The sequence below is a fragment of the Marmota flaviventris genome, chromosome 11 (genome assembly GCF_047511675.1).
Source record: "Marmota flaviventris isolate mMarFla1 chromosome 11, mMarFla1.hap1, whole genome shotgun sequence".
Classification (NCBI taxonomy): domain Eukaryota; kingdom Metazoa; phylum Chordata; class Mammalia; order Rodentia; family Sciuridae; genus Marmota; species Marmota flaviventris.
Genome location: NC_092508.1, coordinates 114,367,298 through 114,511,476, shown reverse-complemented (window position 1 = coordinate 114,511,476; position 144,179 = coordinate 114,367,298).

The following is a 144,179-nucleotide window of genomic DNA, read 5'->3' as shown; positions in this document are numbered from 1 at the left end:
CTAAACCTATCCATTGCCCTAAAACTAACTTGAACCCTAATCCTAAGCCTATTCATTATCCTAACCCTAACTCTAACCCTAATGCTAACTCGAGCCATAAAACTAAACATTAACCTAAACCAAACCTTAAGCCAAATACTGACCCTAATAATACACATAGCTTTAAACTTGACCCTTACCCTAAATCTAACCCTTACACTAGACCTAACCATAAACATAAACCGAAACCTATCTCTAATGTAACCCTAAACCTAACAATAGCCCTAGCCCTAATATTAGCCCTAACCCAAACACAAACACTATCTCTTATCCTAGAATAAAACTTAGCCTTAATCATAACCCTAACCCTAATTCTAACACGTTCCCTAGCCCTAAACCTAGTTATAACCCCATTGCTTACCCTAAACCTAACCTAGACCTTAACATTAACATTAAACCTAGCCCTAACCTTAACCCTAGGACTAATCCTAACACTAAACCTAGCCCTAACCCTAAACCTAACCAGAATCCTAGCTTTAAGAATAACTACCACTCTCACCCTAGCCCTAGCCCTAATTCTAACTCAATCACTTACCATAATCTTATTCCTAGCCATAGCCTACATTAACCCTAGACCTAAGCTTACATTTTGCCCTAACCGTAGATCTAAACCTAACTCTAAATCTAACCCTAATTCTAAAACTAAACCTAACCCTAACACTAGCCCTAACCCTAAAGCTAATCCTAAAACTAGCTCTAACCATAGGCTTAGATCTAAAACCAAATTGAGCCATAACAATAACCCTAAACTTTTACCTAAACCAAACCTTAACCTTATATCTAGCCCTAAGCCTAGCCCTAATTTGAGTTCTAAATTTAACCCTAAATCTATCCCAAAACCTGTCTCTGACATTAACACTAACCCTACCTCTAAACATCACCCTAAACCTAAACCTTAACCTAACACTAGATTTGGTCCTAACCCTAATTCTAAAACTAGTTCTAATCATAAACTTAGATCATACATTAGCCATAACCTTAAACCTAATGCTAACGCATCCCTAGCCCAAATCTGATACCTAACCCTAGCTTTCACCCTAACCCTAACCCTAACACTATCCCTAACCCTAAACCGAACCACAGATCTAACGCTAGCACTAACCTTATACTTTACCCTAGCCAAACCCCAACCCCAATGCTAACCCTAGTCCTAAAATTAGTCCTTAGTCTAACCCAAAACTTAACCCTATTACTAGTCCTAACCCTAGCCCTCATTCTTGTTATAACCCTAACACAAATTCTAACCGTAACCCTGACCCTTATTCTGACCCTGAACCTAAACCAAACCCTAACACTAGCCCTACCCATAACCTTATATCTAAATGTAACCCTAATACTAGACCTAGATTAAACTTAATCATAAATCTAGCCATATCTTTAACGAAGATATAAACAAAAAATAGCTCTAGCTCAAATGATAACCGTTAACCTAAACCAAACACTAATCTTACCTCTAGACCTAACCAATCCTAATTCTGGCTCTAGCCCTAACCCTAACCTTAATCCAAACACAGACCCTGACATAACACTAAACCTTGCTATAAAACTGACGCTAACCGAAAAATAAACCTTACACTAGAACTAGCCATAACTGTAAACATAACCCTTACATTACCATAGCACTAAAACTAGCTCTAAACCTAACACAAAACCTAGCCCTAATCCTAGGCCTAACTCTAGCCCAAAGCGTAACCCTAACCCTAACCTAACCTTATCCCTTACCATAAGCCCAACACTCATGCTAACCCTAAACCTCGTCTTAGACCTAACCCTAGATAAAACCCAAAACTGAACCCTAAACATAACCCTAGCCCTATCCCTAAACCAAATCCTAATCCTAGCCCTAATCATAATGTTAACACTAGCCCTAATACTATCTCTAAATTTATCCATACCCTAAACAGAACATTAACCCTAATGATAACACTATCTCTAATCCTAATTTTAAACCTAATCCTTGACCTAACCCTAAACCCAACACTCATTGTAGCCTTAACTCTAGATAAAACCCTAACGCTTATCAAACTCTAACCCTAGCCCAAATCTAACACTAACCCTAAACCTAAAACTACCCCTTACCCTTACCTGACATCTAACCCTATCCATTACCCTAACTCAAATGATAATCTTAGTCCTAATATTAACACAAACCCTAAACCTAAAACTACCTTTAAACCTAACACAACATCTAACCCTAACCATTAACCTAAATCTAAAGATAACCTTTGCCCTAACCCTAAAACTAACCCTAACCTTAACCATAAATCTAACCCTAGACATAATTCTAAACCTATTCCTCACCCTAGCACTATCCCTAGCTCAAAACCTAACCTGTACCCTAAACCAAAACCAAACTCTAATCCTATTCCTATCCCTAACCCTAACTCTAGCCCTAATCCTATCCAAAACCCTAGCCCTAACTCTATATCTAATGCTGTTCATTACCCTAACAATAACCCTAACCCAAATGCTAACTCTAGGCCTAACCCTAACCATATCACTAACCCTAACCCTACCAGTTACCCTAATCTTATCCTGAATCTTAAATCTAAACCTATCCAATAAACCTAACCCTAATTCTAACCCTAACACTAATTTGAGCCCTAACCCTAATAATTAAACTAACACAAACCCAAAACCTGACCCTTACCCTAAAAATGCACCTTACTCTTTACCTGGGCCTTACCCTAAACCTAACATTAGACATAGCCATGAACCAAACCCTATAACTATCCCTAGCCATAACCCTAAACCTGACATTATCCCAATCCCTAAAACTTTCCCTAACCCTAACACAAACCCTAGCCCTCATCCTAACCCAAAATCTAGCCTTAATTCTAACACAAACCTAACCCTAGACCTTAACTTAATTCTAATCATTGCCCTAGCCCTACACCTAGCTATAACCCCATCCCTTTCCCTAAACCTAACCCTAAACATAAACCTAATCTTAAACATAGCCCTAACACTAGGCCTAAACGTAACACCAATCCTAGACATATTCCTAGCCCTCATTTAGCCCTAAACTTAACACTAACCCTAGCCTTAAGAATAACTCTAACTATCGCCTTAGCTCTACTCCTATTTCTAACCCTATCACTTACTGTAACTCAAACACTAGACCTAACCTTAGCCCTAACCCTAGTCATAGCCCTAACCTTAGAATTAACCATAACTCTATATGTACCAATAAGCCTAAACTCACCCTATCACTACCAATATCACTAAGATTAATTGTAATGCTACCCTTAACTTTATCCTTAGCCCTAAAACATTAGGAGCCATAACACTAACCCTAACCCTTAACCTTAACCAAAACCTAACCATACATCTAGCCCTAAGCCTACCCTAATTCGAATCCTATCCCCAACCCTAAAACTAACCCTGACCCTGACTCGGAACCTAACACTAACCCTAGCTCAAAACATCACTGTGAACTTAAACCTAACCATTAAACTAGGCTTAGCTCTAAACATAAGCCTAAAATTACCCCTAATCATAACTCTAGTTCTAACATTAGCTGTATCCCTAATACTAGCACTAATGTTACCCAAAATTTAGCCCAAATGTGAGCCCCAACCCTAGCTTTAACCCTAACTATAAACCGAAACCAAGTCCTAACCCTTACCCTAAACCTAACCCTAACTTTAATCCTTGCACTATCCCTAAACCTAACAATAACCCCAACACTAACACTAACCATAACCCTAGCCCTAACTCTAGCTCTAACCTTATCCATTACCCTAACCCTAACCCTAATCTTAACCCTAATGCTAACCCTTGGCCTAACCCTAACACATTCGCTAACCCTAACCTATCCATTACCCTAAACATAACCATAATCCTAAACCTAACCAAAACTAAACCTAGACATAACACTAACCCTAAAAGTAGCCCTAATTCTAACCCTAGTCCTCACATTAGTCATAGCCCTAAAGCTAACACAAAACCTAGCCTAGACCTAACCCAAGCTCTAACCCTAGCTTTAACCCTAATCCTAAATCTAACCCTAGCCATAACCTTAACCCTAACCCTAGTGTTAACACTAGTGCTAACCGTATCCCTTACCCTAAGCCAAACTACCACCCTATAGCTACCTTGTCCTAAATTTAATTGTTAGACGAACCAAAAACCTAACTCTATTACTAGTCCTAACCCTAATCCTCAGTCTAGCTCTATCACTATCCCAAACCCTAACACTAACCCTGACCCTTAATCTGACCCTAAGACTAACCATAGGTCTAAACCTGGCCCTAACCCTAAACCGACCCCTAACATTGGCACTAAATCTAACCCTTACACTAACTCTAACTCTGGTCCAGCCCTAACCCTATTTCCAACCCTATCCCTTATTTATTTATTTATTTTTTTAGTTTAAGATTTTTTTTTATTGGCTGTTCAAAACATTCATAGCTCATGAGATACCATCTTTCATACATTTGATTCAAGTGGGTTATGAACTCCCATTTTTACCCCAAATACAATTTGCAGAATCACATCGGTTACACATCCACATTTTTACATAATGCCATATTGGTGACTGATGTATTCTGCTACCTTTCCTATCCCCTACTATCCCCCCTCCCCTTCCCTCCCATCTTCCCTCTCTACCCCATCTGCTGTTATTCAATTCTGTCCCTTGTTTTTCCCCCTTTCCCCTCACCATCTCTTATATGTAATTTTGTGCAACAATGAGGGTCTCCTTCCATTTCCATACAGTTTCCCTTCTCTCTCCCTTTCCCTCCCACTCATCTCTGTTTAATGTTAGTCTTTTCCTCATGCTCATGAGGGCTGGGATTGTGGATCAGTGGCAGAGTGCTTGCCTCATACATGTGAGGCACTGGGTTCGATCCTCAGCACCACATAAAAATAAACAAAGATATTGTGTCCATGTATAACTAAAATAATATATATTTAAAAAAAAGAAGTGAGTTATGAAAAAAACATTGTGTGTGTGTGTGTGTTGTGTGCATATGGTACACCCTATCCCTCATAATAACTCAAATCCTAGCCCTAATCCTAGCCCTACCCTTCACTGTAGCCCTAAACTTAGAAATAACCCTAACTCTAAATATAACCCTAAACCTAAGCCTAAACCACACACTAACACTAGCTGTAACCCTAATGCTAATTTGAAAACTAGCCCCAACTGAAGCCCTAGCTATCAAGCAAAACCCGTGCCATTTCACTGAACCTAACCCTTAACCTAAAGCAAATCCTAACACTGCAGCTAGCCCTAAACGTAGCCCTAATTCGAATCCTAAACCTAACTCTACAACTAATACAAACACTGACTCTGACCTTAACACTAACCCTAGCTCTACATATCACCCTATCCTTAAACTTATTCCTCACACTAGACCTCGCCCTAAACCTAACACTAAAACTAGCCCTAAACGTAATGCCAGTAATGAAATTAGCCATAGTCCTAAACCTAACACAAACCTACCCCTAAAAAATTCAAAGTCTAACCCTAGTTTTAACCCTAATCCTAACCCTGGCGCTAACCCTAACCCTATCCCTAGTCCTAATCCTAGTTTTAACTCTATTTCTTACACTTAGTAAAACCTCACCCTATTGCTACCCTAGTCCTGACCCTAATTCTATGCCTACCCCAAACCCTAACTCTATTACTAGCCTAATCCTAAACCTCATTCTAGCTCTAAACTTAACCCAAACCCTAACTCTAACCCTGACCCTTATTCTGACCCTAACACTAAACCTAGGTTCAAACCTGAACCTAACCCTTATCCGAAAACTAACACTAGCCCTACCATTAACCCTAAACCTAAACCTAACAATAACACTAGCACTAGACCTAAACCTAATCCTAAATATAGCCATAACCCTAGCATTAGCCCTAACAGTAACCCTTAAGTTAAACCAAACACTAACTCTACCCCTAGACTTAACCCTAGTCCTCATTCTGGACCATGTCCTAAACCTAATCCTAACCTGAAACCTGACATTTACCCTAACAAAAACCCTAGCTCTAAACCTTATTCTATGCTAAAAACTATCCCTAACACTAGATGAACTCTAAACATAGCCATAACCATAACTCTAGCTCTTACATTACCCATATACCTAACTGTAGCCCTTAACCTCACACAAAACCCAGCCCGAATTACAGCCCTAAACCTAACCCAAAGCATAACTCTAAACTTAAACTTAGCCCTAAACCACGTTCTAGCCCTAACCCTAGCTCAAACACAAAACCTTACCATAAAATAACCCTAGCCCCAATCCTAAACCTCACCCTAATTCTAGCTCTAATCCTAACTCTAACCATAGCCCAAACCCTAGCTCTAATTCTATCCATTATACTAACAATAACCCTAAAAGTAATGCTATCCTAGCCCTTAACCTAACTCTAAACCTACCCTAGCCCAGACTGTAAACCTATCACTTAACCTAGCCCTAAACCTAGCTCATTCCTTACCCTTACACTTAATCTAACCCTAACACTAGCCCAAGGTCAAACTCTTAACCTAATCCCAGCCCTAATCCTAACCTTAACCCAAGCCCTAACCCTAGCTTGAACCCTATCCATTACTCTAACCCTAAACTTAACCCTAATAATAACACTAGACCAAAAGCTAAACCTACCCTAACCCTAAACATAAACATAAACCTAACCGTAGAATAGTGAATGTAACCTAACCCTAACCCTAAACCTAAGATAGCTCAAATTGCTAACCCTAATCCTAAACCTAAATATAACGCTAACCTAAACCTAAAACTATCTTTAACCTGACATCTAACCCTATTACCTAACCCTAATGATAACCCTAGCCCTAACCGTTACACTAACCATGACCATAATCCAAGGCCAAACCATAAATTAATCTTAGCCATAGCAAAATTCCGAGCTCAAACCCTAAACTGTACCCTAAACTTAATCCTAAGTGTAACCCTCGCCCTAACCCTGACCCTAGCGCTAACTCAAGCCCTAATCCTAACCATTATCCTAGCACTAACCCTAGGTCTAAACCTATAAATTACCCTAACGATAACTATAAACTTAATGCTAACCCTAGGCCTAACCCTAAACCTATCACAAACCCTAACCATATCCATTACCTTAAACCGAACCTAACCCTAAACCTAACATTATACATTACCCTAACCCTAATTCTAAACTTAATGCTAATTTGAGCCTTAACACTAAAACTTAACCCACAACCAAAGCCTGACCCTGACCCTAATAATACCCCACATCTTAATTTGACCCTTTCCCTAAAAGTAACACTTTAATTTGACCTTGCCATAAACGTAATCCTAAAAATACCAGTAACTATAAACCTAGACCTGACATTAGTCCTAGCCCTAATTGTTACCCTAAACCTAACACAAAACCTAGCCCTAATCCTAAACCTAACCATAACCCTAGCCCTAACCCTAAAGCTAATCATAAAACTAGTGCTAACCTGAATCATAGCACTAAAACAAGACCGAGCAACAGGGCTAACACAAGCCTTATCTTAAACCAAAACTTAGCACTACACCTAGATCTAACCCTAGCCCTAATTCAAGTCCTAATCATAATCTTAAAATTAACCCTTTACCTGACTTATATCCTAACACTCATCTAGTTCAAAACACCACCCTAACCCTAAACCTACCGTAATCCTATCCCTAGACTTAACCCTAAACCTAGCCCTAACCCTAGCTCAAAACCTAACTTTTATGGTAAACATAAACCTAACCCTAACATGATATTAGCCCTAGCACTAATCCTAGCCCTGAATCTAAAAAGAACACTATCCCTCATCCTAGTCCTAAACCTAGCCTTAATCATAACCTTAACTCCAACTCTAGCTCTAACCTTAACTCTAACCCTCACCCTACGTCTAAACCTAGCTATAACACCATTCATTACCCTAAACTTAAACCTAACCCTATCCCTATTGCTAGGCTTTAACTAAACACTAACCCTAGCCCTAATCCTAGCCCTAATTTAACCCTATCAGAAACCCTAATTCTAATTTTAGCCCTATCAATAATTTTAACTCTCATACTAGCCCTAACCCTAATGCTAAAACTAGCCCTAACTCTAGCCTTAGCCCTAGAACTAAACAGAACGATATCCCTAACCCTAAACCTTAACCAAAACCAAATCATTACCCTAACCCTAGCCCTAATTTGAGTTTTAATCCAAACAATAAAATTAACCCTGACCCTGACTCTGACTATAACACTAACTCTAGCTGTAAACATAACCCTAATCCTAATCCTAAACCTAAGACTAGATATAGCCCTAACTCTAACCCCAAATTTAGCTCAAAACATAAACCTGGTCCTTACATTAGCCATAACCCTAACTCTAGCACTAAGTTAACACAAAACCTAGACATAATCTGAGCCATAACCCAAGTTTTAAACCTAATCCTAACCCTAACCCTAGCCCTAATCATAAACATAACCCTAGCCATAAACCTAGCTCTAACCCTATCCATTGCCATAAACAGGACCCTAGCTCTAATGCTAAACCTAGTCTTAAACCTAACCCTATCCCTAATCCTAACCCATTCCATTACCCTAACTGAAACCTAGACTCTAAACCTCACCCTATCATTAACATAACACTAAACCTAATGCTAATTTGAGCCCTAACATTAAAACTTAACCCATTCCAAACCCTAACCCAGAGCCTGACTGTAAAAATAGTTTTAGCTCTAAACCTGACCCTAACCCTAAAACTAACCCCCACACTACATGTAGCCATAAACCTAACACTAAAATTATCTTTAACCAAAACCCAAGACCTGATATTAGCCCTAGCCCTAATCCTAGCCCTAAATATAAAACAAACCCTAGCCCTCATCCTAACCCTAAACCTAGGACTAATCATAACACTATCCTTAACCATAGCCTAACCTAATTTTAACACTCACCCTCCCACTAAACCTAGTTAAAACACCATCCCTTACCCTAATCTTAATCCTAACCCTAACTCTAACACTAGACCTACGCTGAACAGTAACCCTAGCCCTAATCATAGCCCTAATTTAACCCTATCCATAATTCTAACACTAACCAAAGACCTAAGACAAACTCTAACTCCCACACTAGCCCTATCCCTAGTTCTAAACATATCCCTTAACTTAACCCTAACCCTAGCCCTAAACATAGCCATAAATCTAGGCATAACACTTGCCTAATCCTTATTTCTAGTCCTAACCCTAGGTCCAAATCTAACTCTAACTCGAACACTAATCCTAAGCCTAAGCCTAACATTAATACTAGCACTAACCCTAACACTACTCATAAAACTAAGCCTAACCCTAACCATAGCAGTAAAACAAAACTGAGTAATAGCCCTAACACTAAATCTTAACTTAAACCAAATCCTAATACTACACCTAGACCTAACCCTAGCCCTAGTTTGAGTCCTAACCTGAACCTGAATACTAACCCTGACTCTGACTCATATCCTAACCCCCACTCTTGCTCTAAACACCACCGTAACCTTAAACCAAACCCTTAGAGTAACCCTAACCTTATTTGGAATCCTAACCCTAACTCTAAAACTAACTCTGACCCTGATTATTAACCTAACACTAACACTCGCTCTAAATATCACCCTAACCTTAAACCTAATCCTAACACAAGAGGGTTAACCCCTAACCGTAACCCCCAAATTCACCCTATTTGTAACACTAGTTCTTACATTAGCCGTTGCCTAACCCTAAACCTAACACAAAACTAGCACTAATCTGAGCCCTAAACCTAGCTTTAACCTAACCCTTGCCCTATTCCAAGCCCTAACCCTATATCTAACCCTAATCCTTAACCTAACACAAACCCTAATCCCATTACTAGTCCTAACACTAGCACTCATTCTAGCTCTAACCATAAACCAAATCCTAACCCTAACCCTGACCCTTATTCTGACCCTAAAACTAATTGTAGATCTAAACCTGAACTAAAGCCTAAACTGAACCCTAATAGTAACCCGCCCGGTTAACTTATACCTAAACCTAACCCTAACACTAGCACTAGACCTAAACCTAATCATAAATCTAGCCACAACTCGAACACTAGACCTAATGAAAAACCTAGACATAGCCCTAACAATAACCTTAGCCTAAGCCAAACAGTAATCTTCCCCTAGACCTAATTCTGGATTTAATTCTAACCATAACACTAACCTGAACACTGACCCTGACACTAACAGTAACCCTAGCTCTAAACACCACCCCAACGCTAAACCTAACCCTAAAACTATACCTAGCCTTAATATTAACTCTAAAACTAGCCTTAATCATAACAAGTTCTTACATTAGCTGTAGCCCTAACCTATTGCAAAACCTAGCCCTAATCCAAGGTCTACCCTAGTTTTAACCCTAAAGCTAATCCAAATCCTAAACATAGCCCTAACCCTAAGCCTAAGCCTAAGACTAGACCTAATCTGTAGCATAATCCTAGCCCTAACCCTAGCTCTAACCTAACCATTACTCTAATGATAACCCTAACCCTTATGCTAACCCTAAGCCAAAACCTAAAACTATACCTAAACTTAACCCTATAAATTACCCTACACTTAACCTGAACCCGAAACCTATCATTACACTATCCTTAACAATAATGCTAATTCGAGCGCAAAACCTAAACCTTAACCTAACAAAAACGCTAAACCTGACCCTAACTCTAATAATACCCTAGCTCTAAACTTTACACTAACCATAAACCTAACCCTTAAAACAGACCTAGTTATAAACCTAACCCTAAACTATCCCTAACTGTAACCCTAGATCTTACTTTTGCCCTAGCTCTAATCCTACTCCTATACCTAACACAAAACTTAGCCCATATCCTAGACATAAACTTTACCTTAATCATAAACCTAACACTTATCCTAATTATAACCCTCATGCTAGCCATAAAACTAGTTGTAATCCCAACACTTACCCTAAACCTAACTGTAACCCTAAACCTAATATTAACCCTAGCCCTAACCCTAACACTAACCCTTGCCCTAAGACTAACTCTAACTCTCGCCCTAGCCCTATAGCGAGCTCTATACCAATCCCTTACCATCACCCTAAACTTAGCCCTAACCCTAGTCCTATCTTTCACCCTAGCTCAAACCCTAGATCTAAACCTAACTCTAAATCTAACACTAAACCTAAGCCTAAACCTCACACTATCACTAGCCCTAACCCTAAAACTAATTGTAAAACTAGCCCTAACCCTACCACTAGCCCTAAAACAAAACTGAGTCACAGCCCTAATCCTAACCCTTAACCTAAACCAAACCCTAACCTTACAAGTAGTCCTACATTTATCTCTGATTCCAGTCTTAAATCTAACCTGAAAAGTAATAAGGACACTGACTCTGAACCTAACACTAAATCTAGCTCTAAATATTGTCATAACCATAAACCTAACCCTAACACTAGACCTATCCCTAACGCTAACCCTATAACTAGTGCTAACCATAACCCTACTTCATACATTACACGTATCCTTAACCCTAGCCATAACCCCACCCAAAACCTAGCCTTAATGCGAGTCCTAAATCTAGCTTTAACCCTAAACTTAAACCTAACCCTAACCTAAAAAAAAGCCCTAATCCTATACATATCCCTAGCCCTAATCTTAGGTCTAACCCTATCCATTACCCTAATGATAACCCTAACCCTTATGCTAAACATTAGGCCTAACCTTAATCCTATCCATTACACTAAACCACATCTAAACCCTAAACCTAACTCTGTCATTAACCCTCACCCTAAACCTAATGCTAATTCAAGCCCTAAACCTTACCTCTAACATAAACCAAACCCTAAATTTGAACCTGGTACTAATAATAACCCTAGCTCTAATCCTAAGCCTTACCCTAAACCTAACCCTTACACTGGACCAAGCCATAAACCTAACACTAAATCTATCCCTAAGTATAACCCTAGTCGTGGCATTAGCCTTAGCCCTAATACTAGCCCTAACCCTAACACAAACACTAGCCTTCATTCTAGCCCTAAGACTTCCTTAATCATAACCCTAAACCTAACCCTAACCCTAACCCTAATACTAACCCTCGCCCTACCCCAAAACTTAGCTATAACCCACTCCCTTACCCTACATATAACCCTAACTATAACCCTAACCTGAGGTCTCAAACTAATACTAAACCTAACCCTAATTTAACACTATCCCTAAACATAACCCTACCCTAGCCCTACGACTAACTCTAACTCTCAAACTAGCCTATCACTAGTTCTAACCCTATACCTTACCATAACCCTAACCCTAACCCTGAACCTAGTCCTAACCCTTGCCTTATCCTTAGTCCTAGCCCTAACCATATATCAAATCCTAACTCTAAATCTAACCATAAACTGAAGCTTAAGCCGAACCATTATAAATACATTTATATTTAGATTCCATATCTACAGATGTTGGCTTCAATTATTATTTAGAATATAGTCATTAGTTTCATAAACTGATGAGAACTGATGATCAGGGGTAATATGCTATATTAAGGTGGAAAGGAGTGAGGGTATGAGAATAATCTATCTTAGTAAATTGGAGGAGAACTGTAATGAATAGAAAAGGATAATTTATAGAAGAATGTATAAATTCAAATTTATTATCAGTATTCATAAAATTACCCTATGTATAAATACTAAAAGTTGGGAGGTTGAAAGTGGGATAGAGGGAGGAAGAAAAAAGAAGAAAAAAAAACAAGAAAGAAAGAAAGGGAGAATGAAAATAATATAAAAGGGGGTGAGGTGGGCCTATGCAATTCCTCTATATTAAACAATTCTGGTGATTAAGTTCTTAAAGTCCAATTTCATCCAAAGTTCTTGGTTTCACATATGTTGAGATTGTGAGGGCCAGAGGGGGAAGGGTAGAGGAGAATAGATGAAAAGAGCGAGAATAGAAAAGTCTCTCAGAACTCTGTTTTCTTCCAGTAGGTTGAGTTGTCTATTCCTAGCTTGAGTCTCTGTGCTAAGTGTGGTGGAGATAGCCAATTTGAGAGTGCTTGAGCTTTTGCCTGGAGCCTCCCTACTCTTAATCTCTGAGTTGGAAACCAGGTACCTGTACATTTGCTGTTCTGCATTGATTGCTCCCCCCCCCCAAAAAAAAAAAAAAAAGCTTGTGAGAAAAATCTTGAGTTATCACAGCTGGAGGTAGGAGAGTTGGAAACCGGGTACCTGAGCAGCCGCAGACTGAGCTGGTAGCCACCGTCACTGACAGATGGTGAGTAAGGTTTTCCAAGATGCATTCCATCTGTTACCTGTGTAGGGTGTTTGGTGAGGTAGATGGTGCTTGGGTGACCTTTGGCCATGTCCAGAGCTTTGCCTGGTGACTCACAAGCAAAGCCTCTGTGTTCTGTGCTACCTGTCCTCTGCACCGAGATCGCCTGCACAGTGGAGACTTCTGTTGGAGTCAAGAGCGAAACCACAGCCAAGACTTCCCTCTGCACCAAGAGCTCACACATGGCTGAGACTTCCGTCTGAGCTAAGAGCACATGTGCAGCTGAGACTTCCTTCTGTGCAGAGAGCTCATGTGTGGCCGAGACATCCGACTTCCCACTGAACCGAGAGCAATCACATAGCCGAGCCTTCCATCTGCTCAGAGAGCTCCAGCATGGCCCTAGTTTTCTTCAAATTTCTATGATATTAGGCAAGGCAAGTGTGAGGGTTAGGGCTAGGACTAAGGTTAGGATTAGGCTTAGAGGTAATTTTAGAGCTACATTTAGGGCTAGGTTTTGGGAGGAGGTTTATGGCTAGTGTTAGGAGTATGGGTAATGTAAGAACTAGGAATATGTTTATGGCTAGTTTTAAGGTTAGGGTTATGGATAGGTCTAGTGTTAGGGAAGGATTGTGTTAGTATAAGGTTTAGAGCTAGTGTTTGTGTTAGGGTAAGGGTCAGTATTCAGGTTAGCATTGTATTTACAGTTAGGAGCACAATTTTACTAGGGTTAGTTCTAGGGGTATTGTTAGTCATTGCGATAGATTAATGGTTATTGTTAGTGCTGGAGCTAGGTTTTTGTTTAGGGCTATGGCTAGAGTTATGGCTATATTTAGGATTAAGTTTAGTTCTAGTGTTAATGTTATGGTTAGGTTTAGTTATATGTTTACCCATAGGGCTAGTGTTAGTGTTTGGTTTAGGGTTAGGGTCAGGCTTAGACCTAGGGTTAGTTTTAGGGTCAGAATAAGGTTCAGGGCTAGGCTTAGGGTTTGGGTTAGGGTTAGAGATAGAATGAGGCCTAGGGATAGGACTAGTAATAGAGTTAGGGTTTGGGGTAGGCTAAGGATTAGGGTTAGGTCTAGGGTAGGATTAGGGTGAGGGTTGGCATAGGGTACGGGATAAGGTTAGAGCTAGGGTTAGGGTTAGGGTTAGGGTTAGTGTTAGCGTTAGGGTTAAAGCTAGGGTTAGAGTTCAGATTAAGACTAAGTTTGGTGTTAGGGTTAGGACTACTGCTAATGTAAGACCTGGCATTATGATTAGGGCTAGTTTTAGGATTAGGGTTAGGGCTAGGTTTACTGTTCAGGTTAGGTTTAGCATTAAGTTGATGTTTAGATCTAAGGTTAGTTTTAGGATCAGAGTTAGGGTCATTATTAGTTGTACGGTTAGGTTTAGGACTTAAATTAGGGCTAGGGTAAGGGCATAGTGTTAGGGTTTGGTTTAGGTTAAGGTTTAGGATTAGAGCTGTAGCTCAGTTTTGCTTGAATGCTATGGCTATGGTGAGGGATAGTTTTCAAATTAGCATTAGGATTAGGGCTAGTGTTAGGGTGAGGTTTAGGTTTTAGGTTAGGGTTAGACTTAGAGTGAGGGTTAGATCTCGGTTTAGGGCTAGGGCTAAGTTTGGGACTAGGGTTAGGGCTAGGCTTTGGATCATGGTAAGGGTAAATTTTAGAACTAGGCCTAGGTCTAGGGCAAGATTTAGAATTAGTCTTAGGGTTAGGCATATGATTAGATTTAGGTTTAGGGCTAAATTAGGTCTAGGATTAGAGCTAGGTTTAGTATTAGGGCTAGGCCTTGGTTTAGGGCTAGGTTTAGAATTAGGTTTAAGGTTCGTTATAATATTATACCTAGGTTAAGGTCTAGGGTGAAGGTTCACTTAAGGGTTAGACCTAGTGACAGGGTTAGGGTTCAGATTAAGGCTAGGTTTAGGGCCAGAATAAGGGCTTTAATTTTTTTAGCATAAGGGCTAATGTAAGACCTAGGGCTAATGCTAGGTCTAGGGTTATGGTTAGGGATAGTTTCAGGGTTAGTTTTATGGCTATGTATAGTGTAAGGGTTAGGTTGAGTGTTAGGTTCACTTTTGGAGATAGGCGTATTATTAGGGTCAGGTTAATGGTTAGGGTTTGTTTAGATTAAGGTTTAGGGTTAGGGCTCAAATTAGGTTAGGATTATGTTTATGGTTATGATAATGGATATGGTTAGGTTTAGGGTTCAGTTTAGGTTTATGGTAATTAATAGGGTTAGGGTTATGGATAGAGTTATGGTTATCCTAGGATTAGTATTAGGGTTAGGGTTAAGGTAATTGATAGGATTAGAGCTAGAGTTAGGGCTAGGGTTATGGTTAGGATTAAGGCTAGGGTTAGGATTAGGTTTAGAGCTAGGTTAGGGTTAAAGCTAGTGTTAGGGTTAGGGTTACGGCTAGGTTTTAGATTAGGTTAGGGTTAGGGTAGGGCTATGGCTATTATAAGAACTAGGGTTACGATTAGGGCTAGTTTTATGGTTAGGGTTAGGGTTAGGTCTAGTGTTAGGGTTAGGTTATGATTAGAGTGATGATTTGAAATAGGGTTAGTGGTAGGGTCAGAGTCAAGGTCAGTGTAAGTTTTAGGGTTAGGGATAAATATGGCTAGAGTTATGGGTAGGTGTAGGGTTAGGTTTTGTTTAAGGGTTGCAGCAGTCCGGCTGCAGCAAAGCTGGTGACGACCAACTTGTGTAGATTGATACAGCAGGAGTGGGAGCCGTTTATTGTAGGACAGGGGGGGTATATATACATTCCACACAGCTTATCTTAATTAACATAAACTAGATACAGCATTCAACCAATAAGGAATATCCACACTTAATGGCTCACTGGCGTTACTTCACAAACCACTCCCTCTGGCAAAATGCCAGGCGCCATCTTGACTTTTTTACAGACCCTAACATTTCCCCCCTTTTGTTTAATTTAAATAACGACCATAGTGGTTTTTACACAAACACCATAAATAATCTGCTACAAGCAGAAGGGGAGCGTTTAATTTAAATTGGGTATAAAGCTGTTGAGGATTGTTTTAATATGTGAACAAATAAGGAGGTTAACAGATCTGTTTGTTTACTTTCACCTTTCCTTTTCATTATATTTAATAATTCTGTTCAGGATAATATAAATTGTTCAGAAAATTGTTTTCTTAGTACCTGTTGGAATGTTACATAATTTTTTTTTGCATAATTGCCAGAATTCCTATCTTCATCCAAGTGCCGGTGAAGACAAAGATGAAACCAAACTACAGCTTCTTCCATAGCTATCACAGTACACTGTATTAAACTGATGCATAAATGAATAATAACTCAACAAGTAATGCTCAATCAAGGAGTCAATTTACTTTGGGAGGAAATGGACATATTGATAGATTCCTCCACTTTGAACTGCTTGCAGAACTTGCCTGGACTATGTATCCCTTGTATACATTGTGAACTTATCACTTGTATACATTGTGAACTATCTGTTGGTACAGCGAATTGTGGTAGTGCTGGCATATCTTTGTTGATGGTGTCACAGGTGGTACAATTTTTTCCAAAGGAGCCATCAATTGGTTTGGTGCCGTGGCATTTCTGTATCCTCCTCCCTTCTGCTTGTGATGGTCTAAAATTTGGGGGCCAACAGAGGTGAGGCAAAGTACCTCACCCCCCCACTGACACCAAGGCCAAATTTTGGGGCCAACAGAGGTGAGGCAAAGAACCTCACCCCCCCCACTGGTGCAAAGGCCAAATTTGGGGGCCAACAGAGGTGAGGGAAAGAACCTCACCCCCCACTGGAGCATAGACCTATCCACAAGTATGGTTGTATGCTGGACCGGTAGTCAGTGACGGGTATGATCCAATTGCAGTGGCACCAACCTAAGACAGGAGGCTGATGCCTAGAGGTCAGCTCATCCGGTGACGGGTAAGAACCATATGTTGTATTGGACAACCTAACAGGCATGGTCCCTAAGACACATTGCTTGTTGCTTAATTAAACAAAAGGGGGGAGATGCTGAGAGCCATAGCCAAGTAGGAATGACGCATGGCAGTTTTGGTTGAAAGGTGATGCCAGGAAGCCATTGAGATGATATGATTATGTTAAAATCTGCATTCAATTGGATATTAGACCCCTGATGTATGCCTCGGCCTGCTACTTTGGAGCTCTAGCGGGACTCCCGGAGAGTTCCCATTGTTTGGGGAAGTGCAGTAGGAGGGATTTCCGGAGGAGGGATTTGCCTGTTGGAGTAGTGGTCCCTTGGAGGAGCCACGTGGCGTGGTTCAGCATTTTACCCCGAGAGCGTATGTGGAGTGTGCTGGTGGAGTTCAGATACAAAGTTTGTTCCTACTTGTGGCTCGTGATTTTGTTCCCAGCCAGACTGCGGCAAGGGTTAGGGCAAGAATTAGGGCTAGGTCTAATGTCAGGTCTGAGATTACAGTTAGGTTAGTGTTAGGGTTAGGGCTAGGGCTCAGTTTTGTTTTAGAGCTACAGCTAGGTTTAGAACCAGCCCTAATCTTAGCTCCAACACTAGCCATAGTCCTAACCCTAGAATTAACCATAAATCTAAATCTACTCCTATGCCTAAACTCACCCTATCAGTAGCAATAACACTAATGCTAATCATAAAACTACACTTAACTTCAGCTTTAGCCCGAACACAAAACCGAGCCATGGGACTAACCCTAAATCTTAACGTAAACCAAATCCTAACCCTACATCTAGCCCTAAGCCTACCCCTAATTTGAGTCCTATCCCTAACCATAAAATGAACCGCTACCCTGATTCTGACCCTAACACTAACCCTAGTTCAAAACATGAATCTAAACCCAAACCTAATCCTGTAACCAAACTTATTCTTTTTTTTTTAAATTTTTTATTGTTGGCTGTTCAAAACATTACATAGTTCTTGATATATCATATTTCACATTTGACTCAAGTGGGTTATGAGCTCCCATTTTTACGCCATATACAGATTGCAGAATCACATCAGTTACACATCCATTGATTTACATATTGCCATACTAGTGTCTGTTGTGTTCTGCTGCCTTTCCTATCCTCTACTATCCCCCCTCCTCTCCCCTCCCCTCCCCTCTACTCTCTCTGCCCCCTCTACTGACATTCATTTGTCCCCTTTGTATTATTTTTCCCTTTCCCCTCACTTCCTCTTGTATGTACTTTTGTATAACTCTGAGGGTCTCCTTCCATTTGCATGCAATTTCCCTTCTCTCTCCCTTTCCCTCCCACCTCTCATCGCTGTTTAATGTTAATCTTCTTCTCATGCTCTTCGACCCTACTCTGTTCTTAGTTACTCTCCTTATATCAAAGAAGACATTTGGCATTTGTTTTTCAGGCATTGGCTAGCTTCACTTAGCATAATCTGCTCTAATGCCATCCATTTCCCTGTAAATTCTATGATTTTGTCATTTTTTAATGCAGAGTAATACTCCATTGTGTATAAATGCCACATTTTTTTATCCATTCATCTACTGAAGGGCATCTAGGTTGGTTCCACAGTCTTGCTATTGTGAATTGTGCTGCTATGAACATCGATGTATCAGTGTCCCTGTAGCATGCTCTTTTTAGGTCTTTAGGGAATAGACCGAGAAGGGGAATAGCTGGGTCAAATGGTGGCTCCATTCCCAGCTTTCCAAGAAATCTCCATACTGCTTTCCAGATTGGCTGCACCAATTTGCAGTCCCACCAGCAATGTACAAGTGTACCCTTTTCCCCACATCCTCGCCAGCACTTGTTGTTGTTTGACTTCATAATGGCTGCCAATCTAACTGGAGTGAGATGGTATCTTAGGGTGGTTTTGATTTGCATTTCTCTGACAGCTAGAGATGGTGAGCATTTTTTCATGTACTTGTTGATTGATTGTATGTCCTCCTCTGAGAAGTGTCTGTTCAGGTCCTTGGCCCATTTGTTGATTGGGTTGTTTGTTCTCTTATTGTCTAATTTTTTGAGTTCTTTGTATACTCTGGATATTAGGGCTCTATCTGAAGTGTGAGGAGTAAAGATTTGTTCCCAAGGTGTAGGCTCTCTATTTACCTCTCTTATTGTTTCTTTTGCTGAGAAAGAACTTTTTAGTTTGAGTAAGTCCCATTTGTTGATTCTAGTTATTAACTTTTGTGCTATGGGTGTCCTATTGAGGAATTTGGAGCCTGACCCCCACAGTATGTAGATCGTAGCCAACTTTTTCTTCTATCAGACGGTGCGTCTCTGATTTGATATCAAGCTCCTTGATCCATTTTGAATTAACTTTTGTGCATGGCGAGAGAAAGGGATTCAGTTTCATTTTTTTGCATATGGATTTCCAGTTTACCCAGCACCATTTGTTGAAGATGCTATCCTTCCTCCATTGCATGCTTTTAGCCCCATTATCAAATATAAGGTAGTTGTAGTTTTGTGGATTGGTTTCTGTGTCCTCTATTCTGTACCATTGGTCCACCCGCCTGTTTTGGTACCAGTACCATGCTGTTTTTGTTACTATTGCTCTGTAGTATAGTTTGAAGTCTGGTATCGCTATACCGCCTGATTCACAATTCCTGCTCAGCATTGTTTTTGCTATTCTGGGTCGTTTATTTTTCAGCTACCCTGATTCTGACCCTAACACTAACCCTAGTTCAAAACATCAATCTAAACCTAAACCTAATCCTATAACTAAACTTATTCTTAAATGTAACCCTAAACTAGCCCTAATCATAACCTTAGTTCTTGTATTAGATGTATCCTTCTAGGAGAGCCCTAACATAACCCACAACCTAGCCCTAATCCAAGACCCAACCCTAGCTTTAACCCTTACTCGAATCCTAAACCTAGTCCTAACCCTTACCCTAAACCTAACCCTAACTTTAATCCTTGCACTAAACCTAAACCTAACCCTACCCCTAGCCCTGACTCTAACCATAAACCTAGCCCTAACCCTAGCTCTACCCTATCCATTACTCAAAACCTAACACTAACCCTAATGCTAATCCTCAGGCTGACCCTAGCCATATGCCTAAAACTTTCCTCTCAATTACCCTAAAACTAACCTTAACCCTACCCACAAATATCATTATCGTATATGGAACCTTAACCCTAATGCTAACTTGAGCCCTAATCCTAACACTAAACCTAACCCTAAACCTAATCCTAACCATAACATAATCCCTAACCCTAACCCTAAAACTAACCATAACACAAACCCTAACCCTAACCGTAACACTAACCCTAACCCTCACCCTTACACAAACCCTAATACTAACCCTAAGACTATCCATAACACTAACCCTAACCCTAACACTAACCCTAACCCTAAAACTAACTCTCTCTGTAACCATAACCCTAAACCTAACACTTACCCTAATCCTAACCCTAACCTTAAACTTAACCCTAACAGGAAACCTACCCCTAACCCTAACTCTAAAACTAACCCTAACACTAACCTAAACCCTATCCCTGAACCTAACCTAATATAAACCATAACCCTAACCGTAACCCTAACCCTAACACTAACACTAACCCTAACCCTAATCCTAACTCTTAAACTAATGCTAACCCTAACCTGATCCCTAACCTTGATCCTCACCTTAATTATAAAACTAACCACAAACTTAATCCTAATCAGTACACTAATAATAATACTATCTCTGACCTAATACTAAACCTAAACCTAACCTTAAGCCTATCATTAACCCTAACCGTAACCCTAACCCTAAACCTAACACTAACCCTAACTTTAACACTAACCCTAACCCTAATTCTAACCCTAATCCAAACCTAACCCTAACCCTACCTCTAATCCAAACTCTAACACTAACCCTCAACCTAACATGATCCATAACTCTAACCCTAACATTAACCCTAACACTAAACCTAAAATTAATCCTAATCCTAACTCTTAAACTAACTCTTACCGTAACCTGATCACTAAACCTGATCCTCATCCTAATTTTAAAACTAAACCTAAACATAACCCTAACCCGATCCCTAATCCTGATCCTCTCCCTAATTCTAAAACTAAACCTAAACCTAACCCTAACCTGTACACTAACAATAACCCTAACTCTTACCTAATACTAAACCTAAACCTAACCCTTACCTTATCACTAACCCTAACTGTAACCCTAACCCTAAACCTAACACTAACCCTAACTTTAACACTATACATACCCCTAACCCTAACAGTAACACTAACCGTAATCCTAACCCTAACACTAACACTTACCCTAACCCTACCCTTAGCCCTAACATTAACCCTAATCCTTGTAACTCTAACGCTAACTTTAAACATAATCCAGTCATAACCCTAACACAAATCTTATCCCTAAAACTTACCCTAACACAAACCCTAACCCGAACCTTAACCCTATCCCAATCCCTAACCCAAACCCTAACCCTAACTTTTACACTATCACTAAACCTAAATCTAAACCTTACCCTAACACTATCCCTAATCCTAACCGCAAACCAAACCTAACACTAACTGTAACCCTAAACCTAATGCTAACCCTAACCCTAACACTAAACCAATCCCAAATCCTAAACCTAACACTAACCCTAGTCCTAAACCTAACCCTAACACTAATCCTAATCCTAACAATAACCCGAACCCTAATCCTAACACTAACCCTATCCCTAAACCTAACGATAATCGTAACACTAAACCTAACACTAAACAAAACCCTAACACTAACACTACCCCTAATTTTTACCCTAAAATGACTCTGAACCCTAACACGAAACCTATCCGTAAAACTAACCATAATTGTAACACTAACCCTAACACCGAAAATAAAATTAACCCTTACTCTAACACTAACCCTAAGTATAAACCTAATTCTAACCCTAACACTAACCCTAACCCTAACCCTATCACCCTAATACTAAACTTAAACCTAAAACTAACCCTAACAATAAGCCTAAACCTATCCCTATTCCTAACCGTAACACTAACTCTAACCCTAACACAAACCCTACCCTTAACCTTAACCATAAACCTAACTGCAACCCTATCCCTAACCCTAACTCTGACACTAACCCTAATCCTAACCCTTACTTTAACTTTAACACCTACCCAAACCCTAAGCCTAACCCTAAACCTAACCCTAACACTAACCCTACCCCTAACACTAATACAAACCATATACCAAACTCTAATCCTAAGCAAAACACTAATCCTTAACCGAACCCTAACTCTTACCATAAAACTAACCAAATAGTAACCGAAAATTTACACGTAACCCTGACAATAAATCTAGCACTAACCCTAACAAGAACCCTGACCTGAACCCTAACTCTAACCCTAACTAAAACCCACACCCAAACCCTAATCCAAACACAAACCCTAACCCCAAACTTAACACAAATCCTAACGCAAACCACAACCCTAACCCTAACTCTTACCTAACCCTAAAACTAATCCATACCCTAACACTAACCCTAAACATAACCCTAAACCTAACACTAACCCTAACCCTAACATGAACCCTAACACTAACTATAACACTATCCCTAACCCTAACTCTAATCATAAACGTAGCATTAACCCTATATCTAAGATAACCAAAACACTAAAACTAACCCTAACCCTAAACCTAAACCTAACACTAACCCTAACCCTAAACATAACCCTAACACTGACGCTAACCCTAATCATAACCCTACAAGGAACCTTAACCCTAATATGAACCTAACCCTAACACTAACCCTAACTCTAATACTAACTCTATCACTAACACTATTCCTAACATTAACACTAAAACTAAACCTAACCGTAACCCTAACACTAACCCTAACCAACCCTAAACCTAATGTTAAACCTAACACTAACCCTAATCTAACCCTAACCATATCACTTACCCTAATCCTAACCCTAAAACTACAAATAATCCTAACCACAACCCCAAACCTTACCTTAATCATAACCATAATCATAAACCTAACTCTAACACAAACCCTAAAACTAACCCTAGCACTAATCGTACCCCTAACCCTAATATTAACACGAAAGCAATATCCAACCCTAACCCTAACCTTAACTGTAAGCCTGGCCCTAACACTAACCCTAAACCTAAATCTAACTTTAAGTCTAACAGTAACCCTAACACAAACAGTAACCCTAAACCTAACCCTAAAAGTAACACTAACTCTAACACTAACCCCAACCCTAACCCTAACACTAACTATAACCATAACCCTTAAACAAACCCTAAACCTAACTGTAACCCTAAGTGAAATACTAATCCTAACCCTAAACCTAACCCTAGCTGTAACACTAACTGTAACCCTAAGCAAAAATTTACACCTAACCCTAACATTATACCTAGCCTAACCCTAACATGAACCCTAACCATAAACCTAACAGTAACATTAACAAAAAACGAACACCCTAACCCTAAACCTAACACAAACACTAATCCTAATTCTAACCCTAACACAAACCCTAAACCAAATCACAACCCTAACCCGAACCTTACCCTAAACCTAACCCTTACCTAACTCTAACCCTAACTCTAAAACTAACTCTAACACTAAACCTAACCCTAACCTTAACACTAATCCTAAACCTAACCCTAACCCTAACCGTAACACTAACATTAACCCTAACCCTAAACAACTTTAAAACATGATTAGCACATTCACTGGCGGGAACAAGTTGGGTAGGGGTGATTGGTCAGTACAAAAGGGGTATTCATTTGAACTGATTGGTTTAAGCCAAGAGGGGTGTATGTGCTGAACTACATGGTTTCCCAACTTGTTATTAACCACCATAAACTCCTGGAAGGGTTATCTGACATCCCAGGTATTTCCCTGTCTCATGCTGATTGGTGGCTGCTAGGGGGCTGCTATGGATCCCCACCTGGCCTGAATGAGTCAGGGACACCTGGTGCAGCAGATCTCTCCTGTTATTTGTAGATAAACAACTTAGCAGGGTGGGAATGTGTCTAGGAGTGCTTTGTGGGTTTTTCCAAAGACAAAGGCCATGTCCCTTGCTTGGACAGGCTTTGCTCTGAGATAGAGGCTGGTTTTTCAAACCATGGCCCTAACCCTAACCCTAGCCTAACCTAAACCTAGACCTGACATTAGCCCTATCCCTATCTTTAATCCTAGTTCTAAGCCTAGACTTAATCCTAACCCTAATTTTAACCCTAGCCCTTACCCTAAATTTATCCGTTATCCTAGCACCAAACATAGCTGTAACATCATACCTTACACTAACCCTAATGCTAACCCTAACCCTAGACCTAAACCTAGGCCTAAATCTCACTAACCCTATCCCAAACCATATCTCTATTACTAGTCCTAATCCTAGCCCTCATTCTAGCTCTAACCCTAACTCTAACCATGTCCCTTATTCTGAACATAACACTAAGCTTAGGTCTAAACCTGACACTAACCCCAAAGCAAACACGACCCCTACCTCTACTGGTAGACCTATACCTAAATCTAACAGTAACACTAGCACTAGACCAAACCTAACCCTAAATAGAGTCATAAATCTAGACTTAGCCCTAAATAAAAACCTAGCACTAGCCCTAACAATAACCATTAACGTAACGTAAAGACTAACTCTATCCCTAGACAAAACGCTAGCCATAAATCTGGCCCTCACCCTAAGCCTAACCCTAACCCGACAATGACAGTTACCCCAAATCAAACCCTAGCTCTAAATCATATCCTAACCCAAAACCTAACTAGGACACTGGACTTATCCATAACCCTAACCCTAAAACTAGCCATAACCATATCCTTAGCTTTTACATTTCCCATAGCCCTAATGAGGCCATAAACCTCACACAAAACATTGCCCTTATCCTAGCCGTAAACCTAACGTAAAGACTAACTCTATTGTAACCCTAACCATGAGCCTAGACCTAACCCTAAACCTAACCCTCACCCTAACCCTAATTCTAACTCAAACTCTAACTTTAATCTAAACATTACCCTAACACTAAACCTAACATTAGACCTCACTCTAAACCTAACCCTCACACTAGCCCTGATCCTAGCTCAAATGCTAACACTTACCCCAAGACTAACCCTGACTCTAACCCTAGGCCTAAACCTAACCCTATCACTAATTCTAATCTTAACCCTAGCTGTAACCTTACTTCTAACCCTATCCATTACCTAAATGCTAGTTCTAGGCCTAACACTAACACTATTGCTAACACTAACCCTATTCCTTACTCTAAACCTAACCAGAACACTTAACCTAACCCTATCAATTACCCTAACCCACACCCTAACCCTATCCCTAAAGCTAATTCAAGACTTAACCCTAAATCTTAACCTAAACCAAACCCTACTCGAACCCTGATCCTAATATTACACCTAGCTTTAAAACTGACCCTTAACCTAAACTTAACCCTTACACTAGACGTAGCCATAACCTAACCCTAAAATTAACCATAACCATAAACTCAGACTTGACATTAGCACCAGTCCTAATCATAGTGCTAACCCTAACACAAACACTAGTCCTCAACTTAGGCCTATACCTAGCCTTAATCCTTACCCAAACCCTAACTCTTGTCCTATTTCTAATTTTAACCATCACCCTAGACCTGAACTTAGGTATAACCCAATCATTGCCCCTAACCCTATCACTAAACCTAACCCCAACACTATCCATATCTCTAGCCCTAACCATAGGCATAACCCTAACACTAACCCTAGCCCTAATCCTAGCCCTAATTTAGCCCTAACCATACCTCTACCACTAACTTTGGCCTAAGACTAACTCTAACTCTCCCCCAGCACTATTTCTAGTTCTAACCCTATCCATTACAATAAACATAACACAAGCCCTAACATTAGCCCTAACCCTAGGCCTAGACCCTACTCTAGATCTAACCATAACTCTACATTTGACACTAACCCTAAGCCTAATCCTAAACCTACAACTAGACCTAACACAATTGCTAATCCTAAAACCAGCCATAAACTTAGCCTTATCCCTTAAATAAAACAGAGACACTGTCCTAACCCTAAATGTTTACCTAAACCAAACCCTAACCCTAAACCTAGTCATAACATTCAAGCTCTAATTCAGGTCCTTGTCCTAAAATTAACCCTGACCCTGACTTATATTCTAACACTAATGTTAGTTCTAAATATCACACTAATCCTAAAGAGAGTGCTAACACTAGATCTAGACCAAATACTAACTCTAATCATAACCTTAGTTCTTATATTAGTCTTAGCCCTAACCCTAGCCTTAAAGCTAACAGAAAAACTAGCCCTATTCTTAGCACTAACAAGAGAAGTAAACCTAAACCTAAACCTAAACCTAGCATTAGCCCTAACCCTAACCCTAAACCTATCCCTATCCCTAGCTCTAACACTATAACTTACCCTAAGCCAAACCCTATCCATAATGCTAACCTTAGTCCTAATCCTAATCCATAGCATAATCCAAACCCTAATCCTATTACTAGTCCTATATCTTGCCCTCATTCTAGCTCTAACACTAACTCAAATCCTTACCCTAACACAAACCCTTGGTCTAAATCTTCCTCACCCTAAACCAAACTCTAAAACTAGCCCTACCAGTAAACTAACCCTAACTCTAGCCCTAGACCTAAGCCTAATCCTTAATATAGCCATAACTCTAGACCTAGACCTAAAAAAAAACAAAACAAAACAAAACAAAAAAAAAAAAAAAAAAAAAAAAAAAACAACAACAACAAAAAAACCCTGAGCCCTAGCCCTAACATAATCCTTAACCTAAAGCAAACACTAACCCTATCCCTAGACCTAACTCTAGTCCTAATTCTGGCTTTCACCTTAAAACTAACTTGAGCCTGAACACTGACCCTAACACTAACACTAAACCTAGCTCTAAACCTGAATCTAACTGGAAACCTTAACATAACACTAGACATAGCCATAATTCTAACCCTAAAACTAGTTCTAATCAGAACCCTAGATCTGTCATTACACATAGCCTTAACCCTGGGGCTAAACCTAACACAAAACCTAGCCCTAATCTGAGGCCTAACCTACCCTAAGCATAACCATGATCCTAAATGTAGCCCTAACCCTAACCCTCACCTTACACATAACTCTAGCTCAAAGCCTAACCCTTATCCTAAACATAACCCAAGCCCTATTCCTAAACAAAAACCTAATCTTAGCTGTAATCCTAACCTTAAAACTAATACTAACACTAGTTCTAACACTAACATTACCCTAACCCTAATGATAACCCTAGCCCTAAACCTAACCCTATCCCTAACCCTAATCATAAACCTAACCCTCAACCTAACCCTAAACCTAAACCTTGCCATAAACTTAACCCTAAACCTTACCATAATTCAAAACTAAACCTATCCCTAAACCTATATTTAACCATAACTTAAACTTAACCCTAAACCTAATCTAACATCTAATCCAATACATTACTCTAAAACTAACCCTAACTTTAATGAAGACCCTAGCCCTAAACCCAACCCTAACCATAACTATAATCATAACCCTAACCCAGACCTAACACTAAACCTAACACTTCCACTAGCCCTAACCATAGCTTAATCCCTAATCCTTACCCTAACCCTAACACTAGCCCAATCCGTAACCATAACCCTAACTCTAGCCCTAGCCCTAACACTAAACCTAGGCCTTATTCTAGTCCTAATTTATCCCTATTCCTAACGCTAACCCAAACCCTAGAATTAAGTCTAACTATAATTCTCAGACAATACCTATCCCTACTTCTAACCCTATAATTACTGTAAACCTAACCCAAGCTCTAATCCTAGTCGTAACCCTTGCACTATTCTTAGCTCTAGGCCTAACTCTAGATCGAAACCTATCTCTAAAACCAACCCTAAACCGAAGCCTCAGCCTAACCCTGAAACTAGTTCTAACCCTAATGCTAATTCTAAAATAGCCCTAAACCTAGCCCAAGCACTAAAACAAAATGGAGCCATACCCCTAACACTAACCCTTATCCTAGAACAAACCCTAACACTACACCAGCCCTAACCCTAGCCCTATTTTGACACCTAATCTTAACCCTATACATAACCATGAGCCTGACTCATATCCAAACACTAAACCTAGTTCTAACCATCACCCTAACCTTAAACCTAAACCTAACACTAGACCTAGCCCTAAACCTAACCCTAAAACTAACCCTAATAGTAACCCTAATTCTTGCAATAGCTGTAACCATAACACTAGCCCTAACCCTAATACAAAACTAGCCCTAATCCAAGGCTTAACACAAGCTTTAACCCTAAACCTAACCCTAACGCTAATCCTAACCCTAACTTTAACTCTATTTCTTACCCAAGCCAAACCTCACCCTAATGCTCACTGTATTCTTAGCACTAATCCATAGCCTTACCAAAGCCTAACTATATAACTAGTCTTAAACCTAGCCTTCATCCTAGATGTAACCAAATCCCAAACCCTAACCCTATCCCTGACCATTGTTCTGACCCTAACACTAATATTAGGTCTAAATCTAAACCTAAACCTAAACCAAAACCTAACTCTATCCCTAATGGTAACCTTATATCTAAACTAACCCTAACACTAGCCCTAGACCTAAACCTACTCCTAAATATAGACATAACTATAGCTTTAGTCCTAAAGACAAAATAGACCTAGCCTTAACAATGACCCTTAATTTAAACCAAATTTTAACCCTACCTCTAGACCTAACCCTGGTCCTAATTCTGCCTTTATCCCTAACCATTACCCTACTCAAGCACTGTCAGTGACACTAACACTAACCCTAGTTATAAACTTAACATTAACACTAAAAATAACCCTAAAACTACACCATAAAACTAGTCTTAATCATTACACTAGTTCTTACATTAGCCATTGCCCTAACCTATCACAAACCTAGCCTTAACCCAAGCCCTACCTTAGCTTTAACCTTAAAGATAACCCTAACAATAACCCTAGCCCTAACCATAACCCTAAGCCTAACCCTAGATCAAATCCTAACCATAAATCTAGCCCTAGGCATAAACCTAACCCTATTTCGAATTCAAACCGTTTCATTATCCTTAACCTAACATGAATCCTAAATATAACCCTACCATTACCCTAATCCTAATCCTAAAATTCATTCAAGCCCAAACTTGAAACCTTAACCTATCCCAAACCCTAACCCCGACTTTGACCCTAATAATACCCCTAGATCGGAACTTGGCTGTAAACCAACACCTAACCCTTAGCCTAGATGTAGCCATAAACCTCATCCTAAAACTATCTTTAACCATAATTCCAGAACTAAAATTAGCCCTAGCCCTAATCCTAGCCCTAATTCTAAAAACACACCTAGCCCTCACCCTAGTCCTAAAACTATACTTAATCATAACCCTAACTCTAGCCCTACACCTAACCCTAATTCTAAGCTTCAACCTACCTCTAAATCTACCAATGACATCATCCCTTACCCTAAATTTAAACCTAACCCTAACCCTAACCCTAGGCTTAAACACAGAACCTAGCCATAATCCTAGCCCTAATTTAGCTCTACCTATAACCCTATACTATCGCTAGCCCTAAGAGTAACTCTAACTCTTGCCGTAGCCCTATCCCTATCCCTTGTTCTATCCCTATCTGCTACCATAAACCTAACACTAGCCCCAATACTTGCCCTCAAGTTAGTCCCAGCCTAAACCTAACTCTAAATCTAACATTAAACCTAATCCTAAGCCTAACACTAACAGTAGCCCTAACCATAAGGATAATCATAAAACTAGCCCTAACCCTAATCCTAGCAGTAAACCACAACTGAGCAATAGCCCTTACCCTAAACCTTAACTTAAACCAAACACTAACACTTCACCTAGATCTAAACCTAGCCCTAATTCGAGAATTAAGCCTCACTTTAAAAATAATCTTGATCCACTCACCCTAGTTATATACACTGCCCTAAACTCAAACCGAACACTGACATTAACAATAGCCCTAATTCGACTCTTAACGCTAACCCTAAAACTAACCCTGACCCTCACTCCTATCCTAACAAGAACTGTAGCTATAAATATCACCTTAACCTTAAACCTAACACTAACACTCAAACTACACCTAACCCTAACCCTAAAACTAACCCTAATGGAAAGCCTAGTTCTTACATTAGCCATTGCCCTAATCCTAGCCCTAACCCTAATGCATATCTAGCCCTGAACCGAGCCCTAAACCTAGCTTTAACTCTAACTCTAACCCTAACCTTAGCCCTAATCCTAGAATAAATCAATCCCTTACCCTAAGTGAAATCCTAAACCTAAGAGTAAACCTAGACTTAACCATAGGCATCAGACTAACCAAAATCCTAACCCTATTAATAGTCCTAACCCAAGCCTTCATTTTAGCTCTAACACTATCTCAAATACTAACCCTAACCCTGACACTTATTCTGACCCTAAAACTAAAACTAGGTCTAAACCTAACACCAACCCCAACCCAAAACTTACCATACTCCTATCCCTAGACCTAACTCTAAACTTAACTCTCAGCCTAGCTGTAATCATACCTCAGAACCAAACCCTTACACTAAACATAATCCTAAACCTAATCCTAGTTCTGACAGTCACCTTAACCCTAACACAAACCTAATCCTAACCATAACACTAGCCCTAACCTTAATTCTAACTGTATCCATTACCATAAAAATAACCTTTACCATAATGCTACCCCTAGGCTTAACCCTAAACCTATTGCTTTCCCCAAAACTAGCAATTACACTAAAGCTACTCTGAACCCTAAAACTAACCCAATCATTATGGTAATCATAACCCTAATGCTAATTTGAGCCCTAACCTAACCTAACCTCAAACCTAAACCAAACCGTAAAACTGAGAGTGACCCTAATAATTCCCCTAACTATAACCCTCTTACCCTACCTAACCCCTATACTATACCTAGCCATAAACTTAACTCTAATACTATTCCTAACCTTAACCCTAGACCTGATATTAAGCCTAGCCTTAATCCTATCCCTAACCCTAACACAAACCCTAACCCTTATCTAGCCCTTAACATAGCCTTAATTTTATCCCTAACCCATACCTAGGCCTAAACCTAACACTAACTCTAGCCCTAATCTTAGCCCTTATTTAGAACTATCTCTAATCCTAACCCTAACTCTAGCCCAAAGACTAACTCTAATTCTCACCCTAAACCTAACCCTAGTTCTAAATCTATATCTATCCCATAATCCTAGCCCTAATCCTTGGTGTAACCCTAGCCCTATTTATACCCCTGATCATAATCCTAGATTTAACCCTAACTCTAAATCTAACCTGAACCATATGCCTAAACCTAAACCTAACACTAGCACTAACGCTAAATCTAATCCTAAAACTAGCTCTAATCCTAGCTCTAGCCCTAAAACAAACCGAGTCATAGACATAACCCTAACCCTTAACCTAAACCAAACTCTAACCCTACACCTAGCCCTAACCATATTCTAATTCTAGTCCTAACCCTAACACAAAAAATAACCCTGACCCTAACACTAACCCTGGCTCTAAACATCATCATCACCGTAAACTTCAACCTAACACTACACCTAGCCATATCCCTAACCATATAACTAGTGCTAATCATAACCCTACTTCATAGATTAGCCATAGTCTTAACACTAGCCCTAACCTAACCCAAAACCTATCCTTAATCCGAGTCCTAAACCTAGCTTTAACAATAAACTTAAACCTAAGCCTAACCCCAAACTAGCCTTAATCCTATACATAACCCTAGAGCTAAACTTAGGTATAAATCTATCCATTACCCTATCAGTAACCCTAATCTTAAGCTAACCCTAGGCCTAAACTTAACCCTATCCATTACACTAAACCAAACCTAAAACCTAAAACTAACCCTGTCATTACCTTAAACTGAAACGCTAACATAACCCAAACCCTAAACCTGAACCTGACCCTAAATATAACCCTTGATATAAACCTGAATCTTACCCTAAACCTAAACCTTATACTGGACCAAGCCATAAACCTAACATTAAATCTAGCCCTAACTATAACCCTAGAACTGACATTAGCCCTAGCCCTCATAATATCCCTAATGATAACACAAAGCCTAAACCTTATCCTAGCCATAAACTTAGCCTTAATCATAACCCTAACACTAACTCTGCCCTAACCCTAATACTAACCCTTGCCCTAGCCCTAAACCTCGCCAAAATCACATCCCTTACCCTAAACGTAACCCTAACCATAACCCTTGTTTTCACAATTGCCCTATACTTACCTTTAGCTTTAACACTAGATTGAAAACTAACTTGAAATCTAACCCTAACTCGATGCCTAAGTCTAAAACTAACCCAAACACTGATACTAATTCTAAAACTAGCTCTAATCCTAGCTGTAACTATAACCTTAGCTGTAATTTAGCCCTATCCCTAACCCTAACCCTAATCCTAGCCCTAAGAATAACTCTAAATCTCACAATGGCCCTATCACTCATTCTAATCCTTTCCCTTCCCATAAAACTAACCCTATGCCAAATCCTAGTCCTAACCTTTGCCCTAGCCTTAGCCCAAGCACTAACCTTAGATAAAAACCTAATTCTTAATTTAACCCTAAACCGAAGCCTAATCCTAATTCTAAGAATAGCCTTAACCCTAACACTAATCCTAAAATTTGCCCTAACCATAACCCTAGCCCTAAAACTGAACTGAGCTAAAGCTCTAAACCTAACCCTTAACCTAGACCAAACCCTAACCCTACACCTAGACCGAACCCCTTCCTTAATTCGAGTTTTAAGCCAAACTGTAAAGCTAACCCTGATCCTTACTCTGACTATAACACTAACCCGTTGTCTAAACATCACCCTAATCCTAACCATAAACCTAACACTAAACCTAGCCCTAAAACACTAAAGTTAGCCATAATCATGACCCTAGTACTTACATTAGCCATAACCCTAACCCTAGCACTTACTTAACCCAAACCTAGCCCTAATCATAACCATGACCCTAGCCCTGAACTGATTTCTAACTCTATCCATTACCATAACCATAACCATAATCAAAACCCTAATGCTAATTCGAGCCCTAAATTTAAACCTTAACCTATCCTAAACCCTAACTCAGAACTTGACCCTAATAATACCCCTAGTTCTAAACCTGACACTAACCCTAAACCTAACCCTTCAAATAGTCATACTCATAATCCTAACCCTAAAACTATCTTTAACTATAATTCTGGACCTGAAATTAGCACTAGCACTAATCGTAGCCCTAACCCTAAAAAAAGTATCCTAGCCCTCATCCTAGCCATAAACCTAGCCTTTATCATAATGCTAACAATAATCATAGTCCTAATCCTAATAATAACCTTCACCCTACCTCTAAACATAGCTAGAAAGCCATCCCTTACCCCAAATTTGGCCTAATTCTAAACCTAAACTCTAAAACCTAACCCTAACCCTAACCCTAGGCTTAAACTAAACACTAAATCTAGCCCTAATCCTAGCCCTAATTGAGCCCTATCTCTAACCCTAAACCTAACCCTAGACCTAAGACTAACTCTCACCCTAGCCCTATCCCTAGTTTTAACCCTATCCTTTACCATAACCCTAAACCTAGCCATAACACTTGCACTATCCTTAGTTCTGTCCCTAGCTCGAGATCTAACTCTATATCCAAATTTAACCCTAACCCAATCACTAAGCCTAAGCATAACACTAACACTAGCCCTAATCTAACCCTAGGACTAAAACAAAACCAAGTTTTAGCCTTAACCCTAAACCATAACTTAAACCAAACACTAACACTACAACTAGACCTAACCCTAGCCCTAATTTGAGTCCTAACCCCAACGTTAACACAAACCCTGACCTTGACTCATATCCTAACACTCACCCTAGCTCTAAACACCACCCTCACCTTAAACTGAACCCTAAAAGTAATCCTAGCCCTAATTCGAGTCCTAACACTAACCCTAACACTCCACCTGACCCTGACTCCTATCCTAATATAAATATCACCCTAACCTTAAACCTAACCCTAACACTAAATCTAACACATATCCTAACACTAAAACTAACCATAATGGTAACCCTAGTTCTTACATTAACCATTGCCCTAAACCTAGCCCTAACCCTAACACAGAACCTAAGTCTAATCCTTGCCCTAAACCTAGGCCTAACCCAAAGCCTAATGCTAATCCTAGCCTTTATTTAATCCTATCCTAACTCTAAACCTAGCCATAAGACTAACTCTAACTCTTGCCCTAGCCCTAGTCCTAGTTCTACCCTTAGCATTATTCCTAACCCTAGATCTAAGTCTAAGTCTAAATCTAAACCTAACTCTAAATTTAACTTTAACAATAAGCCTAAAACAAACCCTAACACTACCCATATCCATATGCTAATTGTAAAACTGGCCCTATCCATAGCACTACCCATAAACCAAAACCAAGCCACAGCCCTAATCCTAACCCTTAACCTAAATCAAACGCTAACCCTACAAATAGTCCTAAAACTAAGTCTAGAACTAACCCTGACTCTGACACTGACCGAAACACTAATACTAGCTCTAAAAATCACCCTTACATTAATAACATTAATAACACTACATCTAGACTTAACCTAATCCTAAAACTAGCCTTAATCAAAACCCTAGTTCATACATTAGTCATTGTCCTATCCATAGAATTAACCCTAACACAAATTCTACCCCTAATCCGAGCCCTAACCCTAGGTTTAACCCTAATACTAGCCCTAACTCTAACCCTAACACTAGCTCTATCCCTAACTCTAACCCTATTACTTACACTAAGCCAAACCCTAACCCAAAGGCTAATGTGAGTTCTAATCCTAATCCTTACCTAACTTAAACACTAACTATATTACTAGTCTTAACCGTAGCCCTCATTCTACCTCTAAACCTAACCCTGACCCTCATCTGACCCTAAGAGTAACCCTAGGTCTAAACCTGATCGTAACCCTAAACCAAATCATAACACTAGCCCTACTGGTAACCCTATACATATACCTAAGCCTAACACTAGACCTAGACCCAAATCTAATCCTAAATATAGCTATAACTCTAGCCTTAGGCCTAAACAAAAACCTAGCACTAGTCCTACAATAACTCTTAACATAAACCGAATACTTACCCTACACCTAGTGCTAATTCTGGCTTTGACCTTAACCCTAACTCTATCCTCAAAACTGACCCTGATTCTAACACTGAACCTAGCTTTAAACCTGACACTAACCCAAAACATATACCTAACACTACACCTAGCCATAACCCTAACCCTAAAAATAGCCCTAATCATAACCCTATGTCTTACAGTACCCATGGCCCTAACCCTAGGCCTAAACTAGCAGAAAATCTAGCCCTAATTCTAGGCCTGAACATAGCCCTAAGCATAACCCTAAATCTAACTCTACCCTAACCCTAACCCTAAGCCTTGCTTTAGACCTAACCCTAGATCAAAGCCTAAACTTTACCCTTAACATAAACCAAGTCCTAACCCAAACCCTAACCTAACACTAGCCCTAATCCTAACCTTAACCATAGACCTAACCATAGCTCTAATTATATCCACTACCCTAACCCTAGCCCTAATCCTAACCATAAGCCTAGCCCTAATCCTAGTTCTAAATCTATCCATTACCCTAACTATAATCCTAACCATAATATTAAGCCTAGGCTTAACCCTAAGCCTATCACAATCCCTAAGCCTATCCATTGCCCTAAAACTAACCTGAACCCTAATCCTAAGCTTATTCATTATCCTAACCCTAACTCTAACACTAATGTTAATTCGAGCCGTAAACCTAAACCTTAACCTAAACCAAACAATAAGCTGTACACTGACCTTAATAATACACATTGCACTAAACTTGACCCTTACTCTAAATCTAACCCTTACACTAGACCTAACCATAAACATAACTCAAAATATATTCCTATCTGTAACCCTAGACCTGACATTAGCCCTAGCCCTAATTGTAGCTCTAACCCTAACACGAACACTAGCTCTCATCCTAGATCAAAACCTAGCATTAATCATAACCCTAACCCTAATTCTAACATATTCCCTATCCCTAAACCTATTTATAACCCCATTGCTTACCGTAAACCTAACCCAAACCCTAACCCTAACACTAACTCTAGCCCTAACCTTAACTCTAGGACTAACCCCAACAATAACACTCCCACAAATTCTAAACCTAATCCTAATCCTAGTTTCAAGACTACTCCGCCCTAGCCCTAGCCCTAATTCTAACCCTATCACTTACTATAACCTTATTCCTAGCCATAGTCTAGAATAACACTAGCCCTGACCTTAAACCTGCCCTAACCCTAGATCTAAACCTCACACTAAATCTAACCCTACTTGTACACCTAAACCTCACCCTAACACCAGTCCTGACCCTAACGCTAATCCTAAAAAAGCCCTAATCAAAGGCTTAGCCCTAAAACAAAACTGAACAATAAAACTAACCCTAAACTTTTACCTAAACCAAAGCCTAACTTTACCTCTAGCCCTAAGACTAGCCCTAATTCTACTCATAATCTTAACCCTAAAACTACTTTTGAACCTGTCTCTGACATTAACACTAACCCTACCTCTAAACATCACCCTAAAACTAAAACCTACTATAACACACGACCTAGTCCTAACCCTAATTCTAAAATTAGTTCTAATCAAAACCCTAGATCATACACTAATGATAATCTTAAAACTAATGCTAACCAAAACCTAGCCTAAATCTGAGACCTAACCCTAGCTTTCAACATAACCCTAACCCTAACACTAGCCCTAAACCTAACCCAAACCCTAGCTCTAATTTAGCTCTAACCTTATCTTTACCCTAGCCAAACCCCAACCCTAATGGTAACCCTAGTCCTAAAACTATTCCTTAGTCTAACCCAAAATTTAACCCTATTACTAGTCCTAACCCTAGCACTCATTCTTGTTATAACCATAACCCAAATTCTAACCCTATCCCTGACCATTATTCTGACCTTCAATCTAAACCAAACCCTAACACTAGCCCTATCCATAACCCTATATCTAAACGTAACCCTAATACTAGACCTAGATTAAATCTAATCCTAAATCCAGACATATCTTTAGAAAAACAAAAACATAGCCCTAGCTCTAATGATAAAACTTAACCTAAGCCAAACACCAACCTTACCTCTAGACCTAACCAATCCTAATTCTGGCTCTTGCCCTTAACCCTAACCCTTACCAAAGACAGACCCAGACACTAACACTAATCCTAGCTATAAAACTGACACTAACCGAAAACTAAACCTACCATTAGGCCTAGCCATAATGGTAAACATAACCCTTACTTTACCATAGCACTAAAACTAGCTCTAAACCTAACAAAATACCTAGCCCTAATCCTAGGCCTAAATCTAGCCCAAAGTGTAACCCTAATCCTAACCTAAACCTATTCCTAATCCTAAGCCTAACCCTCATGCTAACCTTAAAACTCGCTTTAATCTTAACACTAGGTAAAACCAAAATCAAACACTAAACATAACCCTAGCCCTTTCCATAAACTTAAACCTAATCCTAGCCCTAATCATAATGTTAACACTAGCCCTAATACTATTCTACAATTATCCATTACCCTAAACCGAACCTTAACCCTAATGATAAACCTAGCTCTAATCCTAATTGTAAAAATAATACTACACATAACCCTAAACATAACCCTCATTGTAGGCTTAACCCTAGATAAAAAGCTAACACTTACTCTGACACTAACCCTAGCCCAAACCCTAACACTAACCCTAAACCTAAAATTACCCCAACCCTAACCTGAAATCTAACCTATCCATTACCCTAATTCTAATGATAATCTTAGCCCTAACCCTAACACTAACCCTAAACCTAAAACTATGCCTAATCCTAACCTGATATCTAACCCTATCCATTAACCTAACTCTAAAGATAACCTTAGCCCTAACCCTAACACTAACCCTAAACTTAACCATAAATCTAACCCTAGACATAATCCTAAACCTAACACTCACCCTAGCTCTAACCCTACCTCAAAACATATCCTGTACCCTAAACCTAAACATAGCCTTAGCCCTAACCCTAAACCTAACTCTAGCCCTATTTCTATCCAAAACCCTAGGCTTAACCCTAGCTCTAATGCTATTCATTATGCTAAATATAACCCTAACCCAAATGCAAACCCTAGGCCTAACCCTAACCCTATCACTAACCCTAACCCTACCAATTACCCTATCTTAACCTAAATCCTAAACCTAAACCTATCCATTAACCTAAGGCTAATTTTAACCCTAATGCTAATTTGATGTGTAATCCTAATTATTAACCTAACACAAAACTGAATCCTGTCCCTGACCCTAAAAATACACCTTACCCTTAACCTGGCCCTTACCCTAAACCTAATATTAGACCTAGCCATGAATCTAACCATATAACTATCCATAGCTGTAACCCTAAACCTGACATTATCACTATCTCTAAAACTTGCCTTAACCCTAACACAAAACCTAGCCCTCATCCAAACCACAAATCTTGCTTCAATCCTAACACAAACATAACCATAGGCTTATCCCTAACCCTTTGCTAACTCTAACCCTATCAATTACCCTACACCTAACATGAACCCTAAACCTAAACCTATAATTACCCTAACCAAAACCTAATGCTAATTCAAGTCTAAACCTAAACCCTAACATAAATCAAACCTGAAACCTAATTCTAACTGTAATTCTAATTAACCTGACCCTTACCCTAAACCTAACCCTTACACTAGACCTAGCCATAAATCTAACCCTCAATCTATGCCTAATGTAAGCCTAGACCTGATACTAGCCCAAGCCCTAATTCTTGCCATAACCCTAAAACAAACCAGAGCCCACATCCTAGCCCTAAACCTAGCCTTATTATTAAACCAAACCATAACCCTAGCACTAACCAAAATTCTAACCTTCAACCTAACTCTAAAACTAGCTCTAATCCCATCTCTTCCTCTAACCTAAACATATCCCCAAACCTAAACCTATATCTAACACTAATACAAGTGCTAGACATAATCCTAGCCCTAATTTACTCCTAAACCCAACCTAACACTAGCCCTAAGACTAACTCTAACTCTCACCCTAGTCATATTTCTAGTGCTAACATTATCCCTTACCATATTCCTATCACTTGCCTTTACATTAGCCCTAACCCTAGCTCTAGCCCTAATCTTATATCTAAGCCTAACTATAAATCAAACCCTAAGCTAAACCTCTCACTAAAACTAGCTGAAATAATAATGCTAATCCTAAAACTATACTTAACCTAGCAATAGCCCTAATCAACAACCAAGCCATAGCCCTAACCCTAACCTTTAACATAAACCAAAACCTAAACCTACACCTACCCCTAAACCTAACTCTAATTTGAGTCCTATACCTAACCCTAAAACAAACCCTGACCCTGAATCTGACCCTAACACTAACCCTGGCTCTGCACATTACTCAAAACCTATATCGAAACCTAACCCTATACCTAGCCCTAACCCTAACCCTAAAACAACTTCTACTCATAACCTTAGTTCTTACATTAGCTGAAGCCCAAAATCTAGCCCTAATCTAAGCCAAAACCTATCCCTAATCGGAGCTCTAACACTAACTTTAACCCTAACCAAAAACCTAATTCTAGCTCTAACACTTACCCTAATCCTAATCATAAACGTAACCCTTGCCATTACCCAAAACCTAACCCTAACCCTAGCCTTAATCCTAACAATAAACCTAGCCCTAACCCCAGCTGTAACCCTATCCATTAGCCTAATCCTAATCCTAACCCTAGGATAACACTGAACTTATTCCTAACCATAAACCTGTACATTACCATAAAACTAACCTGAACCCTAAACCTAAATATATCCATAAATTTAATCCTAACACTAATAAGCTTAACCCTAAAACTATCTCTAACCATAACCTAGACCTGACAGTAGTCCTAGCACTAATGAAGCCCTAATACTAGAACAAACTCTAGCCCGAATCCTAGCGCTAAACTTAGCCTTATACCTAAACCTAACCCTAACTAACCATAGAACTAAACTTAATTTTAACCCTTGCCCTAGTTCTAAAGCTAGCCATAACATCATATCTGTCCATAAGCATAAACATAAGCCTAGCCATACACCTAGGGTCAGCCTTAATACTAACCCTAGCTTTAATCCTAGCCCTAATTAACCCATAATTCTAACCCTATATCTAAACCTAACACTAAGACTAACTCTAACTCTCACCCTAGCACTAGCCCTAGTTCTTACACTATCCCTTATGATAATTCAAACCCTAGACCTAATCATAGCGCTAACCTTCATGTAGTCCTAAACCTAGATCTAACCCTATCTCTAAATATAACCCTAAACCTATGCCTAAACCACACCCTAACACTAGCTTTAACCCTAATGCTAATTTGAAAATCAGCCCTACACCTAGCCCTAGCCCTCAAGCAAAACAGAGCCATAACAGTGACTCTAAACTTTAACCTTAACCAAAACCTAACCCTACACCTAGCCCTAACCCTAACTCTAGAACTAATACTAACACTGACTACGACCTTAAAACTAAACCTAGTTCTACACATCACCCTATCCCTAAACCTAATCCTAACACTAGACCTCACCCTAGACCTAACCCTAAAACTAGCCCTAATTGTAATGCCAGTTCTAAAATTAGCCATAGCCCTAAACCTAACACAAAACCTAAACCTAATTCAAGCTTAAACCTAACTTTAAATAAACCCTAACCCTGGCCCTAACCCTAGGCTTATCCATATTCCTAATCCTAGTTCTAACCCTATGTCTTACACTTATTCAAACCCTTACCCTACAGCTAACCTAGTCCTAACCCTAATTCTATGCCTACCCCAAATCTTAACTCCATTCCTAGTACTAACCTTAGCCCTCATTCTAGCTCTAAACTTAACCCAAACACTAACCCTGACCCTTACTCTGACCCTAACACTAAACCTAGGTTTAAACCTGACCCTAAATTTATCCAAAACATAACACTAGACTTACCAGTAACCCTAACCCTAAACCTAACACTAACACAAGCAATAGAAGTAAACATAATCCTAAATGTAGCCATAAACCTAGCCTTAGCCCTAACAATATCCCTTAACCAAACCAAACACTCACTCTATCCATAGACCTACCCTAGTCCTCATTCTGGACTAACACTAAATCTAAACCTAATGTGAACCCTGACACTTACCCTAACAAAAACCCTAATTCTAAACATTATCCTAACCCAAAAACTAACCCTAACACTAGACAAACTCTAAATCTAGTCATAAACATAACTGTAGCGCTTACATTACCCATATACCTAAAACAAGCCCTAAACCTCACACAAAACCTACCCATAATTACAGCCTAAACCTAACCCTAAGCATAACCCTAAACCTAAAACTAGCCCTAACCCTAAACCTAACCCTAACCCTTGTTCTAGCCCTAACTCTAGCTCAAACCCTAAACCGTACCCTAAATATAACCCTAGCCAAAACTCTAAACCTCATTAACTCTGGCCCTAATCCTAACTGTAAACATAGCCCAAAGTCTAGCTCTAACTCTATCCATTACACTAACCATAACCGTAAAACTAATGCTAACTCTAGCCCTAAACCTAACCCTAACCCTACCCTAGCCCTGACCTTAACCCTAACCCTCACCTTAGCCCTAAACCTAGCTCAATCCCTAACCATTATACTTAACCTAACCCTAACACTAACCCAAGGTCTAACCATAGCCCTAACCGCAGCCCTAAACCTAACCTTAACCCTAGCCCAAACCCTAGGTCGAACCCTACCCATTAACATAACCCTAAACTTAACCCTAATGATAACACTAGACGTAAAGGTAAATGTACCCTAAACCCAAACTGAAACCTAATCCTAGAGCTAATAGTGAACCTAAACCCTAACACTAAATATAAGTTAACTCAAATCCTAAACCTAATTCTAAACCTGAACCTAAATCTAACATAAACATAAACCTATCTTTAACCTGACATCTAAACAAATTACCCTTATCCTAATGATAACCCTCGCCCTAATTGTAACACTAACCCTGACCATAAAACTAGACCAAACTCTAAATAAACCTTAGCCATAGCAAAAATCCTAGCTCAAACCCTAAACCTAATCCTAACTGTAACCCTCTCCCTAACCCTGACACTAACCCTAATTCTAGCCCTATTTTAACCATAACTGTAGTCCTAACCTAGGTCTAAGCTTAAAAATTACCCTAATGATAACCATAACCCTAATGCTAATCCTAAGACTAATCCTCAAACTATCACTACTTAAACCTAATCTGGACCCTAAACCTAACACTATCCATTACCTTAACCCTAATTCTAACTTTAATGCTAATTTGAGGCTTAAACCTAAACTTTAACCTAACCCAAACCCGAAGCCTGACTCTGACCCTAATAATACCCCAGCTCTTATTCTGACCCTTTCCTTAAACTTAACACTTTAATTTGACCTAGCCATAAACGTAACCCTAAAAATATCACTTAATATAAATCTTGACCTGACATTAGTTCTACCCCTAAATCTTGACCTATACCTAACACAAAATCTAGCCCAATCCTTGAATCTAGCCTTATCCTAAACCTAACCATAACCTTAGCCCCAACCCTAAAGCTAATCATAAAACTAGCTCTAACCCTAACCATAACACTAAAACAAAATCGAGAAACAGGCCTAACACTAACATTAAATTAAAACAAATGCAAGCACTACACCTAGATCTAACCCTAGCCCTAATTTGAGTCCTAAGCATAACCTTAAAAATAACTCTGAACCTGAATTATATTCTAACACTCATCCTAGCTCTAAACACCACCCTAAATATAAACTGAACCCTAACAGTAACACTATCCCTAATTTGGGTTCTAACCCTAACCCTAAAACTAACCCTGACTTGACTGATATCCTAAAACTAAGCCTAGCTATAAATATCACCCGAATCTTAAACCTAAACCTAACATTAGACCTATCCCTACATCTAAACCTAATTGTAACCTTAGTTCTTATATTAGCCATTGCCCTAACCCTTGCCTTAAACCTCACACAAAAACAGGTCCTAATCTGAGCCCTAAACCTAGCTTTAACCCTAACCATAAACCTAACCCTAGCCCTAACACTATACCTTACCCTGAGCAAAACCTTAAACCTATTGGTAAACCTAGACCTATCCTTAATCCTTAGGCTAACCAAATCCTAACCATATTAATAGCCCTAAACCTAGATCTCATTCTAGCTCTAATACTATCACAAAACCTAACCCCAACACAGACCCTTATTCTGAACATAACATATACCCTAGGGCTATCCTGACCCTAACCCTAAAACAAACCCTAACACTAGCCCAACTTGTAACCTTATGCCTAAACCTAACCCTACCACTAGCTATAGACCTAAACCTAATCCTAAATCTAGCCTGAACTCTAGCTCTAGACCTAAACAAAATCCTAGCCCTAGCCCTAATAAAAACCTTTACCTCACCCAAACACTAACTCAAACCCTAGACTTAAACCTAGTCCTAATTCTGGCTGTAACCCTAACTTTACCTCTAACCCAAACACTGACCCTGCCTTAAACACTAAACCTACCTCCAAACCTGAAACTAACAAACACCTAAACCTAATTCTAGACCCAGCCATAACCCTAACCCTAAAACTAGCCCTAATCATAAGCAGTAAACCTAGCTCTAAACCTAACCATTACCCTAACCTTAAACCTAAACTTATTGACAATCCTGGTGAGAACCCTTATGTTAAACCTAACACTAACTGGAAAACTAAAAAGAGACATACCCTAAAATTAACATTCAGCATAGCCCTAACTCTAGAACAAACCATAAACCTAACCATAATCCTAAACATAACCATAGCTCTAATACTAAAACTATCAATAATTCTAAATCTAAACCTAATCTAAACCTAAACAACCCTATCCATTACCTTAACCCTAACCCTAATATTAATGATAACCCTAGCCCTAACTCTAACCATAATCTTAAACCTACCATTATCTTATCCCTAAACCTAACCCTAAACCTAGCCCTAATCCTAGCTCAAAACATAACCTTTATGCTAAACATAACACTAACCATAACCCTAACTCTAAATTTAACACTAACTCTAACACTAACTCAAGGCATATTCCTAACCATAACTCTAGTTCTAATCTAACCTCTACCGTATAAATTACAATAAACATAACCCCTACCTAATGCTAACCCTAATTCTAAACTAACCCTATCACTAATGCTAACCGTATCAATTACCATAAACCAAACATGAACCTTAAAACAAACCCTAACTATACCCTAACCCTAATCTTAATGCTAATTTGAGCCATAAACATAAATCCTTACCTAAGCCAAATACTTTTCCTAATAATTCCCCGAGCTCTAAACCTGACCCTTACCCGAAACCTAACCCTTAACTAGTCGTAGCCATTAGCCTAACCCTAATACTATCTTTAAACATAACCTGAGACCTGATATTAGCCCTAGCACTAATCGTAGCCCTGAATATAAAATAAACACTAGCCCTCATCCTAGCCCTAAACCTTGCCTTAATCATAACCCTAAACTCAACCTGAACCCTAACTGTAACTCTAACCCTCACCATACATCTAAACTTAGCTATAACACCATTCTTTAGCCTAAACTTAAACCTAACCCTATTCTTATCGCTAGGCCTAAGCTGAACACTAACCCTAGCCCTAATCCTAGCCCTAATTACCCCTATGCAATTCCCTAAATCTAATTTTAGCCCTATAACTAACTCTAAATCTCACACTAGCTCTATCCCTAGATCTAACCCTATGCCTTAACATAACTCTAACTCTGGCCCTAACCCTAGCCCTATCATTAATTCTAGCCAATCATAGATCTAAACCGAACTACAAATATAACCTTAACACTAAATCTAAGCATAAAACTAACACTAGCCCTAACCCTGATACTAATTGTAAAATTAGCCCTAACTCTAATCCTAGACTAAAACAAAACCGAGCAATAGACCAAACCCTAAACCTTAACTTAAACCAAACCTAAAACTATTATAAGAACTTACCCTAGCCCTAATTGAATCCTAACCATAACCTTAAAACTAACACTGACCCTGATTCATATCCTAATACTCACCCTAGCTCTAAAAATGATGTTAACCTTAAATCAAACCCTAACAGTAAACCTAGCCCTAATTCGAGACTTAATTCAAACCCTAAAGCTAACCTTGACCTTGATTCTTATCCTAAACGTAACTCTAGCAATAAATATCACCTTAACCATAAATCTAACACTAACACTAGAACTACCCCTAACCCTGACTCTAAAGCTAACCCTAATTGTAACCCTGGTTCTTACTTTACCTGTTGCCCTAACCCTAGCCCTAACACTAACACAAAAACTAGCCCTAATTGGAGCCCTAAACCTAGCTTTAACCCTAAACCTGACCCTACCCCTACCCCTAACACTAGGTTTAACCCTATCCCTAAACCTAAGAAAAACCCTAACATTAATGGTAACCCTAGACCTATCCCTAATCCTCAGGATAATGAAAACTCTCACCATATTAATAGTCCTAACCCTAGCCCTCATTCTAGTTCAAACATTATCCCAAAACTTAACCATAACCCTGACCCTTATTCTGACCATAACACTAACCTAGGTCTAAACATAACTCTAACGCTAGACCAAACCATAACACTAGCCCTACCAGTAAACTTATACCTAAACCAGACCCTATCACTAGCTCTAGGCCTAAACCTAATCCTAAATCTAGCCTTAATTCTAGCTCTAGACCTACACAAAAACCTAGCCTTAGCCCTAACAATAACCCTTAACTTAACGCAATGACTAACCCTGCCCTAGACATAAACCTACTCCCAATTCTGGCTTTAACCTGAACTCTAACTCTAAACTGAACACTGACCCTGCCTTTAACACTAAATCTATCTCTAAACCTTACCCTAACCAAAAACCTAAACCTAATATTACACATAGCCATAACCCTAATGCTACAACTAGCCCTAATCATAATCTTAGCTCTCACATTAACCATAGCTCTAATTCTATGCTTTAAACTAACACAAAACCTAGAGTGAATTCTAGGCCTAAACCTAGCCCTAAGCGAAACCCCAACCCTAACCCTAGCCCTAACCCTAAACTTAACCCTAGCCCTAAACCTAGCTCAAAACATACACCTTACCTAATCCTATACCTAACAGTATTGATAACCCTAGCCTTAACCCAAAACAAAACCCTAACCAGAAAACTAATAATGGACCTAACCCTAAAAGTAACACTCGCCATGGCCCTAACCCTAGTTCAAAACCTAACCCGAACCGCAAACCTAAACATAACTGTAGCCTTAACATTAATCTTAAAACTAAATCTAACCCTAAACCTAAATGTAAAACTTACCTCTAACCATATCAATTACCCTAACCCTTATCCTAAACCTAATGTTAACCCTAGCCCTGAACTTTACTCTAACCCTAAACCTATCATAATCCTGTCCCTAGACCTAAGGCTGAACCTAATCCTTGATCTAGCCCTAGCACTAACACTAGCTCAAACCCTAGCCGTTACCCTAAACATAAACCTATACCAAACCCTAATCCCAATCCTAGCCCTAATCCTAACTATAAACATAGACCAAACTCACCTCTAACTCTAGCCATTACCCTAATCATAACAATAAACCTAATGCTAAACCTAACCCTAACCATAACCCTAACCCTTACTCTATCCCTAGTCCTGATTCTAACCTGAAGCCTCAACCTAGCCCTAACACTTACTCAATCCCTGACCCTTACCCTTAACCTAACCATAAGAAAATGATAAGCCTAACCCTAAACCTAATCCTATCCCTAGCCCTACTCCTAAACTTAAAACTAGACTTAGCCTTAGCTCTAAACCCATCAATTACCCTGACCGTAACCATGAACATCAGGATAACCTTAACACTAACCCTAAACCTACTCTAACACTAACTGTAAACCTAACCCTACACCTAACAATAAGCCTAAACCTTGCCATAGTCCTCAACCTAGCTCAAACCCTAACAATTATGCTAAACTTAACACTAACCCTAGTCCTAAATCTAAACCTAACCCCCCTAACTCAAGGTCTAAACCTGTCCATACCCTTAACCCTAATGGTAAACCTAATCCTAATCCTAGACCTAATCCTAAGCCTAACCCTATCCTTAGCTCTAACCCTAGCTCAAACCCTAACCCATATTCTAAAACTAACCCTAGCCTTAAGCCTAACCCTAAATATAGCCCTTATCCTAAACATAACCCTAGCCCTAACCCTAGCTCTAATACTATCCATTACCCTAATGATAACCATAAACCTAATGCTAACCCTAGGCCTTACCTTAACCCTATCAATTACACTAAATCTAACCTGAGCCCTAAACCAAACCTGAAGCCTAAACCTAACCTTATCCATTACACTAGCCCTAACTCAAACCTAATGCTAACTTGAGCCATAACACTAAACCTCAACCTAATACAAACCCAAAACCTGACTCTATTATAATACCCCTAGCTCTCAACTTGAACCTCACCCTAAACCTAACTCTGACACTAAACCTAGCCATAAATCTTACCAAAAAAACTATTCATAACCATAACCCTAACCTGATATTAACCCTAGCCCTAATTCTTGCCAAAACCCTAACACAAATGCTAGCCCACATCCTAGACCTATAACTAACCTTGATCCTAACCCAAACCCTAACTCTATCCCTATCCCTAATTCTATCCCTCGCCCTAGTTCTGAACCTTGCTATAACCCCATCCCTTCACCCAAATCTAAACCTAACTCAGACTCTAGACTTAACCCTTGCACTAATCCTAGACCTGATCCTACCCCTAATGTAGCCCTAGCCCTACCTCTAGCCCTGAGACTAATTCTAACTCTCACCCTAGCCCTATTCCTATATCTAACCCTATTCCTTACCATAACCATAACACTTGCCCTAACTTTAGCCCCAACAGTAGCCCTAGCCCTAACCCTAGAACTAGCCATAACTTTAAGTCCAACCTAACCCTAAGCCTAACCATCACACTAACACTAGCCCTAACACTAACACTAATCCTAAAACTAGCCTTAATCTAGTTCAAACCCTAAAACAAAACCGAGCCATAACCCTAACCCTAACCCTTAAACTAAACCAAAACCTAACCATACACCTAGGTGTAACATTAGCCCTAATTCCAGTCCTAACCTAACCCTAAAACTAACCTTGGGCCTGACTCTGACCTTACTCTAACCCTAGCTCAAACATCAAATAAAAGTATACCTAACCCTAAAACTAGATCTAGCCCTAACAGTAACACTATAAGTAGCCCTAATCATAACTCTAGTTCTTACATTAGCTTCAGCCCTAATCCTAGCCCTAACCTAAACCAAAACCTAGCCCTAAACTGAGCCCTACACCTCGTTTTAACCCTAACCCTAACCCTAATCATTACCCTAAACCTAATCCTAACCCTAAAACTGGCCCTAACCCTAAGCCTAACTGTAGAATTAATCCTAACCAAAATCCTAGCCCTAACTCTAGCTCTAATCCTATCCATTACCCTAAACATAACCCTAATCCTAATGCTAACCCTAGCCCTAAACCTAACCCTAATCCTAAACCTAGACCTGACACTAAACCTAACCATCATGCTAGCCCTAACCATAGCTCAAACCCTAAAACTTACCCTAAATCTAACCCTAGCAGTAACCCTAGACCTAACCCTAACCCTAACCCTAGCCCTAATCCTAACACAAACCTAGCCCTAACCTATCCATTACCCTAAACATGAGCCTAACCCAAACATAGCTCTTAATATAGTTCTAACCTCACCCATTACTCTAACCCTAACTATAAATGTCATGATAACACTAACCCTAACCCTAAAACTATTCTAACCCTAACTGTAAACTTAACCCTTGTCCTAACTCTAAACCTACACTAACCCTAACTGTAAACCTAATGCTAGACTGAACCGTAAACCTAACACTTGCCGTAGTCCTAATCCTAGCTCAAATCCTAACAGTTATGCTAAACCTAACACTAACCCTAGTCCTAAACCTAAATCTAACCCTATCCATTTAGGCTTAACCCTAAACCTATAGCTAACACTAACCTTATTCTTACCTAAACCTAACCTGAACACTAAACCTAACCTTATCAATTTGTTGAACCCTAACCCTAACCCTATTGCTAATTCGAGCCCTAAAACTACACCAAAATTTAACTCAAACTCTGAACAAGACACTTACTCTAATAACACACCTAGCTCTAAACCTGATCCTTACCCTAAACATAACCCTTAAACTAGACATAGCCATAAAACTAACACTAATATTATCCCTAACCGTAACCCTAGACCTGATATTAGCACTCTACCTAATTCTTGCCTTAAACCTAACACAAAGCAGAGCCCTCATCATAGCCCTAAACCTAGCCTTAACCCTAACCTGAACCCTAACCTAGCCTAAACCCTAATTTCAACCCTTGCCCTAGTTCTGAATCTAAGTATAACCACATCCTTTCCCCTATCCCTAACCCTAACACTATAACTAACACTAAACCTAGCCCTAACTCTAGGCCTAATCATAACACTAACCATAGCTCTAATCCTAGCCCTAAGTTTTTGCTAACTCTAATCCTAAAGCTAACCTTAGCACTAAGACTAAACCTAACTGTAGCCCAAGACCTATTTCTAGTACCAACCTTATCTATTACTTAACCCTAACACTAGCCCTAACCTTAGCCCTAAACCTAGCCATAGTCCTAAACCTAGAACTAACCCTAACTCTAAATCTACCCTAACTATAATCCTAAACCTCACCCTAACACTAGCCCTAAACATAATTCTAATTAGAAAACTAGCCCTAACCCTAGCCATACCCACAAACAAAACTGAACTATAGCCCTAATCCTAACCCTTAACCTAAATCTAATCCTTATTCTACACCTAGTCCTAACCCTATCCCTACAACTAATACTGACCCTGACTCTGACCCTAAAACTAACCCTACCTCTAAACATCACCCTAACCCTAAACATAACCCTAACACTAGACCTAGCCATAATCCTAACCCTAAAACTCTAAGTGTAAAGCTAGTTCTTATATTAGCCAGAGCCGTAAACCTGACAAAAAACCTAGCGCTAAGCTGATCCTCAACTCTATCTTTAACACTAACCCTAACTCTAAACCTAACACTAACCCAAAACCTAGCTCTAAACATATCCCTTACCTGAAGCAAAACTCTCACCCTAAGGCTACCGTAGTTCTAACCGTAACCCTTAGCTTACCCCAAACTCTAACTCAATTACTATTCCTAACCCTAGACCTAATTCTGTGAATAACCCTAACACGAAGCCTAAACCTAACCCTTCCCTTATTCTGACCCTAACACTAACAATAGGTCAAAGCCTGAACTTAACACTAAACCAAACCCTAACACTAGCCCTACCAGTAAACATATACCTAAAACTAACCATAACACTAGCACTAGACCTAAACTTAATCCTAAATATAGCCATAACTCTAGCCCTAGTTCTAAACAAAAACCTAGCCCTAGCCCTAAAATAACCATTAACCTAAAGCAAAGACTAACCCTAGCTCTAGACTTAAACCTAGTTCTAATTCTGACCCTAACCAAAACCCAATGCTAGCCTGAAAAATGATGCTTATGCTAACATAAACCCTAGCTCTAAACCTTATCCGAACTGAATACTTAAACCTAACACTAGACATATGTATAGCCCTAACACAAAAAACTAGCCATAACCATAACGCTAGCTCTTACATTACCCATAGCCCTAACACTACCCATAAACCTCACACAAAACCTAGCCCTAAAACAAGCCCTAAACCTAGACCTAAGCATAACCTTAACCCTAACTATAGCACAAACCCTAAACCTAATGCCTGCCCTAGATCAAACCCTAGCTCAAACTCTAACCCTTACTCTAAACATAACCCTAGCTCTAACCCTAACTCTAGCCCTATCGCTCATCCTAACTGAAACCATAGCCCAAATCCTAGCTCTAACTTTATCCATTACCTTAAACATAAACTTAAACCTACTGCTAAACCTAGCCCTAACTCTAACCCTAATCCTAACTGTAGCCATGATTCTAAACATAACCCTCGCCCTAGCCCTAACCCTAACTCAAACCCTAACACTTACACTAAAACTAACCCTAACACTAGCCCAAGTTGGAACCCAAACCCTAGCCCTAATCCTAACCTTAACCTAAGCCCTAACACTAGCACTAAACATATTCATTACTCTACATATAAGCCTAAACCAAATACTAGCCCTAGGCCTAACCCGAACCCTATACCTAACACTACCCTATATATTACTCTAAACCTAACCTAACTGTAAACCTAACTTTATCCATTACTCTAGCCCTAACCCTAACCCTAAGGCTAATTTGAGCCCTAACCTTAAACCTTAACCCAAACCAATCCTTAACCCATACTCTGACCATAATAATAATAACCTAGCCATATATCTGACCCCTATGCTAAACCTAACCCTTACACTAGACCTACCCATAAACCTATCCCTAACTCTATCCCTAACCATAACCCTAGACCTGACAGTAGCCCTAGCCCTTATCCTAGCCCTAACCCTAACACAAACACTAGCCCTCATCCTAGCCCTAAACCTAGACTTAATCCTAAATGAAACACTCACCCTAGCCCTAGCCCTAAATATAACTCATGCCCTAGCACTTAACCTATCTATATAACCACATCCTTCCCCTAAAACTAACCCTAACCCTTAGCCCTAACCATACACCTACCCTCACCCTATCATAGCGCTAATCCTAGCCCTATTTGAACCTAACCTTAACCCTACCCCTAACCCTAGCCATTGTTCTAACACTAAATCTTAATCAAAACCAAACCCTAACCCCATAACTAGCCATAACCCGAGCTCTAATTCGAGTCTAGGCCTAAAACTAGCTGTCACTCTGACTCATATCCAAACACAAACCCTAGCTCTAAATATCACCCTAACCCTAAAACTAATGCTAACACTAGACCTAGCCGTAACCCTAACCCTAAAACTAATCCTATTCGTAAACCCTGGTTCTTACATTGGCCTTAGCCAAACCCTATCCCTAACTCTAACACAAAAATAGTCCTAGTCCGAGACCTAACACTAGATTTAACCCTAACCCTAACCCTAAAACTTGCCCTAACCTAACTCTAATCCTAGCCCAAACCCTAGCTATAATCCTATCTATTACACCAAAACAAACTCTATTCATAATGCTAACTATAGTCCTAATCCTAATCCTTAGCCAAACCCAAACAATAACCTTATTACTAGTCCTAACACATAGCCTCATTCTAGATCTAACCCTAACTTAAAACCTCACCTGAACCTTCACTCTTATTCTGACCCTAACACTAATTATAAGTCTAAATTTGACACTAAACTGAAATCGAAACATGAAAATAGCCCTACAAGTAAACTTATACCTGAACCTAACCCTAACACTAGCCCCATACCTAAACATAATCCTAAATCTAGCTATTACTCTAGCCCTTGACAATAAAAACATAGTCCTAGGCCTAACCATAACCCTTAATCTAAACCAAACACTAAACCTACCACTAGACCTACCCTAGTCCTATTCAGGCTTTCAACCTAACCCTAACTTTAACCTGAACACGGGCCCTGACACTAACAAAACCTAGCTATAAACCTGACCCTAACCCAAAACTTAAACCTAACACTAGACCTAGAGTTAAGCCTAACCCTAAAACTAGCTCTAATCAGAAACCTAGATGTTACATTACACATAGCACTAACCCTACGCCTAAATCTAACACAAAACTTAAATAACCCTAACCCTAATCAAGGCCTAAACCTACCCTAAGCATAACACTCACCCTAACCCTAACTCTAGTCCTAACCCTAACCCTAACCCTCACCTTATCCTATCCCTAACTCAAAGACTAACCCTTAGCCCAAACATGACCCTAGCACTATTCCTAAACATAAACATTACCATAGCCTAATCCTAACCTTAACCCTAAACCTAACACTAGCTCTAATCCTAAGCATTAGCCTAACTCTAACCCTAACCCTAATAATAACCCTATCAATCATCCTAACCATAACCCTAACCGAAACCATAAACTGATCCTTAGACCTAATGCTAAACCTACAACTTGCCATAGCCTTAGCCCTAACTCAAAACCTAAATTTTACCTTATAACCAACAGTAAACCTAGCCCTAAAACTAAACTTAAATCTAAACCTAACCTTAACCATAAAGCTAACATTACATCTAACCAAATCTATTACCCTTAACCTAATGCTAACCCTAATGAAAACACTACAATAACCCTAAACCTAACACTGAGCATAACACTAAGCCTAACCCTCATCCTAGACCTAACCCTAGCACAAAACGTAACCTTTACCCTAAATCAAACCCTAACCCTACCCTAAGCTAGGGTTACTAGCCCTAACTCAAAACCTAACCTAACTCTAGCCCTAATCATAACCTAACCCTAGCCCTAACCATAGCTCTAACACTATATATTATTCTTATGATAACCCTAATTCTAATGCTAACCTTAGGCATAACCCTAACCTTTTTTCTAACTCTAAAGCTCTCCATTGCCCTAAAACTTCCCTGAAACCTAAACCTAACACAATCAATTGCCCTAACCCTAACCCTAAACCTAATGCTCATTTTAGCCCTATCCCTAAACCTTAACATGAAACAAACCCTAAACTGATCCTGACCCTAAAAATACACCTAGCTCTAAACCTGACCCTCACCCTAAGAATAAAACTTACCCTAGACCTAGACACAAATCTAACCCTAAATCTACCCCAAACTGTAACACTAGACCTGACATAAGCCCTAGCCCTAATTCTAGACCTAACACTACAACTAACCCTAGGACCCATCCTAGCCCTAAACTGAGCCTTAATCATACCCTAAACCTAACCCTAGTCCTAACCCAAATTCTAACCCTCACCCTAACTCTAAACCTAGCTATAACAATATACCGTACCCTAAAATTAACTATACCCTAGCCTGAACACTAGGCCTAAGCTGAACACTAACCCTAGCCCTAATCCTAGCCCTAACCTAACCCTATCTTTAAAAATAACCAGAGCCCTAGGCCTAAGATTAACTCTAACCCTCATCCTAGTCCTAGACTTAGTTCTAAACCTATCTGTTACTGTAACCATAACCCTAGCCCTGACCCTTTCCCTATAGTTAGACCTATCCCTAATCCTAGATCTAATGCTAAATCCAAATCTAACCCTAACCCAAAGCCTAAGCCTAACACTAATACTAGCCCTAACCCTAATGCTAATCTTATAACTAGCCCGGACCCTAAACCTAGAATTTAAAACAAAACTGAGCAACAGCCTTAACACTAAACCTTAACTTAAACCAAACCCTAACAGTACACCTAGTCGTAAGCCTAGCCCTAATTCAAGTCCTAACCCTAACCTTAAAACTTACCCTGACCCTGACTCATATCATAAAATTGACCCTAGCTCTAAAGGCCACCCTAAACTTAAACCAAAACCTAAAAGTAATCCTAGCCCTAATTCAAGTCATAACACTAAACTTAAAGCAAACCCTGACCTGACTGATATCCTAACAGTCACCCTAGCTCTAAACACAGACCTCACCTTAAACTGAACAGTAACCCTAGCACTTATTTGAGTGCTAATCATAACCCTAAAATTAAACTTGATGCTTTCTCATATCCTAACAATAGCCCTAGCTCTAAATATTACCCTAACCTTAAACCTAAGCCTAACACTAGACCTACCCCTAACTCTAACCCTAAAACTAACCCTAATTGTAATGCTGGCTTATACATTACCCAATGCAAAAATCTAGACCTAATCCTAATACAAAAACTAGCCCTAATCCTAGCTCAAAGTTTATATTTAACCCTAACCCTAATTCTAGCATTAACCCTACCTCTAAGGCTATTCCTTAACCTAAGAATAATCCTAACCCTAATGGTAACCCTAGACCGATCTCTAATTCTTAGGTTAACCAAAACTCTAACCCTATTAATAGTCTTAACCCTAGCCCTCATTCTAGCTCTAACCCTATCCCAAACTCTAACGCTAACCCTGACCTTATTCTGACCCTAACCCTAGGTCTAAAACTGACCCCAAACCTAGACCAAACCCTAAAACTACCCCTAGACCTAAAGCAAATCCTAAATCTAGCCTTAACTCTACCCCTAGACCTAAACATAAACCTAGCCTTAGCCCTAACAATAATCCTTACCCTAACTCAAACACTAACCTAACCCTAGATCTAAACATAGTCCTAATTCTGGCTGTAACCCTAACACTAACTCTAACCCAAACACCGACTCTGCCTTTAGAATAAACCTGTCTCTAAATCTGACCCTACCTGAAAATCTAAACCTAACACTAGACCTAGCCATAACCCTAAATCTACAACCAGCCCTCAACATAACCATAGCTCGTATATTACCCAGAGCCCTAACCCTAGCCCTAAACCTAACACAAAACCTACAGCTAATCCTAAGCCTAAATCAAGCCTTAAGCATAACCCCAACCCTAACCCTAGCCCTAACTCTAACCTAACTCTCGCATTAGTCCTAATCCTAGCTCAAAGCCTAAACATTATTCTAAACATAAACCTACACCAATCCCTCAAACTAACCTTAACACTAGCCCTAATCCTAACCTGAACCCTAGCCTTAAACCTAGCTCTAAACCTACCGATTACTCTAAACCTAAACCTAAACCTAAACTTATTGATAATTCTAGGCTTAATGCTAACCCTAAACCTAACTGGAAAACTAACCCTAGACATAACCTTATATCTCACAATTTCCATATACCTAACTCTAGCTCAAACCCTAACCCTTACTATAAACCTAAACATAAACATAGCCCTAGCCATAAATCCAAGCCTAAACCACAATCTAATGTTATACATAGCCCTAAATTTACATATAATCATATACATTACCCTAACCCTAACCCTATCCCTAATGATGTCCCTAGCCCTAATCCTAACCCTAACCCTATGAGTACTATTATCTTATTCCTAGAAGTAACCCTAAACCTAACCTTCACCCTAAACCTAACCCTAGCTCAAAACCTAATCCTATTGCTAAACATAAACCTAAGCCTAACCCTGGTTTTAACCGTAACCCTAATGCTAATTCAAGACCCATTCCTAACCAGAAACCTAGCCCTAAACTTAGCTCTAATTCCATCCATTGTACTAACCATAACCCTTACCCTAATGCAAACCCTAGGCCTAATCTTAAGCCTATCACTAACCCTAACCCTATCAATTACCCTAAACCTAATGAAAACACTAAACAAAACCCTATCAGTACCTAACCCACACCCTAGTGCTAACTCAAGCCCTAACCATAAACACTAACCTCAAGCAAACTCTAACAATGACCATAACCCTGATAAGTCTCCTAGCTCTAAGGCTGAATTTACATTAAACCTAACACTTACACTAGACCTAGCCATAACCCTGATCCTAAAACTATCCCCAACCCTAACCTTAGACCTCACATTAGCCATAGCTCTAATCCTAGTCCTAAACCTAACACAAACCCCAGCCCTTATCCTAGCCCTAAACCAAGCATTAATCCTAAACCTAAACCTAACTTTAGCCTAACCCCAAAATTAACCCTAGCTGTAATCTTAGCCCTAAATTAGTCCTATTCCTAACCCTAGCCCTAAGACTAAATCTAACTCCCACCCTAGCACCATCCCTAGTTCAAACCCTATTTCTTACCAGAACCCTAATCCTAGCCCTAACCCTAACCTTAACCGTAACCCTAAGACTAACTCTAACTCTCACACTAGCCCTATCTCTACTTCTAACCCTATCCATTATCATAATCCTAACTCTAGCCCTAACCCTAGCCCTAAACCTAGCAATAACCACTGCCTAATCTTTATTCCTACTCCTAACCCTAGATCTAACCCTAACTAGAAATCTAAACCTAAGCCTAAGCCTAACATTAACACTAGCCCTAGCCCTAATGCTAATCGTAAAAATAGTACTACCCTAACCCTTACAGTAAAACAAACCTGAGCAATAGCCCTAATCCTAAACCTTAACTTAAACCAAACCTTAACACTACACCTAGACCTAAACCTAGCCCTAATTCGAGTCCTAATCTTTAGCTTGATAATAACCCTAACTCTGACTCACATCCTAACACTCACCCTTGCTCTAAACACCACCCTAACCCTAAAACAAACCCTTACAGTAATCCTAGCCTTAATTTGAGTCCTAACCCTAACCCTAAAATAAACCTGACCCTGACTATTAACCTAACACTAACACAGCTCTAAATTTCACCCTAACCTTAAACCTAATCCTAACACTAGAGGCTTAACCCCTAACCATCACCCTAAAACTAACCCTAAAAACCATAGTTCTTACATTAGTCATTGATCTAACCCTAGCCTTAATCCTAACACAGAAACTAGCCCTAATGCAAGCCGTAAACCTAGCTTTAACCCCAACCCTAGTCCTAATAATATCTCCATCCCTATCCCTTACCCTATGCCAAACCCTAAACCTAATGCTAATCCTAATCATAATACTAATCCTAATCCTTAATCTAACCCAAACACTAACCCTAGTCCTCATTCTAGCTCTAACCGTAAACCAAACTCTAACCCTAACCCAGACCCTTATTCTGACCCTAATAGTAATCATAGGTCTAAACCTGAACCTAACCCTAAACCGAACCCTAATACCAGCCTTTCTGTTAAGCTTATACATAAACCTAGACCTATCACTAGAGCTAGACCTAAACCTAATCCAAATATATCCATAACTCTATGCCTAGACCTAAAGAAAAACCTAGCACTAATAATCACCCTTAGCCTAAAGCCCAAAACTAACCATTACCCTAATCTTAACCCTTGTCCTAATACTGGCTTTCACATTAACCATAACCCTAAACTGAACACAGACCCTGACACCTACACTAACCCTAGCTCTAAACATCACCCTAACCCTAAACCTAACCCTAAAACTATACTTAGGTCTAACATTAATCCTAAATATAGCCCTATCATAGCAAATTTCTTAAATTTGCCAAAGCCCAAAACTATTGCAAAACCTAGCCCTAACCCAAGCCCTACCCTAGCTTTAACCCTAAAGCTAACCATAACACTAACCATATCCCTAATCCTAAGCATAACACTAGACCTATGACTAGGTCTAAGCCTATCCATTACCCTGATGATAACCCTAACACTTCTGCTAACCCTAGGCTGAACCCTAATCCTATTCTTAACCCTAACCCTATCCATTACCCTACACCTAACCTCAACTCTAAACTTAAAGCTATCATTAACCTATCCCTAACCATAATGATAACTCGAGCCTTATCCCTAAAGCTTAATCTAATAAAAACCCTAACTCTGACCCTGACCCTAATAATACCCATATTTCTATACCTGAACCTAACAAGAAACCTGACCCTTAAAATAGATCTAGCTATAAACCTAACCCTAAAACTCTCCCCAACTGTAACCCTAGACCTGACATTAGCTCTATCTCTAATCCTAGTCCAAATCCTAACACAAACCTTAACCCACATTCTAGCCATATACCTCACCTCAATCATAAACCTATCCCTAACTATAACCCTAAATCTAATCCTCATTCTAGTCCTAAAAGTAGCTATCATCCCATCCCTTAACCTAAACCTAACCCAAACCCTAACTCTAACACTAACACTAGCCCTAAATCTAGGCCTACCCCTAACACTAACCCTAGTCCTAATCCCAGCCCTCATTTACCCCTATCCCTAACTAATCCATGACCCAACCACAAGACTAATTCAAACTCTCATGCTAGCCTTATACCTAGTTCTAAACCTATCCCTTACCATCACCCTATACCTAGCCCTAAACTTAGCCCTAATCCTAGTCCTACCCTTACCACTAACTCAAAGCTTAGATCTAACCCTAACTCTAAATCTAACCCTAAACCTAAGCCTAAACCTCACACTAACAGTAGCCCTAATCCTAAAATTAATTCTAAAACTAGGCCTAACTCTACCCCTAGCCCTAAAACAAAACTGAACCATAACCCTAACCCTAACACTTAACCTAAACCAAACCCTAACCCTAAACCTAGCCCTAAACCTATCTCTAATTCAAGTCCTAAACCTAACCTGAAAACTAATCTGGACTCTGACTCTGACTCTAACATTAAACCTAGCTCTAAACATCATCATAACTATAAACTTAACCCTAAGAGTAGACTTAGCCCTAATCCTGACCCTATCAATAGCTCTAATCATATCACTACTTTGTACATTAGCTGTAGCCTTAACCCTAGCCCTAACCTAACCCAAAACCTAGCCTTTTTTTTAAGATTTATTTTTTTTTCTTTTTGGTGGACACAACATCTTTATTTTATTGGTATGTAGTGCTGAGGATCAAATCTAGTCCGCTGTACATGCCAGACGAGCACGCTACTTCTTGAGCCACATCCCCAGCTGCTAAACCTAGCTATAACCCTAAACGTAAATCTAACATTAACCCAAACAACAGCCCTAATCCTATACATAAACATACCCCTAATCATAGTTCTAACCCTATCCATTACCCTAATGATAACCCATTATGCTAACACTAGGCCTAACCCTAACCCTATCCATTAAACTAAACCACACCTTAATCCTAACCCTAATCCAAAAAAAGCCTTAATCCTATACATAACCCTACCCCTAATCATAGGTCTAACCCTATCCATTACCCTAATAATAACTCTTATGCTAACCCTAGGCCTAACCCTAACCCTATCCATTACACTAAAACACATCTAAATCCTAAACCTAACCCTTTAATTACCTTAACACTAAACCCTAATGATAATTCAAGCCTTAAAATTAAACACTTACTTAACTCAAACCCTCACATTGATCCTGACCCTAATAATAACCCTCGCTCTTAAATGGACCCTTAGTATAAACCTAACGCCTACACTGGACCAAGCCATAAACCTAACAATAAATCTATCCCTAACTGTAACCCTAGACCTGACATTAGCCCTAGCCCTAATACTAGCCCTAACCCTAACACAAACATTAGCCCTCATATTAGACCTAAACCTAGCTTTAATCTTAACCCTAAACATAACCCTAGCCCTAACCCTAATACTAACCTTTGCCCTAGCCCTCAGCCTAGATATAACACAATACCTTACCCTAAACATATTCCTAACTCTAACCCTAACCCTAACCCAAGGCCTAAACCTAATACTAACACTAGCCCTAATTTAGTGCTATCCCTAACCCTAACCCTAACCCTAGCCCTAAAACTAACTCTAACTCTCATACTAGCCCTATCACTAGTTCTAACCCTATCAATTACCATAATACTAAACCTAACCCAAATGTTAGTCCTAACCCTTGTCCTATCTTTAGCCCTAGCACTAACCGTAGATCAAAATCTAACGCAAAATCTAACCCTAACACAAAGCCTAAGCCTAACCATTATAAATATATTTATATTTAAACACTGTGTCTACAAGTGTTGGCTTAAATTATTATTTAGAATATAGTCATTAGTTACATAAAACGCATACCATTTCTGGTGGTGTATACAGAACTGAGGGTCAGGCGTAGGATACTATGTTAAGGGGGAAAGGAATGAGGGAGTGTGATTAATGTAACTTAGTAACTTTGAAGGAGAACTCTAATGAATACACAGGGGGAATTTATGGAAGAAGGTATAAATTCAAACTCCTTATCTGTATTCATAAAATTACCCTATGTATAAATAGTAAAAGTTAGGAGGCTGAAAGTGGGATAGAGGGAGAAAGAAAAAAGAAGAAAAATAACAAGTAAATAGAGGGAGAAAGAAAATAAGAGCAAATAAAGAGGTGGTGATGTGGGGCCTATGTAATTCCGCTATATTATACTATTATATTGATTCAGTTCTTAAAGTCCAATTTCATGGAAAGTTCTTGGATTCACATATGTTGAGGTTGTGAGGACCAGAGGGGAAGAGTAGAGGAGAATGGATGAGAAAAGTAAGAAATAATAGTCTCTCAGAACTCTGTTTTCTTTTCTTCCAGTAGGTGGAGTTGTCTATTCCTAGCTTGAGTCTCTGTGCTCAGGGTGGTGGCGGTAACCAGGGTGAGAGAGCTTGAGCTTCTTCTTGGAGCCTTCCTACTCTTAGTCTCTGAATTGGAAACCAGGTGTCTGTACAGTTGCTGTTTCTCATTGATAGCTGCACCCCCAAAAGCTTGTGAGAAAAATCTTGAGTTATCACAGCTGGAGGCAGGAGAGTTGGAAACCGCTTACCTGATAAGCTGCAGAACCCAGCTGGTAGCCACGCCCAGTGATAGACGTGGAGTAAGGTTTTGAAAGATGGATTCCATATGTTACCCATGTATGGTGTTTGGTGAAGTGGGTGGTTCTGGATTGACCTTGTGCTGTGTCCAGAGCTCGTTCTGGTGATTCTCAAGCAAAGTCTCCGTGTTCTGTGCTGCCTTCTGTCTGCGAAGTGAGCACCCATGCGGCTGAGACTGCTATGTGCGCCCAGAGAAACTGCACAGCCGAGCCTTCCATCTGAGCTGAGAGCACCCATGGGGCCCTAGTTTTCTTCAAATTTCTATAATACTGGGCAGGATTAACTTTTTACTTAGCCTTACTATGCTCCACAAGTTTGGGACTTCTCGGTTCAATGGTTCACTGTCAGGAACAATTTGTATTTTAAGGTTTCCCTTCATTTTGGCTTATTGATGTGAATGAAAATTGAGCTGTCCAACAGGGTTGGCAGGAGGTGCTTGAAACTTCACACAATTAGTTCTCAGTGGGCACTCTCAGGTTTCTTTCTTTTGAAGGCAGGCCAAAGATAAAGCATGCAAAAGAAATTGTATCCGAGAGCCCTTAAGCAGAAAACAGAGAAACATGTATGTACTGAAATAAGACTCCCAACAATTTGATCAGATTTCTTTGATACTGCACAGTATTCATCTTTTAGCTTGCTGCACTAGGCTCCCCAAGGTTGGCACTTCTAGGATCAATGGTTCTCTAAACAGGTAAGTGTTAGTGTTACAGTTAGGGTTAGGGCTAGTTTTAGAGCTAGTGTTAGGGTTAGAGTTTGTTTTGTTCAAATTTCTTTGATACTGGGAAGATTTATTATTCCTATCCTTACTATGTGCCCCAGTTTGGGGCCTTCTTGGTTTAATGGTTCACTGTTTGGAACAGTTTGTTTTTAATGTCTCACTTCAGTTTGACCTATATGGGTAAATGCAAATGAAGCTGGAAATCAGAGGGTTGGTGCTAGCTGGTTGAAACTTCACATTCTCAATCAGTTGTCTTTGGGCACAATCTGGTTTCTTCCTTGTAAAAGTTTCCATAAGCTGAAGCATGCAACTTTATCAAAGAGCACTTTAGGAGAAAACAGGGCAATATGCATGTACTGAAATACATCCCCCAGTTATTTGGTCAGATTTCTTGATACTGCACAGGATTCATCTGTTAGCTTGCCCCACTGGGCTCCTTTATTTGGGGAATACTTTGATCAATGGTTTTCTAAACACGTTAGGTTAGATTTAGTATTAGATTAGGGCTAGGGTTACAGCTAGTGTTTGATAGATTTAGTTTTGTTGAAATTTCTTGGATAATAGGCAGGATTCAACTTTTACCTAGCCTTACTGTATTCTTTAGGTGTGGGCCTCTTGGGTCAAGGGTTTGTTCTCCTGAACAGTTTGTATTTTAAGTTTTCATTTCATTTTGACCTATGCGTGTAAATGGAAATGGAGCTGGAAATCCAACAGAGTTGGTGCTAGCTACTTCAAACCTCACACACTCAATCAGTTTTCTATGGGCATTCTCTGGTTTATTCCTTGTAAAAGTAGCCCTAAGCTGAAGCATACAAAGCAACTTTATGTGAGAGCACTTTAGGATAAAACAGGAAAATATGCATGTACTGAACTATCTTCCCAATTATTTGGTCAAATTTCTTTGATAAGTGTGAAAGATTCATGTGTTAGCCTACCCAACTTGGCTCCCCAAGTGTGGGACTTCTAGGATCAAAGGGACTCTAAACAGGTTAAGGTTAGTTTTACTTTCAAATTTCTATGACACTGTGCAGGATTCATTTTTTTCCTGTTTAACTATCCTCCAAATGTTTGGCCCTCCTACATAAAGGATTTGCCCTCAGGAACAGTTTTAATTTTCATTTTTCCCTTCTTTTTACCCTATAGGCATGAATGGAAATGAAGCTGGTAATCAAATAAGGCTTGGGCTAGCTGCTTAAAACTTCACATACTCCATCAATTTTCAGTGAGCATAATTTGGTGTTTGCCATGGAAGTAGCACTAACATGAAGTAGAAAGTAACAGTTTTATCTCTGAGGGTTTTAGGAGCATACACAATACCCATGTACTGAAAGAGCTTCAAATAGTTTTTGGTTGGATTATTTTGATACTGTACAGGATTAGTAGGCTCCCCAAGTTTGGGCCTTCAAGTTTCAATGGTTCAGTGTCAGGAATAGTTTGAATTTTTAGGTTTCACTTCATATGGCCTATAGGTGTGAATGCAATGGAGCTAGAAATAAAACAGGGTTGGTGCTAGCTGCATGAAACTTCACACACTCAGTCAGCTTGCTGTGGGAACTCTTTGGTTTTTCTTTGTGAAAGTCCATTAAGCTGAAGCATGAAAAACAATTTATCCATGAGCACTCTATGAAAAAACTGGAAAATATGAATGGACTTAATATGAACAAATATAAAATACTTCCCCCAATTTTTCATCAAATTTCTTTGATACTGCACAAGATTCATCTCTTAAGTTGCACCTCTAGGCTCCCCAATTTGGGACTTCTCTGATCATAGGTACTCTAAACAGGTTAGAATTTGATTAGGGTTGGGTTAGATCTAGTGTTAGAATTAGAGTGAGTTTTGTTCAAATTCATTTGATACTTGGCATAATTCATCTTTTACCTAGACTTACTATTTTCCCCAGGTTTGGGCCTTATCTCTTCAATGCTTTGCTGTCAGGAACAGTTTGTATTTTAAGGTTTCCTTCATTTGACCTATACGGGTAAATGGAAATGGAACTTGAAGTCATCAGTGTTGGTGCTCGCTGCTTAAAACTGCACACACTCAATCAGTTCTATGAGGGCATTCTGGTTTATTCCTTGTGAAAGTTTCCCAAAGCTGAAGCATGCAAAAACATCCCTAAACCTAACCCTAACCCTAGCGCTAAGAGTAACTATAATCCTAGCCCTAAAACTTACCCGAAATCACACCCTAGCCCTATCCCTAAACCTAACCCTAATTCTGGACTTAATACTAACCTTATCCTAGCCCCAGCCCTAGCTCTAAACCTATCCATTACACTAAACATAACCCTAACCCTATTGGTAACCCTAACCAGATTGCTAAACCTAACTCATCCATTACCATAAACAAAAGCTGAAACCTAAACTAAAACCTATCCATTCCCTAATCCTAAACTTAACCCTAATGCTAATTCGTGCCTTAACCCTAAACCTGTAGCTAAACCAAATGCTAACCCTGACCCTGACCTTGACCCTAATTATAACCCTAGCCCTAAAGCTGACCTTTAACTTAAACCTAACTCTTACACTACACCTAGAAATAACCTAACCCTAAAACTATTTTTAACATTAACCCTAGACCTGATTTTAGCCCTAGACCTGGTCCTAGTCATTAAATTAACAGAAACCCTAGCCCTTAACCTAGCCCTAAACCTAGACTGAATCCTGAAGTGAAACATAATCCTAGGTGTAATCCTAATTCTATCCCTCACCCTAACACTAAAGCTAGATATAACCCCACCCATTCCCCTAAACTTAACCTTAATACCAATGCTAACCCTAACTCTAGCCCAACCCCTTAGTCTAACCATAAGACTAACCCTAGCCTTAACACTAGCCCTAATATAGCCCTAACCCTAACACTAACACTAACCCTAATCCTAAACCCTAATTTAGCTCTAACCCTAACCCTAAATCTAGCCCTAACACTAGCCCTAATTTAGCCCTAACTCTAACACTAACCCTAGCCCTAATCCTAGGCCAAATTTAGCCCTAAACCAAGCCCTAATCCTAGCCCTAGTTTAGTCCTAACTCTAACCCTAATCCTAAGACTACCACTATAACTAATGAAAATACTCGACCTAGCCGTATCCCTAGCTCTAACAATATTCCTTACCATACCCCTATCCCTCATCCTAAACCTAACCCTAGCCCTAGCCCTAGCCCTTACCCTAGATACAATCCTAACTCAAAATCTAACCCTAACCCTAAAACTAAACCTTAACAAAACACTAGCCCTAACCCTGATGCTAATCCATAATCTAGCCGTAACCATAGCCCTTGCCCTAAAACAAAACCAACCTATATCCCTAACCCTTAACCTAAACCAAACCCTAACCATACAACTAGTACTAACTTTTGCCCTAATTCGAGTTCTAACACTAACCCGAAAACTAACCCTGACTTTGACACTAACCCTAACATAACCCTTGCTCTAAACATCACCCTAACCCTAAACCTAATCATCACACTAGACCTAGCCCTAAACCTGACCCCAAAACTAGCACTAATTGTGGCACTAGTTCATACATTACCATAGCCTTAATCCTAGCCCTAACCAAACCCAAAACCAAGCACTAATTCGATCCTTAACCCTAGCTTTAAACCTAACCCTAAACCTAACCCTAACCAAGTACATAGCCCTAAACTTTACCTTAACCCTAGCCAGAATTCTAACCATAACCCTAGCACTATCACTAGCTCTAAACCTATCCATTACCCTAACCATAACCATAACTCTAATGGTAACCCTAGACCTAACCCTAAACTTATCCCTAACCCTAACCTATTTCATTAACCTAAACCTAACCTGAATTCTAAACCTAACCCTATAATTACCCTAACTCCAACCCTAATGCTAATTCAAGCACTATCCCTAAACTTTAACCCAACCCAAATTCTAACTCTGCCCCTCCCCATGATAATATACCTAGCTCTAATCCTGACCCTACAACTAAACCTAACCATTATACTAGATGTAGCCATAAACTTAACTCTAAATCTATCCCTATCCATAATCCTAGACCTGACATTTGCCCTAGCTGTAATTCTATCCCTAAACTTAACACAAAACAAAGCCATAACCCTAAACCTAAACCAAGACCTAACAGTAGCCTTAACCTTATCCCTGACCTAACACTAGATTTAATCCTAAATCAAAATCTAACTTTAAACCTAAGCCTAAACCTAAGCCTAACACTAGCCCTAAACCTAATGATAAGCCCAAAATTAGCCCTAACCGTAGCCCTAGCCCTAAAACAAAACCAGGCCATAGCCCTAACTTTAAAACTTAACCTAAACTGAAACCTATCTCTACTCCTAGCCCTAACCTTAACCCTAATGTGGGTCCAAACCCTAACTCTAAAACTACTCTGACCTTGAATTTGACCCTAACACTAACCCTAGCTCTAAACATTATACCTAACTCTACCACTAGACCTAGTCCTAACCCTAATCCTATAAATAGCCCAAATCATAACCCTAGTCTATACATTGGCCATAACTCTAAAACTAGCCCTAACTCTAACCAAAACCTAGCCTTAATGTACCACCTAACCCTAGCTTTAACCCTAAACCTAAACCTAACACTAGCCCTAACCCTAACCCTAAACATAGACTTAATCCTAGCTCTAACCCTATTCCTTACCCTAAGCTAACCCTAAACCTAATGCTAACCCTTGGCCTAACTCTAATCCTTAGCCTAACCCAAACCCTCACCCTATTACTAGTCCTAACCCTAGCCCTCATTGTAGCTCTAACCATAACCCAAACCCTAAACCTAACCCAGATATTTATTCTGATCCTAAAGGTAACCTTATGTCTAAAACTGACCCTAACCATAAACTGAACCCTAACACTAGCACTAGCAATAAACCTATACGTAAACCTAACCCTAAAACTAGCTATAAACCTAAACCTAATCCAAAAAAAAAAAAAAAAAACTCTAGCCATATCTCTAGCCCTAGACCTAAACAAAAACCTAGCCTTAGCCCTAGTGATAAACCTTAACCTAACACAAACAATAACCCTACACCTAGACCTAACTCAAGTTATAATATTGTGTTTAACCCTAAACCTAACTATAACCCCAAAAATGACCCTGACCCTAACACTTACCCTAGCTCTAAACACCACATTAACGGTAACCCTAAACTTAACATGAACACTAGCTCTCATCCTAGCCCAAAACCTAGCCTTAATCATAACCCTAACCCTAATTCTAACCCTTTCCCTGGCCCTAAACCTAGTTATAACCCCATTGCTTACCCTAAACCTAACCCAAACCCTCACCCTAACACTAAACCTAGCCCTAATCTTAACCCTAGGACTAACCCTAACACTAACCCTAGCTAAAATCCTAAAACTAACCCTAATCCTACCTTTAAGACTAAGTATAATTCTTGCCCTAGACATAGCCCTAATTTTAACTCTATCACTTACCGTAACCTAGCCATAGTCTAGAATAACCCTAGCCCTAACCTTACACCTTGCCCTAATCCTAGTTCTAAACTTAACTGTAAATCTAACCCTAATTCTACATCTAAACCTAACCCTAACACTAGCCCTAATCTTAATGCTAATCCTAAAACAAACCCTAAACATAGGCTTAGCCCTAAAACAAAACTGACCCATAAAAATAACCCTAAACTGTTACCTAAACCCAAACCTTACCTTATATATACCCCTAAGCCTAGTCCTAATTTGAATCCTAATCTTAATCCTAAATCGACCCCTAAACCTGTCTCTGACCTTAACACTAACCCTACCTCTAAACATCACCCTAAACCTAAAACTTAACCTAACACTAGACCTGGTCCTAACACTAATTCTAAAACTAGATCTAATCATAAATCTAGATCATATATTAGCCATAACCTTAAACCTAAATCTAACCAAACCTAGCCAAATTTTGATACCTAACCTTAGCATTGACCCTAAACCTAACCCTAACCTAGCCATAACCCTAACTCAAATCCTAGCTCTAACCCTAGCTCTAACCATATATTTTACCCTAGTCAAACCCCAATCATAATGCTAACCCTAGTCCTAAAACTAATCCTTAGTCTAACCCAAAACCTAACCCTATTACTAGTCCTAACCGTAGTTAGGACTCATTCTTGTTATAACCATAACCCAAGTTCTAACCCTAACCATGACCCTTGTCTGATCCTAAACCTAAACCAAACTCTAACACTAGCCCTACCCATAACCCTATATCTAAACCTAACCCTAACACTAGCCGTAGAATAAACCTAATCATAAATCTAGCCATATCTTTAAACAAGACCTAAACAAAAAACTAGCCCTGGCTCTAATGATAACCCTTAGCCAAAGCCAAACACTAACCTTACCTCTAGACCTAACCAATCCTAAATCTGGCTCTAGCCCTAACCTTAATTCTAATCCAAACACAGACCCTGACACTAACCCTAACCCTAGCTATAAAACTAACCCTAACTGAAACCTAAACCAAACACTAGACCTAGCCATAACTGTAAATGTAACCCTTACATTACCATAGCACTAAAACTAGCTCTAAACCTAACACAAAACCTAGCCCTAATCCTAGGCCTAAATCTAGCCCAAAGCGTAAACCTAACCCTAACATAACCTTATACCTTACCTTAAGCCAAAACCTCATGCTAACCCTAACCCTCGCCTTAGACTTAAACCTAGAAAAAAAACCCAAAACCGAACCCTAAACATAACTCTAGCCCTAGCCCTAAACCTAATGCTAATCCTAGCCCTAATCATAATATTAACACTAGCCCTAATACTATCTCTAAAATTATCCATTACCATAAACCGAACCTTAAACCTAATGATAACCCTAGCTCTAATCCTAATTGTAAACCTAATTCCAGACCTAAACTTAAAACTAAACCTCTTCTTTGCCTTAGCCCTAGATAAAATCCTAACCCTTACTCTAACACTAACCCTAGCCCAAACCCTAACTATAACCCTAAACATAAAACTACCCCTTACCCTAACCTGACATCTAACCCTATCCATTTTCCTAAATCAAATGATAATCTTAACCCTAACCTTAACACTAACCCTAAACCTAAAGCTACCACTAACCCTAAGCCAACATCTAACCCTATCCATTAACCTAACTCTAAAGATAACCTTAGCTCTAACCCTAACACTAACACTAACCTTAACCGTAAATCTAACCCTAGACATAATCCTAAACCTAACCCTCACCCTAGCACTAAACCTAGCTCAAAACCTAACCTGTACCCTAAACCTAACCCAAACCCTAACCCTTGCCCTAGCCCTAACCCTAACTCTAGCCCTAATAGTATTCTAAACCCTGGCCCTAACCCTAGCTCTAATGCTATTCATTACCCTAACAATATCCTTAACCCAAATGCTAACCCTAGGCCTAACCCTAATCCCCCAATTACCGTAATATTACCCTGAATCCTATACCCAAACCTATCCATAAATCTAAACCTAATTCTAACCCTAACGCTAATTTGAGTCTTAACCCTAATATTTAACCTAACACAAACAGGAAACCTGCCCTTGCCCCTAAAAATACACCTTACTCTTAACCTGGGCCTTACCCTAAACCTAACATTAGACCTAGCCATGAACCTAACCCTATAACTATTCCTAGCTCTAACCCTAAACCTGACATTATCCCTATCCCTAAAACTTGCCCTAACCCTAACACAAACCCTAGCCCTCATCCTAACCCCAAATGTAGCCTTAATTCTAACAGAAACCTAACCCTAGTCCTAAACCTAATTCTAATCATCACCCTAGCCCTAAACCTAGCTATAACCTCATCCCTTCCCCTAAACCTAACCCTAAACCTAATATTAAACATAGCACTAACCCTAGGCCTAACCCTAACACCAAACCTAGACATATTCCTAGCCATAATTTAGCCCTAAAGTTAACACTAACCCTAGCCTTAAGACTAACTCTAACTATCACCCTAGCTCTATTCCTAGTTCTAACCATATCCCTTATCATAACCCAAAAACTTGACATAACCTTAGCCCTAACGCTAGCCATAGCCCTAGCCCTATAATTAACCATAACTCGAAATGTACCCCTAAGCCTATATATACTCACCATATCACTAGCAATAACACTAACATTAATCGTAAAAACACCCTTACCTTTAGCCTTAGCCCTAAAACATAACGAGCCATAGAACTAATCCTAACCCTTAACCTAAACCAAATACTAACCCTACATCTAGCCCTAAGCCTACCCTATTTTGAGTCCTATCCACAACCCTAAAACTAACCCTGACCCTGACTCTGAACCTAACACTAACCCTAGCTCAAAACATCACCTGGAACTTAAACCTAACCTTACAACTAGACTTAGCCTTAACCGTAACCCTAAAATTAGCCTTAATCATAACCCTAGTTCCTACATTAGCTGTATCCCTAACACTTTCCCTAATGTAACCCAAAATCTAGCCCTAATGTGAGCCCCAACCCTAGCATTAACCCTAACTCTAAACCTCAACCAAGTCCTAATGCTTACCCTAAACCTAACCCTAACTTTAATCCTTGCAATAACCCTAAAACTAACACTAACCCTAACACTAACACTAACCATAAACCTAGCCCTAAACCTAGCTCTAACCCTATCCATTACCCTAACACTAACCCTAATCCTAACCCTAATGCTAATCCTCGGCCTAACCCTAACACATTCATTAACCCTAACCTATCCATTACCATAAACATAACCCTAACACTAAACCTAACCAAACACTAAACCTAGATGAAACACTAACACTAAAAATAGCCCTAATTGTAACACTAGTTCTTACATTAGCCTAAGCCCTAAAGATAACACCAAACCTAGCCTATCCCAATTCCAAGCTATAACCATAGCTTTAACCCTAACCCTAAACCTAACCCTAGCCATAACCCTAACCCTAACCCTAACCTTAGCCCTAACACTAGTGCTAACCCTATCCCTTACCCTAAGCCAACCTCTAACACTAAAGCTACCCTAGTCCCAAAACTAATTCTTAGCCTAACCCAAAACCTAACTCTATTACTAGTTCTAACCCTCATCCTCAACCTAGCTCTATCTCTATCCCTAACCCTGACCCTTATTCTGACCCTAACACTAACCATAGAAGTAAACCTGACCCTAACACTAAACCGACCCCTAATATTGGCACTACTTGTAACCCTATAAATAAACCTTACCCTAACACTAGACCTAGATCTACAGTTAATTTTTATCTAGTGATAACTTGAGGCCTATCCCTAAACAGAAACTTAGTCCTAGACCTAATAATAACCCTTAACCTAAACCAAACATTAACCCTACCCCTAGACCAAACCTTGACCTAACACTGGCCCTAACAATAAACTTAACCCTATACCAAACACTGGCCCTTACACTAACACAAACCCTAGCTCTAAACCTTATCCTAACAAAAAATATAACCCTAACACTAGACCTAGCCATATCACTAACCCTGAGACTAGCCATCACCATAAGCCAAAACCTACCTCTAACTCTATCCATTACTCTAACCCTAACGCTAATGCTAACCATAGCCCTAACCCTCACACTGACTCTAACCCTAATCCTCATCCTAGTCCAAACACTAGCTCAATACCTAACCCTTAAACTTAACCTAACCCTAACACTAACCCATGGCCTAAACCTAAACCTAAACTTAACACTAGCACTAACCCTAACCTTAACGTTATCCCTAACCCTAGCTCTAAGCTTACATATTATCCTAACTCTAACCCTAACCTTGATAACCCTAGCCCTAACCCTAGCTCTAACCCTACCCATTACTCTAACCCTAAACTTAACCCTGATGATAACCCTAGCCATTACCCTAAATCTACCCTAACTCTAACCCTAGACATAGCCATAAACCTAAACCTTGCCATAGAGCTAACACCTGCTCAAACCCTAACCATTACCCTAAACCTAATACTAAGCCTATCCCTACCCTAACCTTAAGGCAAAACCTAACCCTAACACTAACCCTAACACAAAATCACACCCTATCCAATACCCTAAACTTAATGATAACCCTAGCCCTAAACTTAACACATACCTTGACCCTAACTGTAACTATAACCTAGACCTAACCCTAAACCTAACCCTTGCCCTAGAGCTAACCCTAGCTCAAACTCTAAACTAGATCCTAAACCTGAACCTAAACCTAACACTAGGCCTAACCCTAACTCTAGCCCTAATACAAACCATAACCCTAGCCCTAACTCTATCCATTATCCTAAGCACAACCATAAACCTCAGGCTAACCATAGGCCTAACCCAAACCCTTTGGCTAACTCTAACCCTATCAATTACCCTACACCTAACATGAACCCTAAACCCAAACCTATCATTACCCTAACCAAACCCTAATGCTAATTCAAGCTCTAAACCTAAATCCTAACCTAAACCAAACCTGAAATCTAATTCTTACCCTAATAATACCCCTAGCTCTAAACCTGACCCTTGCCCTAAAACAAACCCTTACACTAGTCCTAGCCATAAATCTAACCCTCAATATATCCCTAACATAAGCCTAGAGCTGACACTAGCCCTAGCCCTAATTCTTGCCATAACCCTAAAACAAACCCTAGCCCTCATCCTAGCCCTAACCCTAGCCTTATTTATTACTAATCAAAACCATAACACTAGCCCTAACTGAATTCTAACCTTTTACCTAGCCCTAAAACTAGCTATATCCCCATGTCTTCCTCTAAAACTAACCCTATCCCTAAACCTACTCCTAAGCCAAAAATTAGGCCTAACCCTAATACAAACGCTAAAACTAATCCTAGCCTGAATTTAGCCCTAAACTTAACCTAATGCTAGCCCTAAGTTTAACTCTAACTCTCGCCTTAGTCCTATTTCTAATTCTAATCATATCCCTTACCATAATCCTATCACTTGCCTTTACATTAGCCCTAACCCTAACGTTGAACATAAAAACCAAACCCTAAGCCTACACCTAGCCCTAAACCTAGCCCTAATTCGAGTCCTATAACTAACCATAAAACAAACCCTACACCTAATTTGAGTCCTAATTCTAACCCTAGAACTAATACTAACTCTGACTCCAACCTTAACACTAACTCTAGCTCTACACATCACCCTATCCCTAAACCTAATCCTAACACTAGACCTCAACCTAAACCTAACCCTAAAACGAGCCCTAATCGTAATGCCAGGTCTTAAATTAGCCATAGCCCTAAACCTAACACAAAACCTAGCCCTAATTCAAGGACTAAACCTAGCTTTAACCCTAACCCTAACCCTGGCCCTAACCTTAACGCTATTCCTAGTCCTAATCCTAGCTCTAACCCTATTTCTTACACTTAGTCAAACCCTCACCCTATTGCTACCCTAGTCCTAACCCTAATTCTATGCCTACCCCAAACCCTAACTCTACTACTACTCCTAAACCTAGCCCTCATTCTAGCTCTAAACTTAACCTAAACCCTAAACCTAACTCTGAACCTTATTCTGACCCTAACTTTAAACTTAGGTTTAAACCTGACCCTAACCCTTATGTGAAACCTAACACTAGCCCTACCGGTAACCCTAACCCTAAACCTAACAATAACACTAGCCCTAGACCTAAACCTAATTCTAAATATAGTCATAACCCTAGCCTTAGCCCTAACAATAATTCTTAACCTAAACCAAAAAATAACCCTACCCCTAGACCTACCCTAGTCCTCATTCTGGACCTAACAGTAAAACTAAGCATAACCTGAACACTGAAACTTACCCTAACAAAAACCCTAACTCTATACATTATCCTACCTCTAAATCTAACCCTAACACTAGACAAACTCTAAATCTAGCTATGACCATAACTCTAGCTCTTACATTTCCCATATACCTACAACTAGCCCTAAACCTCACAAAAAATCTAGCCCTAATTACAGCCCTAAACCTAGCCCTAACCATACTCCTAACCCTCATTCTAGCGCTAACCCTAGATCAAACCCTAAACCTTACCCTAAACATAACCCTAGTCTAACCCTAAACCTCACCCTAGGTGTAGCCCTAACCTAACTGTAACCATAGCCCAAACCCTAGCTCTCACTCTATCCATTACATTAACCATAACCCTAAAACTAATGCTAACCCTATCCCTAAACGTAATCCTAACCCTACCCTAGCCCAGAGTGTAACCCTAAACCTCGCCCTAGCCCTAAATCCAGCTCAATCCCTAATCCTTACACTTAACCTAACTGTAACCCAAGGCATAACCCTAACCCTAACCCCAGCCCTAATCCTAACCTTAACCCTAGTCCTAACCTAGTTCAAACCATACCCAATACCATAACCCTATACTTAACCCTAATGATAACACTAGACCTAAAGCTAAACCTACCCTAACTCTAAACATAAACCTAACCCTAGAACTAACAGGAAATCTAACCCTAATCCTAAATCTAAGCAGCTCAATCCCTTACCCTAATCCTAAACCTAAACCTAACACAAACCTCAACCTAACCCTATATTTAACCTGACATCTAAACCTATTTCCCTAACCCTAATGATAACCCTAGCCCTAACTGTAACACTAACCATGACCATAAACCGAGACCAAACCCTAAATTAACCTTAGCCATAGAAAAAATCCTAGTTCAAACCCTAAACCATCCCCTAAACCTAATCCTAAGTGTAACCCTTGCCTTAACCCTGCCCATAACCCTAAATCTACCCCTAATTCTAACCATTATCCTAGCCCTAATCATAGGTGTAACCCTATAAATTACCCTATAATATCCACAACTCTAATGCTAACCCTAGGCCTAACCCTAAACCTATCACAAACCGTAACCACATCCATTACCTTAAACCTAAACTGAACCCTAAACTTCACACTATCCATTACCCTAACCCTAATTCTAACTTAATGCTAATTTGAGCCTTGACTCTAAACCTTAACCTAACCCAAACCCGAAGCCTGACCCTGACTCTAATAATACCCCAGCTCTTAATCTGACCCTTTCCTTAAACGTAAAACTTTAATTTGACCTAACCCTAAAACTAAACCTAAAAATATCACCAACTATAAACCTAGACCTGACAGTAGTCCTAGCCCTAATTCTTGCCCTAAACCTAACACAAAACCTACTCCTAATACTAGCCTTAAATCTAGACTTAATCCTAAACCTAACCATAACCTTAGCCCTAACCCTAAAGCTAATCATAAAACTAGCCCTAACCCTAACCATAGCACTAAAACAAAACCAAGCAAAAGGCCAAACATTAACCTTAACTTAAACTATACCCTAGCACTACAGCTAGACTAACCTTAGCCCTAAATCGAGTCCTAATCATAACCTTAAAAATAACCCTGAACCTGACTTATATCCTAACACTCATCCTATCTCTAAACACCACCCTAAACATAAACTGAACCCTAAAGTAAACCTAGCCCTAATTTGAGTCCTAACCCTAACCCTAAAACTAACCCTGACCTGACTGATATCCTAACACTAACTCTAGCTATAAATATCACCCTAATCTTAAACCTAACCCTAACACTTGAACTACCCCTACATCTAAGCCTAATTGTAACCCTAGTCCTTATATTAGCCATTGCCCTACCCTAGCCTTAAACCTCACACAAAAACTCGCCCTAATCTGAGCCCTAAGCCTAGCTTTAACCCTAACCATAAACCTAACCCTAGCCCTAATCCTATGCCTTACCCTGAGCAAAACCATAATCCTAATGATAACCCTAGACTTATCCCTAATCCTTAGGCTATCTTTAACCTTAACACGAGACCTGATATTAGCCCTATAACTAATCCTAGCCCTGAATCTAATACAACCACTAGCCCTCATCCTAGCCATAAACATGGCCTTAATCATAAGCCTAACCCCAGCCCTAGCCCTAACCCTAACTCTATCCCTTACCCTACATCTAAACCTAGCTATAACTCCACTGTTTATCCTAAACTTAAACCTAACCCTATCCCTAACACTAGGCCTTAGCTGTACACTAACCTTAGTCCTAATCCTAGCCCTAATTTAACCCTATCGTAAACCCTAACTCTAACTTTAGCCCTATCACTAACTCTAACTCTCACACTATCCCTATTCCTAGTTCTAAACCTATCCCTTACCATAACTCAAACCCTGGCCTTAACCCTTGCCCTATCCTTAATCCTAGCTTAATCCTAGATCTAACATAATTATAAATGTAACCCTAACTCTAAGTCTAAGCCTAACACTAACATAGCACTAACCCTAATACTAATTGTAAAACTAGCCCTAACTCTAACCCTAGGACTAAAACAAAACCGAGCAATAGATCTAACACTAAACCTTAACTTAAACCAAACCCTATACTACTACAAAAACTAATCCTAGCCCTAATTGATTCCTAACCCTAACCTTAAAACTTATCCTGAACCTGAATCATATCCTAATACTCACCCTAGCTCTAAACATGATGCTAACCTTAAACTGAACCCTAACAGTAAACCTAGTTCTAATTCGAGTCCTAACTCAAACCCTAAAACTAACCCTGACCCTGACTCCTATTCTAGAAGTAACTATAGCTCTAAATATCACCCTAACCTTAAATCTAACAAACACTAGAACTACCCCTAACCCTAACCCCAAGGTAACCCTAATTGTAACCTTGGTTCTTACATTACCTGTTGCCCTAACCCTAGCCCCAACACTAACACAAAAATGAGTACTAATCCGAGCCCTACACCTAGATTTAACTCTAAACCTAACCCTAACCCTACCCCTAACACTTGCTCTAACCCTATCCCTAACCCTAAGCAAAACCCTAACCCTAAAGGTAACACTAGAACTAAACTTGATCCTAAATTTAGACTTAACTCTAGCTCTAAACCTAAACAAAAACCTAGCCTTAGCCCTAACAATAACCCTTAACTTAACTTAATGCCAAGACTAACCCTACCCCTAGACATAAACCTAGTCCCAATTCTGACTTTAACCTTAGCTCTAACACTAACCTGAACACTGACCCTGCCTTTAACACTAAACCTAACTCTAAACCTGACCCTAACCAAAAACCTAAACCTAACACTAGACATAGCCACAACCCTAACCCTACAACTAGCCCTAATTATAATCCTAGCTGTTACATTAACCATAGCCCTAATTCTATGTCTTAACCTAACACAAAAACTAGAGAAAATTCTAGGCCTCAATCTAGACCTATGTGTAACTTTAACCCTAATCCTAGCCCTAACCCTAACTCTAAACCTAACTCTAGTCTTAGTCTTAAACCTTACTCAAAGTCTAACCCTTACCATAAATATAAACTTAGACCTATATCTCACTCTAAACACTAACCCTAGCCCTAACCCTGAACTTAACCCTATCCCTAAACTTGGCTCTAAAACTACAACTTTTCTAAACTTATACCTAAGTATCGATAACCCTAGCCTTAACCCTAACCATAATCCTATACCTAACCTGAAAATTAACAATAGACCAAACCCTAAACCTAAAACTCTCCATAGCCCTAACACTAGCTCAAAACTTAAGCTGTACCATAAACCTAAACATAACCGTAGCCTTAACATTAACCCTAAAAGTAAATATAACCCCAAACCTAAACCTAAGCCTATATCTAACCATATCCATTACCCTAACCCTTATCCTAACCCTAATGATAACCCTAGCCCTAACCTTAACCCTAAACCTAAACCTACCATGATTCTGTCCCTAGCCCTAAGGCAGAACCTAATCCTGAACCTAGCCCTATCACTAAAACTAGGTGAAACTCTAGCCCTTACCCTAAACATAACCCTAGCCCAAAACCTAAACCCTATCCTAGCTTTAATCCTAACCGTAACCATAGCCCAATCTCTAGCTCTAACTCTATCCATTACCCTAACCAAAACCCTAAACCTAATACTAAACCTAGCCCTAACCCTAACCCTAACCCTAACTCTATCCCTAGCCCAGATTCTAACCTGAAGCCTCAACATAGCCCTAACACTTACTCAATCCCTGACAATTACCCTTAACCTAACCTTAAGAAAATGATAAGCCTAACCCTAACTCTAACCCTAGCCCTAATCCTAAACTTAAAACTAGACTTCAACTAAGCTTGAACCCCACCCATAACCCTAACCCTAAATATAAACATCATGTTAACCCTATCCCTAAACCTAAACCTATTCTAACCCTAACTGTAAACCTAAACCTAGACTGAACCATAAACCTAACCCTTGCCACAGTCCTAACCCTAGCTCAAACTCTAACAATTATGCTAAACTCAACTCTAACCCTAGTCTTAAACCTAAACCTAACCCTAAACCTAACCCAACATCTAAACCTGTCCATACCCTTAACCGTAATGGTAACCCTAATCCTAATCCTAGACCTAATCCTAAGCCTAACCCTATCCTTAGAACTAACCATAGCTCAAATCCTAACCCATACCCTAAACCTAACCCTAGCCTTAGCCCTAACTCTAACTCTAACTCTAGCCCTAATCCTAAACATAACCCTAGCACTAACCCTTTCCATTACCCTAATGATAACAATAAACCTAATGCTAACCCTAGGCCTTACCTTAACCCTATCAATTACACTAAATCTAACCTGAGCCCTAAACCAAACCTGAAGCCTAAACCTAACCTTATCCATTACACTAGCCCTAACTCAAACCTAATGCTAATTTGAGCCATAACCCTAAACCTCAACCTAACACAAACCCAAAACCTGATTCTGACTATTATAATACCCCTAGCTCTCAACTTGAACCTCACACTAAACCTAACTCTGAAACTAGACCTAGCCATAAATCTTACCCCAAAACTATCCCTAACCATAACCCTAGACCTGATATTCGCCCTAGCCCTAATTCTTGCCATAACCCTAACACAAACGCTAGCCCTCATCCTAGCCCTAAACCTAACCTTGATCCAAACCCGAACCAGAACTCTAGCCCTATCCCTAATTTTATCCCTCACCCTAGTTCTGAACCTTGCTATAAACCCATCCCTTCACCCAAATATAACTCTAACTCTAAGTCTAGACTTAACACTTGCACTAATCCTAGACCTGATCCTAGCCCTAATTTACCCCTAATCCTACCACTACCATAAGACTAACTCTAACTCTTGCACTAGCCCTATTCCTAGATCTAAACCTATCCCTTAACATAACTCTGACTCTTGCCCTAACCTTAGCCCTAACACTAGCCCTAGCCCTAACCCTAAAACTAACCATAACTCTAACTCCAACCCTAAACTTAAGCCTAAGCCTCACATTAACACTAGCTCTAACGGTAACACTAATCTGAAAACTAGACCTAATCTAGTTCAACCCTAAAATAAAACAAAGCCATAGCCCTAACTTTAACACTTATCTAAACCAAAACTTAACCCTACACCTAGCCCAAACCTTAGCCCTAATTCCAGTCCTAACCTAACCCTAAAACTAACCTTGAGCCCGACTCTGACCTTAAACTAACCCTAGCTCTAAATAGCTCTAAAAGTATACATAAACCTAAAACTAGTACTAGCCCTAACTGTAACCCTAAAAATATCCCTAATCATAACTCTAGTTCTTACATTAGCCATAGCCTTAACCTAACACAAAATCTATCCCTAAACTGAGCCTTACACCCTGTTTTAACCCTAACCCTAACCTTAGCCTTAACCATTACCCTAAACCTAAACCTAAACCTAAATCTGGCCCTAACCCTAAACCTAACCCTAGACTTAATCCTAACCATAAACCTAGCCCTAACTCTAGCTCTAACCCTATCCATTACCCTAAACATAAACCTAACCCTAATGATAACCCTAGCTTTAAACTTAACCCTAATCCTAAATAGACCTGATACTAACCCTAACCATCAACTTAGCCTTAACCATAGCACAAACTCTAACACTTACCCTAAACCTAACCCTAACACTAACCCTAGCCCTAATCCTAACAATAATCCTAGACCTAAACCTATCCATTACCCTAAACATAAGCCTAACCCAAACATAGCTCTAAACATAGCTCTAACCCCACCCATTACCCTAACCCTAATTATAAACATCATAATAACACTAGCCCTAAACCTAAACATACTGTAACACTAACTGTAAACTTAACCTAGTCCTAACCCTAAACCCTCACTAACCCTAACTTTAAACCTAACCCTAGACCTAACTGTAAACTGAACATTTGCCATAGTACTAATCCTAGCACAAACCCTAACAGTTAATGCTAAACCTAACACTAACCCTAGTCCTAAACCTAAATCTAACCCTATCCATTTAGGCCTTACCACAAACCTTTCGCTAATATTAAACTTATCCTTACGTAAACCTAAAATGAACACTAAACCTAACACTATCAATTACTCTAACCCTAACTCTAAACCTAACCCAAATGCTACTTCGAGCCCTAATAATAAACCAAAACCTAACCCAAACTATGAGCAAGACCCTGACTCTAATAACACACCTAGCTCTAAACTGACCCTTACCCAAAACATAACCTTTAAAGTAGAGCTAGCCATAAAACTAACCCTAACAGTATCCCTAAATGTAACCCTAGACCTGACATTAGCACTCTACCTTATTCTTGCCTTAAACCAAAGACAAACCCGAGCCCTCATCCTAATCGTAAACCTAGCCTTAATCCTAACCCGAACACTAATCCTATCCCAAACCCTAATTTCAACCCTTGCCCTAGTTCTGAACCTAGGTGTAACCACATCCTTTCCCCTATCCCTAACCCTAACCCTAACACTACCACTAACACTAACCCTAGCCCTAACCTTAGGCCTAAACCTAACACTAACCGTAGCTCAAACCCTAGCCTTAATTTATTGCTAACTGTAACCGTAACTCTAACCCTAGCCCTAAGACTAACACTAACTCTAGCCCTAGACCTATTTCTAGTACCAAACATATATATTGCCTAACCCTAACACTAGCCCTAAATTTGTCCTAACCCGAAACATAGTCCTAAACCTAGAACTAACCCTAACTCTAAATCTAACCGTAATTCTGAACCTAAACCTTTCCCTAACAAACTCTCACCACAATGCTACCCTACTTTTAACCTAATCCTTAGCTTACCCCAAACAGTAACTATATTACTAGTCCTAATCCTAGCCCTCATTCTATCTCTAACCTAGCCTGAAGCCTAAGCCCAACCCTTGCCCTTATGCTGACCCTATCACTAACCCTAGTTCAAAGCCTGACCTAAACACTAAACCGAACCCTAACACTAGACCTACCAGTAAACCTATACCTAAACCTAACCATAACACTAGAACTAGACCCAAACTTAATCCTAAATATAGCCATAACTCTAGCCCTAGTCCTAAACAAAAACCTAGCCCTAGCCTAAAATAACCATTAACCTAATGCTAAGACTAACCCTAGCTCTAGACCTAACCCTAGTTCTAATTCTAGCCCTCACAATAAACCCAATGCTAACCCGAACACTGATGCTTACCCTAACACAAACCCTATCTCTAATCCTTATCCTTTCTCAAAACTTAAACCTAACACAAGACATATCTATAACCCTAACCCCAAAAAAGTAGCCATAAACATAACCCGACCTCTTAAATTACCCATAGCCCTAACACTAGCCATAAACCTCACACAAAACCTAGGCCTAATACAAGCCCTAAACCTAGAATTAAGCATAACCTTAATCCTAACCCTAGCACAAACTCTAAACCTAATGCTTCCCTAGCCCTAAACCTAACTCAAACTCTAACCCTTATTGTAAACATAACCCTAGCTCTAAACCTAACCCTAACCCTATACCTAATCCTAAGTGTAAGCATAGCCCAAATACTAGCTCTAACTTTATCCATTACCTTAAACATAACCCAAAACATAATGCTAACCCTAGCCCTAACCCTAACCCTAATCCTAACCGTAGCCCTAATTGTAACCCTGATTCTAACCCTAACCCTTGCCCTAGCCCTAAACCTAGCTGGAACCCTAACACTTACCCTAAACCGAACCCTATCACTAACCCTAGGAGTAACCCAAATCCTAGCCCTAATCCTAACTTTTTCCGAAGCCCTAACACTAGCACTAAACCTATTCACTTGTTTAGCTTAAACCAAATCTAACCCTTGGCCTAACCATAACCCTATCCCTAACACTAATCCTATATATTACTCTAAACCTAAACTGAACTGTAAATCTAACTCTATCCAGTACCCTAACCCCAACCCTAACTCTAATGCTATTTTGAGCCCTAACTGTAAGCCTTAACCCAAACCAAACCATAACTCATACTCTGACCCTAATAATAACCTAGCTCTATACCTGAGCCCTACACTAAACCTAATCCTTACACTAGACTTAGCCATAAACCTATCCCTATCACTATTCCTAAGCATAACCCTAGACCTGACATTATCCCTAGCCCTAATCCTAGCCCTAACCCTAACACAAACCATAGCCCTCATCCGAGCCCTATACCTACTTAATCCTAAACGAAATCCTCACTCAATCCCTATCCCTAAATATAACCTTCACCCTAGCACTGAACCTAGCTATATAACCCCATCCCTTCCCCTAAAACTAACCCTAACCCTAGCCCTAACCATAGGCCTAACCCTAACATTAATCATAGCACTAATCCTAGCCCTATTTGAACCCTAACCTTAACCCTACCCCTAACCCTAGGCCTATGACTAACTCTCACTCACACCCTAGCCCTTCTATTTATAACCCTATTCGTTACCATAACCCTCACAATAGCCCTAACCTGAGCCCTAATGCTAGCCATAGCTCTAACCCTAGATCTAACCATAACTCTAAATCTAACCCTAATCTTAAGCCGAAACCTCATTCTACAACTAGCTCTAACTCTATTGCTAATCTTAAAAATAGCCCTAATCCATGCTCTAGCCCTAAAATAAAACCTAGCCATTGTTCTAACACTAAATCTTAACTTAAACCAAACCCTAACCCATAACTAGCCATAACCCAAGCTCTAATTCGAGTCCTAGGCCTACAACTAACCCTCATTCACAAACCCTAGCTCTAAATATCACCCTAACCCTAAAACTAATGCTAACACTAGACCTAGCAGAAACCATAACCCTAAAACTAACCATAATCATAACCTTAGTTCTTACATTGGCCTTAGCCAAACCCTAACCCTAACGCTAAGACTAGATTTAACGCTAAACCTAACCCTAAAACTAGCCCTAAACATAACTCTAATCCTAGCCCTAACCCTAGCATTAATTCTATCCATTACCCTAAGCCAAACCCTATTCATAATGCTAACTCTAGTCCTAATCCTAATCCTTAGCCAAACCCAAACAATAACCCTATTACTAGTCCTAACACCAGCCCTTATTCTGGATCTAATCCTAACCCCAAACCTCACCCTAACCTTCACCCTTATTCTGACCCTAACACTAATTATAGGTGTAAATTTGACCTTAACAGAAACCGAAACCTGAAACTAGCCCTACCAGTAAACTTATACCTAAATCTAAACCTAACACTAGCCCCATACCTAAGCCTAATTCTAAATTTAGCTATTGCTCGAGATCCTGACCTAAACAAAAACTTAGTGCTAGCCCTATGGATAAATCTTAACCTAAACCAAACACTAACCCTGCCACTAGACCTAACCCTAGTACTATTCTGGATTTTACCCTAACCCTAAATTTAACCTGAATACTGGCCCTGACACTAACATTAAACCTAGCTCTAAACCTTACCTTAACCCCAAACCTAAACCTAACACTAGACCTAGCATTAAGCCTAACCCTAAAACTAGCTCTAATCAGAACCCTAGAACTTACATTACACATAGCACTAACCCTAGGGCTAAACCTAACAAAAAACTTAAATAACCCTAACCCTAATCAAGGTCTAAACCTACCCTAAACATAACCCTAACCTTAGTCCTAACCCTAACCCTAATCCTCACCTTAGTCCAAACTTGAGCTCAAAGCCTAACCCTTAGACAAAACATAAACCTAGCACAATCCCTAAACATAAACCTAACCAGAGCCGTAATTATAACCTTAACCCTAGTCCTAACACTAGCTTTACCTTTAGCCATTACCCTAACTCAAACCCTAAACTTAATGATAACCCTATCCATAACCCTAACTGAAACCCTAACCCTAACCATTAACCTAACCCTAGACCTAACCCTAAACCTAAACCTTGCCATCGTCTTAACCCTAACTCAAACCCTAACTCTGACCCTAAAATCAACAGTAAACTTAGCCCTAAAACTAAACTTAAACCTAAACCTAACCTTAACAATAAAGCTAACCTTACATTTAACACAATCCATTACCCTAAACCTAATCCTAACCCTAATGAAAACCCTAGCACTAAACATAAACCTAACCCTGACCATAACACTAAACCTAACCCTTGTCTTAGACCCAACCCTAGCGCAAAAACCTAAACTTTACCCTATATATAAACCTAACCCTAAACCTAAGGTAGGATTAATAGCTCTAACCCAAAACCTAAGCTAACCCTAGCACTAATTCTAACCTATCCCTAGCCCTAACAATGGATCTAACCCTATATATTATCCTTATGATAAACCTAATCCTAATGCTAACCCTAGGCATAACCCTAACCCTTTTGCTAACCCTAATGCTCTCCAAATCCTAAACCTAACATGAAACCTAAACCTAACCCAATCAATTACCATAACCCTAAAACTAACCCTAATGCTCATTTGAGCCCTTTCCCTAAAACTTAACCTAAAAAATCCCCTAACAATGATCTTGACCCTAAAAATACACCTAGCTCTAAACCTGACCCTTACCCAAAGCCTAACCGTTACACTAGGCATAGACACAAACCTAACCCTAAATATACTCCAAACTGTAACACTAGACCTGACATTATCCCTAGCCCTAATTCTAGATCTAAAACTACAACAAACCCTAGCCCTCATCCTAGCCCTTAACCTAGCCTTAATCATAACCCTAACCCTAACCCTAGCCCTAACCCTAATTCTAAACCTCACCCTGCCTGTAAACCTAGCAATAACACCATAACGTATCCTAAAATTAACTATAACCCTAGCCCTAACGCTAGGCCAAAGCTGAACACTAACCCTAGCCCTAATCCCAGCCCTAACTTAGCCCTATCCATAAAACTAACCAAAACCCTAGCCCTAAGACTAACTCTAACTCTCACCCTAACCTTAGTCCTACTTCTAACCTTATCTGTTACCATAACCATAACCCTAGCCCTAACCCTTGCCCAATAGTTAGACATAGCCCTAATCCTAGATCTAACGCTAAATCCAAATCTAACCCTAAGCCTAACACTAACACTAGCCCTAACCCTAATGCTAATCTTATAACTAGCTCAAAGCCTAAAACAAAACTGAGCAACAGCCCTAACACTAAACTTTAACTTAAACCAAACCCTAACACTATACCTAGAGAAAACTCTAGCCCTAATTCAAGTCCTAACCCTAACCTTAAAACTTACCCTGACCCTGACTCATATCCTAACACTGACCCTAGCTCTAAAGACCACGCTAAAATTAAACCAAACCCTAACAGTAACCCTAGCCCTAATTCAAGTCAAAACCCTAACCTTAAAGCACACCCTGACCTGACTGATATCCTAAAAGTCACCCTAGCTCTAAACACAGCCCTCACCTTAAACCGAACACTAAGAGTAACCCTAGCGCTTATCTAAACCGAACACTTGACCTAGCCATAACCCTAACCCTACAGCTAGCCCTGAACATAACCCTATCTCTTACATTACCCATAGCCCTAACCCTAGCCCTAAACTTAACACAAAAGGTAGAGCTAGTCCTAGGCCTAAATCAAGCCTTAAGCATAAATCTAACCCTAACCCTAACCCTAGCAGTAACCCTAACCTAACCCTTGCCTTAGTCCTAATCCTAGATCAAAGCCTAAACATTTCTCTAAACATAAACCTAAACATATCCCTCAATCTAACCCTAACCCTATCCCTAATACTAAACTTAACCCTAGCCCTGCACCTAGCTCTAAACCTACTCATTACTCTAAAACTAAACCTTACCATATTGATAATCCTCGGCTTAATGCTAAACCTAAGACTAAATGGAAACTAACCCTAGACCTAACCTTAAATATTACACTTCCCATAGACCTAACCCTAGCTCAAACCCTAACCCTTACTAGAAACCTAAACATAACCAGAGCCCTAACTCTAAGACTAAACCTCAGTCTAACTTTAAACATAGCCCTAAATCTACATCTAATCATATACATTACCCTAAACCTAACCCTATCCCTAATGATGTCCCTAGCCCTAATCCTTACCCTAACCCTATGAGTACTATAATCTTATCTCTAGAAGTAACCCTAAACCTAACCCTCACCCTAGCCCTAACCACAGATCAAAACCAACCCCTTATACTAAACATAAACCTAAGCCTAACCCTAGTTTTAACCCTAACCCTAACCCTAATTCAAGACCTCTTCTTAACCATAAACCTAGCCCTAAACATAACTCTAATCCTATCCATTATACTAACCATAACCCTTACCTTAATGTGAACCCTAGGCCTAATCTTAAACCTATTGCTAACCCTAAACTTATCAATTACCCTAAAACTAATGCTAACTCTAAACAAAACCTATCATTACCCTTACCCACACCCTAGTGCTAATTCAAGCCCTAACCCTAAAACCTAACCTCAAACAAACTCTAACACTGACCCTGATCCTAATAAATCTCATAGCTCCAAGGATGACTTTTAAACTAAACCTAACCCTTACACTAGACCGAGCTATAAACACTAATCCTAAAACTATCCCCAACCATAAGCTTAGACCTGACATTAGCCATAGCCTTAATCCTAGCCCTAAACCTAACACAAACCCCACCCCTAAACCTAGCCTTAATCCTAACCCTAAACCTAACTTTAGGCCTAACCCAGGAACTAACCCTAGCCCTAATCTTAGCATTAATTTAGTCCTATTCATAACCCTAGCTCAAACCCTAGCCCTACGACTAACTCTCACCCTAGCCCCATCCCTAATTCTAACCCTATCACTTACAGGAACCCTAATTCTAGCCCTAAACCCAGCCCTAACCCTAGCCCTATCATTAGCTCTAGCCCTAACATTGATCTAATTTTAACTCTAAATCAAACCCTAACCCTAAGCCTAACCCTCACCATAACTCTAAATCTAACTTTAACCTTACCCCTAAAACAAAACTGAGCCATAGCCCTAACTATAACCATTAACCTAAACAAACCCTTAACTCTAAACATAACCTTAGCTGTAATTCTAGTTTTAAGCTGAAAGCTAGAACTAACACTGACCCTGACTTGACCATAATACTAACCCTAGTCTAAACATCACCCTAACCCTAACCCTAAACCTAACACTAGACCTACCACTAACCCTAACCCTAAATTTAACCCTAACTGTAACCCTGATACTAACATTCGCCTTACCCCTAACCCTAGCAATAACTTAACCCAAAACCTAGCCCAAATCCAAGAACTAACCCGAGCTTTAACCCTAAACCTAATCCTAATGCTAACCCTAGTCAAAACCATTACCCTAGCCCTAAACATATCCCTAAACCTATCCATTGCAATAACCATAACTCAAGGCCTAAACCTAACCCTATCCCTAATCCTAAACATACGCATTATTCTAAACCAAACCTAAACCCTAAACCTCATATTATAATTACACTAACACTAACCATGATGCTAATTCGAGTCCTAACTTTAAACCTTATCCTATCACAAACTTCTAACCCAGACCTTGACCCTAGATCTAAACCTGACCCTAAACCTAAACCAAACCCTTTCATTATAGGTAGGCATGAACTTAACCCTAAAAGTATCTTTAACCGTAACCCTAGATCTGATATTAGCCCTAGGCTTAATCCTAGCCCTAACACTAAAATAAAGCATAGCCCTCATCCTAGCCCCAAACCTAGCCTTAATCATTACCCTAACCGTAACCTAACCATTGCCCTAACCCTAATTCTAACATTCACCTTATCTCTAAGCCTAGCTATAATGCCATTCCTTATCCTAAACTTAAACCTAACCCTAACCCTAACTCTAGGCCTAAGGTAAACAATAAACCTAGCCCTAATCCTAGCCCTAATTTAACCCTATCCCTAACCCTAACCCTAACCCTATCCCTAAGACTAACTCTAACTCTCCCAGTAGCCCTGTCCCTTCTTCTAACACTATCCATTACCATAATCCTATACCTAGCCCTAAACCTAGCCATAACCATTGCAAATCCTTATTCCTAGTCCTAAACCTAGATCTAACCTTAACTCTAAATCTAACCCTAACCCTAAACCTAAGCCTAACATTAACACTGGCCCTAGCCCGAATGCTAATCATAAAACTAGCAATAACACTAACCCTTTCAGTAAAACAAAACGGAGCAAGAGCCCTAACCCTAAACCTTAACTTAAACCAAACCTTAAAACTACACCCTAGACCTTACCCTAGCCCTAATTGGAGTCCTAATCTTAACCTTAATACTATCCCTAACTCTGACTCATATCCTAACAATCAACTTAGCTCTAAACACCACCCTAACCTTAAACCGAACCCTTACAGTAATCCTAGGCTTAATTCGAGTCCTAACCCTAATCCTAAAACTAAACCTGACCCTGACTATTAACCTAACACTAACACTAGCTCCATATTTCACCCTACCATTAAACATAATCCTAACACTAGAGATTTAACACTTAACCATAACCCTAAAACTAACCCTATATACCATAGCCCTCATTCTAGCTCTAACCATAACCCAAACCCTAACCCTAACTCTGACCCTTATTCTGACCCTAAAACTAATCATAGGTCTAAAAATGAACCTAACCCTAAACCGAACCCTAACATTAGCCCTCTTGGTAACCTTATACCTAAACCTAACCCTAACACTAGCCCTAGGCCTAAACCTAATCCTAAACTACCCATAACTCTAGCCCTAGACCTAAAGAAAAACTTAGCTCTAGCCCTAATAATAATCCTTAGCCTAAAGCCAAAAACTAACACTTCCACTAGTTTTAAACCTAGTCCTAATTCTGGCTTTACCATTAACCATACCCTAAACTGAAAACTGACCTTGATATTAACACTAACCCTATCTCTAAACATCAACCTAACCCTAAAACTAACCATAAAACTATACTTAGCTCTCTATTTAACTCTAAACTTAGCCCTAATAATAAAAAATTCTTACATTTGCCATAGCCTTAACCTATTGCAATATCTAGCCCTAACATAAGCCCTACCCTAGCTTTAACACTAAAGCTAACCATAACCCTAAACTTAGCCCCAAACCTAAACCCAGGCCTAACCCTAGACCTAATCCTAAGGATAACACTAGCCCTACTAAATTACCCTAATGATAACCCTAAGCCTTATGCTAACCATAGACTGAACCCTAATCCTATACTTAACCCTAACCCTATCCATTGCACTACACCTAACCTCAACTCTAAACCTAAAACTATCATTAACCTATTCATAACCATAATGATAACTTGAGCCTTAACCCTAAACCTTAATCTAATAAAAACTCTATCCTGACCCTTACCCCAATAATACCCATAGCTCTAAACCTGACCCTAACAAGAATCCTGACCATTAAAATAGACCTAGCTATAAACCTAACCCTAAAACTCCCCCTAACTGTAACCCTAGACCTGACATTAGCCCTCACTCTAATCCTGGCCCTAATCCTACTAAAAACCTTTGCCCACATTCTAGCTATAAACCTCGTCTTAATCATAAATGTAACCATAACCAAACCCTAACTCTAATCCTCACCCTAGTGCTAAAAGTAGCTATAATCCCATCCCTTAACCTAAACCTAACCCTAACCCTAACCCTAACCTTAACACTAACCCTAGCCCTCAAACAAGGCCTAACCCTAAAACTAACCATATTCTTAATCACAGCCCTAATTTAGCCCTAACCCTAACCCAAACCTAACCCTAGTCCTACGACTAACTCAAACTCATGGCTAAGGGTCTGTCGATTTTGTTTATTTTTTCAAAGAACCAACTTTTAGTTTTGTCAATTTTTTCAATTGTTTATTTTGTTTCAATTTCATTAATTTCAGCTCTGATTTTAATTATTTCTTGCCTTCTACTTCTTTTGCTGTTGTTTTGCTCTTCTTTTGTTGTTTTGCTCTATGTGGGCACTCTGGTTTCTTCTTTGTGAACTTTTCCCAAAGCTGAAGCATGCAAAAACATCTTTATTCAAAAGTACTGTTGGAGATAACAGGGAAAAATACATGTAGTGAACTACCTCCCCAAATTATTTGTTCAGATTTCTTTGACACTCTTTAAACCTAACAGAAAAACTAGCCCTAATCTGAGTCGTAACCCTAGATGTAAACATAAACCTAAACCTAGCCCTAGCTCTAACCCTACCCCTAATCCTAGCCCTAAACATAGCTCTAACTCTATCACTTACCCTAAGCTAATCCCTATATATAATGCTAGCCTTAGTCCTAATCCTAATCCATAGCCTAATCCAAACCCTAACACTATTACTAATCCTAACCCCTAGCCCTTATTCTAGCTCTAACCCTAACTCGAATCTTTACCCTAATACAAACCCTCAGTCTAAAGCTGATCCTAACCTTAAACCAGACCCTAAAACTAGCTCTACCAGTAACCTTATACCTAAACCCAAGCCTAACACTAGCCCTAGACCTAAGCCTAATCCTCAATATAGCCATAATTCTAGACCTAGACCTAAAAAATTCCTGAGCCCTAGCCCTAACGTAATTCTTAACCTAAAGTGAACACTAACCCCATCCCTAGTCCTAAACCGAGTCCTAATTCTGACTTTCACCCTAAACCTAACTCTAACCTGAACACTGACCTTAACACTAACACTAAACCTAGCTCTAAGCCTGAACCTAACCCAAAACCTAAAACCAACACTAGACATAGCCATAACCCTAACCCTAAAACTAGCTCTAAACAGAACCCTAGATCTTACATTACATATAGCCTTTACCCTGGGCCTAAACCTAACAAAAACCCTAGCACTATTCTGAGGCCTAATCCTATGGTAAAAACAACCATAATCCTAAATGTAGCCCTAACCCTAACCCTCGCCTTACACCTAACCCTAGCTCAAAGCCTAACCCTTATCCTAAACATAACCCTAGGCCTATTCATAAACATAAACCTAACCCTAGCCCTAATTCTAAACTTAACCCTTGTACTAACCCTAGCTCTAAACCTAACATTACCCTAACCCTAACCCTAACCCTCACCTTAATAATAACCCTAGCCCTAAACCTAACCCTATCCATAACCCTAATCTTAAACCTAACCCTCGACTTAACCCTAAACCTAACCCTTGCCATAAACTTAGCCCTAAACCATAGCATAAATAAAAAACTAAACCTATCCCTGAACCTAAATTTAACCATAAACTATACTTAACCCTAAAACTAATCTTACATCTAATCCCATACAATACTCTAAAACTAGCCCTAACCCTAATGAAAACCCTAGCCCTAACCCTAATCATAACCATAACCCTAACCTAGAACTACCACTAAACCTAAAACTCCCCCTAGCCCTAACCGTAGCTTAAACCCTAAACATTACACTGACCCTCACCCTACCCGTAGCTCTATTCATAACCCTAACACTAGCCCTAACCCTAATATTAAACTTAGCTCTAATCCTAGCCCTAATATAGCCCTATTCCTAAAACTAACTATTACCCTAGAATTAAGATTAACTATGATTCTCACACAAGACCTATGCTTATTCTAATCCTATAACTTACTATAACCCTAACCCAAGCCCTAACACTAGTCATAATCCTTAGCCCGAGCACTAACCTATCTTTAAAACTAACCATAACCTAAGGCCTCAGCCTAAACCTGAAAAGAGCTCTAACCCTAATGCTACTCCTAAAATTAGCCCTAACCCTAGCCCTAGCCCTAAAAGAAAACTGAGCCATACCCCTAACACTAACCCTTACCCTAGGCCAAACCCTAACCCTACACCAGCCCTAACCCTAGCCCTAATTTGAAACCTAACCCTAACCCTAAACCTAACCATGACCCTGACTCATATCCAAACACTAAACCTAGCTCTAAACATCACCCTAAACTTAAAACTAACCCTAACACTAAGCCTAACCCTAAAACTAACCATAATACTAACCCTATTTCTTACAATAGCCATATCCATAACACTAGCCCTAAACCTAATACAAAATTATCCCTAATCCAAGTTCTAACTCGAGCTTTAACCATAAACCTAAATCTAAACCTAGTCCTCACCTTAGCTCTAACCCTATCGCTTACCCTAAGCCAAACCCTCACCCTAATGCTAACCGTATTCTTAGCAGTGATTCTTAGCCTAATCAAAACCTAACTCTATAACTAGTCCCAACACTAGACTTCATTCTTGATCTAACCATAACCCGAACCCTAACCCAATCCCTGACCATTATTCTGACCTAACACTAATCTTAGCTCTAAATCTAAACCTATCCCTAAACCGAACCCTAACACTAGCCCTACTGGTAAACTTATATCTACACCTAACCCTAACACTAGCCCTAGACCTAAACCTAATCCTAAATCTAGCCATAACTATAGCTCTAGACCTAAAGACAAAATAGACCTAGCCTTAACAATAACCCTTAATTTAACCCAAACTCTAACCCTACCTCTAGACCTAACCCTAGTCCTAATTCTGCCTATAACCCTAACCATTACCATACCTGAACACTGTCCTTGACACTAACATTAACCCTAGCTCTAAATTTCACCCTAACACTAAAACTAACCCTGAAAATACATCGAGCCCTAACATTAACCATAAAACTAGTCTTAATCATTACACTAGTTCTTATATTAGCCATAGCTCTAACTTATCACAAAACCTAGCCCTAATCCAAGCCCTACCTTAGGATTAAACCCTAAAGCTAACCTTAACAATAACCCTAGCCCTAACTATAACCCTAAGCCTAACCCTAGACCTAATCCTAACCATAAACGTAGCTGTAACCCTAGCTTTAACCCTATTTATTACCCTATGATAACTATAATCCTTATGCTAACCTTAGGCGGAAACCTAATCCTAGCACTAGCCTTAATCCTATTAACCTAAACCTAACCTGAACCCTAAATCTAACTGTGTCCTTACCCAATCCCTAAATGTAAGACTAATTTGACCCCTAAAACTAAACCTTAATCTAACCCGAACCCTACACTTGACCCTGACTCTAATAATACAGATACTTCTAAACCTAACCATAACAAGAAACCTAAACTTTCAATAGACCTAGCCATAAACCTAACCCTAAATCTATCCATAACCATACCCTAGACCTGACATTAGCCCTAACTCTAATCTAGCCCTAACCCTAATACAAAACTTAGGGCACATCCTACCAAGGAACCTCACCTAGGTCTAGTGTAAGAGTCAGGTTTAGGTTAAAGGTCAGCTTTAGGGCTAGGGTTATTTTTAGGGTCAGGATCAGGGTCAGAGTTAGAATTTGGTTTAGCTAAACGTTTAGGGTTAAGGCTCGAATTAGCATTAGGGTTAGGTTTTGGATTAGGGTAATGGATAAAGTTTAGTTTAGGTTTTAGTTAAGGTTTAGGGTAATGGATGAGTTAGGTTTAGCAATTGGGTTAGGGTTACCATTAGGGTTATAGTTATGTTTAGTGTAATGGAGAGGTGTAGAGCTATGTATTGTTATGGTTTGGATTATCTCTAGGATTAGGGCTAGGTTTAGGGATAGGGTTAGGGTGTGATTTAGGGTAAGTTTTATGGTTAGGGAAAGTGTTATGTTTAGGGGTAGGGTTATAGTTAAGTCAGGGTAAGGATTAGTGTTTGAGCTAGTGTTAGGGCTAGGGCGAGGGTTATGTTTAGTTTTGGGGTAGGGATAAAATTAAGGCTACTTTTAGGGCTAGGATAAGGGATAGGGTTTGTGTTAGCGTTAGGGCTAGGATTATGGCTAGGGTTAATATCACGTCTAGGGTTAAGGTTAGGAATAGTTTAAGGGTTAGTTTTATGGCTAGGTCTATTGTAAGGTTTAGATAGGGTAAGAGTCAGGTTTATAGCTAGGGGAATTATAAGGGTCACGGTTAGTATTAGGGTTTGGTTTACTTTTGAGGTTAGAGTTAGGGCTCAAATTAGAACTTGGGTTAGGGTTAGTGTAATAATTGGATTAGGTTTAGGTTTCAGGTTAGGTTAGGCTGATTGATAGGTTTATGGAAAGTGATAGGGTTAGGGTTAATCCTAGGGTTAGATTTATGGTAAGGGTTATGTTTAGGGTAATGAGTACAGTTAGAGTTAAGTTTAGGGCTAGGGATATGGTTAAAATTAGGTCTTGTGTTAGGGTTAAGGTGAGGGTTACACCTAGGATTAGGTTTAGGGTTTTAGCATAAGGGTTAGGTTCTGAGCTATGGTTAGGGCTAGGCTGAGAGTTAGGTTTAGACTTAGGTCTAGGGATAGGATTATGTTAAATTTTGGGTTACGGTTGGTGTTAGGGTTAGACCTAGGTTTAGTGTTGGGGTCAGAATAAGGATCAGGGTTAGGGTTAGGGTTTGGGATAGTGTTAGAGCTAAAACAAAGGCTAGAGTTAGGACTATTAATAGGGTTAGGGTTTTTGTTAGTCTAAAGACTAGAGATAGGTCTAGGGTTACTCTTCGGTTTAGGATTTCACTTAGGGTAAAGGATTGATTTAGATCTAGAGTTAGGGTTATGGTGAGGGTTAGAGTTAGAGTTAAAGCTAGGTTTAGGGCTCAGTTTTTGGCTACTTTTGTGTTAGGGTTAAGGCTAGGATTAGGGCAATGGCTAATATAAGAACTAGTGTTACCTTTAGGGTTAGTTTTAGGGTTAGGGTTAGGGGTAATTTGAGTGGTAGTGTTAGGTTTAAGGTTAAGTTGATATTTATAGCTACGGTTCTTGTTAGGATAGGAGTCAGGGTCAGGGTTAGTTTTAGGGTTAGTGTTAAGACTTGAATTAGGGCTATTGTTAATGTTAGTGTTCGGTTTGAGTTTAGGACAGGGTTTAGATCTAGGGTGAGTGTTAGGATATGAGTTAGTGTCAGGGTTAGTTTGAAGGTGAGGCTTGGGACTCGAATTAGGGCTAGGTATAGGTCTAGGTGAAGTGTTAGTGTTTGGTTTAAGTTAAGGTTTAGGGTTAGGGCTATTGCTCGGTTTTGGTTTACTGCTAGGTTTGGGTTAGGGCTAGTTTTACTATTATCATTAGTGTTAGGGCTAGTGTTAGTTTTAGGCTTAGACTTAGGTTTAAGGTTAGATTTAGATATGATTAGGGCTTGGACTAACTTTCTGGCAACTGTTAGGGCTAGTGTTAGGTTTATGGTAGCAGATAGGGATAGAACTAGCACTAGGGCTAGGGCAAGAGTTAGAGTTAGTCTTAGGGCTAGAGTTAGGATAGGGTTAGAGATAGAGCTAAATTGGGGCTAGGATTAGGGTAGGTTTTGTGTTTAGCTTAAGCCAATGGTTAGGGTTAGGTTTAAATTTTGGGTAAGGGATGACATTATAGGTAGGTTTAGAGGTAGGGTGAGGGTTAGAATTAGGGTTAGGTGTAGGGCTAGATGCCTAGGACTCGAATTAGAGCTCAGGTTATGGATAGTTATGGGTTAGGGTTTGGTTTAGGTTAAGATTTAGGGTTAGAACAATGGCTAGGTTTTATTTTAGGGCTAGAGCTTGGATTAGGGCTAGTATTAGGATTAGGAATAGTGTTAGAGCTAGTTGTAGAATGAGGTTTAGGCTTAAGGTTAGGGTTAGATTTAGGGTTATGATTAGATCTAAGGTAGGGCTAAGGCTAGCGTTAGGGCTCAGGTTAGGTCTATTGTGAGGGTTATGGTAACGAATAGGGTTATAAATAGAAATAGGGCTAGGGTGTGATTTAGAGTTAGTCTTAGGGCTAGGGTTAGGGATAGTGTTAAGGATAGGGTTCAAATAGGGCTAGGATTAGTGCTATGATTAGTGTTAGGGTTAGGCCTATGGTTAGGGCTAGGGTTAGGTTTAGTTTTAGGGGAAAGGATGGGGTTATATAGCTAGGTTCGGTGCTAGGGTGAGGGTTATATTTAGGGATAGGGATAGGGTGAGGGTTCGGGTTAGGATTAAGTAAGTTGAGGGCTAGGATGAGGGCTAGGGTTTGCGTTAGGTTTAAGGCTAGGATTAGGGTTAGGAATAATGTCAGGTCTAGGATTATGGTTAGGGATAGTGATAGGGATAGGTCTATGGCTAGGTCTAGTGAAGGGTTAGGTTTAGTGTAGGGCTCAGGTATAGAGCTAGGTTATTATTAGGGTCAGAGTATGAGTTAGGGTTTGGTTTGGGTTAAGGTGTAAGGTTAAGGCTCAAAATAGCATTGGGATTAGGGTTGGGTTTTGCGTAATGGATAGAGTTAGGTTTACAGTTCAGGTTAGGTTTAGAGTAAAATATAGGGTTAGTGTTAGGGATAGCGTTAGGGTTAGGCCGAGGGTTAGCATTTGGTATAAGCTAACGAAATGAATAGGTTTAGTGCTAGTGTTAGGGCTTAGGTAAATGTTAGGATTTGGGCTAGGATTTGGGTTACTCCTAGGGTTAGTGATAGGGTTCGGTTTAGGTTAAGTGTTAGGGGTTGAGCTAGGTTTTAGGGCTAGGGCAAGGGTTAGGTTTAGAATCAGGGTTACAATTAGGGCTACAGTTAGGGTTAGGGTTAGGGCTAGGGTTAGCATTAGCGTTAGGGTTCTGTTTAAGATAATGGATAAAATTAGAGCTTTTATTTGGGCTATGGTTACACTTAGGGTTAGGGATAGAGTTAGGGTTAGGTTTAGTGCTAGGGTTATGTTTAGAGTAACGGTTAGAGTTTGAGTTAGGGTTAGGGCTAGGGCAAGCATTAGGTTTAGTGTTCGTGCTAGGGTTAGGGTTAAGGTTATGCTTAGTTCTAGGATTAGGGCTTGTATTAGGGCTAGGTTTTGTGTGAGGTTTATGGCTAGTTTTAGGGCTATGGGTAATGTAAGAGCTAGGGTTATGATTATGGCTAATTTTTTTGGGTTAGGGTTATAGATATGTCTAGTGTTAGGTTTAAGTTTTGAGAAAGGATAAGTATTAGAGACAGGATTTGTGTTACGGTAAGCATCAGCGTTCGGGTTAGCATTGGGTTTATTGTTAGGGCTAGAATTAGTACTAGGGTTAGGTGTAGCGCTAGGGTTAATCTTCATATTAGGTTAATGGTTATTTTAGGGCTAGGGCTAGGTTTTTGTTTAGGACTAGGGCTAGAGTTATGGCTATATTTAGGATTAAGTTTGGGTCTAGTGCTAGTGTTATGGTTAGGTTTAGGTATAGGTTTACTGGTAGGTCTAGTGTTAGGGTTCGGTTTAGTGTTTAGGTCAGGCTTTGTACTAGGGTTAGCGATAGGGTCAGAATAAGGTAATTGTTAGGCTTAGGCTTTGGGTTAGGTTAGAGATATAATGAGGGCTAGGATTAGGACTAGTAATAGAGTGTTTGGGGTAAGCTAAGTATTAGGTTAAATTAGGGTAGCATTGGGATGTGAGTTTGGCTTAGGGTAAGGAATAGGTTTAGAGCTAGGGTTTGGATTAGTGTTAGGGTTAGGGTTAGGGTTAGGTTTTGGGTTAAAGCTAGGGTTGAGGCTCAGATTAGCACTAGGTTTTGTGTTAGGATTAGGGCTATGGCTAGGATTAGGACTAAAGTTAGGGCTAGTGTTAGAATTAGGGAATAGATAAGGATGGTACTAGAAATAGGTCTAGGGCTAGAGTTAGTGTTAGTCTTAGGGCTAGGGATAGAGTTAGCGTTACAGTTAGCAATAAATTAGGGCTAGGATTTGAGATATGGTTAGTGTTAGGATTAGGCCTAGGGTTAGGGCTAGGGTTAGTGTTAGTGGTAGTGTTAGGGTTAGGGTTAGGGATAGGGGAAAGGATGTGGTTATATCTAGGTTCAGAACTAGGGCGAGTGTTGAAATTAGGGTTTGGGATAGGGTTAGTGTTCGGGTTAGGATTAAGGCTAGGTTTATGTTTAGGATGAGGGCACGGGTTTGTGTTAGGTTTAAGGCAAGAGTAAGGTAGAGTGCTAATGTCAGGTCTAGGGTTACATTTAGGGATACTGTTAGGGTTAGTTTTATGTCTAGGTCTTGTTTAAAGGTTATGTTTAGGGTAAGGGTCAGTTTAGAGCTACGTGTGTTATTAGAGTCAGGGTATTGCTCAGATTTTGATTTAGGTTTTGGTTGATTTTTAGGGCTCGAATTAGCATTAGGGTTAGCTTTAGAGTTAGGATTAGAGTAACTGATAGTGTTAGGTTTAGTGTTCATTTTAGGTTTACGTAAGGATAAGGTTAATATTAGCGAAAGATTTGGGGTTAGGCCTAAATGAATTGGGTTACATTTAGGTTTAGGACTAGGGTTAGTGTTTGGTTTAGCATTAACTGTTAGAGTTTTGCTGCAGTCTGGCTGGGCACAAAATCACGAGCCACTCACAGGCTTGTAGATTCAAACAGCAATTCTTTATTCCTGAACTCACACCGGCACTCTACAAACACATTCTGGGGGAATTCACGTTCTGGGCCAAATTCACGTTCTGATCAAAATCCCAAATACTCTCTGAATCCCAGGAGAACTCAACAAGCATGTGAGCCTTAAGCAGCAGGATATGCCCTATTCCCAGCAAGGTACACCTTAAACCTGGAACAGCCCTAAACCTGGATTGTCCTAAACCAGGAACGCCCTAAACCCTGATCTGCCCTAAAGCCGGATCCGCCCTGGTCCTTGAGCAAGGTTACCTTACATGCAATGTCACTGCAAATGACCTGGGTCATGCCATGCGTCATACCTATTTGGCAATGGCCCTCAGCAGAGTTTTTGCTAGGATTAGGACTAGGGCAAATGTTAGGTTTATGGTTAGGTCTAGGGTTAAGTTTACAGTTAGGGTTAGAGTAGGTTTAGGGTTAGGGCTAGTTTTATCATGATGTTTATAATTAGGGTTATGGTAATGGGTGTAGTTAGAGATATGTTTAGAGCTATGTTTGGGTTAGGATTATGTTTAGGGTAATGGATAGGTTTAGGTCTAGGATTATGGTTAGTATTAGGGTTAGGGTTAGTTTTAGGTCTAGGGTTAGTGTTAGGGTTAGGTTTAGGTTAAGTGTTAGGGTTTGAGCTATGGTTAGGGCTAAGTTGATGGTTAGGGTTGGTGTCAGGTCTAGGTTTAGGATTAGGGTTAAGTTTAAGTCTGGGGTTATCATTAGGGTTACTGTTATGTTTAGGGTAATGGATAGGGATAGCGCTAGAGTTAGGGCATGGATTATGGTTAGGATTAATTCTATTGTTAGGTTTAGGTTTAGGGCCAGATTTAGGGTTAGGGTTAGATTTAGGGTAATGGTTAGGGCTAAGGTTAGGTTTAAAACGAGGTGTAGGGCTCAGTTTAGGGATAGATTTTGTGTTAGGTTAAGGCTATGGCTAATTTAAGAACTAGATTTATGATTAGAGCTACTTTTAGGGTTACAGTTAGGGCTAGTACTAGTTTTAGGTTTACATATACTTTTAGTGCGATGTTAGAGATAGGGTTAGTTTGATGTCAGACCCAGGCTCAAGGTTAGTTTTAGGGTTAGGTTAGGACTGGAATTAGGGCTAAGTTTAGTGCTAGGTGTAGGGTTAGGTTTTGGTTTAGATTAAGTGTTAGGGTTAGGGTTATGGCTCAGTTTTTTTTTAGGGCTTGAACTAGATTAGGGCTAGTTGTAAGATTAGTGTTACTGTTAGATCTAGTGTAAGTGTGAGGTTTAGGCTTAAAGTTATGTTTGGACTTAGAGTTATGGTTAGTTCTAGGGTTAGGGCTAGGGCTAATGTTAGGGCTAAGGTTAGGGCAAGTGTTAGGGTTATGGTAAGGGAGAGGGATAGATCTGGGAATACGGCTAGGACAAGAGTTAGTGTTATTCTTAGTGGTAGTGGTTAAATTAGGTCTAGGATCAGGTCTAGGATTAGTTTAAGTGTTAAGTCTAGAGTTAGAGTTAGGGTTAGATTTGGGTTAAGGGATGGGATTATAGCGAGGTTCAGAACTAGGGTGAGTGATAAAATTAGGGATAGGGCTAGAGTTCTGGTTCGGATTAGGATCAAGGCTAGGTTTAGGGCTAGGATGAGGGCTAGCTTTTGTGTTAGGGTTATGGCAAGAATTAGGGCTAGGGCTAAATCAAGTATAGGGTTATAGTTAGGGATAGTTTTTGGGTAAGATTTATGGCTAGGTCTAGTTAAGAGTTAGGTTTTTTATGAGGTTCAAGTTGAGACCTACGGGATAGTCAGAGTCAGGTTTTGGGTTTGTGTTAGGTTGAGGTTTAGGGTTATGGCTCAAATTAGCATTAGGTTTGAGTTAGGGTTAGGGCAATGGATAAGGTTAGGTTTAGGGTTCAGGTTTGGTTTAGGGCTCAGGTTAGATTTAGGGTAATGGACAGGATTAAGGTAAGTCCTAGGTTTAGCATTAGGTTTATTTAGGATTAAAGCTAGGGTAGGGCTTGGGTTAGGGCTAGGGTTTGCAATAGGTTAGGGCTATGGCAAATGTAAGTACTTAGCTATGATAGTGCTAGTTTTAGGGTTAATATTAGACCTAAGTATAGTTTTAGGTTTAGATTTAGTGTTAGAGTGATGTTTAGCGCTAGGCTTAGTGTTGGTGTCAGGGTCAGTGTTCAGTTTAGGGTTATGGTTAATGTAAAAGCAGTATTAGGACTAGGGATTAGATTAGGGGAAAGGTTAGTTTTCTGCTTTAGGCTAAGGGTTATTATTAGGGCTAGGGCTAGGTTTTTCTTTAGGTCTAGGCACAGAGTTATGGATAGATTAGGATTAGGTTTAGGTCTAGGGCTAGTGATAGAGCTAGGTTTAGGTATAAGTTTACCATCAAGGCTAGTATTAGTGTTCAGTTTAGGGTTAGGTTCAGGTTTAGACCTATGATTACTGTTAGGGTCAGAATAAGGGTTAGACTTAGCGTTAGGGTTTGGTTTGTGGTAGAGATAGAATGAGGCCTAGGGTTAGTGTATGGGTTAGATTAAAGATTAGGTCTAACCTAATCCTAAGCCTAATTCATAACCTTACCCAAACCCTAACCCTATGGGTTAGGTTAAGGATTAGGATTAGGATTACAATTAGGATTAGCATTAGGTTTAGGTTTTGGCATAGGGTAAGGGATAGGGTTAGAGCAAGGATTAGGACTTGGGTTGGGGTTAAAGCTAGGTTCATGGCTCGGATTAGGGCTAGTTTCTGTGTTAGAATTATGGCTAAGTTTAGAGCAATGACTAATGGAAGAACTATGGTTTTAGGGTTAGTTTTTGGGTGATGGTTAGGGATTAAACCTCTAGTGTTAGGATCACGTTTAAGGTTAGGGTGAAATTTAGAGCTGTGTTAGTGTTAGATTAATAGTGAGGGTCAGGTTTACTTTTAGGGTTAAGGGTTAGGACTCGAATTAAGGCTAGGGTTACTGTAAGGGTTTGTTTTAGTGTTAGGGTGGTGTTTAAGGCTAGAGTGAGTGTCAGGATATGAGTCAGAGTTAGGGTTAGTATCAAGGTTAAGATTAGGACTCTAATTAGGGCTAGGGTTAGGTCTAGGTGTAGTGTTAAGGTTTGGTTTATGTTAAGGTTTAGGGTTAGCAGTATTGCTCGGGTTTGTTTTAATGTAAGGGTTAGGGTTAGTACTATATTTATGATTAGCATTAGGGCTAGGGCTAGTGTTAATGTTAGGCTTAGTCTTAGAGTTAGAGTTAGCTTTAGAGTTAGGGTTAGATCTAGGTTTAGGAATAGGAATAAAGATTAGGCAGTGGTTATTGCTAGGTTAGGGCTAGGGTTAGGACTAGAGTTAGGATTACGGTAATGGATAGGGTTAGAAGTAGGTATAGGGCTAGTGTGAGAGTTAGAGTTAGTCTTAGTACTAGAGTTAGTGTTACGGTTAGGGATAGGGTAAAATTAGGGCTAGAATTTGAGCTAGGGTTAGTTTTCACCTTAGGCCTAGTGTTAGGGTTAGGGTTAAGTTTAGGGTAAGGAATGGCATTATAGCTAGGTTTTGAGAGGGTGAGAGTTAGAATTAGGTTTAGGGCTATTATTAGGGTTAGGGTTATGATTAAGGCTACGTTTGGGCCTAGGATGAGGGCTATGGTTTATTTTAATGTTATGGCTAGGATTAGGGCTGGGGCTAACATCAGATCTAGGGTTATGTTTGAAGATAGTTTTACAGTTAGGTTTATGGCTACATGTGATATAAGTGTTAGGTTTAGAGTTAGGGTCAGGTTTAGAGCTAGGTGTATTATTAGAGTCATCTTCTGTGTTAGAAATTTGAAATAGTTTAAGGTTTAAAGTTAGGGCTTGAATTATCTTTATGGTTCGTGTTAGTGTAATTGTAGGGTGAGATTTAGGGTTTAGGTTTGGTTTAGAATAATTCATATGTTTAGGATTAGGGATAGGGTTAAGTTTAGGCCTACGGTTATGGTTAAGGCAATGGATAGGGTTAGAGATAGGATTAGGGCTAGGGTTATGATTTTGATTAGGGCTAGGTTTAGGATTAGGTTTAGGGTTAAAACTCAGGTTAGGGCTTGGTTTTGGGCTAGGTTTGGGGTTAACAGTGCTAGGGTTAGGGGTATGGCTAATGTAGGTACCAGGTTACAATTAGGGTTAAATTTAGGGTTAGGGTTAGTGGTAGGTCTAGTTTAGGTTTAGGGTTAGGGTTAGGGTGATGTTTAGACTAGGGTTAGTATTGTGGTCAGTGTCAGGGTCACTGTTAATTCTAGATTTCATCTTAAAACTAGAATTAGCACTAAGTTTAGGGTTAGGGTTAAGGGTTCACCTAGGTTAAGGGTGAGGTTTAGGGCTATGGCTTGGTTTTATTTTAGGGCTAGTGTTAGATTTAGAGTTAGGGTTAGGCTTAGGATTAGGTTTTGATTTAGAGTTAAAATTAGATCTAGGTTAGGGCTAGAGCTAATGATAGGGCTAGGATTAGGGCTAGGGCTAGGGCTAGGATTAGGGTTCTGGTAAGGAATAGTGTTTGAACTAGGGATTGGGCTAGGGTGGGAGTTAGATTTAGTCTTAAGGCTAGGGTTAGGGCTAGGGTTAGGAATAGGACTAAATTATGGCTAAGATTACGGCTAGGGTTAATTTTGGGGTTAGGCCTAAAGTTAGGTTTAGGTTTAGGATTAATGCTTGGTTTAGGGCTAGGATAAGGCTATGGCTAAGGCTATGGATAAGGTTTGTGTTAGATTTAGGACTAGGATTAGAGCTATGGCTAATGTCAGGTCTAAGGTTAGGGTTGGGGATAGTTTTAGGATCAGGATTATGGCTAAGTCTAGTGTAAGAGTTAGGTTTAATGTAAATTCAGCCTTAGAACTAGGAGGCTTAATATGGTCATGGTCATTGTTAGAGTTTGCTTGAGGTTAGGGTCTATGGTTAGGGCTTGAGTTAGCACTAGTGTGTGAGTTAGGTACTGATAGGGTTTTGTTTACTGTTTACATTAGGTTTAGGGTAATTGATAGGGTTAGGATTAGTGATACGATTAAGATTAGGCCTAGGGTTCGCATTAGGGTAAGGGTTATGGTTAGTATAATGGATGGAATTAGAGCTAAGTTTAGGGCTAGGCTTCTGGTTAGGAATAGGTCTTGAATTAGCGTTAGGGTTTGAGTTAAAACTAGGTTTAGGCTTAGGTTTATGTTTAGCAAAAGGATTAGGTTTTGAGCTAGGGTTAGTTTTAGGGTGAGGGTTAGGTTTAGGGTTACTTCTAGGGATAAGATTATAGTACTCATAGGGTTAGGGTTAGGATTAGGGCTAGTGACATCATTAGGGATAGGGTTAGGGTTAGGGTAATATATACAATTAGATATATATTTAGAGCTATGTTTAATGTTATATTGAGGTTTAGGCTTAGAGTTAGGGCTATGGTTATATTTAGGTTTATAGGAAGGCTTAGGGTTTGAGCTAGGGTTTGGTCTGTGTATGGCAAGTGTGAGATTTAAGGTTAGGTCTATGGTTAGTTTTTCAGTTAGATTTAGGTTTAGCATTAAGCCTAGACTTATCAATAAGTTTAGGTTTAGGTTTAGAGTAATTGGTCAGTTTAGAGCTAGGTTTAAGGCTAGGGTTAAGGTTAGGTTTAGGGTAGTGTTAGGGTTAGATTGAGGGATAGGTGTAGGTTTATATTTAGAATAATGTTTAGGCTTTGAGCTAGGATTAGGACTAAGGCGAGAGTAAGGTTAGGGTTAGGGCTAGGGTTAGAATTAGGGTTATGCTTAAGGCTTGATTTAGGCTTAGGATTAGCTGTAGGTTTTGTGCTAGGTTTAGGGCTAGGGTTAGGGCTATGGGTAATGTTAGAGCTAGGGTTATGTTGAGGGCTAGTTGTAGGTTTAGGGTTATGGCTAGGTCTAGTGTTATGTTTAGATTTTTGGTAGGGTCAGATTTAGAGACAGGTTTACTCTAAAGGCAGAGTCGGTGTTTGGGTTAGAGTTAGTGTTAGGGTTACAGTCAGAATTAGGACTATGTTAATTCTAGGGTTAGGTTAGTGTTATTGTTAGGGCTGGAGCTAGGTTTATGTTTAGGTCTAGGAGAAGAGTTAAGGCTATATTTAGGATTTGCTTTAGGTCTAGGGCTAGTGTTAGGGTTTGGTCTAGGGTTAGGGTCAGCTTTAGACCTAGGGTTAGGGTCAGAATAAGGGTGAGGGTTAGTGTTAGTGTTTTAGATAGGGTTAGAGCTAGAATGATGGCTAGGTTTAAGACTATTAATAGGGTTAGAGTTTTGGTTAACCTAAGAATTAGAGATCGGTCTAGGGTTACCATTAGGGTTAGGTTTTTTCTTAGGTTAAGGGATAGCCTTAGAGCTAGGGTTAATGCTAGAGTTAGGGTTAGGGTTAGGGTTAAATATAAATATATTTTGAGCTCGGATTAGGGCTAGTTTTTGTATTAGGATTAGGGTTAGATTTTTACATTGGCTAATATCAGAGCCAGGGTTACAATTAGGGTTAGTTTTAGGGTTAGAGTTAGGGGTAGGTCTAGTGTTAGGTTTAGGTTTAAGGTTAGGTTAATATTTAGAGCTAGGGTTATTGTTAGGATATGAGAAAGCATCAAGATTAGTTTTAGGGTTAGGATTAGCACTCAAATAAGGGCTAGGGTTACTGTTTGGTTTAAGGTGAGGGCTGTGTTTAGAGCTAGGGTGACTGTTAGGATATCAGTCAGGTCAGGGTTTGCTTTAAGTTTAGGGTTATGACTTGAATTAGGGCTAGGGTTACTTTTAGGTTTTGGTTTAAGTTTAGGGTTGCCTTTAGAGATAGGGTCAGGTTTAGAATATGAGTCAGGGTCAGGGTAAGTTTTAAGGTTAGGTTTAGGACTCGAATTAGGCTAGGATTAGTCTAGGTGTACTGTTATGTTTTGGTTTAAGTTAATTTTTAGTGTTAGGGCTGTTGCTCAGTTTTGTTTTAAGTTCTAGGTTTAGGGTTTGGGCTAGTTATAAGATTAGCATTAGGGTTAGGGCTAGTATTAGTGTTAGGCTTAGGTTTTTGTTAGGGTTAGATTTGGATTTAGCATTAGATCTAGGATTAGGGCTAGGTCTAACTATAGGGTAAGGGTCAGGGCTAGGGTTATGGTTACTATAACAGATAGGGTTAGAACTATGGCTAGGACTAGGGTGAGAATTAGAGTTAATCTTAGGCCTAGGGTTTTGGTTAGTTTTAGGGATAGGGCTAAGTTAGGGCTAGGGGTTGTGATCAGCTTATGCCTAGTGTTAGTGCTAGGGTTATTGCTAAATGCCAAGTATATGATGCATGGCATTTTTGGTCGAAAGGTGAGCCAGCTAGCCATTGAGATGATATGATTATGTTAAGATTTGCATTCATATGGATATTGGACTCCTGCTGTTCACCTAGGCTGGCTACAGGACTCCTGGAGAGTTCCTATTGGTTGGGGAAGTACAGTAGGAGGGAGTTCCAGGGGAGGAGCTCGTTCTGAGGGTCCGGGAGGAGGCTGCATGGGTGGAAAAAATCTGCCCAGGCGGTACAGGACATTGGCGGCAGTTTCAAAAAATAAACTTTGTTCCTGCTTGAGTGGCTCGTGATTTTGTGCCCAGCCAGACTGCGGCAGGTTATAGTTAATTTTAGGGTATGGTGTGTTGTTATAGCTAGGATTAGAGGTAGGGTGAGGGTTAGAATTTGGTTTAGGACTAGGATTAGTGTTAGGGTTATGATTAAGACTAAGTTTAGGGCTAGGATGAGGCACAGGGTTACTTGTAAGGTTAGGTCTAGAATTAGGGCTAGGGTTTATGTCAGCCTAGTGTTACAGTTTGGGGTAGATTTAGGGTTATGTTTGTGTCTAGGTCTAGTGTAAGTTTTAGGCTTAGGGTAAGGGTCAGGTTTAGAGCTAGGTGTATTTTTAGGGTCAGGATCAGGGATAGGGTTTGTTTTTGTTTAAGGTTTAGGGATAGTGCTAAAATGAGCATTAGGGTTAGGGTTAGGGTTAGGGGAATTGATTGTGTTTGTTTTAGGTTTCAGGGAAGGTTTAGGGCAATGGAGAGCTTTAGGGTTAGCAAAAGGGTTAGGGTTATGCCTCGGGTTAGCATTAGGATTAGGGTTATCATAAGGATGATACATCGGGTTACAGCTATGGTTAAGACTATGGTTAGGTTAAGTTTAGGGATAGAGTTAGGTTAGGTTTTGAGTTAGGACTAGTAACCCTAGCTTAGGGTAGGGTTAGGGTTTGATTTAGGGTAAAGGTTACATTTTGTGCTAGGATTAGGTCTAGGACAAGGGTAAGGCTTAGTGTTATGGTCAGTGTTAGGTTTAGGGTTAGGGCTAGGGTTTTCATTAGGGTTAGCATTAGGTTTAGGGTAATAGATTGGGTTAGATATAACGTTAGCTTTATGGTTAAGGTTAGGTTTAGATTTAAGTTTCATTTTAGGGCTAAGTTTACTGTTGGTTTTAATTTAAAATTCAGGTTTTGAGTTAGGGTTAAGGCTATGGCAAGTTGTAGGTTTAGGGATAGGTCTAGGGATCAGTTTATGGATTGGTTGGGCTTTCGGTTAGGGTTAAGGATAGGGTTATTATTAGGGTTAGGGTTAGACTTAGGCTAATGCTTAGGGTTAGATAGTTTTAGGTTTAGGGTTAAGGTTAAGATTAGGACTATGGTTAGGGTTATGGTTAGGAATAGTGCTAGGGTCATGTTTGGGCGAAGGGTTAGTCTTTGAGGTAGGGTTAGGACTAAGGTGAGGGTTAGGGTTAGGGTTAGGACTGGGGTTAAGTTTAGGGTGAGGGTTATGCTTAGGGTAGGTTTAGGCCTCAATTAGGGTTAAAGTTATTTAAGTTTTGTGTTAGATTTAGGCCTAGGGTTAGTGCTATGTGTAATGTAAGCTCTAGGGTTGTGATTAGAGCTAGTTTTAGGGTTAGGCTTAACCCTAGGTCTAGTGTTACATTTAGGTGTGGGTTAGGGTCAGGTTTATAGCTAGGTTTAAAGTTATTGTCAGGGCCAGTGTTCAGTTTAAAGTTAGGGTTAGGGTGAAAGCCAGAATAGGACTAGGGTTAGGTCTAGTGGTAGGTTTAGTGTTTGGTTTAGAATAAGGGTTATTGTTAGGGCTAGGACTATGTTTTTGTTTAGGTCAAGGGCTAGAGTACTAGCTAGATTTAGGGTTAGGTTTAGGTATGTAGCTAGTGTTAGGGTTAGGATTAGGTATAAGTTTACTGGTAGGGCTAGTTTCAGGTTTCGGTTTCATTTTAGGGTCAAATTTAGACCTATAATTAGTGTTAGGGTCAGAATAAGGGTGAAGGTTAGGGTGAGGTTTTAGGTTAGGGTTATATCTAGAATTTGGCTAGTGTTAGGACTAGTAATAGGGTTATTGTTTGGGTTTGGCTAAGAATTAGGATTAGGACTATAGTTAGCATTATGAATAGGGTTTGTTTTGGGGTAATGGATAGGATTAGAGCTAGGGTTAGGGCTAGGATTAGGGTTAGGTTTAGGGCTAGTTTTAGGGTTAGGGTTAAATCTAGTCTTAGGACATGGATTAGTGCTATTTTTATGTTACAGTTAATGCTAGGTTTTGGCTAAGGCCAATGTAAGAACTAGGGTTATGATTAGGATTAGTTTTAGGGTTAGGTTTACGGTTAGGTCTAGTGTTAGCATTAGTTTGAGGGTTAGTGTGATATTTAGAGCTAGGCTTTGTGTTTGGATATGAGTCAGAGTGAGGGTTAGTTTTAGGCCTAGACTCGAATTAGAGCTTGGTTATGGCTAGTTATTGGTTAGGGTTTGGTTTAGTTTAAGATTTAGGGTTAGAACAATGGCTAGGTTTAGGGGTAGGGTTAAGGTTAGGGTTCAAATAGGGCTTGGTTTAGTGCTATGATTAGTGTTAGGGTTAGGCGTATGGTTAGGGCTAAGGTTAGGGTTAGTTTTAGGGGAAAGGTTGGGGTTATATAGCTAGGTTCAGTGTTAGGACAAGGTTTATATATAGGGATAGGGCTAGGTGAGGGTTTCGTTTAGGATTAAGTCTAGGTTTAGGGCTAGGAGTAGGTCTAGGGTTTGTGTTAGGGTTATGTCTAGAATAAGGGCTAGGGCTATTATCAGGTCTAGGGTTATGGTTAGGGATAGAGTTAGGTTTCTGTTTATGGCTAGGTCTGGTGTAAGGATTAGGTTTAGCATAGGGGTCAGGTATAGAGCTAGATTATTATTACGATCAGAGTATGGGTTAAGGATTGGTTTGGGTTAAGGTTTAAGGTTAGGGCTCAAATTAGCATTAGGGTTAGGTTTAGGGTTAGAGTAATGGATAAAATTAGGTTTACACTTTAGGTTAGGTTTAGAGTAATATATAGGGTGAGTGTTAGGCATAGGATTCGGGTTAGGCCTAGAGTAAATATTTGGTTTAGGCTTATATTTAGAGTAATAAGTATGTTTAGTGCTAGTGTTAGGGCTTAGGTTAAAGTTAGGTTTAGGGCTAGGGTTTGGGTTACAACTTGGGCTAGTGTTAGGGTTAGTTTTAGTGTAAGTGTTAGGGTTTGAGCTATGGTTAGAGCTAGGGCGAGGTTTATGGTTAGAGTCAGGGGTACAGTTAGGGTTAGGGTTAGGGTTAGGGATAGGTTTAGCATTTGGTTTATGGTTATGTCTAAGGTAATGGATAAAGTTAGAGCTAGAATTTGGGCTATGGTTTCAGATAGGATGAGGGATAGGGTTAGAGTTAGGGTTAGAGCCAGGGTTATGTTTAGAGTAAGGGTTAGAGTTTGAGCTAGCGTTTGATCTAGGGCAAGCATTAGGCTTAGGGTTTGTGCTAGGGTTAGGGTTAAGGTTATGCTTAGGTCTAGATTTAGGGCTTGTATAAGGGCTAGGTTTTGTATGAGGTTTATGGCTAGTGCTATGTCTATGGATAATGTAAGACCTAGGGTTATGGTTATGGCTCGTTTTTTTTTTTTTTTTTTTTTTTTTTGTATTTGTGTTATACATATGTCTATCGTTAGGTTTAAGTTTTCGGTTAGGATAAGGTTTGGAACTAGGGTTTGTGTTAGTGTAAGCATCAGGGTTTGGTTAGGTTTCGGGTTAAGGTTAGAGACAGAATTAGGGATAGGTTTGGGACTAGTAATTGAGTTAGGGCTTGGGGTAAGCTAAGTGTTAGGTTTAGAACTAGGGTAGCATTAGGGTGAGAGTTTTGCTTAGGGTAAGGAATATGTTTAGAGCTAGGGTTTGGATTAGTGTTAGGATTAGGGTTAGGGTTAGTGTTAAAGATAGAATTGAGGATCAGATTAGCACTAGGTTTTGTGTTAGGGTTAGGGCTCTTTCTAATATAAGAACTAGCTTTACAGTTAGAGGGAGTTTTAGGTTTAGGATTAGGGCTAGGTCTAGTGATTGGTTTAGATTTAGGGTTAGGGTGATGTTTAGAGTTAGGGTTAGTTTTAGGGTCAGAATCAGGGTCAGTATTAGTTGTAGGGATAGGGTTAGGACTAGATGTAGCATTAGGATTTGGTATAGGTTAAGGGTTAGGATTAGGGCTATAGCTTAGTTTTGTTTTTTGGCTATGGCTAGGGTTAGGGCAAGTTTTCTAATTTGAATTAGGTTTAGGGCTAGTGTTAGGGTGAGGTTTAGGTTTATAATTAAAGTAAATTTAGAGTTAGGGTTAGTTCTATGTTGAGAGCCACAGCCGAAGGTGCCCCAGCAAACTTCCAGCTGCCATCAAACTTCCAGCTGCCGGCTGATGATTGGCTCACAGCGGCCCCAGCAACATCTAGCTGATTGGCTCCTCAGCCCCAGCAACATCTAGCTGATTGGCTCCTCTGCAGTGATGCTCATTGGGCTGTTTCCCTGCCCTTTCAGACCACGGAGCTGCTCATTGGGGGACTTTTTTGGCTCCACCTACGTGACCCAGCCAATCGGCCTCAAGAGCAGGAGGATTGTGGGAGGTGAAGAGAAGCTTGTGTGGGAGAGAGAGGCTTGTGGAAAGCCGGTGGTGACAGTTGAGGCTCTGAGGGTTTTTCCTGAGAGGCTGTTTTGTTTGGCGTGTGTGGTTCTAAAAATAAAGTTAGTTTCTTTTGACAAGTGGCTCCTGATTGTGCCCAGCCAGACTGCGGCATTTGGTGGCCCGTACAGGGATCGAACCCACGACCTTGGCGTTATCAGCACCAAGCGGCAATGAGCTAAAAAAAAAAAAAAGGCAGATTTGGCCTGTGGCTCTTCTTTGCTAACCCATCCCAGTGCCAAAGATTTTGCAGCTTAGCTAATGGCTAATGTCAAGTGGCTCCTTTTGCCCACAGTCCAGTTTTCTTTGAGCAAATGATCTCTTTCTCGTGTCCCATGCAGTTCCAATGGGGCTATGGGTTCTAACTCCTCCCACCCCAACGTCAGCTACAGCCATGAGGCCCTCAGCAATTTGAATCTGGAAGGAGCCACTGATGGTAGAGATCAGGGCTGCAGACTTCTGATGGAAGCCCTGAGTTAATTCCTGCCATGAGGATCACACTCCTATGTCTAGGCCTTGCAGGATCGCAGAGGCTCCCACCCCATCCACTCCAGCTCTCAAATTTGCAGGCAGCCTTTGCCATATCCATTTATCGATTCAGTTCGGCAACATCTACTAATGACCTAAATCCCTTGCAAATGTACTTAAAGTGGCCCCCAGGGTTAAAGATCTGAGTGTTCTCCCTCCAGCAAAAGTACTGCTGTCTTCACAGCCCGGAGGAGGTCCCATTCTGCCTGCTGTCAGACATTTATTTATTGCTTATTAATATGTGCCAGAAATTGGATCCTCTCTTGGCCTATTTGGGTCACAGATTGTAAAGTGGTACCTATCTTCTGGAAAGGAATCGAACAATATCTGTTATGGAAGGTTGCCAATGAGGAATTTTGCAAGGAGACAGCTAGGCGAAATGCAGCAGCTGGTTATCCTCAGAGAAATCTAGATATGTTGTTCGGAAAGGGACCTTATGAGGATCAGCAGCAACAAATTGCATATGATCCTGGCGTATACGCACAAATTGCTGCAGATGCAATTAAGGCATGGAAGACTTTACAAGGACATGGAGGTTTACAAGGTCAATTATCTAAGGTAATACAAGGAGCTAATGAACCTTATGCTGAATTTGTAGATAGGCTTATTCAAACAGCTACCAGAGTTTTTGGGAATACAGAACAAGCAATGCCATTACTAAAACACCTGGCTTATGAGCAAGCGAATCGTTGGTGCAGAGATATCATTAGACCATGGAAACATGAAGATTTAAACACATATATTAAATTATGTAGAAACATTAATGAACAAGAGCAAGTCGTGGCAGCTGCAGTAAAACAGGCTTTAGATGCCAGAGACATTAATGAACAAGGGCAAATTGTGGCAGCTGCAGTAAAACAGGCTTTAGATGCCAGGCCAAGAACATGCTACAATTGTGAACAAACAGGACATTTTAAAAGGAATTGCCCCATTGGAGGAGGGTTTAACAAAACTAGGTATCAAAGGAATAGAATACCAGGTATTTGCCCACGATGCCGTAGAGGGAGACATTGGGCTAATGAATGCCGTTCTCAAACCACCATAGAGGGTACTCCATTATCAAAAAACGAAAAAGGACCAGGTGTTTATCCACGATATCATGGAGAAAGGCATCGGGCTCCATTGCCAAAAAATGGACAGGGGGGCCCAATGCTCCGGGGCCCAAAACCACAAATATACGGAGCACTGGAGGAACCCAGCAACCCCATCAGGGTAGTGCCCAGGACACATTTTCCATCAGATCCCTCATCAGACAAACCAGAGGGAGCGCAGGGTTGGACATCTGTGCCTCCGCCAGAGCAGTACTAACTCCAGAGATGGGAGTTCAAATCATTCCCACAGGGGTTAAAGGACCTCTTCCCAAAGGAACAGTAGGCTTATTATTGGGACGCAGCTCTTCTACTCTAAAAGGACTTATGATAAGTCCTGGGGTAATTGATCACAATTATGAAGGTGAAATAAAAATTATAGCCAGTTCTCCAAAGGGTATATCAGTAATTTCACCAGGAGATAGAATAGCACAGTTACTAATAATACCCAGCCTACATGATAAATTTTCCAGTCGTACTGTAGAAAGAGGTTCCAAGGGATTAGGCTCCACAGGTGTAGACTGGGCTATGCTTTCTTTAAATTTAGATTCTCGCCCCATGCTAAAACTAAATATTCAAGGACATGAATTTAATGGACTACTGGATACAGGTGCAGACCTTAGCATCATCTCTTGTCAAGAATGGCCAAAACATTGGCCATTACAACAAGCCACTCAAACGCTTCGAGGCCTAGGAGTGGCGACTAATCCCCATAGAAGTGCAATGGTATTAGATTGGAAGGATCCTGAAGGATATATTTTGTTTTTTCACGTGATTTATATGGTTTAATTTAAATTGGGTAAACAACTGTTGAGGATTGTTTTAATATGTAAACAAAAAAGAAGGTTAACAGATTTGTTTGTTTACTTTCACCTTTCCTTTTCATTATATTTAATAATTCTCTTAAAGATAATGTAAATTGTTAAGAAAATTGTTTTCTTTTAGTGCCTTCTGCAATGTTACATAATTTTTTCTTTAGCCATTATTGTCAGAATTCCTATCTTCATCCCAGTGCCGGTGAAGACAATGTAAATTGTTAAGAAAATTGTTTTCTTTTAGTGCCTTCTGTAATGTTACATAATTTTTTCTTTAGCCATTATTGCCAGAATTCCTATCTTCATCCCAGTGCTGGTGAAGTCAAAGATAAAACCAATCTACAGCTTCTACAATAGCCATCACTGAACTGCTTGCAGAACTTGCCTGGACACATTGTGAGCTCACCTGTATGCATTGTGAACTATCTGTTGGTGCAGCGACTTGTGGTAGTGTTGGGGTATTTTTGCTGATGATGTCACCGGTGGTACAATTTTTCAAAGGAGCCCTCAATTGGCTTAATGTCATGGTATTTTGCATCCTCCTCTACTAGTGATGGTCTAAAATTTGGGGGCCAACAGAGGTGAGGCAAAGAACCTCACCCCCCCACTGGTGCAAAGGCCTATCCACAAGTATAGCTGTATGCTGGACCGGTAGTCAGTGACGGGTATGATCCAATTGCAGTTGTACCAACCTAAGACAGGAGGCTGACGCCTAGAGGTCAGTTCATCCGATGACGGGTAAGGACCATATGTTGAATTGGACTGCCTAACAGACACTGTCCCTAAGCCACATGCTTGTTGTTTAAACAGAGAGGGGGAGATGTTGAGAGCCACAGCCGGAGGGGCCCCAGCAAACTTCCAGCTGCCAGCAAACTTCCATCTGCCGGCTGATGATTGGCTCACAGCGGCCCCAGCAACATCTAGCTGATTGGCTCCTCGGCCCCAGCAACATCTAGCTGATTGGCTCCTCTGCAGTGATGCTCATTGGGCTGTTTCCCTGCCCTTTCAGACCACGGAGCTGCTCATTGGGGGACTTTTTTGGCTCCGCCCACGTGACCCAGCCAATCGGCCTCAAGAGCAGGAGGATTGTGGGAGGTGAAGAGAAGCTTGTGTGGGAGAGAGAGGCTTGTGGAAAGCCGGTGGTGACAGTTGAGGCTCTGAGGGTTTTTCCTGAGAGGCTGTTTTGTTAGGCGTGTGTGGTTCTAAAAATAAAGTTAGTTTCTTTTGACAAGTGGCTCCTGATTGTGCCCAGCCAGACTGCAGCAGTTCTAGGTTTAGGACTATGGCTAGGTTTAGGGCTAAGGTTAGGGCTAGTGTTAGGGTTAGGAAATAGATAAGGTTAGTACTAGAAATAGGTCTTGGGCTACAATTAGAGTTAGTCTTAGGGCTAAGTTTAGAGTTACGGTTACAGTTAGCAATAAATTAGGGGTAGGTTTAGTGATAGAGACAGTGTTAGGGTTAGGGATAGTGATGGGGAAAGGATGTGGTTATTCCTAGGTTCAGAAATAGGGCGAGGGTTGAAATTAGGGTTTGGGCTAGGGTTAGGGTTCGGGTTAGGGTTAAAGCTAAGTTTAAGGATAGGATGAGGGCTCTGCTTTGTGTTATGTTTAAGGCAAGAATTAGGTAGAGTTCTAATATCAGGTCTAAGGATATGGTTAGGGATACTTTAGTGTTAGTTTTATGGCTAGGTCTAGTTTAAGGGTTATGTTTCGGGTAAGGATCAGGTTTAGAGCTAGGTGTCTTATTAGAGGCAGTGTCTTGTTCAGAGTTTGAGTTAAGTTTGGGATTAGTTTTAGTTCTCAAATTAGCAATAGGGTTAGTGTTAGGGTTTGAGTAATTAATAGGGTTAGGTCTAATGTTCAGGTTAGGTTTAGGTAAGAATAAGGTTAGTGTTAGTGATAGGTTTAGGGTTAAGCCTAAATGGATAGCGTTAGATTTATGTTTGGGACTAGGGTTAGTGTTAGGTTTAGCATAACTGTTAGGATTTGAGCTAGGATTATGACTACTGCAAGGGTTAGTTTTATGGTTTGTTCTAAGGTTAGGTTTAAAGTTAGGGTTAGTGTAGATGTAGAGTTAGGACAAGGGTTAAGTTTACAGTTAGGGTTAGAATAGTTTTAGGTTTAGGGTAGTGTTATCATGATATTTATAGTTAGGGTTATGGTAATGGGTAGGGTAAGAATTATATTTAGAGCTATGTTTGGGTTTGGCTTATGTTTAGGGTAATGGATAGGTTAGGACTAGGGTTATAGTTAGGATAAGGTCTAGTTTTAGGGTTAGGGTTAGGTCTAGGGTTAGCGTTATGATTAGGTTTAGGGTAAGTGTTAGGGTTTGAGGTATGATTAGGGTTATCGTGATGTTAGGGTTAGTGTCAGGTCTAGGTTTAGGATTGGAGTTAAGTTTAGGGCTAGGTTTAGCAATAGGATTAGGGTTATGTTTAGGGTAATGGATAGGATTAGAGCTAGAGTTAGGGTAAGGATTATGGTTAGGATTAAGTCTAGGGTTAGGTTTAGGGTTAGGGCCATTTTTAGGTTTAGGGTTAGTTTTAGACTAATGATTAAGTTTAGGGTTAGTGTTAGCGTTAAAACGAGGTGGAGGGCTCAGTTTAGGGCTAGGTTTTGGGTTAGGTTAGGACTAGGAGTAGGGCTAAGTCTAATGTAAGATCTAGAGTTATGATTAGGGCTACTTGTAGGGTTACTCTTAGGCCTAGTTCTAGTTTTAGGGTTAGGATTACATTTTGGTGATGTTTGATCTAGGGTTAGAGTAAGATAAGAGTCAGGCTCAAGGTTAGTTTTTGGGTTAGGTTAGGACAAGAATTAGGGCTGATGTTAGGACTAGGTGTAGGGTTAGGTTTTGGTTAAGGTTAAGCGTTAGGTTTAGGACTATGGCTCGCTTTTTTTTTTTTTTTAGGGCTTGAACTAGATTAGGGCTCGTTTTAGGTTTAGTGTTAGTTTTAGGGCTAGTGTTAGTGTGAGATTTAGGCTTAGGTTTAAAGTTGGACTTAAAGTTATGGTTAGTTCTAGGGTTAGGGCTAGGGCTAGTGTTGGGGCAAAAGTTAGGGCAAGTGTTATGGTTATGGTAAGGAATAGGATTAGATCTAGGAATAGGGCTAGGGTGAGAGTTAGAATTAGTCTTAGTGCTAGTGGTAGGATTAGGGCTAAATTAATGCTAGGATCAGGTCTAGGATTTGTGTAAGGGTTAAGTCTAGAGTTAGAGTTAGGGTTATATTTGGGGGAAGGGATGGGGTTATAGCAAGGTTCAGAACTAGGGTGAGGGATAAAATTAGGGATATGGCTAGAGTTAGGGTTTGGGTTAGGATCAAGACTAGTTATAGGTCTAGGATGTGGGCTAGCATTTGTGTTAGGTTTATGACAAGAATTGGGGCTAGGGCTAATATCAGGTCTAGGGTTATGATTAGGAATAGTTTTTTTGTAAGATTTATGGCTAGATTTAGTGTCAGAGTGAGATTTATCGTGAGATTCAAGTTGAGAGCTAGTGTATTATAATAGAGTCAGGTTTTGGGTTTGTGTTAGGGTGAGGTTTAGTGTTATGGCTCAAATTAGCATTAGGTTTGAGTTAGAGTTAGGATAATGGATAAGGTTAGGTTTAGGCTTCAGTTTAGGTTTACTGCTCAGAAGGTTTAGGGTAATGGATAGGGTTAGAGCTCGGGTTAGGGCTAGGGTTAGGTTTAGGGCTAGGGTTAGGTTTAGGATTAGGGCTATATTTAGGGTTAGGGTTAAGGCTAGGGTTAGTTTTAGAATATGGGTTAGGGTTTGAGCTAGGGTTAGAGCTAAGGATAGGGTTAGGCTTAGGATTAGGTCTAGGATTAGGATTAGGTTTACCATTAGGTTTAAGGGTATGGACAGGTTTAGACTTTGTGTTAGGTGGCTTAGGGTTAGGTTTAGATTTAGGACTAGGGTTAGTGTTAAGTTTAGCATAATTGTTAGGGTTTGAGCTAGGTTTAGGACTATGGCAAGGTTTAGGTTTATTGTTAGGTGTAGGGTTATGTTTACAGTTAAGGTTAGAGTAGGTTTAGGGTTAGGGTTAAGGTTATCATGATGTTCATGTTTACAGTCAGGGTAATTGATGGGTTTAGAGCTAAGGCTAAGTCTAGTTTTAAGTTTAGGAGTAGGGCTAGGGATAGGGTTAGGTTTAGGGTTAGGCTTATCATTTTCTTATGGTTAGGTTAAGGGTAAGGGTCAGGGATTGAGTAAGTGTTAGGGCTAGGTTGAGGCTTCAGGTTAGAATAAGGATAAGGGATAGAGTAAGGGTTAGGGTTATGGTTAGGGCTAGGTTTAGCATTAGGTTTAGTGTTATGATTAGGGTAATGAGTAGAGTTAGAGGTAGAGTTTGGCCTATGTTTATAGTTAGGATTAGGGCTAAGATTGGGATTAGGGTTTGGGATAGGTTTATGTTTAGTGTAACGGCTAGGGTTTGAGCTAGTGTTAGTTCCAGGGCTAGATCAAGGATTAGGTTCAGCCTTAGGTCTAGGGACAAGATTATGAAAGGTTTAGGGTTAGAGATAAATTTAAGGCTCGGGTTAACATAACATTAGGTTTTTGTATAAGGATTAGGGTAATGGATATGGGTTAGATGTAGGTTTACATTTAGGTTTATGGTTAGATTTAGTTTTATGATTAATGTTAAGGCTATGGTTATATTTAGGTTTATGGTATGGGTTAGTTTTTGAGCTAGGGGTTAGGGCCATGGCGAGTGTTACTTTTAGGGTTAGGTCCATTGTTAATTTTCTGGTTAGGGTTAGGGTTTTGTTTGGGTTAAGCCTAGGGTTATCAATACTGTTAGGCTAGGATTAGGTAAGGTGTAGTTTTTGAGCTAGGTTTAGGGCTAGGGTAAGTTTAGGGTTAGGGCTATGGTTAGGGTTGGGGTTATGCTTAGGGCTAGGTTTAGGCCTAGAATTCACTCTATGTTTTGTGTTAGTTTAAAGCATAGAGTTAGAGCTATGGTTAATGTAAGAGCCAGATTATGATTAGGGCTAGTTGTAGGGTTTAGGGTTATTGCTATGTCTAGTGTTAGGTTTAGGTTTTTGGTTAGGGTAGGTTTAGAGATAGATTTAGTTTTAAAGGCAAGGTCAGTGTTCAGTTTAGAGTTAGAGTTCAGGTTAAAGCCAGAATTGGGACTAGGTTTATGTCTAGGGGATTGTTAGTCTTTGCGTTAAGTTAAGGGTTATTGTTAGGGCTAAGGCTAGGTGTTTGTGTAGGTCTAGAGCTATAATTAGGCTAGATTTAGGATTAGGTTTAGGCCTAGAGCTAGGGATAGGGTCTGGTTTAGGTATAAGTTTTTCTGGTAGGACTAGTGTTATGGTTTGGTCTAGCTTTAGAGTCAGGTGTAGACCTAGGTTAGTGTTATGGTCAGAATAAAAGTCAGGGTTATGTTTAAGGTTTGGGATAAGGTTTGAGCTAGAATGAGGGCTAGGGTTAGGACTATTAATATGGCGAGAGTTTTCATTACCCTGAGGATTAGGGATAGGTCTAGTGTTACCATTATTGTTAGAGTTTTTCTTTAGGTTAGGATAGGGTTAAACCTAGTGTTAGTGGTAGGGGTAGGGTTAGGTTTAGGGTTAAAGCTAGGTTTAGGGCTCCAATTAGGGCTAGATTTGTGTTAGTGTTAGGGCTAGGGTTAGGGCAACAGGTAAAGTAAGAACCAGGGGTTACAATTAGGGTTACCCTTTAGAGTCAGGGTTAGGGTAGTTCTAGTGTTAGTGTTAGATTTACAGTTAGGGTGATGTTTAGAACTAGAGTTATTTTTAGGATAAGATTCAGAGTCAGGGTTAGCTTTAGGGTTTGAGTTAGGACTCAATTAGGGCTAGGATTAGTTCTTATAGTAGTTTCTGGTTTGGTTTAAGTTAAGGTTTAGGGTTAGGTCTATTGTTCAGTTTTGTTTTAGTCTAGGGTTAGGGTTAGGGCTAGTTTTACAATTAGTATTATGGTTAGGGCTAGTGTTAGTTTTAGGCTTACACGTAGGTTTAGGATTATATTTTATAGTTGGGTTTAGATCTAGCATTAGGCTAGAATTAATGACAGGGCAAGGGTTAGGGCCAGGGTTAGAGTTATGGTAAGGGATAGGGTTAGAACTAAGGATAGGGCTAGTGTGAGAGTTAGAGTTAGTGATAGGGCTAAAATTAGAGTTAGGGATTTGCATAGGGGTAATTATGGCTAAGATTAGGGCTTGGGTTTGTGTTCAGCTTAGCCTAGTGATTAGGATAAGGATAGCTTTAAGTTTAGGATAAAGAATGGCGTTATAGCTAGATTGATACATAGGGTGAGGTTAGAATTACAGTTAGGGTTCGGGTTGAGTTTAGGGTTATGATTAAGGCAAGGTTTAAGGCTAGGATGAGGGATAGTGTTTATTTTATATTCAGGCTACAATTAGTGCTAGGGCTAATATCAGTTCTCAGGTTATGGTTAAAGATAGTTTTAGGGTTAGGCTTATGGCTACGACTAGTGAAGGGTTAGGATTCGGGTAAGTGTCAGGTTTAGAGCTCAGGGAATTATTAGGAAAAGTATTTGGTTTAGGTAAAAGGATTTAGGTTTATGGCTCAAATTAGCATTAAGGTTAGGGTTAGGGTGTAGTTAGGGTTTGTTTTAAGGTTCATGTTTGGTTTATGGTAATTGATACGGTTAGCGTTAGTGATAGGGTTAGTTTAGAATTAGGTTAGCATTAGGGTAGGGGTTATGGTTAGGGTAATTTATATGGTAGAGGTTAGATTAGAACTAGAGTTATGGTTAGGAATATGCCTTGAGTTAGTGTTAGAGTTAGTGTTAAATTTAGAGTTAGGGTTAGGGTTAGTGTTATGTTTAGCATAAAGGTTAGTTTTTGAGCTAGTGTTACGCAAGGGTTTAGGGTTAGGTCTAGGATAAGATAATGGTAGGTTAATATTAGGATTAGAGTTAGGGTTAGGGTTATCATTAACATTAGGGTTAGGGTTAAGGTAACTGATAGGGTTAGTTTGGGTTTAGATTTGGTTTAGATTTAGAATTAGTGATAGTTTTAGGATTAGAGCTATGGTTATGTTTAGGTTTATGGTTAGGTTTATGGTTCGATCTAGAGTTAGGGCTATGTTGAATGTTAATTTTAGGGTTATGTCTCTGGTTAGTTTTCCAGTTAGGGTTAGGATTAACATAAGTGTTTTGGACAGGATTGTCAATAAGTTTAGGTTTAGGGATAGGGTAATTTGTAGGTTAAATCTAGGTTTTGGGCTAGGTTAAGTTTAGGATTTGGGCTAGGTTTAGAGTGAGAGGTAGGGATTGGTCTAGGTTTATGTTAAGGTAAAAGTTAGGCTTTGAATATCTTAGGACTAACGTGAGGGCTATGGTTACGTGTAGGGCTAGTGTTAGGTTTAGGGTTATGCCTAAGGCTAGGTTTAGGCCTAAAATTAGCACTATGTTTAGTGTTAGGTTTAGGCCTAGGGTAAGGCCTATGGGTAATGTAAGATCTAGGGTTATGATTAGGGCTATTTTTAGGGTTAGGGTTATGGCTGGGTCTAGAATTAGGTTTAGGTGTTGGTTAGTTTTAGGTTTGGAGGTAGGTTTAGTGTTAAAGGCAGGGTCAGTGTTTGGGTTAGAGATAAAGTTAGGGTTACAGCCAGAATTAGGACTAGGTTTAAGTCTATGGTTTGAGTTAGTGTTTGGGTGAGGTAAAGGTTTTTATTAGGGCTAGGGCTAGGATTTTGTTTAGGTCTAGAGCTAGAGTTCAGGCTAGATTTAGGATTGCGTTTAGGTCTATAGATAGTTGTAGGGTTAGGTTTAGGCAAAAGGTTACAAATAGGGCTAGTGTTAGGATTTTGTTTAGCGTTAGGTCCAGGTTTAGCCCAGGGTATATGTTATGTTCAGAATAAGGGTCAGCGTTGGGGTTAGGGTTTGGGATAACATTAGAGCTAGAATGAGATCTAGGGTTAGGGCAATTAACATGGTTAGTATTTGGTTAGCCTAAGGATTTAGGATAGGTCTAGGGTTACCATTAGTTTTAAGGTTTTGCTCAGGGTAATGTATAGTGTTAGTCCTAGGGTTAGGTTTATGGTTAGGGTTAAAGCTAGGTTTAGGGCTCAGATTAGGACTAGTTTTTATGTGAGGTTTAAGGCTAGGGTTAGGACAATGGCTAATATAAGAACTAGGGTTACAATTAGGGTTAGAGGTAGGGATAGGTCAAGTGTTAGGGTTAGGTTTAAGATTTGGGTGATACTTACAGCTAGGTTTAGTGCTAGGATATCAGTCAAGTCAGGGTTAGTTTTAGGGTTAGGGTTAGAACCCGAATTAGGGATAGGGTTACTGTTAGGTTTCAGTTTAAGTTTAGGATGGTGTTTAGAGCTAGGATGAGTGTTAGAATATAATTCAGGTTCAGAGTTATATTTAAGGTTATGATTAGGACTCGAATTAGGGCTAGAGTTAGATTTAGGTGTAGTGCTGCATTTGTTTTAAGTTAAGGTTATTGTTAGGCCTGTTTCTCGATTTTGTTTTACTGTTATGGTTAGGGTTAGAGGTAGTTTTATGATTAGCTTTAGGGTTGGGGCTAGGGTTAGGGTTAGGTTTAGTATAACACTAGATTCTAGGATTGGGCTAGGTTGTATGTTAGGTATAGGTCAAGATTTAGCAGTAGAACTAATGTCAGGTCAAGATTTATATTAAGTGATATTTTTAGGGTTACATTTATGGCTAGGTCAAATTAAAGTGTTAAGTTTAGGGAAAGGGTCAGAATAAGAGCTGGGGTATTATTAGAGTCTAGTCAGGCTTCGGGTTTGGGTTAGGTTAAAGTTTAGGTTTAAGCCTCAAATTAGCATTAAGGTTAGAATTAGGGTTAAGGTAATGGATACTGTTAGGTTTAGGTTTCAGGTTAGGTTTAAGAGAGTGATAGTTTGAGGATTAGTCTTAGGGTTATGGTTATCATTAGGGTAATTTATAAGGTTAGACCTAGGGTTAGGGCTAGGGTTATGGTTAAAATGAGGGCTAGAATTAGGGTTAGTGTCCGGGTTAAGGCGAGGGTTACAGTTAGGATTAGGTTTAGGGTTTGAGCTAGGATTTTTGCTATGGCTAAGGTTTATTTAGAGTTTAGTCTAGGTTTATGGTCAGGGTTAGTGTTAGAGTTAGGGCGAGGGTTATCATTAGGGTTAGGGTAACAGGTTTAGATGTCAGGTTAAAGATAGGTTCAGGTTTAGGTTAGCCTTAGGTTTAGGTTTAGAATTAGGTTTAGGATTTGAGCTAACGTAGATTTAGGGTTAGGGGTTAGGTTCACTATTAGCTCTAGGATTAGGTTTTGGTTTAGGGTTAGGGTACATTTCCCTTTAGGTCTAGTGTTATCATTAGGGTTAAGTTTAGGGTTCGGTAATGGGTAGGGTTCGAGCTAGGGTTTGGGCTAGGGTTAAGGTTAGGATTAGGGCTGGGGTTAGGGCTATGGTTAGGCCTTGGGTTAGTGTTAGGTTTAGGTTAAGTGTAATGGTTAGGGATTGAGCTAGGTTTAGGGCTAAGGTGAGGGTTAGGGTTACAGTCAGTGCTAGAGTATGGTTAGGGTTAGGTTTAGGGCTAGAGTTTGCATTAGTTTTAGGGTTATGGTTAGTGTAATGGATAGAGTTAGAGCTAGGCTTTGGTCTATGTTTACAGGTAGAATTAGGGCTAAAGTTAGTGAGGTTTAGAGTTTTGGCTAGGGTTATATTTAGGGTACAGTTTAGGGTTTGAGCTAGAGTTAGGGCTAGAACAAGGGTTAGGGTTAGGTTTAGGGTTAGGGCTAGTTTTAGGGTTAGGGTTATGCTTAGGGTTAGTTTTAGGGCTGTAATTATGGGTAGGTTTTGTGTGAGGTTTAGAGCTTGTGTTAGGTATATGGGTAATGTAAGAGGTACAGTTATGTTTATGGCTATATTTAGAGTTCGTCTAGTGTTAGAGTTAGTTTTTGGGTTAGGACAATGTTTAGAATTAGTGTTTTTGTTAGGGTAAGTGTCAGGTTTCAGGTTAGGATCAGATTTAATGTTAGTCCAGAATGAGGCCTAGGGTAGGTCTATGGATAGAGTGAGTGTTTGTTTTGGTTAAGGGATATTGTTAGGGCTAATGCGAGGGTTATGGCTACGTTAAGGATTATGTTTAGGTCTATTGCTAGTGTTAGTGTTAGGTTTAGGGTTAGGATTACTGGTAAGGCTAGTGTTATGTTTTGGATAAAATTTAGGGTTTAAACCTAGGTTTAGTGTTAGGGACAGAATAAGGCTCAGGGTTAGGGTTAGTGTTTGGGATAAATTTACAGCTAAAATGAGGGCTAAGGTTAGTATTAGGAATGGAGTTAAGTTTGGGGTAGGCATAGAATTAGGGTTAGGACTATGTTAGCGATAGGGTAAGGGTTTGACTAAGTGTAAGACATAGGGTTAGAGCTAGGATTAGGACTAGGGATAAGACTAGGGTTAGGGCCAGGGTTAGGGTTAGGGTTAAAGTTAGGGTTAAGCTTGAATTATGGCTAGGTTTTGTGTTAGGTTAGGGCTATGGCTAATTTAAGAACTGGCATTACGATTAGGGCTAGTTTTAGGGTTAGGTATAGAGTGAGGTCTAGTGTTAGGATTAGGTTTAGGGATAGGGTGATGTGTAGAACTACGGTTACTGTTAAGGTCAGAGTCAGTGTTAGTATTAGTTCTAGTGTTAGGGTTAGGTCTCAAATTAGGTCTAGGGTTAGTACTAGGTGTGGGGTTAGGTTTTGGTTTAGGTTAAGGTTTAGAGTCACTGCTATGGCTCGGTTTTGCTTGAGGGCTATGGCTAGTGTTAGGGCTAATTTTCAAATTAGCATTAGGGTTAGAGCTAGTGTTAGGGTGTGGTTTAGGCATAGTTTAAGGGTTATATTTAGAGATAGGGTTAGATCTAGGTTTAGGACTACAGTGAAGGTTAGGGCTAGAGTTAGGTCTAGGGTTTGAATTATCATAAGGGTTAGTTTAAGAACTAGGGCTAGTGCTAAGGCGAGAGTTACAGTTAGTCTTAGTGTTAGGTGTATATATAGGGTTAGAATTATGGCTTAATTAGGGATAGGATTAGAGCTAGGGTTAGTATTAAGGCTGAGCCTAGGTTTATTGCTAGGCTTATGGTTATGCTTATGGATCGATATGATGTTATCGCTAGCTTTAGAACTAGGGCAAGGGTTAAAATTAAGTTTAGTTCTATGGTTAGTTAGGGTTAGGTTTAGGATTAAGGCTAAGATTATGGCTAGGATTCGGGCTAGATTTTGTTCTAGTCTTAGGGCTTCATTAGTGCTAGGGCTAATGTCAGGTTTAGGTTATGGTTAGAGATAGTGTTAGGGTTAAGCTTATAAGTGTTAGGATTAAATTTATGGATATGGTTAGGTTTAGGGTTCAGGTTAGGTTTATGGTAATGTACAGGTTTATGGTTAGGAATAAGTTCAGTGTTATCCTAGGGTTAGGATTAGGATTACGGTAATGGATAGGTTACAGCTGGGGTTAGGGCTAGGTTTATTGTTAGGATTAAGGCTAGGGTTAGGGTTAGGTTTTGAGTAATGGCAAGGGTTAGGGTTATGGTTATGTTTAGGGTAAGTGTTAGAGCTAGAATTAGGTTTTGGTTAGGGTTAAAGGTAGTTTTAAGGCTCTGATTAGGGATAGGTTTTGGGTTAGATTAGGGCTAGATTTTGGGCTTCAGCTAATGTAAGAACTAAGGTTACGAGTAGAACTTGTTTTAGGGTTAGGGTTAGGGCTAGGTATATGGGTTAGTTTTAGATATAAGTTTTGAGTGATGTTCAGAGCTAGGGTTATTGTTAGGGTCAGAGTCAGGGTCAGGGTTTGTTTTAGGGTTAGGTATTGGACTCAAATTAGTGTTAGGTTTAGGGCTAGGTGTAGGTTTAGGGTTTGGTTTATGTTAAAGGTTATGGTTAGGGCTATGGCTTGGTTTTTGTTTAGGGCTAGTGCTAGGTTAAGTATAGTTTTAGGATTAGCATTATTATTTCAGCTTGTTTTAGTGAGAGGTTTAGTTAGTGTTAGGGTTTGATTTAGAGTTAGGCTTAGATATAAGATTAGGACTAGAGCTAGGGTTAGGGCTATTGTAAAGGCAAGTGATAGGAATATGGTAAGGGATAGTGTTAGCACTAGAAATATGACTAGTGCGAGAGTTAGAGTTAGTCTTAGGGCTAGGGTTAGGTTGGGTTTCGGGGTAAAGTAGGGCTAGGATTACGTCTAGCATTTGTATTGGGGTTAGACATAGGTTTAGGTTGGGGTTAGGTTTAGGTTTAGAGGAAGGGATGGGGTTAGAGCTAGTTTTAGAGTTAGGTTGAAGGTTAGAATTTTGGTTAGGGGTAGGGTTATGGTTTGGTTTAATAATAAGGCTAGGTTTAGGGCTAGGATGTGGGCTCTGGTTTGTTTTAGGGTTATGGCAAGAATTAGGGCTAGGGCTAGTATCAGGTCTAGGCTTACGTTAGGGATACATTGAGGGTTAGATTTATGTCTAAGTCTAGTGTAAGGGTTAGGTTTAGGGTAAGGGTCAGGTTTAGAGCTAGGGATATTATTACAGTTAGAATTAGGTTTCAGGTTTGGTTTATGTTAGGGTTTAGGTTTAGACTTGAATTAGCATTAGAGTTTGGTTAGGGTAATGATAGGTTTAGGTTTAGGGTTCTTGTTAGGTGTAGGGTAATTGATTGGGTTAGAGTTAGCAAAAGGGTTAGGGTTAGGCCTATGGTTATATTTGTGGTTAGGATTGAAGCTTGATTTGTGGTTTGGATGAGGGCTAGGTTTTGTGTTAGGGTTAGGGCAAGTTTTAGAGATAGTGATAATGTCAGGTTTAGGGTTACAGCTATGGATAGTTATATGGTTAGATTTATGGCTAGGTCTAATATTAGGTTTAGGGTAAGGGCCATGTTAAGGGTAAGGTGTATTTTTAGGGTCAGGGTCAGGATTCAGTTTTGTGTTAGGTTAATTATTAGGATTATGCATCAAATTAGCATTAGGGTTAAAATTAGCCTTAGGCTAATGGATAGGTTTAGGTTTAGGGTTAGGGTTAGGATTAGAATTTAGAATAATATTAGGGCTAGTGTTAACATTATGATTAGGGCTAGGATTAGGTTTAGGTTCATGGATAGGGCTAGGGTTATGTTTAGGGTTCGATTTTGGGTTTTACCTAGGGTTAAGTCTAAGGCGAGTTTTAAGGTTAGCATGAGGGTTAGGCTTAGGATAAGGGATAAGGTTAGGTTAGGGTTAGGGTTACACTTTGGGCTAGATTTAGGCCTAGGATTAGGGCTAGGTTTTGTGTTAGGTTTAGAGCTAGTTTTAGTGCTATGGTAAAGTAAGGGTTATGTTTACCATTATGGCTAGGCCTAATGGTAGGTTTAGGTTTCAGTTAGCATCAGTTTTATAGCTAGGGTTAGTGTTAGTGTCAGTGTCTGTCTTTGGATAAGGGTGAGGGTTATTGCCAGAGCCAGAATTAGGATTGCTTAGGTCTAGAGGTAAGGTTGGTTTGCTTAGTTAGGTTAAGGGTTATCATTAGCAGCTAGGGCTATGTTTTTGTTTTGGTCTCTGCTAAAGATATGTCTGGATTTAGGATTAGATTTAATCTAGATCTAGTATTAGGGTTACGTTTAGATATAGGGTTATGGGTAGGGCTAGTGTTAGAGTTTACTTTAGATTGAGGGTCAGAATAAGGGTCAGGGATAGGGTTAGAATTTGGGTAATGGTTATAACAAGAATGAGTGCTAGGGTTAGGACTAGTAATAGGGTTAAATTTTGAGTTAGACTAAGGATTAGTTTTAGGAGTAGGGTTAGCATTAGGGTTGGGGTTTGGCTAGGGTAAAGATAATGTTAGAGATAAATTAGAGCTAGGGTTTGGGTTAGGTTTAGGCTAGTGTTAGGGTTAGGGGTTAGGGTGAAAGCTAGGGTTAGGTCTCAGATTTGGGCTAGGTTTTGGTTAGCATTAGTTTTAAGATTATCGTTAGTTTATGATCTAGGGTTTTGATTAGAACTAATTTTAGAATTAGGGTTAGGATTAGGTCGCGTGTTAGAGTAAGTTTTAGGTTTAGGGTGATGATTAGAGGTAGGGTTAGAAAAAAGAAAGAAAAAGAGGTGGGGTTAGTGTTAATGTCAGAGACAGGTTCAAAAGTAGTTTTAGGGTTAAGATTATGCGTAGAATTATGGCTAGGCTTAGGGCTAGAGGTAAAGTTAGGCTTTGGTTTAGGTAAAAGTTTAGGGTTAGTGTTATTGTTCAGTTTTGTTTTAGGGCTAAGCCTTTGATTAGGGCTAGTTTTAGGATTAGCGTTAGGGTCAGGACTGGTGTTAGGGTGAGGTTTAGGTGTACAAGTAGGGTTAGATTTAGTGTGAGGTTTAGATCTAGGGTTAGGGCAAGGTTTAAGGTCAAGGCTAGTGTTATTCTAGACTATGGCTAGGAATAAGGTTATAGTAAGTGATAGGGTTAGAATTAGGGCTAGGGCTAGGGCGGAGTAGTCTTGAAGCTAGGATTAGGATTAGGTTTAGAATTAGTGGGAGTGTTAGTGTTTGGGTTAGTCCTAGAGTTAAAGTTAGGGTTAGAGTTAGTGTTAGGGTTAGGGTTTTGGTTAGGTTTAAGGTAAACAATGGGGTTATAACTAGGTTTAGGGATAGGGAATATGTTAGAATTAGGGTTAGGGTTATGATTAAGGCTAGGTTTTGGTCTAGGACGAGAGCTAGTGTTCGTGTTAGGGTTAGGGCTACGATTAGGGCTAGGGCAAAGGTCAGTTCTAGGGTCACATACAGGAATATGATTTTGGTTATGTTTATGGTTAGGTCTAGTGTAAGGGTTAGATTTATAGTAAAAGTCAAGTTTAGTGCTATGTGTATTATTAGGGTCAGTGTACAGCTTATTGTTTGGTTTAGGTTAAGGTTTAGGTTTAAGGCTCGAATTAGCATTAATGTTAGATTTTGGGTTAGGATAATGAATAGGCTTAGGATTAGGGTTCAGGTTAGTTTTAGGTCAATGGATAGGTTTAGGTATTGTGATAGGCTTAGGGTTAAGCCTAGGCTTAATATTAGTGTTAGGATTATAGTTAGGGTAATTGATAGAATTAGAACTAGGGTTAGGGGTAGGGTTATGGTTAGGATTAGGGCTAGTGTTAGGGTAGTGGACATAATTAGATCTATGGTTAGGTCTATGGTTAAGGTTAGGATTAGGGCTAGTGTTAGATTAGGGTTTGGGATAGGACTTGGTTTATGTTAAGGGTAAAGTTTAGGCTTTGAGCTAGGGTTAGGTCTAAAGCAAGGCTTAGGGTTAGGGTTAGGGCTATAGTTAGATTTAGGGTTATGCTTAGGGCAATGTTCAGGCCTAGGTTTAGGGCTAGATTTTGTGCTAGTTTAGGCCTAGGTTTAGGGCCATGGGTACTGTAAGACATAGGCTTATGATTAGGGGTAGTTTTAGGGTTAGGGTTATGGCTAGGCATAGTGTTAGGTCTATGTTTTGGGTGATTGTCAGGTTTAAAGCTAGGTTCAGTGTTAAAATCAGGGTCAGTTTTGGGATAAGTTTAGGGTTAGAGTTAGAGCCAGAATTAGCACTAGGTTTAGGTGTAGGAGTAGGGTAAGTATTCAGTTTATATTAAGAATTATTGTAGGGCTAGGGCTAGGTTTTTGTTTAAGTCTAGGGCTAGAGTTATAGCTATATTTAGGGTTAGCTTTGGGTCTAGGTCTTGTGTTAGGCTTAGGTATATATATAGGTTTACCAGTAGGGCTAGTGTTAGCATTTGGTTTAGGGTTAGGGTCAGGTTTAGACCTAGGGTTACTCTTAGGGTCAGATGAGGGTCAGGGTTAGGTTTAGAGGTAGAATGAGGGCTAGAGTTAAGACTAGTAATATAGTTAGAGTTTAAGTTAGGCTAAGGATTAGGATTAGAACTCAGATTAGCCTTTGGGTTAGGGTTTGGCTTAGTGTAAGTAATAGGGTTAGAGTTAAGGATAGGGCTAGTGTTAGGGTTAGAGTTAGGGCTAGTGTTTGGATTAAACATAGGGTTAGGGCTCGGACTAGGGGTAGAATTTGTGTTAGGGTTAATTCTATGGATAGGACAATGACTAATGTATGAACTAGGGTTTTGATTAAGGCTAGTTTTAGGATTAGGTTAAGTCTAGATGTAGTGTTATTAATGTTATTAATATAAGGGTGATTTTTAGAGCTAGGATTAGTGTTTCAGTCAGTGTCAGAGTCAGGGTTAGATTTAGACTTAGTTTTAGGGCTATTTGTAGGGTTAGCATTTGATTTAGGTTAAGGATTAGGATTAGGGCTATGGCTTGGTTTTGGTTTATGTCTAGTGCTATGGATAGGGCCAGTTTTACGATTAGCATTATGGATATGGGTAGTGTTAGGGTTTGTTTTAGGCTTATTTTTAAAGTTAAATTTAGAGTTAGGTTTAAATTTAGACTTAGGCTTAGATCTAGGGTTAGGAATAAGGCTAAAGGTAGAACTAGGACTAGGGCTAGGGCAAGAGTTAGAGTAAGTCTTATGGCTAGGTTTAGGGTTAGGATAGGATTAAATAAAGGCTAGGATTAGCATTAGGCTTTGGGTTATTCCTAGGTTTAGGGCAATGGTTAGAGTTAGGTTCTGTGTTAGGGTTAGGGCTAGGTTTAGGGCAATGGTTAATGTAAGAACTAAGGTTACCATTAGGGTTAGTTTTAGTGTTAGGATATGTGTTAGATTTAGTGTTAGGGGTAGGTTTAAGGTTAGGGTGATATGTGTAGCTAGGTTTTATGTTAGCATAGGAGTCAGGGTCAGGTGGAGTGTTAGGGTTATTGTTAGGACTCGAATTAGGGCTAGGATTACTTTTAGGGTTCAGTTTAAGATGAAGGTGGTGTTTAGAGCTAGGGTGAGTGTTACGATATTAGTCAAGGTCAGGGTTGGTGTTAAGGTTAGGGTTAGGAGTCGAATTAGGGCTAGGGTTAGGTCTAGTTGTAGTGTTAGGGTTTGGTTTAAGTTATGGTTTAGGGTTAAGGCTAAAACTTGGTTTTGTTTTAGTCCTAGGGTTAGATTAGGGCTAGTGTTAGTGTTAGGCTTAGGCTTAGTGATTGGGTTAGGGTTAAATTTGGATATATGGTTAGATCTAGAGCTAGGGACAGAACTAAGGATAGGGCAAGTGTTATGGCTAGGTTTAGGGTTATGGTAAAGTTTAGGGTTAGAACTAGGGATAGGGCTAGGGTGAGAGTTAGTCTTAGGCCTAGGGTTAGGGTTAGGGTTAGAGATAGGGCTCAATTAGGGCTAGGATTAGGGCTAGGTTTAGTGTTTAGTTTAAGCCCAGGTTTAGGGTTTAGAGTTTAGGTGTAGAATTAGGCCTAATTTGGGGTGAGGGATGGCTTCTTAGCTATGTTTAGAGGTAGGGTGAAGATTATATTTAGGATTAGGACTATGATTATTGTTAGCATTATGATAAAGGCTAGGTTTATGGCTAGGATGAGGGCTAGGGTACTTTTTTTTAAGGGTTAGGGCTACAATCAGTGCTAGGGCTAATGTCAGGTCCAGAATTATGTTTAAAGATAGTTTTAGGGTTAGGATTATGGGTACGACTATTTGAAGGTTTAGGTTTAGGGTTAGTGTCAGGTTTAGAGCTAGGGGTATTATTAGTGTCAAGTTCTGAGTTAGGGTTTGGGATAGGTTAAGGTTTAAATTTAGGGCTCAAATTAGCATTAGGATTATGGTTATGGTTATGGTTATGGTAATGGATAGAGTTAGAAATCAGTTCAGGGCTAGGGTCATGGTTATGATTATGGCTAGGTTTGGGGTAAGTTAGTGCTAGGGTTAGGGTTATGGCTAATGTAAGTACTAGGGTCATGATTTTGGCTATTTTTAGTGTTTTAGGGCTAGATTTAGTGTTAGGTTTATGGTTAGAATTAGGGTGATATTTAGACCACCGGTTAGTGTTATAGTCAGAGTAAGGGTCAGGGTTAGCTAAAGGGTTTGGCTTAAAACTCGAATTAAGGAAGGGGTTAGGGCTAGGTGTAGGGTTAGGGTTTGGTCTAGGTTAACGTTTAGGGTTAGAACTTTGGCTCAGTTTAGTTTTAGGGCTAGGGTTAGGGTTAGGGCCAATTTTAGGATTAGTGTTAGGGTTAGGGCTAGTCTTAGAATTAGGCTTAGGCTTCGGTTTAGGGTTAAATTAAGAGTTAGGTTTTTATCTAAGGTTAGTGCTAGGGCTAAGGATAGGGCAAGGGTTAGGACTAGGATTTGGCATAGGGTTAGTTTTATGGGAAGGGAGAGGATTAGAATGAGTGATTGGGCCATTGTTAGAGTTAGAGTTATTCATAGGGCTAGGAGTAGGGTTAGGGTTAGGGATAGGGCTAAATTATGGCTAAGGTTATAGTTACGGCTAGGGTTAGAGCTAGTTTTAGAATTAGTATCAGGGTTTGGGTTAGTTTTAGGCTTAGGCATCGAGTTAGGGTTAGATTTAAAGTTAGTTTTCAATCTAGTGTTAAAGCTAAAGGTAAGTATAGGGCAATTGTGACAACAAGGGTTAGGGTTAGGGTTAGGGTTACTTTTAGGGTAAGGGATGTGATTTTGGCTAGGTTTAGGGCTAGGGCAAGGTTAGTATTAGGGTTAGGGCAGAGTTAGTGTTAGGGTTATGATTAAGGCTAAGTTTATGGATAGGATAATGTTTAGGGTTTGTGTTAGCATTAGGGATATTATTAGGGCTAGGGCTAATGTCAGTTCTAGGGTTATAGTTAGGGCTAGATTTAGTGTTAGGTTTATGGCTTGGTCCAGTATATGGATTAGGTTTAGGGTAAGATTCAGGTTTATATCAAGGGTTATATTTAGGGTCAGGGTCATGTTTAGGGTTTGGGTTATGTTAGGGTTTCATTTTAAGGTAATGGCAGGATTAGTTTTAGGGTTTAGGTTTGGTTTAGTGTAATGGATAGGGTTAAGGTTAGGCCTAGGGTTAGCTTAAGATTAGGGCTACTGATAGGGTAATGGATAGATTTAGACCTAAGTATAGAGCTGGGTTTATGTATAGGATTAAGGCTAGTTTGGGGTTAGGCTTAGGTTTAAGTTTAGGGTTAAAGGTAGGTTTAGGACTCGGATTAAGGCTAGGTTTTGGGTTAGGTTAGGGCTAGTGTTAAGACTATGGCTAATCTATGAAGTAGGGTTAAGATTAGCACTAGTTATAGGGTTAGGGTTAGGGCTAGGTGTAGTGTTAGTTTGAAGTTTACGGTGATGATGATGTTTAGAGCCAGGGTTAGTGTTAGGGTCAGGGTTATTTTTCGTGTTAGGGTTAGGACTAGAATTAGAATATGGTTAGGGCTAGGTGTAGGGTTAGAGTTTGGTTTAAGTTAAGGGTTAGGGTTATGTCTATGACTCGGTTTGTTTTAGGGTTAGAGCTGGGATTAGATCTAGTTTTAGGATTAGATTTAGCGTTAGTGCTAGTGTTAGGTTTAGGTTTAGGCATAGGGTTCAGGTTAGATTTAGAGTTAGGTTTAAATATAGGATTATGACCAGGGCTATGAATAGGGATAGGGTTACACCAAGGATTAGGACTGGGATTAGGGTTCTAATAAGGGATAGATTTAGAACTAGGGTTAGGTTTAGGGTGAGAATTAGAGTTAGTCTTTGGGCTAGAGTTAGGGTTAGGATTAGAGATAGGGCTAAATAAGGGCTAAGATTAGGGCTAGAGTTAGTGTTAGGTTTAGGCCTAGGGTGTGGGTTAGGTATAAAATTAATTCTATGTTCAGGGCTAGATAAGGGTTAGGGTTTGTGTTAGGGTTAGGGACAGGTTTAAGGCTAGGCTTAATATCAGGTCTATGGTTATGGTTAGGAATAGTATTTGAATTAGGTTTATGGCTAGGTATAGTATAAGGGTGAGGTAGGGTAAGAGTCAGGTTTATAGTTAGGGGAATTATTAGGGTCACGCTCAGTTTTAGGGTTTGGTTTAGGTTTGAGGTTAGGTTAGGGCTCGAATTAGCATTAGGGTTATGATTACCATAATGATTGGGTTAGGTTTAGGGTTCCGAGTAGCTTTAGGGTAATTGTTAGTTTTGGGGAAAGAGATAGGTTTAGGGTTAAGCCTAGGGGTAGCATTATGGTAAGGGTTATTTTTATGGTAATGAATACAGTTAGAATTAAGGTTAGGGCTAGGTTTATGGTTAGGATTAGGTTTGTGTTAGTGTTAAGGTGACTGTCAGAACTAGAATTAGGTTTAGGATTTTGTTTAGTGTAATTGTTTGGTTCTGAGGTATGATTAGGGCTAGGCTGAGAGTTAAGTTCAGAGTTAGGTCTAGGGTTAGAAGTATGGTAAATTTTGGGTTAGGGTTGGTGTTAGGTTTAGACCTAGTTTTAGTGTTAGGGTCAGAATAGGTTTCAGGGTTAGGGTTAGCGTTTGAGTTATTGTTAGAGCTAAAATGAAGGCTAGGGTTAGGACGATTAATAGGGTTAGGATTTTGGTTAGTCTGAGGACTATGGATAAGTCTAGGGTTACTCTTAGGTTTAGGATTTCACTTAGGGTAAGGGATTGATTTATTCTAGGATTAGGGCTAAGGTTAGGGTTAGATTTAGAGTTAAAGCTAGGTTTAGGGCTTGGTTTAGGGCTAGATATGCATTAGGGTTAGGGCTAGGATTAGGGCAATGGCTAATGTAAGAACTAGGGTTTCCATTAGGGTTAGTTTTAGGGTTAGGTTTAGGTGTAGTTTGAGTGTTAGTGTTAGGTTTAAGGTTAAGTTGATATTTATAGCTACGGTTCTTGTTAGGATAGGAGTGAGGGTCAGGGTTAGTTTTAGGGTTAGCGTTAAGAGTCAAATTAGGGCTGCTGTTAATGTCAGTGTTCGGTTTGAATTTAGGGCAGTGTATATAACTAGGGTGAGTGGATCAAGATTATTTTTAAAGTGAGGCTTAATTCTCGAATTAGGACTAGGTTTAGATCTAGGTGAAGTGTTAGTGTTTGGTTTAAGTTAAGGTTTAGGGTAAGGTCTATTGCTCGGTTTTGGTTTACTGCTAGGATTAGGGTTAGGGCTAGTTTTATGATTATCCTTATGGTTAGGGCTAGTGTTAGTGTTAGGCTTAGGCTTAGGTTTAATGTCAAATTTAGAGTTAGGGTTAGGCTGGGACTAACTTGAGGGCAAGTATTGGGGCTAGTGTTAGGTTTATGGTTGCAGATAGGGATAGAACAAGGGATAGGGCTAGGGCTATGGCAACAGTTAGAGTTACTCTTAGGGCTAGCGATAGGATAGGGTTATAGGTCGAGCTAAATTAGGGCTAGGATTAGGGCTAGGTTCTGTGTTTAAGCCTAGGGTTAGGGTTAGGTTTAGTTTTAAATTTAGGGTAAGGGATGATGTTATCGGTAGATTTAGAGGTAGGTTGAGGCTTAGAATTAGGGTTAGGTGTAGGGCTAGAGTTTGGGTTATGATTAAGGAGAGTTTTAGGACTAGGATGAGGGCTAGGTGTGTTTTTAGAATTAGGGCTAGGATTAGGGCTAGGGCTAATTTTAGTTCCGGAATTATGCTTAAAGATAGTTTTAGGATGAAGTTTATGGCTACATCTAGGCTAAGGGTTAGGTGTTGGGTTACAGTCAAGTTTCGATCTAGGGGTATTATTAGGGTCAAGGTCTGGGTTAGGGTTTGGGATAGGTTAAGGTTTCAAGTTTGGGCTTGAATGAATTTTAGGATTAGGATTAGGGTAATGGTAGGGTTATATTTAGGATTCATGTTAGGTTAAGGATAATGAAATTGTTAGAATTCGAAATAGGGTTAGGTTTATGCCTAGGGCTAGATTTATGGTTAGGATTTGATCTAGGGTTAGGCTTAGGGTTGTGGTTAGGGCTAGGGTTATTGTTAAGTTTAACTTTAGGTTTATTGCTAAGGTAGGGCTTGGATTAAGGCTAGGTTTGTGATAGGTTAGGGCAATGGCTAATGTAAGAACTAGTGTAATGATTAAGACTAGTTTTATGGTATACTTTTAGGGTTATTTTTAGTGTTAAAGTTAAGTTTATAACTAGGGTTAGTGTTAGTGACTGACAGTGCTCGGGTAGGTTAATGGTTAGGGTTAAAGGCAGAATTAGGACCAGGGTTAGGACTAGAGGTAGGGTTAGAGTTTGGTTTAAGTTAAGGGTCATTGTTAAGGCTAGGTCTATTTTGTCTTTAGGACTAAAGCTATAGTTATGTCTATATTTAGGAGTAGGTTTAGGTCTAGGGCTAGTGTTAGGGTTAGTTTAGATATAAGGTTACCAGTAGGGCTAGTGTTAGGTTTTGGTTTAGGTTTAGGTTTAGATTTAGACCTAAGATTAGTGTTAGGGTCAGAACAATGGTCAGGGATAGGGTTAGGGTTTGGGATTTGGTTACATCTAGGATGAAGGCTAGGGTTAGGACTAGTTATAGAGTTAGGCTTCGGTAAGGCTATGGATTAGTGCTAAGAATACGGTGAGCATTAGGGTGAGGTTTGGCTTAGGGTAAGAAATAGAGTTAAAGCTAGGATTAGGCCTAGAGTTAGGGTTAGGTTTAGGGTTAAAGCTTGTGTTAATCCTTGGATTAGGGCTAGTTTTGTATTAGGGTTAGGGCTAGTGTTATGGTTACAGCTATTGTAAGAATTAGGGTTAGTTTTAGGGTTAGGTTTAGGGCTAGGTCTAGTGTTAGGTTTAGGTTTAAGGTTAGGGTGATGTTTAGAGCTAGGTTTAGTGTTTGGATATGTGTCAGGGTCATGGCTATGTATAGGGTTAAGATTAGGTGTCAAATTAGGGCTAGGGTTAGGGCTGGTGTAGTGTTAGGGTTTGTTCTAGGGTAAGGATTAGTGTTAGGTGTATGGCTCCATTTTGTTTTAGAGCTTGGGCTAGGGTTAGCGCTATTTTGGAATTAGCATTAGGGTTAGAACTAGTTTCTGGGTTAGGCTGAGGCATCGGTTTAGGGTTGGTTTTAGAGATAGGTTTCCATCTAGAGTTAGGCCTAGGGCTAAGAATAGTACAAGGGTTACGACTAGGATTAGAGCTTGGGTTAAGGTTACAGTAAGTATAGGGTTAGAAGTAGGGATAGGTATTTTCTGAGAATTATAGTTAGACGTAATTCTAGGGTTTGGGTTAGCGTTAGGAATAGGGCTAAATTAGGACTAGGATAAGGTCTAGGTTTAGTGTTAAGGCTAGGACTAGAGTTAGGGTTATGGTTACGGATTGCTCTAGTGTTAGGTGTAGGGTAAGTGTTAGCGATTAAGCTATGGTTACGGCTATTGGAAGTGTTAGTTTTAGTGTTAGGTATGGGTTAGGGTTATGATTATGGTTATGGTTAGGGTTTGATTTAGGGCTAGGGTCTTCATTAAGGTTAGGGTTAGTTTTAGAGTAATGTATTGGATTAGATGTTAGATTAGGTTTAGGTTTAAATTTAGGTTATGGTTAAATATAGGTTTAGGGATAGGTTTAGTTTTGAATTATGGTGAGGTTTAGGGTTAAGTTTATGGCAAGATTTAGGTTTAGGGTTAGGTTGAGGGTTAGGTTTATGATTAGGGTTAGTGATAGGGTTAGGTTTAGGGCTAGGGTTATCATTAGGGTTAGGGTTAGGGTAATTTTAGTGTTAGAACTAGTGTTAGTACTAGGTTTAAGGTTAGGATTAGGGCTAAGATTCGGTTTTTGTTTATGAATAGGGCTTGGGTTATGTTTAGGGTAAGGGTTAGGCTTTGAGCTAGGTTATGTGTAAGGCGAGGGTTTGGGTTAGGGCTACATTTAGGATCATGGTTATGCTTAGGGTAGGTTAGGCCTCAGATTAGGGCTAGGTTTTGTGTTAGATATAGGCCCAGGGTTAAGGCTATGTGTAATGACAGATCTAGGGTTCTGATTAGAGCTAGTTTTAGGGTTAGAGTTATGGCTATGTCTAGCGTTAGGTTAAGGTTTTCGGTTAGATTCAGGTTTAGACCTAGGTTTAATGTTAGTGTTAGGGTCAGTGTTCAGGTTCAAGTTAGTTTTAAGGTGAAAGCCAGAATTAGGACTAGAGTTAGGTCTAGGGATAGGGGTAGTGTTTGCTTTAGGTTAAGGATTATGTTAGGGCTAGGGCTCAGGTTTTTATTTTTTATTTTAGGTCTAGTTCTAGAGGTATGGCTATATTAAGGATTAGGCTTAGGTCTAGGGCTAGAGTTAGGTTTAGGTTTACGTATAAGTTTACTGGTAGGGCTAGTTTTAGATTTTGGTTTAGGGTGAGGTCAGATTTAGACCAAGGGTTTGTGTTAGGGTAAGGATTTGAGTTAGGGTTAGAGCTAGAATGAGGGCTAGAGTTAGGACTATTAATAGGATTAGGATTTAGATTAGGCTATGGATTAGGATTAGGACTAAGGTTAGCATTATGGATAGTGTTTGGCTTAGGGTAGGTTTACTTCTCATGTAAGGGCTCAGATTAGGGCTAGTTTTTCTGTTAGCTTTAGGGATAGGTTTAGGGGCTATGGCTAATATAAGAACTAAGGTTATGATTAGAGTTAGTATTTGGTCTAGATCTATTATTAGCACTCTCTTTAGGATTAGTGTGATATTTAGAACTAACATTAGTGTTAGAATATAAGTCATTGTCAGGGTTAATTTTAGGACAAGGGTCTGAATTAGAGCTGGAATGTTATGACTAGATTTAGGGTTAGGGTTTTGTTTAGGTTAACATTTAGGGTTAGGACAATGTCTCGGTTTTGTTTAAGGGATAAGGCTAAGTTTACAGCTGGTTTTAGGATTAGCAATTGTGTTAGGTCTAGTTGTAGGTTTAGGATTAGGCTAAGGGTTAGTTTCAAATGTAGAGTTATGGTTAGATCTAGAGTAGGGTCTAAGGCTAGGGTTAGGGCTAAGGTTAGGGCTTGTGTTATGTTTATTGTAATGGATAGGGTTAGAACTAGAAATAGTGCTGGGTGAGAGTTAGAGTTAGTCTTAGGCCAAGGTTAGGGGTATAGGTATGGTTAGGGCTAAATTAGGGCTAGGATTAGGGCTAGGGTTAGTGTTAGGGTTATGCCTATGTTTAGGGCTAGAGATATGGATAGTGTTGGGGTTAGGTTTAGCGATAGGGTTAGGGGCAATGATTGGGTTATACTTAAGTTCAGGTCTAGGGTGAGGGTTAAAATTAGAGATAGGACAAGAGTTAGGGTTTGGGTTAGGATTAAGGCTAGTTATCTGCCTAAGATGAGGAGTAGTGTTTGTGTTAGGGTTAGGGCTAGGATTAGGACTGGTGCTAATGTCAGGTCTAATTTATGGTTATGGTTAATTTTAGGGTTAGGTTATGCCTTGGTCTAGTGTAAGGGTTAAGTTTAGGTTAAGGGTCAGGTTTAAAGCTAGGTGTAATATTAGGGTCAGGGTTTGAGTAGGGTTTGGCTTAGGTTAAGATTTAGGGTTAAGGCTTGAATTAGCTTTAGGGGTAGGGTTACGGTGTGGGTTAGGGTAATTGATAGGATTAGGTTAAGGGTTCTGGTTAGGTTTAGAGTAAGGAATAGGGTTAGTGTTAGCAATAGTGTTAGCATTAGGCCTAGGATTAGCATTTGAGTTAGGCCTATCTTTAGGGTAATGGATAGGGTTAGAAGTAAGGTTACAGCTAGGGTTAAGGTTAGAATTAGTGATAGGGTTATGTTTAGGCCTAGGGTTAGAGTCAGGGTTAGTCTTGGGTAAGTGTTAGCATTTGAGCTAGGATCAGGGCTAGTGTGAGGTTTAGGTTTAGAGTGAGGTCTAATGTTAGGTTTAGTGTTAGGGTAATGTTTAGATTAAAGTTAGAGTTTAAGTTAGAATTAGAGTTAGGGCGAGGGTTAGGTTTAGGGTTAGGTCTAGGCTCATGGTTAGGGTTACAATGGAGTTAGTCTTTATGTTAGGTTTACGGCTAGGATAAGGGCAATGTTTTTGTGAGGTTTATGGCTATCATTAGGGCTATGGGTAATGTAAGAGCTAAGGATATGGTTACGGCTAGTTTTAGGGTTAGGGTTATGGATAAGTCCAGTGTCCTTGTTAGGTTTTGGGTTAGGTTATGATTTAGATCTAGGGTTTGATTTGGAGTAACTGTCATTGTTGGGTTAGGGATAGGCTTAGGGTGAGGGCCAGATTTATGGCTTGTGTTTGGTCGAGGGATAGAGTTAGTCTTTACGTTAGGTTAACGTTTATTGTTAGGGCTATTGCTAGGTATTTATTTAGGGCTAAGTCTAGATTTATGACTCTATTTAGGGTTAGGTTTGGTCTAGTGCTAGTGTTACTGTTAGATTTATGTATAGGTCTACCAGTAGAGGTACAGGTAGTGTTTGCTTTAGGGTTAGTGTCAGGTTTAGACCTAGGGTTAGTGTTATGTTCAGAATAAGGGACATGTTTAGAGTTAGGGCTAGGATTAGGAATAGTAATAGAGATATGGTTTGGGGTAGGGTTAGTGAGATTTAGGCCTAGGTTTAGGGCTAGGGTTAGGGTTATCATTAGGGTTAGTGTAAGGTATGATGTTACAGCTATGTTTGGTGCTAGGATAACGGATAAATTTAGGGTAAGGGCTAGGGTTAAAATTAGGGTTAGGATTAAGTCTAGGCTTAGAACTAGGATTAAAGATAGGGATAGGGCTAATGTCAGGTCTAGGTTTAGGTTAGGCTAGGGTTAGGGTTAGGGCCATGGTTTGAAAAACCAGCCTCTATCTCAGAGCAAAGCCTGTCCAAGCAAGGGACATGGCCTTTGTCCTTGGAAAAACCCACAAAGCACTCCTTGGCCCATTCCCACCCTGCTAAGTTGTTTATCTACAAATAACAGGAGAGATCTGCTGCACCAGGTGTCCCTGACTCAGGCCAGGTGGGGATCCATAGCAGCCCCCTAGTAGCCACCAATAAGCATGAGACAGGGAAATACTTGGGATGTCAGATAACCCTTCCAGGAGTTTATGTTGGTTAATAACAAGTTGAGAAAATCTTGTAGTTCAGCACGTACACCCTTCTTGGCTTAAACCAATCAGTTCAAATGAATACCCCTTTTGTACTGACCAATCACCCCACCAGTGAATGTGCTAATCAAGTTTTAGAGATGCTTAGGGTTAGGGTTAATGTTAGTGTTACGGTTAGGGTTAGGGTTACGGTTAGTTTTAGGATTAGTGTTAAGGTTAGGGTTAGGTTTAGTGTTAGGGTTAGTTTTATAGTTAGGGTTAGAGTTAGGTAAGGGTTAGGTTTAGGGTAAGGTTTGGTTTAGGGTTTGTGTTATGGTTAGAAATAGTATTAGTGTTTGCGTTAGGTTTAGGGTTAAGGTGTTCATTTGTGTTAGGGTTACTATTAGGTTTATGGTTAGGGTTAGTCTAGGTATAATATTAGGGTTAGGTGTAAATTTTTGCTTAGGGTTACAGTTAGTGTTACAGCTATGGTTAGGTTTAGGGTTAGGATTAGTGTTTCGCTTAGGGTTACAGGTTTAGGGTTTGTTTAAGGGTTATGGTTATAGTTAGTGTTAGGGTTATGGTTAGGTTTAGGGTTAGTGTTAGAGTTAGTGTTAGTTTTAGGGTTAGGGTTAGGGTTACTGTTAGGGTTAGGTTTACTGTTAGACTTAAAGTTAGAGTTAGGTTTAGGGTTAGTGTTAGGGCCAGGCTTACAGTTAAGGTTAGGGTTAGGGTTGGAGATTGCTTAAGTGTTAATATTAGGGTTAGGGTTATGGTTAGTGCTAGGGTTAATTTTAGGGTTTCTGTTAGAGTTAGGTTTATGGTTATGGTTAGGATTAGGATAAGGTTTTAGGTTGTGGTTAGGATTAGTGTTAGTTTTAGTGTTAGGATTAGGTTTATTGATATGGATAGGGTTAGATTAGGGTTACTGTTAGGGTTAACATTAGGTTTAGGGTTGGTTAGGGTTAGTGTTAGGGTTACGGTTAGGTTTAGTTTTAGTGCTAAGGTTAGGAATAGTGTTAGTGATAGAGTTAGGGTTAGAGTTAGGGTTAGTGTTAGGGTTAGGTTCATATTAGGGTTAAGGTTCGTTGTAGGATTATGATTAGGTTTAGCGTCAATGTTAGGGTTATGTTTAGGGTTAGGGTTAGTGTTAGGTTTAGGTTTAGGGTTAGGGTTAGTGTTAGTGTTTTGGTTATCTTAGATATAGGGTTAATGCTATGTTTATGATTAGAGTTAGGGTTAGGGATAGTGTTACAGTTAGTGTTAGGGTTCATGTTAGGGTTAGGGTTAGTGTTAGGTTTAGTGTTAAGTTTAGGGTTAGTATTAGGGTATGGTTTAGGTTTAGGGTTAGGTAAGAATTAGGGTTAGGGTTGTGGTTTGGGTTAGGGATTGTGTTAAGTTTAGTGTTAGGGTTTGTGTTCGGATTAGGGTTAGGGTGTGGGTTTTAGTTAGGGTTAGAGTTAGGGTTCAGGTCAGGGTTCTTGCTAGGGTTAGGGCTAGGTTTATTGTTAGGGTTACGTGTAAATTTTCGGTTAGCATTTGGTTAGTTTTACGGTAAGAGTTAGGGTTCGGTTAAGGATTAGTGTTTCGCTTAGGATTAGAGTTTGGTTTAGGGTTTGTATTAGTGTTAGGGGTAGGGTTAGGGTTATGGTGAGATTTAGGGTTAGGTTTAGGGTTAGGCTTAGGGTTAGTGTTAGTGTTAGAGTTAAAGTAAGGGTTAGTATTAGGGTTAGTGTCAGAGTTAGGGTTAGGGATAGGGTTGCAGTTAGGTTTATCTTAAACTAAAGCTTGAAAAAAATAATTTATCCAAGAGCACATTAGGAGAAAACAGGGAAATATGCACGTACTGAAATACTTTCCCCAATTATTTGGTCAGATTTCTTTGATACTTCAAAGGATTCATCTCTTAGGTTGCCCCACTGGGCTCCTTTATTTGGGGAATAATCTGATCAATGGTTTTCTAAATAGGTTTGGTTCTATTTTTTTATTAGTTTAGGGCTAGATTTACAGCTAATATTTTGTTAGATTTAGCTTTGTTCAAATTTCTTTGATACTTGGCAAGATTCATCTTTGAACTATCCTTCTATATTCTTTTGGTTTGGACCTCTTACATCAAGGTTTTGCTCTCCTGAACAGTTTGTATTTTAAGTTTTCATTTCATTTTGACCTATGCATGTAAATGGAAATGGAGCTGGAAACCCTACAGGGTTGGTGCTAACTACTTAAAACCTCACACACTCAATCAGTTTTCTATGGGCATTCTCTGGATTATTCCTTGTAAAAGTAGCCCTAAGCTGAAGCATGCAAAACAACTTTATGTGAGAGCACTTTAGGAGAAATCGGGGAAATATGCATGTACTGAACTACCTCCCCAATTATTTGTTCACACTTATTTGATATTCTGAAAGATTCATCTGTTCACTTACTCAACTTGGCTCCCCAAGTGTTGGACTTCTGGGATTAAAGGGACTCTAAACAGGTTAAAGTTAGTGTTAGGGTTAGTGTTAGGATCAGGATTAGACCTATTGTTAAGATAAGAGTTACTTTTGTTTTTTTTCAAATATCTATAATACTGTGCAGGATTCATCTTTTTTTTTTTTTTTATTTTGACTATACTCCAAATGTTTGGGCCTCATACATAAAGGGTTTGCTTTCAGGAACAGTTTCAATTTTCATGTTTCTCTTCTTTATTTCCATGTAGGGGTGAATGAAGTAAAGCTGGAAATCAAACAGGGTTTGGGCTAGCTGCTTGAATAATCACACACTCCATCAGTTTTCAGTGAGCATAATCTGGTGTTTGCCATGGAAGTAGTCATAAGATAAAATAGAAAGTAACAGCTTTATCTCTGGGTGCATTAGGAGCAAGCAGAATACCCATGTAATGAAAGAGCTTCAAATATTTTTGGCTGGATTAATTTGATACATAGAGGATTCATCCTTGACCTAGCCTTAGTAGGCTCCCAAAGTTTGGGCCTTCAAGTTTCAGTGGTTCAATGACAGGAACAGTTTGAATTTTTAGGTTTCACTTAATTAGGGACTATAGGTGTGAATGCAATGGAGCTGGAAATAAAACAGTGTTGCTGCTAGCTGCATGAAACTTCACACATTCAATCATCCCTGTGTGGGCAGTCTTTGGTTTTTCTTTGTGAAATTACCTTAAGCTGAAGCATGAAAAACAATTGATCCATGAGCACTTTAAGAAAAAGAAAAAGAAAAAAAAAACAGGAAAATATGAATGTACTAAAACACCTCCCCCAATTTTCATCAAATTTCTTTGATACTGCACAAGATTCATCTGTTAAGTTGTCCCTTTAGGCTCCCCAAGTTTGGGACTTCTATGATCATAGATACTCTAAACAGGTTAGAATTAGTTTAGGGTTGGGTTAGATAGAGTGTTAGAGTGATTTTTGTTCAAATTCATTTGATATTTGGCATAATTTGATTTTTTCTTACCTCACTATTTTCCCCAGGTCTGGGCCCTATCCCTTCAATGGTTTGCTCTCAGGAACAGTTTGTATTTTAAGATTTCCTTCATTTTGACCTATACGGGTAAATGGAAATGGAACTTGAAATCAAACAGGGTTGGTGCTCGCTGCTTAAAACTGCACACACTCAATCAGTTCTATGAGGGCACTCTGGTTTCTTCCTTGTGAAAGTTTACCAAAGCTGAAGCATGCAAAAACATCTTTATCCAAAAGTACTGTTGGAGATAACAGGGAAATTTACATGTACTGATCTACCTCCCCAAATTATTTGGTCAGATTTCTTTGATACTCCCTAATCATAACAGAAACACTAGCCCTAGTCTGAGTCTTAAACCTAGATGTAAACCTAATTTTAATGCTAGCCCTAACCTTACCTCTAACTATATTACTTACCCTAAGCCAAACCATACCCATAATGATAAACTTAGTCTTAATCGTAATCCATATCCTAATCCAAACCCTAACCCTATTACTAATTCTAACCCTTGCCCTCATTCTAGCTCTAAACCTAACTCAAATCATGACCCTAACACAAACCCTCAGTCTAAATCTGATCCTAACTTTAAACCAGACACTAAAACTAGCTCTACCAGTAAATTTATACCTAAACCTAAGCCTAACAGTAGCCCTAGACCTCAGGCTAATCCTCAATATAGCCATAATTTTAGACCTAGACCTAAAAAATCCCTGAGCCCTAGCCCTAACAAAATCCTTAACCTAAAGCGAACACTAACCCTATCACTAGACCTAAACCTAGCACTAATTCT